The sequence below is a fragment of the Oncorhynchus mykiss genome, chromosome 11, assembly GCF_057628025.1.
Source record: "Oncorhynchus mykiss isolate SJ-2025 chromosome 11, ASM5762802v1, whole genome shotgun sequence".
Lineage (NCBI taxonomy): Eukaryota > Metazoa > Chordata > Actinopteri > Salmoniformes > Salmonidae > Oncorhynchus > Oncorhynchus mykiss.
The window spans coordinates 16129443-16232500 of NC_143032.1; the positions used below are offsets into that span (position 1 = coordinate 16129443).

The following is a 103058-nucleotide window of genomic DNA, read 5'->3' on the forward strand; positions in this document are numbered from 1 at the left end:
CTCTTTTCTTTCTATCTCTCTACATGTTTCTGTGGTTTCTCTCAAGGCTCAGCTGGGGTCCAGCTGTGATACTGCCCCAGAGCCCAATCTGCCTCTCCACACCACATGTACCGCTCACTTTCTCTCTCCACACTCTCTCTGTGTGTGTGTGAGTGTGTGTGTTTTGTGTGTGTGCGTGCGTGCGTACAGATGACAAGTAGCCGATGAGAAGTGCTTATTTTAGCTTTTATTCACCACAACACAGAGAAGCTTTTCTCATCTATGACAGCCCCGCCCACCTCACCATTCACACCCGTGTCTGATTCACTGGCACTACAAAGCCCCGCCTCCTGAGGACGCCACTATCAAGGAACATAGAGCTTCAGATAATTTTCAACCCAGCAGGCATGGCTAAACCAGAGGCGTATCAAAAAATCTAACAGTGGCACAAAGAACCATTTTCAAAACACCTCTTCTGTGATGACATCGATTTAAATGACTCCAACAGCAATCCAAACATCTCTCACATCCAGATATAAAATGACTCATTGTGATTCAGATGGACGGAGCCTTTAAGCGACTCTTGAAGGAATTCACAGTGATTCAAATATAAACAGCTTGTTGACTGTGACACGCATGCAGAGGCGGACAGAGCCATATAGTTCTCTAAATACATGGTGGTGGGTGGATTTTAACATGTTTTATTTAACCTTTATTTAACTAGGCAAGTCAGTTAAGGACACATGATTATTTACAATGACGGCCTACCCCGGCCAAACCCTAACCCGGACGATGCTGGGCCGCCTTATGAGACTCCCAATCACGTCCGGTTGTGATACAGCCTGGAATCAAACCAGGGTCTGCAGTGACACCTCTAGCAGGAGCCCTGGATGATGTCAGTAGTAATCACAAGTACTGCTGTTCTGAATATAATAGGCCCAATCACCTCAGTGAACCTTAGAAATGAATTGGACTGTGCAGCCCTTGCTACAGTACATGTATACAGTAGCTTTGAGTCATCAGTTGGAGTAGTGTAGCAGACAGAGCTGTGAACTCTAGGGTTGCGTCATAAATGGCACCTTATTCAAACCTACGTCTGGTCAGGAGTAGTGCACTACGTAGGAAATAGGATGTGATTTGGGATGCATCCTAGAACTGTGCTTGAGCTGTGAGTTGTAGACTCAAATAGTAATACACTGAGGCAAGGAAGACTCTGTGCTTTGATTGACACATGACGTCAGCATTTGTGGCCTGGTCATAACACTGTTCCAGGCATCTAACAGAGGACTGTGAGTAGGACTGATCTGTGTGAGTATTACTGACTGAGGGTCTTTCTTCATGTCACCTTTTCAACCAGATTTAATTTGTAAAAATTTTATTTAACCTTTATTTAACCAGGAAGGGCTCATTGAGATTTAAAATATATTTTTCAAGAGCGTTCTGGTGAAGATAGGCAGCACCAAGTCATTACAAAAATGACAGACAAACAACATGAAAAACTACAAGTAATCTAGTAAAAACCATAGAATTCCCAAGAGTATAACAAAATCAAAAACAGCAAATTAAAAACATTGACAGGTCAGGGAATCAGTCTCAAGATCATTCGTCAGTGATTTAAAAATACCAATCGGGACAAGTTCTTCCATTTATATTTGGACCAACAAATGCCTTAAAACACCAACACCAGGACAGCGTATCATTCCTTGTATCTCATTCAAAGATCACATTAGACCAGGGGTCTTCAACCTTTTCCTTCCCAGGGACCCGCTCCCAGGCAAACCGGCGACCCAGGGATCCCCATTTTTTTCTTCTTATCATCAGGTGAATGATAATGGCAAGGAGAAGTAACCAACATTTTAAAATGAACTGACTTGGTAGATCATTTTCATTATTTTGTATTCCCCACATTCTAATTGGAAGAGTGAGTGTAAACTCTAACAGCCTATTAGCTTGAACGGTAACTCCAAACACATTTTCACTAAGAGCAGTTGGCAAAAATGAATATCAAAGTCAAATGAATGTCAAAGCAGCCATCGGCACTCACTGGTAGCCTAATCACGGCTGTTTTTTTAAAGCCTGTCAGATACTCCAGTGAGTGTAATTGCCTCCAGTGAGTGTAATTTGCTCAATATTAGGAGTTGAGAAATAAAGTTGACATCAGTAGAAATAAGATATTCTCCTTTCTACTGTAGGTACAGTGCTTTCAAAAAGTATTCATACCTATTTACATATTCCACATTTTGTTGTGTTACAGCCTGAATTCAAAATGGATTCAATAGATTGTTTTACTTACCAATCTACATATAATACCCGATAATGACAAAGTGAAAACATGTTTTTAGATAATGTTGCTAATTTATTGAAAATGATATATAGAAATATCTAATTTCTATACACTAACCTTCAAAAGTTTGGGGTCACTTAGAAATGTCCTTGTTTTTGAAAGAAAAGCAATTTTTTTGTCCATTAAAATAACATCAAATTTTCACAAAGTCTGCTGCCTCAGTGTCTTTAGATATTTTTGTCAGATGTTACTATGGAATACTGAAGTATAATTACAAGCATTTCATAAGTGTCAAAGGCTTTTATTAACAGTTACATGAAGTTGATGCAATGAGTCAATATTTGCAGTGTTGACCCTTCTTTTTCAAGACCTCTGCAATCCGCCCTGGCATGCTGTCAATTAACTTCTGGGACACATCCTGATGGCAGCCCATTCTTGCATAATCAATGCTTGGAGTTTGTCAGAATTTGTGGGGTTTTGTTTGTCCACCCGCCTATTGAGGATTGACCACAAGTTGTCAATGGGATTAAGGTCTGGGGAGTTTCCTGGCCATGGACCCAAAATATCGATGTTTTTTTCCCCGAGCCATTTAGTTATCACTTTTGCCTTATGTCAAGGTGCTCCATCATGCTGGAAAAGGCATTGTTCGTCACCAAACTGTTCCTGGATGGTTGGGAGAAGTTGCTTTCGGAGAATATGTTGGTACCATTCTTTATTCAAAAACTAGGACATTTCTAAGTGACCCCAAACTTTTGAACGGTAGTGTACATACTCACACCCCTGAGTCAATATATGTTAGAATCACCTTTGGCAGCGATTACAGCAATTACAGCTTTCTGGGTAAGTCTAAGAGCTTTGTACACCTGGATTGTACAATATTTGCACATTTAATTGTCCTGTCTTGGTAAGCAGTGCATATTTAACACATACCTTGTGTTATAGGTTATTGTCCTGCTGAAAGGTGAATTTGTGTCCCAGTGTCTGTTGGAAAGCAGACTGAATCAGGTTCAGGATTTTGCCTGTGCTTAGCTCTATTCCATTTATTTTTATCCTAAAAACACCTCTCATGTCCTTGCCGGTGACAAGTATACCCATAACATGATGCAGCCACCACCATGCCAGGAAATATGGAGAGTGGTACTCAGTGATGTGTTGGGTTGGATTTGACCCAAACATAACACTTTGTATTCAGGACATAAAGTTAATTTCTATGCCACATGTTTTTCAGTTTTACTTTAGTGCCTTATTGCAAACAGGATGCGTGTTTTGGAATATATTTAATGTGTACAGGCTTCCTTCTTTTCACTCTGTCATTTAGGTTAGTATTGTGGAGTAACTACAATGTTGTTGATCCATCCTCAGTTTTCTCCTATCAGAGCCATTCAACTATGTAACTGTTTTAAAATCATAATTGGCCTCATGGTGAAATCCCTGAGCGGTTTCCTTCCTCTCCGGCAACTGAGTTAGAAAGGACGCCTGTATCTGGGTAGTGACTGGGTGTATTGATACACCATCCAAAGTGTCATTAATAACTTCAACATGCTCAAAGGGATATTCAGTGTCTGCTTTTTTTTTCTTTTTTTTTACCTATCTACCAATAGGTTTCCTTCTTTGTGAGGTATTGGAAAACCTCCCTGGTCTTTGTGGTTGAATCTGTGTTCGAAATTCACTGCTCGGCTGGGGTACAAAGATGAGGTAGTCATTCAAAAATCCTTGTTAGGCAAATTCGTACTCCTGAACTTATTTTGGCTTGCCATAACAAAGGGGTTGAACACCTATTGAGTCAAGACATTTCAGATTTTCATTTTTTATTAATGTGTACAAATTTCTAAAAACATAATTCCACTTTGCCATTATTATTGTATTGTGTGTAGGTCATTGACAACAAAAAATATCTAAATTGAATCAATTTTAAATTCAAGCTGTAACACAACAAAATGTGGAAGAAGTATGTCATAAAAAATGTTTCATCTGTTGTTGCTAGGGATAGTCACAACAACATTTAAATCAAAATTGTATTTCTTCCACTTTATTTTTTCTTCCACTTTATTTTGTATTTATTGTCACGGAGCCCCTGTAGTACCTCCGGTTGAATTCCCCTGCATTAGGCAGCAGGGAAAGGGCATTCAGTGTCTTTTGATGGCTGTACATTGTGTCATATGGATGTGTGGAACTCTACTTCTCTTCATTTCCTTTGTTGCATTTGTCCTCTTTTCTCTATACAAGTATTTCCCCCACCTCTGAATCACCAGTATTGTAGCAGTAATTTGTATGGTTTGAATTTAACTCCCATATCCTCCCTTCATGTCCTCTGCCCGCTGTGTACAGTATAACACAGGTAGAGCAGGTCCTTGCCCAGCTAACTAGCAGCCAAGTCTGATACGGTACCTGTAGTTCAGCTCAGGTGTGCAGGGCCTGTGTTACCGTCAGAGAGTCCTTGCTCAGGTGTGCTATAGTGTGCTGAGAGGTTCAGTGGAAGAGCATGGTCAGACATGGTCTTTATGGATCTGTCCTCTCAGCTGGAGATGATTTCAATGAAGACGAGTCATTGACCCTAAAGATGAACGGGTCATGGCTCATGTATCCATGGCTCAGGTACTGTATCCATTATCCATGCTCAGGTGTGCACATCAGGTGTGCCGGGCCTAAGGTCCAGTACAGGTCATAAGCCTTGCCTGACATGGTTATGATGGACCTATTGGCCTCTCAGCAGCAGATGATCTTATTGAAGTAGAGTCATTGCCCCTGATAATATGCAGTCAGGCTCAGGCCATGACTCATGCGTCTTATTCATACTCAGGTATGCCGGGCCCAAGGTCCAGTACAGTTCAGGTGCCTGGCCATTAGCCTGACATGGTCATGCCGGACCAACTCTGTTCTCAGCAGCTGAGGATCTTGATGAAGGCGCGTCTGAACTCAATGTTGAAGGTGGTGTAGATGACAGGGTTGAGGGCGCTGTTGACATAGCCCAGCCAGGTGAAGGCGCTGTAGAGCTCCGGGGGAATACGACATGTCCTGCAGTGGGTGTTCAGGATGTGAGTCACGAAGAACGGCAGCCAGCAGATCAGGAACACTCCTGGAAGATGGAGAGAGAGAGAGAGAGAGTGATGGAGAGAGAGAGGGAGGGAAGGGGGAGGGAGAGATAGAGAGAGAAAGTCATGGAGAGAGAGAGGGGGGGGAGGGGGAGAGAAAGGGATGGAGAGAGAGAGAGAGACAGGGGAGGGAGAGATGGAAGGATGGAGAGAGAGAGGGAAGGAAGGGGGAGAGAGAGGTGGAGGGATGGAGAGAGAGCGATGGAGAGAGCAAGAGGGATGGAGAAAGAGGGGGAGGGATTAGGAGATATGGATGGGGAAGAGGGAAGAGGGAGAGCATGATGGACAGAGAGAGAGAGAGAGAGAAAGGGATGGAGAGAGAGGGGGGGACAGAACGAGAGATCGAACGAGATAAAGAGGAGGGAGTGAAAAAGTAAAAGAGAGGGAGTCAGAATTATGACTTCAAACACTTTCATTTCTCATGAACCTGTACAGTGTGTGGTGTATACATTAGCCTTACGGTCAGCTAACGCATGCTACAGCAGCCACAGAGAGCAAGCCTGGTCTACAGGGTTAATGGGTTTAACTTATGCTCCTATACAAACATCCTCCAGCAAGTTAACACACAGCAACTTCAACACACTGACAGAATTCCAAGTAGACCCATACCCCCATAGACACTTTATGTACAGATCTTAATGTAGGATGTTCCTTTATGTAGGATCTTAATTTGACCGGTTTCTTTGAAGGAGTAAAATAACCCTGCAGCAGGAGGATTTGATTATTATCATAAAAGTGATCATTTCTAATGGGAAACTAGTTGTTTAGAGTCCAATTGAATTTCGGATACACTTGTACGTCATAGTGGAGAGACCAATATCGCTTGTGTCATTAAAGATGCGTTATAAAGGTTTCGTATCATTTCTGCCAGTAGTTTTGAAAGTTTTGTAAACAATTTCATATGTATTAAGCCCTGCAAAAAAATTATACAGTGCCTTCAGAAAGTGTTCTTACCTCTCGACTTCTTCCATATTTTGTTGTGTTACAGCCTGAATTCAAAACGGATGAAAAATCAAGTAAAATACATCTCACCCATCTATACACACTACCCCATAGCAACAAAGTGAAAACATGTTTTTTTACATTTTTGCTAATTTATGAAAATGAAATACAGAAATATCTCATTTACATAAGTATTCACACCCCTGAGTCAATACATGTTAGAATCACCTTTAGCAGCGATTCAGCGTTGTGAGTCTTTCTGGGTAAGTCTCTAAGAGCTTTGCACACCTGGATTGTACAATATTTGTACAATATTATTCCTTAAAGAATTCTTTAAGCTCTGTCAAGTTAGTTGTTAATCATTGCTAGACAGCCATTTTTAAATATTGCCATAGATCTTCAAGCCAATTTAAGTCAAAACTGTAACTAGACCACTCAGGAACATTCAATGTAGATTTGGCCTTGTGTTTCAGGTTATTGTCCTGCTGAAAGGTGAATTCATATCCCAGTGTCTGTTTGGAAAGCAGACTGAACCAGGTTTTCCTTTAGGATTTTGCATGTGCTTAGCTCTATTCTGTTTCTTTGTATCATAAAAAACTGCCTAGTCCTTGCCGACGACAAGCACATCTATAACATGATGCAGCCACAACCATGCCTGAAAATATGAAGAGTGGTACTCAGTGATGTGCTGTATTGGATTTGGTCCAAACATAACACTTTGTATTAAGGACATACATTTGCCACATTTTTTGCATTATTACTTTAGTGCCTTATTGCAAACCGAACGCATGTTTTGGAATATTTTTATTCTTTACAAGCTTCCTTCTTTTCACTTTGTCATTTCGGTTAGTATTGTGGAGTGAATACAATGTTGTTGATCCATCCTCAGTTTTCTCCTATCACAAAGATTAGACTCTGTAACTGTTTTAAAGTCACCACTGGCCTTGTGGTGAAATCCTTGAGCGGTTTCCTTCCTCTCTGGCAACTGAGTTAGGAAGGACAACTGTATCTTTGGAGTGATAGGGTGTATTGATACACCATCCAAATGAATAACTTCAACTTTAACTTGGTTGGTGGTACCTTAATTGGGGAGGACAGGCTCGTGGTAATGACTGGAGCAGAATAGGTGGAAAGGTATCAGATACATTACACACATGGAAACCATGTGTTTGATGCCATTTCATTTGCTCCTTTCCAGTCATTCTTATGAGCCCTCCTGCCCTCAGCAGCCTCCACTGACTTCAACGTGCTCATTGGATATTCAATGTCTGTGTTTGAAATTCACTACTCGAAAGAGGGACCTTACAGATAATTATACGTGTGGGGTACAGTGATGAGGTAAACACTATTTTTGCACACAGAGCAATTTATTATGTGCCTTGTTAAGCCCATTTCTACTCCTGATATTGTTTAGGTTTGCCATATCAAAGGGGTTGAATACTTATTGACTCAAGACATTTCAGCTTTTCATTTTTAATGAATTTGTAAAAATGTCTAAAAACATAATTCCACTTTGACATGATGGGGTATTTTGCGTGTAGCCCAGTGACACAAAGTCTCAATTTAATACATGTTAAAGGCCGTAAGACAACAACATGTGGAAAAAGTCAAGAGGTGTGAATACTTTCTGAAGGCACTGTATGTTATGAATTCCAATTCAACAATATCTTACGGATTTGTAAGTGCTTAAGATTCCCTTCAATCTCTTTAAGCTATAAAACAGTGGTTGTTGATGTGTATGGCTGCATTTAAAACCTCTCTGATCTCCCCATCCCGGATCCGGGATCGTGAATACAGACTCAAGCTCATTACCATAACGCAACGTTAACTATTCATGAAAATCGCAAATGAAATGAAATAAATATGCCATCTCTCAAGCTTAGCCTTTTGTAAACAACACTGTCATCTCAGATTTTCAAAATATGCTTCTCAACCATAGGAAAACAATCATTTGTGTAACAGTAGCTAGCTAGCGTAGCATTTAGCGTTAGCATTAGCGTTAGCATCCAGCAGGCAACATTTCAACAAAAACAAGAAAAGCCTTAAAATAAAATAATGTACCTTTGAAGAACTTCGGATGTTTTCAATGAGGAGACTCTCAGTTAGATAGCAAATGCTCAGTTTTTCCAAAAAGATTCTTTGTGTATTAGAAATAGCTCCGTTTTTTACATCACATTTGGCTACCAAAAAAAAACGAAAATTCAGTCCTCAAAACGCGAACTTTTTTCCAAATTAACTCCATAATATCGACTGAAAACATGGCAAACGTTGTTTAGAATCAATCCTCAAGGTGTTTTTCACATATCTCTTCGATGATATATCGTTCGTGGAAGCCTGGTTTCTCCTCTCTATCAAATGGAAAAATACTTGCACCTGGCGTTGCGCACCAATTTCGACGCAGGACACCAGGCGGACACTTGGAAAATGTAGTCTCTTATGGTCAATCTTCCAATGATATGCCTACAAATACGTCACAATGCTGCCGACATCTTGGGGAAACGGCAGAAGGTCTAAGCTTATTCCTGTCGCATTCACAGCCATATAAGGAGACATTAGAAAACAGAGCTTCAGAAATTCTGCTCATTTCCTGTTTTACGTTTCATCTTGGTTTCGCCTGTAGAATGAGTTCTGGGGCACTCACAGACAATATCTTTGCAGATTCTGAAACTTCAGAGTGTTTTCTTTCCAAAACTGTCAATAATATGCATAGTCGAGCATCTTTTCGTGACAATATATTGCGCTTAAAACGGGAACGTTTTTTATCCAATAATGAAATAGCGCCCCTATAGATTTTAAGATACTGTACATTTGAATGTCGCAGTAGTAGGACCTACAGTAGGACCTAGTAGTAGGAAATGTATTCTTTCTGGTGCTTTAGTGTTAAGCGAGTGATTGAGAAAGAGAACTGCAGGGTTTTAGTGAATTTATGTAAATCACGGGCTCATTTGACGACGCAGAAAAATTCTCACCGACAACAGAGTGATCAAATTAAGATACCGCGGGCTAGGTGTCGATTTGGAATTCAGAAAGTGGCTCCCCCACAGTTCAAAGTCGTCCAAGTCATGTGACATGGCTGACCGATCCAATTCTCTCTAGGCCAGAGAAGCTAGGGAGTGTGTCAGGCTGAGGACATCTGCTCTCTCTGTGTGTGTGTGTTTGTGTGGTATGTGTGCGTACGTGACTCTTCTGTCTAATTAAGCAGACACCTCTGATTAGCTTCAGTCTCACTCAGTAGGGCATGGACTCGCCAACATGCCAGCTCTCACAATGAACAGCCTGGACCAATGGAGGCTAACAACATCCGCTAATCATTACAGTGTGTATGTTTGTGTGTGTATGTGTGTGTGCGGTGCATGCGTGTGTGCAGGTGTGTATACATGTGTCTGTGCGTGTGTGCTTGCGTGTGAGTGAAAGAAAAATAGAATGGTAAGGTGCTACTGCAGGTGTTTCACCTCATAAAGTTGATATCTATCTTCAGATCCACCCACCCAATTTACATATCTATATTTAGATCCACCCATCCAATTTACATATCTATCTTTAGATCCATCCATGCAATTTACATATCTATATTTAGATCCACCCATCCAGTTTACATTTCAGCTTTACCATGGTCTGTTCTGATTTAATAAAGTCTCACTAGAACTGAAGACAAACTAGTGCTAGGCACCCAGCAGTGAAGGTAATGAATTATAACTGATGGTATTGTATGGCTCTGGAGACATTGTTCTATTATTCTGCAGAGTAAAATGGTGTTATTATGGCGGGAATAGATCTGGGAGGGAGAGTGATTCTGACCTCTGACCCCCATGTCCATAACCCCAGTATTCTACAACAGTATTCACAGTCTATCATCCCAAGCTTCTGATTGACTCATTTCACTACTTTGTCTCTCCTCTCCTTTCCACTCTTCCCCATGTTGTCCATGTGTTCTCAATCAAATCACGTGGTAGAGTTCATAGTGATGAATTAATAATATACATGGTGATAGTCCTAATAGAGAGAGTACTACTTCTTACCAAGAACAATGGCCAGCATCTGCGTAGCCTTCTTCTCCCTGTTCTGCATGCTCCTGATTCCATGTTGTTGTTGTTGTTGGCCGGCCAGGGACTGGGAGCAGGGGGTGGGGCGGAGGGCCGTGTGAATGCGTCCATTGGACAACTCCTTGACCTCACAGCTCCTTCTCACGGGTCTACGCGCTCTCTCTTTGGCCAACTCCTCCTCTTCTTCGGCACGGTCCTGTTCGTGCTCGGTGCGGCCACATGAGGCGTGGCTGATGCTGCAGTAGTTCTGGATGTCCACTGGGGGCAGCAGAGTGTTCTCCACAGGGGCCGTCCGGGTACGCTTACGCCTCAGGCACCCCGACAGGAGGTGAGTTTTAGGGGGCACTGCCGGCTCCACACTCTCCTGGAAGGAACACACAGTCAGTCATATCTGAAGGTGCTGATCAATGACCCTACTGTTGATCTGGTCCAAAAACAACCCCTTGTCTGATTCCAGAGGGAGGGGATGGGGGTATGCAGATTAAGGTCTGCAACACTGTTTGCTTTCATATTTCCCCTCTAATCAGGGACTGACCTGGGACACCAGGTGACAGGATTCCCTGACATTTACTCCTGATTCTGGACGTGTACCTGATCTCCACCCCGTACGTTCAGAGACCCCGGCCCTTCCTAGTTCACTGCTCCTTCCTGTTTCTCATGTTTCCACCTGTCAGTCTGAACACACGTCTAACAGCCGAGCCTCACAGCCCTGTTCTCAGTAGGAAATTAAAGCTTGTCATTTTCTCCATCTTTGAAGTCATTTGTTGATTATGCGCGAGCTGGTGTGACAAATAAAGCGCAAAACTTTAAGATTGGGATCGGAGTTTAGAGGCAGTAGGCGAGGAGAGGAGCTTCATAATTCAGATTTTCAGCTTCCTCTCAGCCCTGGGGCTAAGACAAAGTAATGACACACACACACACACACACACACACATACACACACACACACACACACACACACAGTGCTAAAAAGAGAACAGACACTCACAGCCAAGAATATCTGAATTTGCCACCTGATTCATTGAAAGTCGTGAGTTATTTAGATTCTGTTTAAACCAACAACAGTGCAGCTTGAATACCCATCCAAAAACTCAGGTTGTCTATCTATCTGCCTCGAAGCTGTCTATCTCACACACACTCTTAGTATTAGTGGTGACTCAAGAAACCCTGGAGATCCTCAAGGAACCCCTGTAGTTCCTAAAGGAACCATTGCTAGTTGCTAGTCAATTGTTCATATTTGCACCTTTGGTTGGTCAAACGGCCAATTTAAATAATCAGAATTGGGCTGCCTGTGTAAACATACCCTCGGTTCTTCAAGAGTCTACTCAAATCCCGAAGTTGGAATAGTTAACACTTTATTACTATATATAATCAGCAATGTTAATATCATTAATATTATATTAGAATACGTAATATGCATAAATATTCAAGGAGAATATGTTCAAACTTAACATGATAAACAGGAATGAGATTTACTCTAACGTTTGGCCAAAAATAACTATTTGAAAGCCATACCTTCTGATAGGCTGCCACCTCTACAATATATTATTAAAAAGGTAAAAAATGGAACCCCTCCCATCACAAAAAGGTTCCAGTTTCAACCTTTACACAGGGATTCCTCTTTTCAGAGAGGTTCCTCGAGGAACCTTTTTGAACTGGAAAGGTTCCCTGTGTGGCAATTTTTAGAACCCCAAAAGGTTCTCCCAGGCTCCTTTCCTTCTAAAAGTGTACTTTACCCTCTCATACTTTCCAACATAAACAAGCACCTACATGCAGACCGCATAAAGACATACACGCATGGACTCAGATATACACACACACACGCACTCAGACACACACATATACACACACACACATATACACACTACTCTTACCACTTTGATCCTGATGGGAGACAGGTCTCTCTTCTCCTTGGGGGTTTCCTCCTGCAGACACGTCTCCTGGGAGAGGGGAATGAAGGGAGAGAGAAAGGGATGAATGGAACGAGAGAGGGATGAATGGGGCGTGAGAGAGATGGAGAGAGGGATACACATGATGACTGACTCATCTTGCAACATGTAAGGGACAGTTAGAAATTTACCCTCATAGAATTAACTCAAAATAATGTTTACGACCACAAATAATAATCCTAGCGACCCTGTGTTTATAGTCGTGGATATCGACTTTGCCACTTCAGCATGCTTTTGTGGCATAGTCGATGCCGCAAAGGGATACGGGCCAGGAGGTTGAGGGTTCGCCCACCACCAAGGATGAGTTCAATCTCCCTGCCTGTTTCATTAGTCCTACACTACAATCAGAGCCAGACAATGATCAGCTATGGGGATATCAGATTATCACAATTATGATGCCATATTTAGAATAATATAAACAACTCATTTTCCACCAACAGGTTTCTGTGCCAATGCACCACACAAAGCATAACGACTTCAGGTTCTTCAAAATCATGGTATGCGTTTTCAATACCATGATAGACTATGTCAATCTCGACAAACAGAAAATACATCCCTCCCTGCCTTGTAGGCCTACCCAGTAACCGAGGTCTGTTTCCATTTATCAAATGGCCGCTGCACAGTTTGGATTGATTTTATTTGTCAGTTACAAAATATATACATACTGTATATATACAGTGCATTGGGAAAGTATTCAGACCCCTTGACTGAGCGCTCTGGAGCAGGTTTTCATCAAGGATCTCTCTGTACTTTGCTCTGTTCCTCTTTCAATCAATCCTGACTATTCTCCCAGTCCCTGCCACTGAAAAACATCCCCACAGCATGATGCTGCCATCACCATGCTTCATCGGTATGGTGCCGGGTTTCCTCCAGAAATGACGCTTGGCATTTAAGCCAAAGAGTTCAATCTTGGTTTCATCAGACTAGAGAATCTTGTTTCTCGTGATCTGAGAGTCCTTTAGGTGCCTTTTGGCAAACTACAAGCGGGCTGTCATGTGCCTTTAACTGAGGAGTGGCTTCCGTCTGGCTACTCTACCACAAAGGCCTGATTGGTGAAGTGCTGCAGAGATGGTTGTCCTTCTGGAAGGTTCTCCCATCTCCACAGAGGAACTCTAGAGCTCTGTCAGTGTCCATTGGGTTCTTGGTCACCTCCCTGACCGAGGCCCTTCTCCCCTGATTGCCCCGTTTTGACCGGTCGGCCAGCTTTAGGAAGAGTCTTGGTGGTTCCAAACTTCTTCCATTTAAGAATGATGGAGGCCACTGCCTTCTTCGGGACCTTCAATGCTGCGGAAATGTTTTGATACCCTTCCCCAGATCTGTGCCTCGACACAATCCTGTCTCGGGGCTCTACGGACAATTCCTTCAACCTCATGGCTTGGTTTTTGCTCTGACATGCACTGTCAACTGTGGGACAAAAGGCGTGTGCCTTTCCAAATTATGTACAATCAATTGAATTTAACACTGGTGGACACCAATCAAGTTGTAGAAACATCTCAAGGATGATCCATGGAAACAGGATGCACCTGAGCTCAATTTCGAGTCTCGTAGCAAAGGGTCTGAATACTTATGTAAATAAGGTATTTTCACTGCAGCCTAGAGTATAATTTTGTACTCACTTAAATACAATATTGCAATTATTAATTGCATTGTGGTGTTGTAGGCTAGTTTTGTTAGGATAATTGTATTGTCCCTAAACAAGATCAATAGGGGAGCTTTTTCAGCTGTGTGTCTTATGTCTTCACTGTTCTTTCATGCGCAATGATGCAACTGGCCTCTCCGCTGCCTATCAGCTATTCCTATTTGTTCTTGTGGATTCATATTGAAAATGTATGCAGCTTTGAATGCTTTTACCTGTGGTATGATTGCTAGTTAGCCTATTGCAGATCTGGAGAAATGAGCCACCAACTCCTATTGTCACTATGAATGGTGAATAGAGGGCAGGATAGACAGACTGCTAGACCATATTGACCTGTGGTATAGTAAAAATTAGCACACAGAAAAGCGTAGTGCATAAAGGAAGTACCAAAACACCTGCAAAAGAGCGAATGTTAACTTCTTTGGGATAGGGGGCAGCATTTTCACTTTTGGATGATTAGCGTGCCCAGAGTGAACTGCCTCCTACTCAGTCTTAGATGCTAATATATACATATTATTATTTGTATTGGATAGAAAACAATCTGAAGTGTCTAAAACTGCTTGAATGATGTCTGTGAGTATAACAGAACTCAAACAGGAAGTGGGAAATCTGAGGTTTGTAGTTTTTTTAACTCACCCGTCTTGAATACACAGTGGGATATTGGTTATGTTGCACTTCCTAAGGCTTCCACTAGATGTCAACCGTATTTAGAACGTTGTTTTAGGCTTCTCATGTGATGTGGGACCGGATGGGAGCTCTTTGAGTCAGTGTTCTGCCTACAGCCTCGTTCTCAGTTACGCGCTTTCACTTGAGAGGTAGCTGTCGTTCCATTGCTTTTCAACAGACAATGGAATTCTCCGGTTGGAACATTATTGAACTTTTATGATAAAAACATCCTAAAGATTGATTCTACGCTTAGTTTGACAAGTTTCTTTGACCTGTAATATAACTTTTTGAACGTTTCGTCCGAAAGGACCAGATCGCGCATTTGGATTTGTTTACCAAACGGCCTAGCAAAAGAAGCTATTGGACATAAATGGACATAAATGTTGGACATTATCGAACAAAACAAGCATTTATTGTGGAACTGCGATTTCTGGGAGTGCATTCTGATTAAGATCATCAAAGGTAAGTGAATATTTATAATGCTGTTTATGAATAATGTTGACCAACATGGCGGATTTTTCTCTGGCTGGTTTGGGCTCTGAGCGCCGTTCTCAGATGATGCTTTTTCCGTAAAGTTTTTTTGAAATCTGACACAGTGGTTGCATTAAGGAGAAGTGTATCTATATTTCCATGTCTAAAAATTGCATTTTCATTGACATTTATAAATATTTATGTGAATTCATGTGGCTCTCTGCAATATCACTGCATGTTTAGGAACTACTGAACGTAACACGCCAATGTAAAATAAGATTTTTGAATATAAATATGAACATTACCGAACAAAACAAACAAGTATTGTGTAACATGAAGTCCATTGAGTGTCATTTGATGAAGATCATCAAAGGTTAGTGATTAATTTTATCTCTATTTGTGCTTTTTGTGACTCCTCTCTTTGGCTGGAAAAATGGCTGGGTTTTTCTGTGAGTTGGTGATGACCTGACATAATCGTTTGTGGAGCTTTCGCTGTAAAGCATTTTTGAAATCAGACACTTTGGCTGGATTAACGAGAATTTTATCTTTAAAATGGTGCCTAATACTTGTATGTTTGAGAAATTTGATTTATGAGATTTCTTTTGATTTGTATTTGGCGCCCTGCAATTTCATTGGCTGTTGAACCCCAGTCCTAGACAGGTTAACAAGGGAAAAAAATGCACTACCATCCTCTTTGCCCAATGAAACAATACACAACCCTCACCAAAGCAAAACAAAAGTTAGTCAACCCTCCCCTATTTTGGACCCCTAACCCCCCCACCCCAGTAAATTTCAAACTGTCCCTAAACACACAGGAGGGAGAGAAGGAGGGAGAGAGGATTGGCAGAGAGGAAATATCACACCTGACTCATCCTTCAAAAGGTAAACAAATCTATCTTAGCACCCATTCCCCCATCCATCCATCTGTCAATATAGTAGCTGTTAACTAAACCACGTAGCACAGGGCTCTCGAACACCTTAAACCAGATTCCTCAAGTTCTTAACGTCTTTGCCTGCTGTGTTGCAGATAATATTGCTCTAATCTCTGATTGACTATATTGAAATTGGATGGGGAGAAAAAATTGCATTCCATTTATATCAAAATAAAAATACATCAGGACAGCATTGAAAGCTTTTCTCTCCATATCACATTTTTCTCCAGTTAGCTGGAACTAAATCCTGTTCCAACATTCCCAAACAGCACCGTTAGTTCCCTCATCCCAGATGTCTCCTAGGACGTGATTCGATAACACAAACGACCCATAATGGATATGATCAAACCTGGACTCAATGACTGGAAATGATCCTGCTACCCGCTGCTCAAACGAAGGGTCTGATCTTATAACCAGTCCCAATGTCACTGATTCAATTCTCTTTATTTGACTTCCCCTCCAGATGGTGTTGCTTGGTATTTACTAAGACATTATGTGGTAACAATTGGCACCCTTTGGAACTAAATACAACATAATGGCTCCTATTTTAATGAATCCCAATTAAACAAAACAGTAATTAGTTTATAATTACCATGTAATTACCATTTATTTGACATTGTGATTTCTAAGCCGGTAAAGAGCGGACTGTAACATAAACTATCCTTCCACCTGCTACCGTCACATTATGGGCATGACCTTACAGTCACCTCTAGTGTGATGGAAATGACCCTGAAACCTGCCTGAACATGAATGTAATGATCAAAGGAACTCCAACAAGCCCACGGATCCTCAGATCCCACATGATCGTATAACATGAACTGACAAATGAGTAGAACTGAGCCTCTTCGCCCAGCTCTCACATCACAGATACGCTCCTTTCTACACATCACATGGAGCCGGCCACCTAGAGAGCAGCACGGACCTCAGCACAACTCCATGGAGTGGTTATATCATCATCCCTCCTCCTGCAACCACGACAAGCCTAATAGCTGGATGACCTCCTCTCTACATCAGATCTCTCCAAGATCTCTGTATGATGGTGGTAAACATTTCATTGTGGTTGTGTCACATGACAGATGCCACTTGTGACATTGGCTATTCATGAGTGGAATGTTGATGTGAGCGTGTAGTGCTTTATCATTCATTTATCTATGTGAGTCCCATTGAGATTGCCATCTCATGTGTAAGGAAATCCTTACACCGATGTGCAGATGTATGAGGGTATGCACTCACTTCAATGTACATTTGCACTATCACTGTGGGACCATTTGGATGTGTTCTCACCACTGAGGGCAGGGCCGAGCCTGGCTGGACCTTTCCACTTCTGGCCTGGCGGAAGGCGATCCTCTTCCTCCTTTTCCGTAGGAAGACATAGATGCGGACGTACACCAGCAGGGTGACAGTGAAGGGCAGGTAGAAGGACACCACCGACGAGTAGATCACAAAGTCAGGGTTGGAGATGGAGCACACTGTCGGGTCGCCTGAGGAAGAAGAAAACAACCGTTCGGAGAACACAACCATGGTCTAATTACTAAACACTTACAGTACGCCCCTGATCCTGATATGAGCTGAACATCTAGTCCAGTGGTTCCCAAGCTGTGGGTCGGGACCCAAGCTGCAAGGTTTCGGATCCCTCCGGAACATTCATTACTTCCCACTGATTAGTACTCGTATAAGTGTGCACTTTGGTGTCCATTGGGCTGTACATTACTGTTACAATGTCCGTTGGTGCGTGTGAGTACCTGTGCTGTTTGTTTTGGCTTCCGTGCCATTGTGGATTGCGCAGATGATTACGGGTCTCGTCCCGTGTGTTAATCATTGTGCGCGTGTGTTATTTATTCGAGGTACTCCTCGCCCTTTTGTTTTGGGTTTCAACCCTGTGTTTTTGTATAGTGTTTGTTTCGCCTTCGTTGTAACGCTCGTCGTTGCATGAAGAAGGAGTGGACCAAAGCGCAGCGTGGTACGTGTTCATGATCATTTATTTAAACTGAACACTGAGACAAAATAACAAAATGGAACAAAAAAAAACAGTTCTGTCTGGTGCAGACACAAAACAGAAAACAACTACCCACAAAACATATGTGGGAAAAAGCTACCTAAGTATGGTTCCCAATCAGAGACAACGATAGACAGCTGTCCCTGATTGAGAACCATACCCGGCCAAAACAAAGAAATACAAAAACATAGAAAAAAGAACATAGAATGCCCACCCAAATCACACCCTGACAAAACCAAAATAAAGAAGTAAAAAGCTCTAAGGTCAGGGCGTGACATTCGTTCCCGTGCCTTTATACGGCACGCCGTAATTTTGGTACAATAACAAACCCTATGACCCATTCCTGCGTCTGATCCCGGCAATCAAACAAGCTAAGCGTCAGTATAGAGACAAAGTAGAATCTCAATTCAACGGCTCAGACACAAGAGGTATGTGGCAGGGTCTACAGTCAATCACGGATTACAAAAAGAAAACCAGCCCCGCAGGCCCAGATGGCATCCCCAGCCGCGCCCTCAGAGCATGCGCAGACCAGCTGGCTGGTGTGTTTACGGACATATTCAATAAATCCCTATCCCAGTCTGCTGTTCCCACATGCTTCAAGAGGGCCACCATTGTTCCTGTTCCCAAGAAAGCTAAGGTAACTGAGCTAAACGACTACCGCCCCGTAGCACTCACTTCCGTCATCATGAAGTGCTTTGAGAGACTAGTCAAGGACCATATCACCTCCACTCTAGACCCACTCCAATTTGCTTACCGCCCAAATAGGTCCACAGACGATGCAATCTCAACCACACTGCACACTGCCCTAACCCATCTGGACAAGAGGAATACCTATGTGAGAATACTGTTCATCGACTACAGCTCGGCATTTAACACCAGAGTACCCTCCAAGCTCGTCATCAAGCTCGAGACCCTGGGTCTCGACCCCGCCCTGTGCAACTGGGTACTGGACTTCCTGACGGGCCGCCCCCAGGTGGTGAGGGTAGGCAACAACATCTCCACCCTGCTGATACTCAACACTGGGGCCCCACAAGGGTGCGTTCTGAGCCCTCTCCTGTACTCCCTGTTCACCCACGACTGCGTGGCCACGCACGCCTCCAACTCAATCATCAAGTTTGCGGACGACACAACAGTGGTAGGCTTGATTACCAACAACGACGAGACGGCCTACAGAAGGAGGTGAGGGCCCTCGGAGTGTGGTGTCAGGAAAATAACCTCACACTCAACATCAACAAAACTAAGGAGATGATTGTGGACTTCAGGAAACAGCAGAGGGAACACCCCCCTATCCACATCGATGGAACAGTAGTGGAGAGGGTAGCAAGTTTTAAGTTCCTCGGCATACACATCACAGACAAACTGAATTGGTCCACCCACACAGACAGCATCGTGAAGAAGGCGCAGCAGCGCCTCTTCAACCTCAGGAGGCTGAAGAAATTCGGCTTGTCACCAAAAGCACTCACAAACTTCTACAGATGCACAATCGAGAGCATCCTGGCGGGCTGTATCACCGCCTGGTACGGCAACTGCTCCGCCCACAACCGTAATGCTCTCCAGAGGGTAGTGAGGTCTGCACAACGCATCACCGGGGGCAAACTACCTGCCCTCCAGGACACCTACACCACCCGATGTCACAGGAAGGCCATAAAGATCATCAAGGACAACAACCACCCGAGCCACTGCCTGTTCACCCCGCTATCACCCAGAAGCCGAGGTCAGTACAGGTGCATCAAAGCTGGGACCGAGAGACTGAAAAACAGCTTCTATCTCAAGGCCATCAGACTGTTAAACAGCCACCACTAACATTGAGTGGCTGCTGCCAACACACTGACTCAACTCCAGCCACTTTAATAATGGGAATTGATGGGAAATTATGTAAAATATATCACTAGCCACTTTAAACAATGCTACCTAATATAATGTTTACATACCCTACATTATTCATCTCATATGTATACGTATATACTGTACTCTATATCATCTACTGCATCTTTATGTAATACATGTATCACTAGCCACTTTAACTATGCCACTTTGTTTACATACTCATCTCATATGTATATACTGTACTCGATACCATCTACTGTATCTTGCCTATGCCGCTCTGCACCATCACTCATTCATATATCTTTATGTACATATTCTTTATCCCCTTACACTTGTGTCTATAAGGTAGTAGTTTTGGAATTGTTAGCTAGATTACTTGTTGGTTATTACCGCATTGTCGGAACTAGAAGCACAAGCATTTCGCTACACTCGCATTAACATCTGCTAACCATGTGTATGTGACAAATAAAATTTTATTTGATTTGATTTGAATCATTTATACCAGTGTTACAGGGAGGGAGAAACGCTTTCAGTGTAAACTTAAACAACTTAAACCAAATAGAAAATATATAGAAAAGTTAATGGACCTACAGTACCAATCAAAAGTTTAGAACACCTACTCATTCCAGGGTTTTCCTTTATTTTTACTATTTTCTACATTATAGAACAATAGAACAATAGTGAAGACATCAAAACTATAAAATAACACATATGGAATAATGTAGTAAATTATGCTAGTAAATGATGAACAAGGTGATTAGCTCACTAAGGTGAACAAGGTGATTAGCTCACTAAAGAACTCTAAAGCCAATGATGTGTTTGGGCTGACCTCTACCTTTCTTAAAAACTACAAAGAGTCACTCATTGGTCCCATTACTAAGGTCACCAACACATCTATTGGTCTCGGGGTGTTTCCAAGGGTATGGAAGTCGGCCATAATAATGGCCATCTTTAAATCAGGCGACCTTGCTGACGTGAGTCACTACAGGCCCATTAGTATACTACCTGTGGTGTCAAAAGGTTGTTGAAAAGTGTGTAGCAGAACAACTGATTGCCCACCTCAACAACAGCCCCTTCACATTACACTCCATGCAGTTTGTCTTCAGAGCGAAACACTCCACAGAAACGGCCAACTGCTTTCTTCTGGAAAATGGAAAATGTGAAGTCCAAGATGGACAAAGGGGGCGTTGTTGGGGCTGTGTTACTGGACCTAAGGAAGGCTTTGATACTGTTAACCATGAGATTCTCATCACAAAATTGTCCAAGTTAAACTTTTCCCCCGATGCCTTGAGATGGATGAAATCATACGTTGAAGGCAGAACTCAGTGTGTCAGACTGAGCAAAGAGCTGTCGCCCACTCTTAGCTTTGATGTGGGCGTGCCCCAAGGGTCAATACTGGGGCCCCTCCTGTTCAGCCTGTACATTAATGATCTGCCTTCTGTCTGTACTGGGTCTGAAGTTCAAATGTATGCAGATGATACAGTGATATATGTGCATGGAAAGTGCAAACAACAAGCTGCACAAGAACTCACTACTGTAATTTTTTTATTTTTTTATTTTACCTTTATTTAACCAGGTAGGCAAGTTGAGAACAAGTTCTCATTTACAATTGCGACCTGGCCAAGATAAAGCAAAGCAGTTCGACAGATACAACGACACAGCGTTACACATGGAGTAAAACATACAGTCAATAATACAGTATAAACAAGTCTATATACAATGTGAGCAAATGAGGTGAGAAGGGAGGTAAAGGCAAAAAAGGCCATGGTGGCAAGGTAAATACAATATAGCAAGTAAAACACTGGAATGGTAGTTTTGCAATGGAAGAATGTGCAAAGTAGAAATAAAAATAATGGGGTGCAAAGGAGCAAAATAAATAAATAAATTAAATACAGTTGGGAAAGAGGTAGTTGTTTGGGCTAAATTATAGGTGGGCTATGTACAGGTGCAGTAATCTGTGAGCTGCTCTGACAGTTGGTGCTTAAAGCTAGTGAGGGAGATAAGTGTTTCCAGTTTCAGAGATTTTTGTAGTTCGTTCCAGTCATTGGCAGCAGAGAACTGGAAGGAGAGGCGGCCAAAGAAAGAATTGGTTTTGGGGGTGACTAGAGAGATATACCTGCTGGAGCGTGTGCTACAGGTGGGAGATGCAATGGTGACCAGCGAGCTGAGATAAGGGGGGACTTTACCTAGCAGGGTCTTGTAGATGACATGGAGCCAGTGGGTTTGGCGACGAGTATGAAGCGAGGGCCAGCCAACGAGAGCGTACAGGTCGCAATGGTGGGTAGTATATGGGGCTTTGGTGACAAAACGGATTGCACTGTGATAGACTGCATCCAATTTGTTGAGTAGGGTATTGGAGGCTATTTTGTAAATGACATCGCCAAAGTCGAGGATTGGTAGGATGGTCAGTTTTACAAGGGTATGTTTGGCAGCATGAGTGAAGGATGCTTTGTTGCGAAATAGGAAGCCAATTCTAGATTTAACTTTGGATTGGAGATGTTTGATATGGGTCTGGAAGGAGAGTTTACAGTCTAACCAGACACCTAAGTATTTGTAGTTGTCCACGTATTCTAAGTCAGAGCCGTCCAGAGTAGTAATGTAGGACAGGCGGGTAGGTACAGGTAGCAATCGGTTGAAGAGCATGCATTTAGTTTTACTTGTATTTAAGAGCAATTGGAGGCCACGGAAGGAGAGTTGTATGGCATTGAAGCTTGCCTGGAGGGTTGTTAACACAGTGTCCAAAGAAGGGCCGGAAGTATACAGAATGGTGTCGTCTGCGTAGAGGTGGATCAGAGACTCACCAGCAGCAAGAGCGACCTCATTGATGTATACAGAGAAGAGAGTCGGTCCAAGAATTGAACCCTGTGGCACCCCCATAGAGACTGCCAGAGGTCCGGACAGCAGACCCTCCGATTTGACACACTGAACTCTATCAGAGAAGTAGTTGGTGAACCAGGCGAGGCAATCATTTGAGAAACCAAGGCTGTCGAGTCTGCCGATGAGGATGTGGTGATTGACAGAGTCGAAAGCCTTGGCCAGATCAATGAATACGGCTGCACAGTAATGTTTCTTATCGATGGCGGTTAAGATATCATTTAGGATCTTGAGCGTGGCTGAGGTGCACCCATGACCAGCTCTGAAACCAGATTGCATAGCAGAGAAGGTATGGTGAGATTCGAAATGGTCGGTAATCTGTTTGTTGACTTGGCTTTCGAAGACCTTAGAAAGGCATGGTAGGATAGATATAGGTCTGTAGCAGTTTGGGTCAAGAGTGTCACCCCCTTTGAAGAGGGGGATGACCGCAGCTGCTTTCCAATCTTTGGGAATCTCAGACGACACGAAAGAGAGGTTGAACAGGCTAGTAATAGGGGTGGCAACAATTTTGGCAGATAATTTTAGAAAGAAAGGGTCCAGATTGTCTAGCCCGGCTGATTTGTAGGGGTCCAGATTTTGCAGCTCATTCAGAACATCAGCTGAGCAGATTTGGGAGAAGGAGAAATGGGGAAGGCTTGGGCGAGTTGTTGTGGGGGGTGCAGTGCTGTTGACCGGGGTAGGAGTAGCCAGGTGGAAAGCATGGCCAGCCGTAGAAAAATGCTTATTGAAATTCTCAATTATGGTGGATTTATCAGTGGTGACAGTGTTTCCTATCTTCAGTGCAGTGGGCAGCTGGGAGGAGGTGTTCTTATTCTCCATGGACTTTACAGTGTCCCAGAACTTTTTTGAGTTAGTGTTGCAGGAAGCAAATTTCTGCTTGAAAAAGCTAGCCTTGGCTTTTCTAACTGCCTGTGTATAATGGTTTCTAGCTTCCCTGAACAGCTGCATATCACGGGGGCTGTTCGATGCTAATGCAGAACGCCATAGGATGTTTTTGTGTTGGTTAAGGGCAGTCAGGTCTGGGGAGAACCAAGGGCTATATCTGTTCCTGGTTCTAAATTTCTTGAATGGGGCATGTTTATTTAAGATGGTTAGGAAGGCATTTAAAAAAAATATCCAGGCATCCTCTACTGACGGGATGAGATCAATATCCTTCCAGGATACCCCGGCCAGGTCGATTAGAAAGACCTGCTCGCTAAAGTGTTTCAGGGAGCGTTTTACAGTGATGAGTGGAGGTCGTTTGACCGCTGACCCATTACGGATGCAGGCAATGAGGCAGTGATCGCTGAGATCTTGGTTGAAAACAGCAGAGGTGTATTTAGAGGGCAAGTTGGTTAGGATAATATCTATGAGGGTGCCCGTGTTTAAGGCTTTGGGGAGGTACCTGGTAGGTTCATTGATAATTTGTGTGAGGTTGAGGGCATCAAGTTTAGATTGTAGGATGGCTGGGGTGTTAAGCATGTTCCAGTTTAGGTCGCCTAGCAGCACAAGCTCTGAAGATAGATGTGGGGCAATCAGTTCACATATGGTGTCCAGAGCACAGCTGGGGGCAGAGGGTGGTCTATAGCAGGCGGCAACGGTGAGAGACTTGTTTTTAGAGAGGTGGATTTTTAAAAGTAGAAGTTCAAATTGTTTGGGTACAGACCTGGATAGTAGGACAGAACTCTGCAGGCTATCTTTGCAGTAGATTGCAACACCGCCCCCTTTGGCAGTTCTATCTTGTCTGAAAATGTTGTAGTTTGGAATTAAAATGTCTGAATTTTTGGTGGTCTTCCTAAGCCAGGATTCAGACACAGCTAGAACATCCGGGTTGGCAGAGTGTGCTAAAGCAGTGAATAGAACAAACTTAGGGAGGAGGCTTCTAATGTTAACATGCATGAAACCAAGGCTATTACGGTTACAGAAGTCGTCAAAAGAGAGCGCCTGGGGAATAGGAGTGGAGCTAGGCACTGCAGGGCCTGGATTCACCTCTACATCGCCAGAGGAACAGAGTAGGAGTAGAATAAGGGTGCAGCAAAAAACAATAAGAATTGGTCGTTTAGAACGTCTGGAACAGAGAGTAAAAGGAGGTTTCTGGGGGCGATAAAATAGCATCAAGGTATAATGTACAGACAAAGGTAAGGTAGGATGTGAATACAGTGGAGGTAAACCTAGGTATTGAGTGATGAAGAGAGAGATATTGTCTCTAGAAACATCATTGAAACCAGGAGATGTCATTGCATGTGTGGGTGGTGGAACTAATAGGTTGGATAAGGTATAATGAGCAGGACTAGAGGCTCTACAGTGAAATAAGCCAATAAACACTAACCAGAACAGCAATGGACAAGGCATATTGACATTAAGGAGAGGCATGCTCAGTCGAGTGATCAAAAGGGTCCAGTGAGTGGAGAGGTTGGTTGGGGGTCACGGCGATTTAGACAGCTAAATCGGTAGCAAGCTAGCATAGGAGCAAGCTAGCATAGAATGGAGGTCTGTTATTAGCCAACTCTTGCGTTCCGTCAGTAGATTAGTGGGTTTCCGTGTGGTAGAGGGGATTAATCCAAATCACACAACAACAACAAAAATAAAAACAATAGATATAGATATAGCGCCCAAGAAGAAAAATAAATAAATAAATAAAAATAAAATAAAAATTGTCCGATTGTCTATTCAGAAAGCAGCCGATAAGATAGCCAACGGCTAGCAGGCCGCAGATGGGCGCCCAGGCAACGTTGCGCCGGAGGAGCCAGCCGGACAATTCCCTCGGGTAGACAACGTCGGCAGTCCAACTGTGAAGGCCCGGTGGGTCTCCTCGTAGGCAGCAAAACGGGTCCGGATAGGTGACTGCAGCCCAGGAGTGATTGATGGAACTCTTCAGCTGGCTAGCTCCGGAACAATTGATGTTAGCTCCGGAATCGACGAAAGCCGATAGTCACACGGATAGCAGCTAGCTAGCTGTGAGATCCAGGTATGGATGTCCAGAGTCAGCGGCCGAAATCCGGTATGTTCCGTTCCGAGCCACGCTGCGCTGCAGCGCGCCGTACAAAACTGGCAATAGATTCTCGAGCCAAAGGACAGCCGATGACCACAAACCGTGGTTAGCTGAGTACTAACGATTAGCCAGTAAATAAGCTAACTAGCTTCTGAACCAGCTTCAGAGTAGCTTCTGGACCAGCTTCTGGCTAGCTCCCGGCTAGCTTCTGGCTAATTTCTGGCTAGCCTCTCGGAGGATTACAGATCTGAGGTAAATAATACTTTTTTATATAAATATAAATTGGTGAAGCGGATTGCAGGAGAGTGTTCTGAAGATGAGTTTTTGGAAAATTAAAAATGTATGTGAAAAAAAAGTTGTAAATATATCTATATATTTATATACACGACAGGACGAGGACAAAAATACGTCTGAACTGCTATGCCATCTTGGGAAAAAAAGGTCCAGGTTACAAAGTGGCTCAGTGACTCGTGTTTGCATCTCAATGTGAAAAAAACTGTTTGCATGTTCTTCACAAAGAGGGCAACAGATGCTACTGAGCCAGATGTATATGTGTCAGGGGAGAAGCTCCAGGTGGTATCTGATTTTAAGTACCTTGGCATCATACTTGATTCTAACCTCTCTTTTAAAAAGCATGTGAAAAAGGTAATTCAAATAACCAAATTCAACCTAGCTAATTTCCGACTAATACGAAATTGTTTGACTACAGAGGTAGCAAAACTGTACTTCAAATCTATGATACTCCCCCACTTAACATACTGCTTGACTAGTTGGGCCCAAGCTTGCTGTACAACATTAAGACCTATTCAGTCTGTCTACAAACAGGCTCTCAAAGTGCTTGATAGGAAGCCCAATAGCCATCATCACTGTTACATCCTCAGAAAGCATGAGCTCCTGAGTTGGGAAAATCTTGTGCAATACACCGATGCATGTCTTGTATTCAAGATCCTAAATGGCCTGGCTCCCCCTCCACTCAGTATTTTTGTTAAACAGAAAACACAAACATATGGCAGCAGATCCACAAGGTCTGCCATGAGAGGTGACTGTATAGTTCCCTTAAAGAAAAGCACCTTTAGTAAATCCGTTTTCTCTGTGAGAGCTTCCCATGTCTGGAATACACTGCCATCAGACACACATAACTGCACCACATATCACACTTTCACAAAATGCTTGAAGTCAATCAGATTTGTGAACATGGTCCCTAGCTGTGTGTTGCCACTTTCCATGTCTGTTGTCTGTAACTTGTGAGGTGTGGAAACACTTTGATGCTTTTATGAATTTTGTCTTGCTGTTGTCTTGCTGTTGCTCGGTCTGTATGCTACGTCTTGCTTATCCTATGTTGCTCTGTCTGTATGCTATGTCTTGCTTGTCCTATGTTGCTAATGTCTATATTGTCATTGTTTTTAATAACCTGCCCAGGGACTGTGGTTGAAAATTAGCCGGCTGGCTAAAACCGGCACTTTTACTGAAACGTTGATTAATGTGCACTGTCCCTGTAAAAATAAAATAAACTCAAAGTCAAACTCAAAGAACCATTAAACAGGTCAAAATGTATTTTATAATTGAGATTCTTCAAAGTAGCCACCCTTTGCCTTGATGACAACTTTGCACACTATTGGCATTCTCTCAACCAGCTTCACCTGGAATGCTTTTCCAACAGTCTTGAAGGAGTTCCCACATATGCTGAGCACTTGTTGGCTGTTTTTCCTTCTCTCTGCGGTCCAACTCATCCCAAATCATCTCAATTGGGTTGAGGTCAGGTGATTGTAGAGCCCAGGTCATCTGATCCAGCACTCCATCACTCTTCATCTTGGTCAAATAGCCCTTACACAGCCTGGAGGTGTGTTGGGTCATTGTCCAGTTGAAAAACAAATGATAGTCCCAATAAGCGCAAACCAGATGGGATGGTGTACTGCTGCAGAATGCTGTGGTAGCCATGCTGGTTGTGTGCCTTGAATTCTAAATAAATCACTGACAGTGCCACCAGCAAAGCATCCCCACACCATCATACCTCCTCCTCCAAGCTTCACGGTGCGAACCACACATGCGGAGATCATCCGTTCAGCTACTCTGCGTCTCACAAAGACACGGCTGTTGGAACCAAAAATCGCAAATTTAGTCTCATCAGAACGAAGGACAGATTTCCAGTGGTCTAAAGTCCATTGCTCATGTTTCTTGGCACAAGCAAGTCTCTTCTTATTATTGGTGTTCTTTAGTAGTGGTTTCTTTGCAGCAATTCGATCATGAACGCCTGATCTTATATTCGTCTATATCTTATATCTTATATTCGTTCAAGAAACACATTCATGCAAAGAGGACTTTAATTTTGGAAAAAAGCAATCAAATAAAATGTGTCACATGCGCTGAATACGACAGGTGTCTTACAGTGAAATGCTTACTTACAAGCCCTTAACCAACAATGCAGTTCAATTCTTTTGTTTAAATTATACCTAAAAAAAAATACGAATGCGAAATTTAGATTAATAAAAATCAGCGGGGCAGTGACATTTTCTTGTCCACGGGACTAATCATGCAGCTGGGGTTGCAATTTTAGCACACAATTTCAAAGGGACATTTTTGTTTACTCACATGGACACCAATGGACATTGGCTAGTAGCGGTCATCAACCACATTGACAGATTTGTGTTGTGTAATGTGTATGGATCCTGTTCTAGTCCTCCAAATCTCTTATCACAAATCACTCTGAGAAAATATCCATCCAGTCAGATTATAGTTGGTGGGGATTTTAATATGGTTTATTATAATGAGACTGATAGATTACCCCATAGACCTAACATTGGTGTGAACAAATTGGTGAATTTCTGAAAAAGCCTGGACTTAATTGACATATGGAGAGAAACAACACACACTGAGTAATAGAGATCATTCACTACAATCAAGAACTGACTCACTGGCTAGGGAGGCAGTTTTCAAAGGGTATAGGGGCTCACTGGATAGTGGTTAATTTCAAACTGTGTTGGCGCGAGGGGGTGTGGGTGTGTCTCACCTGTACTCACGTGTCTCACCTGATGTGTTAAATCCGAACAGCAGGGGGCAGGATACAGCAAAGGCCAGGATCCACACTGTCGCGATCATGACCGAGACCCGCTTCCTGGAGCTGTGTGTGGTGTTGTAGAGGACAGGCATCACCACCGCTGTGTACCTGGAGATGGATCACACAAACGGGTTATACTAACTAACCCTAACCGTATCCCTGGAAATGGATCAGTCACCACAAACAGACTGGTTATGCTAACTAACCCTAACCCTGGAAATTGATCAGTCAGGTTATACTGATCTGTGACAAGATCTCTTACTCTGAGAGAGGAAGTTTGTGTTTGAGAAAGAGACAGAGAGAGATAGAAAGAGACAGATGGGGAGAGAGAGAGAATTTGTAAAAGGGAGAGGTCAATTAAGTTAGAAAAATTAGAAGTTAACAGAAAGAGAAAGAAGCAAATTAAATTCCAATGAGCGTGATATCAAGTTCCACAATGGAACAGCAAATAAAGCACTTCTATATTGAAATTGTTTCACAATTACTCAATTTGGCTATTCAGCAAATTGGCAAGGAAAGCTTTGATAAAATTCATCAACTTTGTGTTGTATGCCAAGAATGCGTAATGGCTGGTGGCATTGTCATGCTGGAGGGTCATGTCAGGATGAGCCTGCAGGAAAGGTACCACATGATGGAGGAGAATGACTTCCCTCTAATGCACAGCGTTGAGATTGCCTGCAATGACTTCAGAACACTTCCGAACACGGCAGATCACTTCAGAACACTTCAGAACACTTCGTGTCACTTCGGATCACTTCAGAACACTTCGGATCACTTCAGAACACGGCAGATCACTTCAGAACACTTCAGAACACTTCGTGTCACTTCGGATCACTTCAGAACACTTCAGAACACTTCGGATCACTTCAGAACACGGCAGATCACTTCAGAACACTTCAGAACACTTTGGATCACTTCGGATCACTTCAGAACACGGCAGATCACTTCAGAACACTTCAGAACACTTCGTGTCACTTCGGATCACTTCAGAACACTTCAGATCACTTCAGAACACGGCAGATCAGGGGCCTCCCGGGTGGCGCAGTGGTTAAGGGCGCTGTACTGCAGCGCCAGCTGTGCCATCAGAGTCCCTGGGTTCGCGCCCAGGCTCTGTCGTAACCGGCCGCGACCGGGAGGTCCGTGGGGCACAATTGGCCTAGCGTCGCCCGGGTTAGGGAGGGCTTGGTCGGTAGGGGTGTCCTTGTCTCATTGCGCACCAGCGACTCCTGTGGCGGGCTGGGCGCAGTGTACGCTAACCAAGGTGGCCAGGTGCACGGTGTTTCCTCCGGCGCATTGGTGCGGCTGGCTTCCGGGTTGGATGTGCGCTGTGTTAAAGAAGCAGCGGCTTGGTTGGTTGTGTATCGGAGGACGCATGACTTTCAACCTTCGTCTCTCCCGAGCCCGTAAGGGAGTTGTAGTGATGAGACAAGATAGTAGCTACTACAACAATTGGATACTACGAAATTGGGGAGAAAAAGGGGTAAAATAAAAAAAGAAAAAAAAGAAATAAAAAAAAGAACACGGCAGATCACTTCAGAACACTTCAGAACACGGCAGATCACTTCAGAACACTTCACGGCAGATCACTTCAGAACACGGCAAATCACTTCAGATCACTTCGAAACACTTCGGAACACTTCAGAACACTTCGGATCACTTCGGATCACTTCGGATCACTTTAGCGTTGAACTAAACGTGAAACGTAATGAAAAAAATGTGGGTGTTTCTCATGAGCCAAACAGTATCAGAGTCAGTCATCACTTACTATATATTTTGATATATTTATCCTAATATATTGTATTACAGTTTCTTGCGATTGCTTACACACTTGTTGCGGAATTTGGCTCATTGTGTCAAACCACTTGCCACTTGGAGATAAATATTGCATTTCTATGTCAAAATGAAACTCTGCAATCAAAACCTAACAATCCTTTTTCAAAGTGGCATTTTTGCAACAAAATGATACATACATGCACCATTTACAATTTTTTACAATCACTCTGGCACTAATTTCGGAACCTTGATGTCATTTTACAAAACTCTAGACACAACTCTAGACACAAAACTCACAACCAATGATTGGTACCCCAGGTAATCTTAGGTTTTATTATATACAGTCGGGAGGAACTATTGGATATAAGAGCAACGTCAACTCACCATCATTACGACCAGGAATACTTTCCCAAAGCGGATCCTCTGTTTCCCCCACCACGCAGGGCAATGGATCAGATCCCAGCCCGCGAACCAAAACAACGACGCCGTGCAGACGAAGCGGTCTTCTGGTAAGGCTCCGGAGACGGGCACATCGCGCACCGCTCCCGAGTATACTACTCGCCATTGTCCTGTCTCTTGACAAAAAGGTAGATGAAATCCGAGCAAGGGTAGCATTCCAGAGAGACATAAGAGACTGTAACGTTCTTTGCTTCACGGAAACATGGCTCACTTGAGACACGCTATCGGAGTTAGTACAGCCAGCTGGTTTCTTCACGCATCGCCCCGACAGAAACAAGCATCTTTCTGGTAAGAAGAGGGGCGGAGGGGTATGCCTTATGATTAACGAGACGTGGTGTGATCATAACAACATACAGGAACTAAAGTCCTTCTGTTCACCTGACTTAGAATTCCTCACCATCAAATGTCGACAGCATTATCTACCAAGAGAATTCTCTTTGATTATAATCACAGCCGCATATATTCCCCCCAAGCAAACACATTGAACGAACTTCATTTGACTCTATGTAAACTGGAAACCACATATCCTGAGGCTGCATTCATTGTAGCTGGGGATTTTAACAAGGCCAATCTGAAAACAAGACTCCCTAAATTCTATCAGTATATTGATTGTGCAACCAGGGCTGGTAAAACCCTGGATCATTGTTATTCTAACTTCCGCGACGCATATAAGGCCCTCCCCCACCCTCCTTTCGGAAAAGCTGACCACGACTCCATTTTGTTGCCTCCAGCCTATAGACAGAAACTAAAACAGGAAGCTCCCACGCTCAGGTCTTTTCAACGCAGGTCCGACCAATCTGCTTCCACGCTTCAAGATTACTTCGATCATGTGGACTGGGATATGTTCTGCATTGCGTCAAACAACAACATTGACGAATACGCTGATTCGGTGAGGGAGTTTATTAGCAAGTGCATCGGCGATGTCGTACCCACAGCAACTATTAAAACATTTGTAATGGCTTCCTTTCCTCTTTACCATAGCCACTGCCCAGGCCTGAAGCGGGGTTGTTTGGTACGCATACAATCCACACTCAGGGTTTCCAAACGGCCAAACATTCAATGACATCCAGGGATATTTATTATTCTTATATCTAACAAAGAAATGATTCTCCAATCAACTTAAAGCATAGATTACTTGATATGGAAAATACATAATATGACCTGTCTGTATGTATGTCTGTATGGTCAAAAAATTATACCGCTCCCGCATCTAGCAAGGACTTCCTGCCTTTATCCTAACACACTTACCACAATACAATGAATGGGCAAGAGGAAGGGACAAAAACTGAATTACAATAACAAATGAATATATCTCAATCAAATCATAACGGTACGTACCTAATATTTCATCATGTACATTACTATTTACTATATTTACACAAATGTACATGGAGCTCGGTGCAAATATGTCCAAATCGGCTCTAACAACATTCCCAAACCAGAAACCGTGGAATGATGGCAGCATTCGCACGAAACTGATAGCGCGAACCACTGCTTTTAATCAGGGCAAGGTGACCGGTAACATGACCGAATACAAACAGTGTAACTATTCCCTCAGCAAGGCAATCAAACAAGCTAAGAGTCAGTATAGAGACAAAGTAGAGTCGCAATTCAACGGCTCAGGCACAAGAGGTATGTGGCAGGGTCTACAGTCAATCACGGATTACAAAAAGAAAACCAGCCCAGTCGCGGACCAGGATGTCTTGCTCCCAGACAGACTAAACAACTTCTTTGCCCGCTCTGAGGACAATACAGTGCCACTGACACGGCCTGCTACCAAAACCTGCGGACTCTCCTTCACTGCAGCCGACGTGAGTAAAACATTTAAGTGTGTTAACCCTCGCAAGGCTGCAGGCCCAGATGGCATCCCCAGCCGCGTCCTCAAAGCATGCACAGACCAGCTGGCTGGTGTGTTTACGGACATATTCAACCAATCCTTATCCCAGTCTGCTGTCCCCACATTCTTCAAGAGTGCCACCATTGTTCCTGTTCCCAAGAAAGCTAAGGTAACTGAGCTAAACGAATACCCCCCCCCCCCCCCCCGTAGCACTCATGTCCGTCATCATGAAGTGCTTTGAGAGACTAGTCAAGGACCATATCACCTCCACTCTACCTGACACCCTAGACCCACTCCAATTTGCTCACCGCCCAAATAGGTCCACAGACGATGCAATCGCAACCACACTGCACACTGCCCTAACCAATCTGGACAAGAGGAATTCCTATGTGAGAATGCTGTTCATCAACTACAGCTCAGCATTTAACACCATAGTATCCTCCAAACTCGACCCTGGGTCTCGACCCCGCAATGGGCAACTGGGTACTGAACTTCCTGACGGGCCACCCCCAGGTGGTGAGGGTAGGTAACAACATCTCCACTCCGCTGATCCTCAACACTGGGGCCCCACAAGGGTGCGTTCTGAGCCCTCTCCTGTACTCCCTGTTCACCCACGACTGCGTGGCCATACACGCCTCCAACTCAATCATCAAGTTTGCAGGATGACACTACAGTGGTAGGCTTGATTACCAACAACGACGAGACGGCCTACAGGGAGGAGGTGAGGGCCCTCGGAGTGTGGTGTCAGGAAAATAACCTCACACTCAATGTCAACAAAACAAAGGAGATGATGGTGGACTTCAGGAAACAGCAGAGGGAGCACCCCCCTATCTACATCGATGGGACAGTAGTGGAGAGGGTAGTAAGTTTTAAGTTCCTCGGCATACACATCACGGACAAACTGAATTGGTCCATCCACACAGACAGCGTGGTGAAAAAGGCGCAGCAATGCCTCTTCAACCTCAGGAGGCTAAAGAAATTTGGCTTGTCACCAAAAGCACTCAAACTTTTACAGATGCACAATTGAGAGCATCCTGTCGGGCTGTATCACCTCCTGGTACGACAACTGCTCCGTCCACAACTGTAAGGCTCTCCAGAGGGTAGTGAGGTCTGCACAACGCATCACCGGGGGCAAACTACCTGCCCTCCAGAACACCTACACCACCCGAGGCCATAAAGATCATCAAGGACAACAACCACCCGAGCAACTGCCTGTTCACCCCGCTATCATCCAGAAGGCAAGGTCAGTACAGGTGCATCAAAGCAGGGACTTAAAAACAGCTTCTATCTCAAGGCCATCAGACTGTTAAACAGCCACCACTAACATTGAGTGGCTGCTGCCAACATACTCACTCAACTACAGCCACTTTAACAATATAAAAATGTATGGAAAAATGTATCACTAGCCACTTTAAACAATGCCACTTTATATAATGTTTACATACCCTACATTACCCATCTCACATGTATATACTGTACTCGATACCATCTACTGCATCTTGCCTATGCCGTTTTGTACCATCACTCATTCATATATTTTTATGTACATATTCTTCATACCTTTACACTTGCGTGTATAAGGTAGTTGTTGTGAAATTGATAGGTTAGATTACTCGTTGGTTATTACTGCATTGTCGGAACTAGAAGCACAAGCATTTCACTACACTCGCATTAACATCTGCTAACCATGTGTATGTGACAACTAAAATTTTATTTGATCAAAATGCACATTTTTCAAAACTTTAACACTTTTTCCAATTGCTTGGATATAATACACATAAAGCTAAGATCATTTGTTCATTGAACTAAAATCACCTGTTCAAAATAACACAACTTAACATTAAAGTATTACCATTTCAAAATGCAATTCACACATTATATCCGAGATGACTGTCTATTCATTTCATTACAGTGATCTAACTATCTATTGATACAACGGCTCAAAATGATGAGTAACTGTTGCATTACTCTTAATGCATAGTTTTATGGAAACTGAAAAACAATATTCCGTGCTTAGATCATGAAAGTTTCAGGATAACAAGATCCATTGACACCAATTACCGTGGAACATGAACCACTTTGACTGAACCACTATGTATGTCATATTTCATCATCATTCTTTATCACACTGTTTCTATGGTCTCATGTACCACTTTTCCAGACCTTGTTTTCAGATTTGACATTACTGTACACTGTGCCACTTTATTAGGTACACCTATCTAGTACTGGGTAGGACCCCCTTTTGCCTCCACAACAGCCTGAATTATTCATGGTGTTGTACGTTAAGAGATGCCCTTCTGCACACCACTGTTTTAAACAGCTGTTATTTGAGTATTTGTGGCATTTCTGTTAGCTTGAATGAGTCTGGACATTCTCCTCTGACCTCTCTCATTAACAAGTTGTTTTTTCCCACAGAAATGCCTTTCACTGAGTGTGTTTTGTTTATCGCACCATTCTCTGTAAACTCTAGAGACTGTAGTGCATAAAAATCCCAGGAGGGCAGCTGTTTCTGAGATGCTGGAATCACCATGTGTTGCATCAACAATCATACCACGGTCAAAGTTGCTTAGATTACGCATCTTGCCCGTTCTAACTAAAGCTCTCTACTCTATATATTGAGATGCAGGCAGCCACATGATTCGCTTTTCGAATGTAACCTTCCTTGATGGGCTAAATCAGGTCTGTAGAGCTGATGGCATGACATATGTCATTGTGTGGAATAATGTCAGGTTCCACCATGTTCAAATGGTGCAAGCATGGTTTCAGGCCCACCCACAATTTACCACCCTGCACTTACCCCCATACTCTCCTTTCCTAAAACCCGATTTAGGATTTTTTTCTCCACATGGAGGTGGAAGGTACAGTGGGGAGAACACGTATTCTGTAAACTGTAAATTACTCTTTCAAAGCAGCAACAACACATTGATGTACTCCATACAAAACACTGCTGTCTTTAGTACTTCGTATACCTTTTTGATTTTCTCATACAGGCTTCTTTCTGTGAAAGATTGTCCAGTACAGTACATCTACTCACATTTCAATGAACACAAAAGTGTTTTTTTGCCATTGCAGGTTATTACAACAACAACAAAACAACTTTAAAAAGTAGAATTACAGTACAGTAATCAATACGATATGTTACTGTAAACTCACGGAAACAATATTAATTACCGTAAAATTACAGTGCAATGGTAAACAAAAAATATAATTGTAAGGGATTGTAAGGGATGGGGTGGATGGTTTATGGATCCCGCCTTCTGTTAGGGTCTGGCCACATCACCTCAGCCACATCACAAGCAGTGTCAACCCTGGCTAGGCAACAGGGGAAATATTTCCTTGCCCCATATCCATCCTTGGACTGACCCCACCTCAATGTCTCCGCCTGCCTCTTCCGTTGCTTGCAGAAGAGGCAGGCGGTCATGTGGTTGGCGGTCATACACTTTCCAACTCCAAGCCGAAAATAATTCCTCAATCGGATTGAGATATGGGGAGTAAGGGGGCAAGTATACAACTGTGAAGTTATTGTGGTTGGTGAACCAGTCCCTGACCAGAGCAGCCCGGTGGAAACCAACATTATCCCAGATGACCACAAACCTGGGCTGCTCTGGTCCGCCCTGTACAACTGCATTATATAGTACATCCAGAAATATGATTATGTGTGCAGTACTGTAGGGACCTAGGGTGGCATGGTGATAGAGAACTCCTTGCAGACTAATGGCGGTTCACACAGTGATATTTCCTGCGCGCTACCCAGGGACATTCACAACGGCTCTTTGTTTTAGCTAGATTGAATCCAGCTTCATCAATGAAAATGAACTCATGAGGCTGTGCAGCTGCATCAAAGTCCAGGACTCTCTGTAACAGAAAATGCATACACTGTACCGTGAATATGGTGTAACTCAAAACACAAAACTACAATGTCTACATTTTCACACAAGGATGGGGAGGGATGGGTCAGACACATTCAGTCAAAACTACAAGCTACAGGCAAGGCAGGTGCCTTGTTCACTAGGGAGCATAGACCTAATATTGTATGTCATACATTGTATTGTGATGCAGAATGATGTGCAACGATTACATACATACAGTCTAGTGTAGAAAGTTGAAGACATACCTGTTCTCCAGCCTAAATGTCAGTATTATGGATGCTACCGTGTAAGCTGGACTCTCTGCATCCCTCATCGTCAGGCCATGATTTATGACATGGTCCACCAAAGTGGCCCTAATGTCATAGGAAATATGTCTCCGTTGCCTGGTCCCCTTCTTTGTTCTTGTCCTCCTCCTACTACTCTCTCTCTTTCTCTTCCTCTACCTCTTCCTCTTCCTTTCGCTCTCACTGCCTCCATGTTTGGAAAGTTCTCACAAAAGAGGTGATCTTACCGGAGGTCTATTTGCAGGGCTGAGGCTCAGACTAATTGGTGTTCAATTACTGTATAAATGTTTTCATGTGTGTGTGTGGGTGTTGCCAATTTCAGGTATGTTTCACATTTTGAATAGAAGTGTTTTCCAATGATTGCGAGAGATTTCATTCTTGATCGAAGTGTCTAATGTAAGAAACAGTGTGTAGTGTTTTTCAAGTGTTTTGCAGAATTGTAAACTAAGTGCAAACAAAGTGCAAAGTGTGTTGCAGAACTGCAAACAAAGTGGAAAGCAGAAAATGTGTTTGTACTTTTGGTGCCTTTGTTTAAGGCAGGGTTACAAAAGTTAAGGTTTTGACGCTTTAGTCTAAGCATTCACATGAATGTACTTAATTTACTGCAAATGTAGCGTAATACCACAGCATTTATGTGTTTTGGGTCCCGCTTCCAATAACATTCAGCTTATAAAGGCTTCATAGATCCTTCATAACGCCTTCATAAGTACTACATAAATGTATTACAAAGCATCTATAACCATATGTCATGCTTTATAAAGTGTTAATTAATGTGGCATAACTGTGTGTCATAATCACCAATGTCAAATGTGACATACCCACTATGTTGAATATGATATAGACGTGCTCCGTGATAAGAGTCACTGACTCAAAGACACAAGAGGGTAGAACATATTTCAAACGTTGCTTGTTAGGGGGAGTTAGTTGCAGAAATGTTCTAATGGTTTAGTGAAGTCACGTTATTCACATTACCCCTAATCGTTTTTCTGTTGTGCTATCTGGGATCATTGGTACGTCCCTGCCCTAAACCCTAACCTTAACCTTAGGGTTAGGGTTTAGGGGAGCCACCTCCAGGACACCTACAGCACCCAATGTCACAGGAAGGCCAAAAAGATCATTAAGGACATCAACCACCCGAGCCGGGGCCTGTTCACCCTGCTATCATCCAGAAGGCGAGGTCAGTACAGGGGCATCAAAGCTGGGACCGAGAGACTGAAAAACAGCTTCTATCTCAAGGCCATCAGACTGTTAAATAGCCATCACTAGCTGCCTTCCACCTGGTTCCACAAGCGTGCACCTTAGAAGCTGCTGCCCTATAAACATAGACATGGAATCAATCACTAGTCACTTTAATAATGTTTAAATAATGTTTACATACTGCTTTTCTCATCTCATATGTACTGTATATACTGTGTCATATTCTACTGTATTTAGGCAATGCCACTCAAACATTGCTCAATGTAATATTTATGTATTTCATAATTTCATTATTTTACTTTTAGATGTATGTATTGTTATGAATAATGTTTAGATACTACTGCACTGTTAGATACTGCTGCACTGTTGGAGCTAAGAACACAAGCATTTCGCTACACCACAATAACATCTGTTAAATATGTGTTAATGTGTCCATTCAAATGTGATTTGATTTAACCCCTGCCCTTACCCTAACCTTGACCATAATCATAACTCTTACCTAATCATAACCTTAATCCCCCAAAACATCTTCCCCAATGAGTCTTGGCAATAAAGAGATTGTGTTTGTAACTCTCATTGGGATAGTATTCCACACAAGCGCAACACATATTGACCACAGATTTTAAGGATGTAGTCTTTCTTCTTCTTGGTGGAGCATTTAGCTTGCTAGCTATGTCCTTTGCTAATTAGCTAGCTGGAAGGTAGGAGCTGTTGTTCGCTTGCTAGCTATGTCCTTTGCTAATTAGCTAGCTGGAAGGTAGGAGCTGTTGTGTTTTTCTCCCGTGAGGCCAAGGGGAATGGTTTCCACTAGATAGCGCAGCCACAAATTCAAAGTTGTCTATATCATAAAAATGTATGAAAAAAAATGTATTGGTGTTCATTTAAGGTTAGGTTTAGGCATAATGTTATCATTGTGGTTAAGGTTAGGGTTAAGGTTAAGGTCAGGTTAAAATAACATTTTAAGAAGATAAATTGTGGAAATGGGTGGGGTTTAGCCATAATTATTACTTTGCGGCTGTGTTAACTCTTCCCCTGTAAATATTCCCCAGGTAGTTGTTGTAAATGAGAATGTGTTATCAGTCAACTTACCTGGTAAAAAAGGGTAAAAAAAATCTAAACATTTACTAGTGAGGACAAGGGGAAATATTTTTTGCTAGCAAAGGACATAGTCAGATGACAAATACTTTACTCACTCCCATATAATTCTATGGTCACTCCCACTAAAGCCAACTTTGAATGGATACACTTACCTTGATGAAAGACCTCAACCTAAAGAAAGTGTCTTTATTTACATGTTCCTTAGTACACAAACACAACAATATAACAAGCCATACCGTGGGGTGATGGACCCAGTCAGGTCTCTGATACAACAATATAACAAGCCATACCGTGGATGCTGGGCCCAGTCAGGTCTCTGATACAACAATATAACAAGCCATACCGTGGGAGCTGGACCCAGTCAGGTCTCTGATACAACAATATAACAAGCCATACCGTGGATGCTGGACCCAGTCAGGTCTCTGATACAACAATATAACAAGCCATACTGTGGGTGCTGGGCCCAGTCAGGTCTCTGATACAACAATATAACAAGCCATACCGTGGATGCTGGGCCCAGTCAGGTCTCTGATACAACAATATAACAAGCCATACCGTGGATGCTGGGCCCAGTCAGGTCTCTGATACAACAATATAACAAGCCATACCGTGGATGCTGGGCCCAGTCAGGTCTCTGATACAACAATATAACAAGCCATACCGTGGATGCTGGGCCCAGTCAGGTCTCTGATACAACAATATAACAAGCCATACCGTGGGTGCTGGGCCCAGTCAGGTCTCTGATACAACAATATAACAAGCCATACCGTGGGGTGCTGGACCCAGTCAGGTCTCTGATACAACAATATAACAAGCCATACCGTGGGTGCTGGGACCAGTCAGGTCTCTGATACAACAATATAACAAGCCATACCATGGGAGCTGGGCCCAGTCAGGTCTTTAATACAACAATATAACAAGCCATACCATGGATGCTGGGCCCAGTCAGGTCTCTGATACAACAATATAACAAGCCATACCGTGGGTGCTGGGCCCAGTCAGGGTTCTGATACAACAATATAACAAGCCATACCGTGGATGCTGGGCCCAGTCAGGTCTCTGATACAACAATATAACAAGCCATACCGTGGGAGCTGGGCCCAGTCAGGGTTCTGATACAACAATATAACAAGCCATACCGTGGGTGCTGGGCCCAGTCAGGTCTCTGATACAACAATATAACAAGCCATACTGTGGGTGCTGGACCCAGTCAGGTCTCTGATACAACAATATAACAAGCCATACTGTGGGTGCTGGGCCCAGTCAGGTCTCTGATACAACAATATAACAAGCCATACCGTGGGTGCTGGACCCAGTCAGGTCTCTGATACAACAATATAACAAGCCATACTGTGGGTGCTGGGCCCAGTCAGGTCTCTGATACAACAATATAACAAGCCATACCGTGGGTGCTGGGCCCAGTCAGGGTTCTGATACCTCAATATAACAAGCCATACTGTGGGTGCTGGGCCCAGTCAGGGTTCTGATACAACAATATAACAAGCCATACCGTGGGTGCTGGGCCCAGTCAGGTCTCTGATACAACAATATAACAAGCCATACTGTGGGTGCTGGGCCCAGTCAGGTCTCTGATACAACAATATAACAAGCCATACCGTGGATGCTGGACCCAGTCAGGTCTCTGATACAACAATATAACAAGCCATACCGTGGGTGCTGGGCCCAGTCAGGTCTCTGATACAACAATATAACAAGCCATACCGTGGATGCTGGGCCCAGTCAGGGTTCTGATACAACAATATAACAAGCCATACTGTGGATGCTGGGCCCAGTCAGGTCTCTGATACAACAATATAACAAGCCATACCGTGGATGCTGGGCCCAGTCAGGGTTCTGATACAACAATATAACAAGCCATACCGTGGATGCTGGGCCCAGTCAGGTCTCTGATACAACAATATAACAAGCCATACCGTGGATGCTGGGCCCAGTCAGGTCTCTGATACAACAATATAACAAGCCATACCGTGGGTGCTGGACCCAGTCAGGTCTCTGATACAACAATATAACAAGCCATACCGTGGGAGCTGGACCCAGTCAGGTCTCTGATACAACAATATAACAAGCCATACCGTGGATGCTGGGCCCAGTCAGGTCTTTAATACAACAATATAACAAGCCATACCGTGGGTGCTGGACCCAGTCAGGTCTCTGATACAACAATATAACAAGCCATACCGTGGGAGCTGGACCCAGTCAGGTCTCTGATACAACAATATAACAAGCCATACCGTGGGGTCCTGGACCCAGTCAGGTCTTTAATACAACAATATAACAAGCCATACTGTGGGTGCTGGACCCAGTCAGGTCTCTGATACAACAATATAACAAGCCATACCGTGGATGCTGGACCCAGTCAGGTCTCTGATACAACAATATAACAAGCCATACTGTGGGTGCTGGACCCAGTCAGGTCTCTGATACAACAATATAACAAGCCATACCGTGGGTGCTGGGACCAGTCAGGTCTCTGATACAACAATATAACAAGCCATACCATGGGAGCTGGACCCAGTCAGGTCTCTGATACAACAATATAACAAGCCATACTGTGGGTGCTGGACCCAGTCAGGTCTCTGATACAACAATATAACAAGCCATACCGTGGATGCTGGGCCCAGTCAGGTCTCTGATACAACAATATAACAAGCCATACCGTGGGTGCTGGGCCCAGTCAGGTCTCTGATACAACAATATAACAAGCCATACTGTGGGGTGCTGGGCCCAGTCAGGTCTCTGATACAACAATATAACAAGCCATACCGTGGGGTGCTGGACCCAGTCAGGTCTCTGATACAACAATATAACAAGCCATACCGTGGGGTCCTGGACCCAGTCAGGTCTTTAATACAACAATATAACAAGCCATACCGTGGATGCTGGGCCCAGTCAGGTCTCTGATACAACAATATAACAAGCCATACCGTGGATGCTGGGCCCAGTCAGGTCTCTGATACAACAATATAACAAGCCATACCGTGGATGCTGGGCCCAGTCAGGTCTCTGATACAACAATATAACAAGCCATACTGTGGGGTCCTGGACCCAGTCAGGTCTTTAATACAACAATATAACAAGCCATACCGTGGGAGCTGGGCCCAGTCAGGTCTCTGATACAACAATATAACAAGCCATACCGTGGATGCTGGGCCCAGTCAGGTCTCGGATACAACAATATAACAAGCCATACCGTGGGATGCTGGACCCAGTCAGGTCTCTGATACAACAATATAACAAGCCATACCGTGGGAGCTGGGCCCAGTCAGGTCTTTAATACAACAATATAACAAGCCATACCGTGGGGTCCTGGACCCAGTCAGGTCTTTAATACAACAATATAACAAGCCATACCGTGGGGTCCTGGACCCAGTCAGGTCTTTAATACAACAATATAACAAGCCATACTGTGGGTGCTGGGACCAGTCAGGTCTCTGATACAACAATATAACAAGCCATACCGTGGGGTCCTGGACCCAGTCAGGTCTCTGATACAACAATATAACAAGCCATACCGTGGGGTGCTGGACCCAGTCAGGTCTCTGATACAACAATATAACAAGCCATACCGTGGATGCTGGGCCCAGTCAGGTCTCTGATACAACAATATAACAAGCCATACCGTGGATGCTGGGCCCAGTCAGGTCTCTGATACAACAATATAACAAGCCATACCGTGGATGCTGGGCCCAGTCAGGTCTCTGATACAACAATATAACAAGCCATACTGTGGGTGCTGGGCCCAGTCAGGTCTCTGATACAACAATATAACAAGCCATACTGTGGATGCTGGGCCCAGTCAGGTCTCTGATACAACAATATAACAAGCCATACCGTGGATGCTGGACCCAGTCAGGTCTCTGATACAACAATATAACAAGCCATACCGTGGATGCTGGGCCCAGTCAGGTCTCTGATACAACAATATAACAAGCCATACCGTGGGGTCCTGGACCCAGTCAGGTCTTTAATACAACAATATAACAAGCCATACTGTGGATGCTGGGCCCAGTCAGGTCTCTGATACAACAATATAACAAGCCATACCGTGGATGCTGGACCCAGTCAGGTCTCTGATACAACAATATAACAAGCCATACCGTGGGAGCTGGGCCCAGTCAGGGTTCTGATACAACAATATAACAAGCCATACCGTGGGAGCTGGGCCCAGTCAGGTCTCTGATTCAACAATATAACAAGCCATACCGTGGATGCTGGGCCCAGTCAGGTCTCTGATACAACAATATAACAAGCCAAACTGTGGGTGCTGGGCCCAGTCAGGTCTCTGATACAACAATATAACAAGCCATACTGTGGATGCTGGGCCCAGTCAGGTCTCTGATACAACAATATAACAAGCCATACCGTGGATGCTGGACCCAGTCAGGTCTCTGATACAACAATATAACAAGCCATACCGTGGATGCTGGGCCCAGTCAGGTCTCTGATACAACAATATAACAAGCCATACTGTGGGGTCCTGGACCCAGTCAGGTCTTTAATACAACAATATAACAAGCCATACTGTGGATGCTGGGCCCAGTCAGGTCTCTGATACAACAATATAACAAGCCATACCGTGGATGCTGGACCCAGTCAGGTCTCTGATACAACAATATAACAAGCCATACCGTGGGAGCTGGGCCCAGTCAGGGTTCTGATACAACAATATAACAAGCCATACCGTGGGAGCTGGGCCCAGTCAGGTCTCTGATACAACAATATAACAAGCCATACCGTGGATGCTGGGCCCAGTCAGGTCTCTGATACAACAATATAACAAGCCATACCGTGGGAGCTGGACCCAGTCAGGTCTCTGATACAACAATATAACAAGCCATACCGTGGGTGCTGGGCCCAGTCAGGTCTCTGATACAACAATATAACAAGCCATACCGTGGGTGCTGGGACCAGTCAGGGTTCTGATACAACAATATAACAAGCCATACCGTGGGTGCTGGACCCAGTCAGGTCTCTGATACAACAATATAACAAGCCATACTGTGGGTGCTGGGCCCAGTCAGGTCTCTGATACAACAATATAACAAGCCATACCGTGGGGTCCTGGACCCAGTCAGGTCTTTAATACAACAATATAACAAGCCATACCGTGGGGTGTTGGACCCAGTCAGATCTTTGACACTTTCAACCCAGTCCCCCACTGAAAGATCAGCCACAAAATGTTGGCACCATTGTAACAGGTTGTAATCAAGCCCTGGTCTCCAGCATGGAAACAGAAGAGGAATACCTGCTGGGGTAGTCTCAGTTACTGTAGACCTACTACTACTATTAGTACTACTTATTGACACTTTATGCATTATCCTGTAATACTCATAACTAGGGCTGTTGTGGTGACCGTATTACCGCCACACCCGCGGTCACGAGTCATGAAGGCAGTTAATTTCCATGTGACCGTTCAGTAACATAATTAGGCTTCTCCAAGCTCTGATGCTGCTGCTGGTCATTAGTGGCCTACCAAACTTGCTAACTGCCTGGTACTCAGCACTCTATTGTCCCTCTAATCACTCTGACATCAATGCAAATGTAATTGAAAATCTGATCAAGCACTTCATGAGAGCCCATGAGCTAATGTTGCACAACATTTCTATAGGCTATGCAACAGCGCGAGAAAACAGAGTGATGGCCTCTACTAAAAATAGGAGGATCCCATCATATAGGCCTACTATATTTATTTCTCAACTTTCCTAATATTAAACACATTGTTTATATTTACAACAGGAGTATAGCCTACCTGGCAGGCATGAAAATGAACCATGGGAAAAGCTTCCTCCATTCGCTATTTAAGTGCATAGATGACATGTGTTTTTTCGCGCTGCCCCTATTTTGAGACAGGTGCATGATAATGGTCCATATTAAATCAAAACAAATTTCACACATATACTGTATTATTTAGTATATGTAAAGACAAGATTAAATCAAGAACAGTCTGATGGGTGACAATATTAGTCTATCACGTGTGAATTATATATTATCAGCTGTGATATTATTATATTATATATTATCAGCTGTCACTTTGGAATATTTATTTCTCGCACAGAATAGAATAGGTTGACTTTTGTACTATGGGGGATAGTAGATTGACATAGGCTAGTGCTTTTGCTGTTCGTTAGGTCTACTCATCATGTTGGCTGATGAACAGGAAATGTGGACAGTTCTTCCAATATCTTCAATATGCATCTCAGAATTGGATAAGGACAAGAGCAGTTGCGTCCCCGATGTCTGTCTTCACTCGTAGCCTGTGAGAAACACCCGATCACTGACGGAGAGCCATGTGAGTGAGAGGTACTGGAGCGCATGGAGAAGGGCACAATGGCCACTGGTCGCAAAAGGCATGTTTTTTTAGGGTGCATTATGGCCACACAAGGGGATGCTAGATTCTAGACATTATCAAGTGCTTGTCAAATTGTGAATGAGTGAAGGATATAGTGTGTACAGCCTGCACAAAGAAAACATGTCTTTCAAGCAACTTTTATCAAATCATCATTAGAGGCGCATCAAATCAAATCAATCAAATCAAATTGTATTTGTCACATACACGTGGTTAGCAGATGTTAATGCGAGTGTAGCGAAATGCTTGTGCTTCTAGTTCCGACAATGCAGTAATATCCAACGAGTAATCTAACCTAACAATTCCAAAACTACTACCTTATACACACAAGTGTAAAGGGATAAAGAATATGTACATAAAGATATGAATGAGTGATGGTACAGAACGGCATAGGCAAGATGCAGTAGATGGTATCGAGTACAGTATATACATATGAGATGAGTAATGTAGGGTATGTAAACAAAGTGGCATAGTTTAAAGTGGCTAGTGATACATGTATTACATAAAGATGCAGTAGATGATATAGAGTGCAGTACATACATATACGATGAATAATGTAGGGTATGTAAACATTATATTAAGTAGCCTGTTAAGGTCTGTTAAGAAATGCATTTGTCTCACCATCTGGGTAAGGGTAGCAGGTCTGTTAAGAAATGCATTTGTCTCACCATTTGGGTAAGGGTCGCAGGTCTGTTAAGAAATGCATTTGTCTCACCATCTGGGTAAGGGTAGCAGGTCTGTTAAGAAATGCATTTGTCTCACCATTTGGGTAAGGGTAGCAGGTCTGTTAAGAAATGCATTTGTCTCACCATCTGGGTAAGGGTAGCAGGTCTGTTAAGAAATGCATTTGTCTCACCATCTAGGTAAGGGCATTTCTGTGATGCACAATAAATACTCTAAATGAGGAGATGGGAAACTTAGTTTGATTCGTATTATTATATTCCTCTTTAATTCACAAATCGAATGACTTGACTATGAGACGTGGCTGTATCTAGGGAGATTTGTATTTAGCTGAGCTAAATGTTGTATTGGTATAGCTAACTAGCTAGCTTATGCTGCTAACATTAGCTAGAAATGGCTATTTAGTCACAAATTATTTGAAATAACGATTGAGGTAGCTATGGTAGCTATCTATGTATCAAATATAAAATTTGATTTGATTTATATAATCTAACTCAACACTTAACTACTACAAACTAATTTCAATTACAATAAATAAAGGTTAACTTACTTGTTTTTTGCTGTCCAGTGGTAGCACAAGTGGGCATTTGAGTTGCAAACTGCATCACGTGAGCTTACTGCTCTACAGAAACACCACATGAATGAAAGGGTAACTACTCTCAAAAGTTTCTTAGATTTTTCCCAGACCCCAAAAGTTATCCCCTGATGTGTTTTATGCATTGCTGTGAACACAGAAAATCCAATTCAGTTGTTTTTCTATTAAAAACGTGTGAAACAAACTGTGGGGAAACGAGAAAACGGAATTTGGGGAAAAAAACAAATTACACAAAAAATAAAAACAGATTTTAAAAGGCCAATGATTTCACTTTAGAGCGTGTGTCATCACACAGCACAGCATTTTGGGTAAAGTTGAGGTCAGGTCCAATATTGTCTATGCACCCAGGGGGGGAAAGAGGTTGGGCCATCCTAGAAATGTTTTAGAATAATATAATATAAAATAATATATGCCATTTAGCAGACGCTTTCATGCAAAGCGACTTACAGCCATGCGTGCATACATTTATACGTATGGGTGGTCCACTATCCTGGTGTTGCAATGCTCTACCTAGATGCATGACAAGGTTATGAATGCTTTGTGAAGCCTCAATTCAATATACTTAATAAAGACTTTATTAAACAGTGCTTATGCCACCCTTTTATTAAGCACAAGTTTATGTCATATTTTACATAGTGGGTTATGTCACATTTGACATTGGTGGTTATGTCACACAGTTATGCCACATTTATAAACCCTTTATAGAGCATGACATACGGTTATAGATGATTTGTGACACATTTATGTAGTGTTTATGAAGGCTTTATGAAGGCTTTATGAAGCTTTTATAAGCTGCACGTCATTTAAAGCGGGACCATATTGGTGAAAGCATTCTATCAAAAACATTTATGCCCCAGGTGTTTCTGGAAAACATGGATGATAATAATACAGATGTGATGTCTGCTTGGGAGAGCAGTGATACATCATTGGGACAGCTAATGTAATTGCATCCGTACAGTGTAACACACAGGCTGTAAACTGGACCTTTAAACAGATCAGCTCTCTGTCTTTCTCTCTGTCTCTCTCTTTTATCGCTCTTTCTTTCTTTTTCTCTCTCTCTCTCTCTCTCTCTCTCTCTCGCTCGCTCACTCATACACACACACAAACACATTCGCACGCACACACACACACACACACACACACACACACAGACTTCACACCCAGGTGAAGGACTTAATGAATCACCTGTCAGGGTAACCTGCTAATGAGTGATTTTCAGTATAAAGATGCACATAAACAGAGAATAACCATACGCTTTCACTCTCCACACACACACAGTGTTCAGCCCCCTGTGTTCCTATTTCTTTGATGGTTAAAAGCACGTTGTGCCCAATGGTCGTTTGGGTTCAACCCACAAAGAGCTATTAAATATTAACTTATACATGAGCTGGAAAACTAAGCAAATAAAAAATGTACATGCCCAATGCACATCAACATTAAACATGGGTAGTTTACAACATTTTACAATTTGCTAACCTAGAGGGTACAGGCACATCCCTCCAGCACAAATATTTAAGGCTCATTTGGAGAAAGTAGACCTGCTCTCTGAACCTGACAACTCAACATCAAGCCAACTGGAGGTGCAGTAATGACAAATAGTACTATATATAAAGTCTACCACACACACACACACACGCATGCGCACGCACGCGCACGCACGCACATACACACACACACACTAAGTCACTCGTATAGTATATGCCCACTTTCTCTTTCAAAAAGAAACTCAGACATGCGCACACTCTCACACACACGGACACAAAGAAACAGACACACACACGCACGCAGAGCGTCTTACCTGTCAATGCTGATAGCACACAGGTTGAGAATGCTGGCGGTACACATCATGACATCCAAGGTGACAAAGATGTTACAGTACATCCTGCTGAAGAGCCACGCCCCTCCGACCACCTGGACAGGTAACGCAGGGTCACACGACACACACATTCACACAGCTTCATCAGTATCATCATGATTATCATCATTATCCATATCAATCATCATTCTTCATAATCAACAACACACATCAAATAAATTATTCTCTCTCTCTCTTTTCCTCCCTCTCTCTTTTGCTCCCTCCCTCTCTCCCTCTCTCCCTCTCTCCCTCTCTCCCTCTCTCTTTCTCTGTCCAATTATGCCACCCACGTTCAAACCCTTGAAAGTACAATTACACAGTCCCAGTTCCAGCCTGCCTCACCCAGATAGATAGTGCTGCTCAGACAGGTCTTCCCTTAGGTGCTATAATACGTGATAACAACTGTCTGACAGAGATAAATGTGTTCTGAGCTGCAGCGCCTGACATATCCCAGCCCCCCCATCCACATGCATCCTTCCTATCCTCTAATTCAGGTATTCCCAAACGGGGGTACGCGAACCCCCAGAGGTACGCACAATTCTGTCGGGGGTACGCCAAATAAAAATGTGATTCAAGTTTTTTTTTAAATAAAAAATACACTACCGGTCAGAAGTTTTAGAACACCTACTCATTCAAGGGTTTATCTTTATTTTGACTATTTTATACATTGTCGAATAATAGTGAAGACATCAAAACTATGAAACAACACATATGGAATCATGTAGTAACCAAAAAAGTGTTAAACAAATCAAGATATATGTTATATTTGAGATTCATCAAATAGCCACCCTTTGCCTTGATGACAGATTTGCACCCGCTTGGAATTCTCTCAACCAGCTTCATGAGGTAGTCACCTGGAATGCATTTCAATTAACAGGTGTGCCTTGTTAAACGTTTATTTGTGGAATTTCTTTACTTCTTAATGCGTTTGAGTTGTGTTGTGTTGTGACAAGGTGTGGGGGGGGGGGGTATACAGAAGACTGCCCTATTTGGTAAAAGACCAAGTCCATATTATGGCAAGAACAGCTCAAATAAGCAAAGAAAAATGACAGTCCATCATTACTTTAAGACATGAACGCAAAAACCATCAAGCGATATGATGAAACTGGCTCTCATGAGGACGGCCACAGGAATGAAAGACCCAGAGTTACCTCTGCTGCAGAGGATAAATTCATTAGAGTTACCAGCCTCAGAAATTGCAGCCCAAATACATGCTTCACAGAGTTCAAGTAACAGACATCACAACATCAACTGTTCAGAGGAAACTGTGTGAATCAGGCCTTCATGGTCGAATTGTTGCAAAGAAACCACAACTAAAGGACACCAATAAGAAGAAGAGACTTGCTTGGGCCAAGAAACACGAGCAATGGACATTAAACCAGTGGAAATGTATCCTTTGGTCTGGAGTCCAAATTTGAGATTTTTGGTTCCAACCGCTGTGTCTTCGTGAGACATGTTGTGGGTGAACGGATGAAATCTGCATGTATATTTCCCACCGTGAAGCATGGAGAAGGAGGTGTTATGGTGTGGGGGTGCTTTGCTGGTGACACTTTCTGTGATTTACTTAGAATTCAAGGCACACTTAACCAGTATGGGTACCACAGCATTCTGCATCAATACACCATCCCATCTGGTTTGTGCTTAGTGGGACTATCATTTGTTTTTCAACAGGACAATGACCCAACACACTTCCAGGCTGTGTAAGAGCTATTTTACCAAGAGGGAGAGGGATGGAATGCTGCATCAGATGACCCTGCCTGCACAATCCCCCGACCTCAACCAAATTGAGATGGTTTGGGGTGAGTCAGACCGCAGAGTGAAGGAAAAGCAGCCAACATATGTGGGATCTCCTTCAAGACTGTTGGAAAAGCATTCCAGGTGATGCTTGATGAGAGAATGCCAAGAGTGTGCAAACCTGTCATCAAGGCAAAGGGTGGCTATTTGAAGATGTGTTTAATACTTTTTTGGTTTCTACATGATTCCATATGTGTTATTTCATAGTTTAGATGTCTTCACTATTATGGGGCGGCAGGGTAGCCTAGTGGTTAGAGCGTTGGACTAGTAAACGAAAGGTTGCAAGTTCAAATCCAAAACAGGTAGCCAAGTCAAATAATGAATATCCAATCACATTAACCGTTACTCTCTCGCGGGAATTCCACTAACGGTCCTTATGTAACCAAACGTAGCTGCTGCTCATTCCATTTATGATAAATGGTTAAAAACAAAGTGAGGCCCGTGTCCATAGAAACACATACCAGCTCTACAGATAGTACTGCTACTAACAGCAGTTCTACACCTGCACCTGTCGACGACACAAGTTGGTCTGCTTCCACGAGAACATCCAATGCTAGCATCAGTAATTTTACATTTGTGGTTAGCCCAGCTAGCATGGACACTGACAGTTGTGAATCAGTTGCAGCCCTTCGGCTACCCGGGAAAGCACCGAACAACAAACAGGGACGTTGGACCATCGAAGAGGCACAAATATGATGAGAACTACATTTGTTTGGAGTTCACTTATATTGGGAGTAGTGCCTTTCCTCAGCCACAGTGTGTTATATGTCCAAAAGTAGTATCTCACAACTCGATGAAACCTTCACTCTTGCTCAGACATTTAGAAACAAAACATTCCAATTTGAAAAATAAGCCACGAGAGTTTTTTGAGTGAGAATTAAGACGAATTACGAGTAGTAAGACATGTATAAAAGCAACAGATACCATTAATAAGAAGGGGCTAGAAGCGTCTTATATGGTGAGCTACCAAGTGGCTAAGACAGGCAAGCACCATACTATTGTGGTGGACTTAATTCTTCCTGCTGTCGAAAATTGTGAATAACTCACCACAGGTTAATGAGAAGGGTGTGCTTGAAAGTATGCACATAACTCTGCAATGTTGGGTTGTATTGGAGAGAGTCTCAGTCTTAAATCATTTTCCACACACAGTCTGTGCCTGTATTTAGTTTTCATGCTAGTGAGGGCTGAGAATCCACTCTCACATACGTAAAAAATACGTGGTTGCAAAGGACATCAGTGTCTTAACAGTGCGATTTTCCAAGGCAGGATACTCTGAGCACAGCCCAATCCAGGTATCTGGCAGTGGCTTCTGATTAAATTACATTTTCACAGAACCGCTTATTGCAATTTCAATGAGTCTCTCTTGTACAGTTATTGGTAAGTGGAATGGAGGCAGGGCATGAAAGGGATAACGAATCCAGTTGTTTGTGTCATCCGTTTCGGGAAAGTACCTGCGTAATTACACACCTACTCACTCAGGTGCTTTGCTATATCACATTTGACATTGTCCGTAAACTTGATGGAAAGACCTGTGTGTTGTCCTTGTTGATGCAGACAGAGAAGAGCTCCAACTTCTTAATCATAGCCTCAATTTTGTCCCGCACATTGAATATAGTTGCAGAGAGTCCCTGTAATCCTAGATTCAGATCATTCAGGCGAGAGAAAAAACATCACCCAGATAGGCCAGTAGTGTGAGAAACTCGTCATCAAGCAGTAAGTTAACTACTGAGGTAATTATGATTCAAGATTCTCTATAGGCCAGGCTTGTGTCTGCTTCTCACTATGACACTGTTGATTGTCATGGAACCCAAACAGCTGTTACAGTGCACTATTTTCACTTAACTCTCTTAAATAATGTATATTTTCTCAACTCCACATGGTTGAGGTTATAGAGAAATCTGACCCTGGTTCAGGCCTTAGGTGCAACGTTGCGAGTTGAGTTTGCAATAGCACCCTGTGCCTCTCGCCCAACCCTGAATTGAATCATGACCAACGATTATCCCTCACGTCCTCCCTCTTGACCAATTCAAAATGAACACATCAACACTTTATCTTCCTCCAGTCCCCCAAGCCAAGAATTATATCTAATGGACGAAACAACCCCCACTGACTATACCTCTCTAAATTCATTTCAGTAACACTCCTCACATGGGACAATTATGTGGAGCATATAGAAGATAAAACATTCTTAGAAGCAATAGGCATCAATATCTTCCAGCCACTCACAGTCACTGAATGTATCACCACACCCCTCACACCCTATAAGGGAGAAACTCAAAGTAATAACATGACCATCTCCCTGTCCTATCCTTCCTCCATCTCCCTGTCCTATCCTTCCTCCATCTCCCTGTCCTATCCTTCCTCCATCTCCCTGTCCTATCCTTCCTCCATCTCCCTGTCCTATCCTTCCTCCATCTCCCTGTCCTATCCTTCCTCCATCTCCCTGCCCTATCCTTCCTCCATCTCCCTGCCCTATCCTTCCTCCATCTCCCTGTCCTATCCTTCCTCCATCTCCCTGCCCTATCCTTCCTCCATCTCCCTGCCCTATCCTTCCTCCATCTCCCTGTCCTATCCTTCCTCCATCTCCCTGCCCTATCCTTCCTCCATCTCCCTGCCCTATCCTTCCTCCATCTCCCTGTCCTATCCTTCCTCCATCTCTTTGCCCTATCCTTCCTCCATCTCCCTGTCCTATCCTTCCTCCATCTCTTTGCCCTATCCTTCCTCCATCTCTCACATGTACAGTGCATTCGGGAAGGTATTCAGACCCTTTCCCTTATTACACATTTTGTTACGTTACAGCCTTATTCTAAAATGGACTAAATTATTTTTTCCCCTCATCAATCTACACACAATACCACATAATGACAAAGCGAAAATAGGTTTAAAAGTAAATAAATAAATACATTTACATTTAAACTGAATATCCTGTTTCCATTAATCATCCTTGATATACGTTTCTACAACTTGATTGGAGTCCACCTGTGGTAAGATCAATTGATTGGACATGATTTGGAAAGATAAATATACGTCTATATAAGGTTGACAGTATATGTCAGAGCAAATACCAAGCCACGAGGTCAAAATAATTGTCTGTAGAGCTCTGAGACAGGATTGTGTCAAGAAAGACTACCAAAAAATGTCTGCTGCATTGAAGGTCCCCAAGAACACAGGGACCTCTATCATTCTTAATGGGAAGAAGTTTGGAACCACCAAGACTCCCGGCCAAACTGAGCAATCGGGGGAGAAGGGCCTTGGTCAGGGAGGTAACCAAGAACCTGATGGTCACTCTGACAGAGCTCCAGAGTTCCAATGTGGAGATGGGAGAAACTTCCAGAAGGCCAACCATCTCTGCAGCACTCTACTAATCAGGCCTTTATGGTAGAGTGGGCAGACAAAAGCCACTCCTCAGTAAAAGGCACATGACAGTCCGCTAGGAGTTTGCCAAAAGGCACCTAAAGGACTCAGACCATGAGAAACAAGATTCTCTGGTCTGATGAAGGCACTCAGGACCTCAGACTGGGGCGAAGTTTCACCCTCCAACAGGACAACGACCCTAAGCATACAGCACACAGAGACCTGAAAATAGCTGTGCAGCGACGCTCCCCATCCAACCTGACCGAGAGGATCTGTAGAGAATAATTTTTAGAAACTCCCCAAATACAGGTGCGCCAAGCTTGTAGCATCATACTCAAGAAGACTCAAGGCTGTAATCTCTACCAAAGGTGCTTCAACAAAGTACTGAGTAAAGGGTCTGAATACTTATGTAAATGTGATATTTCAGTTTTAATATATATATATTTTTTACATATTTGCAAACATTTCGAAAAACCTGTTTTTGCTTTGTCATTATGGGGTATTGTGTGCAGATTGAGGGGGGAAAAAACTATTCAATCAATTTTAGAATAAGGCTGTAACGTAACAAAATGTGGAAAAAGTCAAGGAGTCTGAATACTTTCAGAATGCACTGTATTTCATTGAAAAGAATGAAAACTCAAAGTGAACACATCCCCTCCCCTTCCTGTCAATCCCAAAGCCATCCAGTGTCACAAACTGTGTCTCTTTCAGTAGTTTATATAACATGAGTAGGTCTGAGGAGTGTTTCTAACCCTGGGACCTGACCAAGAAAAACATCCCAGCCCTAAACATTCCCAACGGACATTCCCAACAAAGAGATATTGTTATGCTGGCCAACTCCTATGGTCCTATGGACATTGTCACGCCAATTACAATAGGAGTTGGCAAGACCACCACCATCCCTGCTCCGAACCTGCTTTATCTCCTAATACCCTCCCTCCCCAACTCATCCCTGGTCCACCCACACAGGTCGACCCTCACCTCCAAATACCCTCCCTCCCCAACGTATCCCTGTCACCCCCACCCAGTGGACCCTCACCTCCAGGTATACGGCCCAGGGCATGACAAGCGAGGCCACCAGCAGGTCAGCTACAGCCAGGCTCACCACTAGGTAGTTGGTGGTGGTCTGTAGGGACCTCTCCCGCACCACAGCCAGACACACCAGCACGTTGCCAAACACGATGGCCAGGATGAGCAGGGAGTACAGCATGGCGTAGTAGTTACGCTCCGTATCCTCCTCCCAACCACCAGAGGAATTCCGCTGGAGGCGGAGGTCTTCCGGAACCTGTTCCGAGTCATTCCAGAAGAAACGTTCAGATCCGCTAAACATCGCCATGGTGACGTCCCGGTGACATGAGAGAAGGGCTGGGTGAGAGACCTGCATGGGAGAGAGGGACATAGCTTGAGCTGATATCTATCACATGACAACTACTAAGACAAAAAACCTTCCATACTGTACATGTGATATAAGATGTAATCCTCATAGGGAAACCCTGAGTCACATGCACATCTAATCTGATACATCCCCATGACCAAGACCAATATACAATATTGCACCCTTCCTATCCTCTGGGTTCAAGTGAGACACTATACATCAGGCTCCCTCTTCCAGACATGACCATACTGTATGGTTCAGAGCTGTCTGCTCTCTGCATATCATCACTAATGTGACCTCTATGTACAAGGCAGACAGGACCAGCATCTGTGTCTGCAGTGTGACGTACTGGATGTATGTGGGATGTATCTAATGATGGCATGTTTTAGCCTTAATACTAATGAGTGGACAAATAAAGTCGAGGACATGTTATTAGAATCTGATTATCTACTTTGCATTGAATAATTGGCACTTGGCCAAAGCAGTAGGTTAGCTACTGAGGTAATTATGATTCAATACTCTCTATAGGCCAGGCTTGTGTCTGCTTCTCACTATGACATTGTTGATTGTCATGGAACCCAAACAGCTGTCACTGTGCACTATTTTCACTTAACTCTCTTAAATCATGTTTATTTTCTCGGTTATAGGGAAATATGACCCTGGTTCAGGCCTTAGGTGCAACGTTGTGAGGTGAGTTTGCAATACACCCTGTGCCTCTCGCCCGACCCTGAATGGAATCATGACCAACGATCATTCCTCACATCCTCCCTCTTGACCGATTCAAAATAATCACATCAACATGAGAGGTTTTACAGCTTAATGTCATAGATGTGAATCTGAGGAAGGCTGCTAGAGGTTAATGTTTTCTGCTGGAGCACTGCAACAGAAAGTACTGTACCAGAGAGCACTACAGATAAGAGCACTGCAACAGAGAGCACTGCAACAGAAAGCACTGTACCAGAGAGCACTACAGATAAGAGCACTGCAACAGAGAGCACTGCAATAGAGAGCACTTCAACAGAGAGCACTGCAACAGAGAGTACTGCAACAGAGAGCACTGCAGCAGAGAGTACTGCAACAAAGAGCACTGCAGCAGAGAGCACTGCAACAGAGAGCACTGCAACAGAAAGCACTGTACCAGAGAGCACTACAGATAAGAGCACTGCAATAGAGAGCACTTCAACAGAGAGCACTGCAGCAGAGAGTACTGCAACAAAGAGCACTGCAGCAGAAAGCACTGTACCAGAGAGCACTACAGATAAGAGCACTGCAATAGAGAGCACTTCAACAGAGAGCACTGCAGCAGAGAGTACTGCAACAAAGAGCACTGCAGCAGAGAGCACTGCAACAAAGAGCACTGCAGCAGAGAGCACTGCAACAGAGAGCACTGCAACAGAGAGCACTGCAGCAGAGAGCACTGCAACAGAGAGCACTGCAGCAATAAGCACTGCAGCAAAGAGCACTGAAACAGAGAGCACTGCAACAGAGAGCACTGAATTTAATAAAACATTTTATTTAACTAGGCAAGTCAGTTAAGAACTAATTCTTATTTACAATGATGGCCTACCCTGGCCTAACCCGGACGACACTGGGCCAATTGTGTGCCGCCCTATGGGACTCCCGATCACAGCCGGATGTGATGCAGCCTGGATTCAAACCAGGGACTGCAGTGACGCCTCTTGCACTGAGATGCAGTGCCTCAGAGCGCTGCACCACTTGGGAGCCCATAGGGCGCACGGCAACAGAGAACACTGCTGCAAAGAGTACTGTAACAGAGAGAACTACAGCAGACCCAAACTGTTGGCACAATCATCCATTTAATCTTACTGCAACAGTATTCCCTCTTTAATATGAGGATTTCCTAGTCATTCCCTCACAGTGAATAGCTGTGGATTATTGCTTGTATTAAATGGCTACAACGCTAAATTGAAACATGTTAATCTAATGCAGTCATGTCATTGATTATTGCCTTTGGCCTGTTACGGTAAACCCTCTCCATCAGAGAGCGCTAATAACTCCCAAGCTGCTGTTTTGAGTGGTCTGGGTCCTATCTCTCTCTCTCACTCTCTCTCTCACTCTCTCTAGCTCTCTCTGGCTATGGTCCCTGTCATCATCCCTCCCTATCTTCATCCCTTCACCCACTTCCCTCCATCAATTCCCCCTACCCTTCTCCTATTCATGGCTGGACTCCAGGTATCAGCAACATGGTAATGCCTATACCTGTGCAGTCCAAATCCCCGCTTCATGCATAACATACCTTTGTTATAAAATGGTTGACACTTGTACCTGGCCCTGTGGTAGGTCGATTATGCTAACCTACAAATACCTTCCAGCTACATTAATTTAACCTATCCAGACCTTTCAGATCAGCAGGGGGAGTGTACAAGGGCCACTCCTCTCACCTTCTCTTCCCTCCCCTCCTTCCCTCCCCTCCTTTCACATTCCCTCTTCTCCTCATGTTTCATTGTCCCACATAGCTCCCACTACTCCCCACAATACTAACCTGGTTGTCCCAGACTCCCTCCTGTGTCTCCTCCTCTCTACAGCTGTAATGATGGACTCTGCTCTATTCTCAATCCCTCTATATTCCCTCAACATTTACTCTCTATCCCTCTATATCTATGGTCTACTTCCTGATGCTACACATACACAGTACCTTCAGAAAGTATTCACACCCCTTAACTCCACATTTTGTTGTGTTACAGCCTGAATTCAAAATGGATTAAATTTGTTTTTTTAAACTCACCCATCTACACACGATACCCCATAATGACAAAGTGAAAACATGTTTTTGTGCAAACGTATTGAAAATTAAATACAGAAATATTTCATTGGACATACCTACTCATTCAAGGGTTTTATATATTTTTAAATTATTTTCTACATTTTAGAATAATAGTGAAGACATCAAAACTATGACATAACACAAATGGAATCATCTAGCAACTAAAAAAAGTGTTCAATAAATCAAAGTACATTTTATATTTTAAATTCTTCAAAGTAGCCACCCTTTGCCTTTGTAGTGAATACTCAGTTAGAAAAAGGTGTAGATTCACTCGCAGGGCGCGGCAGCTGTTTATTTCGCAGAAGGCAGGAATTGTGGTCACAGACAGGCAATGGTCATACACAGGTAGGCAAACAGGCAGGTGAATCAAAACTAGGAGTGAAGGCTATAACTGCTTCTCACAAACGGGCTAGGAAAAAGTTTAGTAGAGTCAAAACGGACAATATCTCACCAAGGCACAAACAGAATGAACTGAACTAAATAAGGAGCTGATAAGACCAGGTGAGTAACTAACACAGGTGAAATTAATGAACAAAAATGAAAGACAGGGCTACGTTATAGAACACAAAGAAACAGGGCTACGTCCAAGAACACAACGAAACAGAACTCAAGGTTGACTAAGAAAATAAATACAGAACCTTACAGCCTTGATGACAGCTTCGCACACTCTTGGCATTCTCTCAACCAGCTTCACCTGGAATGCTTTTCCAACAGTCTTGAAGGTGTTCCCACATATGCTGAGCACTTGTTGGCTGCTTTTCCTTCACTTTGCGGTCCAACTCATCCCAAACCATCTCAATTGGGTTGAGGTTGGGTTATTGTGGAGGCCAGGTCATCTGATGCAGCATTGCATCACTCTCCTTCTTGGTCAAATAGCCCTTACACAGCCTGGAGGTGTGTTGGGTCATTTTCCTGTTGAAAAACAAATGATAGTCCCACTAAGCGCAAACCATATAGGATGGTATATCGCTGCAGAATGCTGTGATAGCCATGCTGGTTTATTGTGCTTTTAATTCTAAATAAATCACCAAAAGTGTCACCACCAAAGCACACCCACACCATCACACCTCCTCCTCCAAGCTTCACGGTGGGAACATCACATCGGAGATCATACGTCTCACAAAGACATGGAGGTTGGAACCAAAAGTCTGAAATTTGGACTCATCAGAGCAAAGGACAGTTTTCCACCGGTCTATAGTCTATTGCTTGTAATTCTTGGCCCAAGCAAGTGTCTTCTTATTATTGGTGTCCTTTATTTGTGGTTTCTTTGCAGCAATTCGACCATGAAGGCCTGATTCACATAGTCTCCTCTGAACAATTGATGTTGAGATGTGTCTGTTATTTGAACGCTGTGAAGCATTTATTTGGGCTGCAATGTCTGAGGCTGGTAACTCCAATGAACTTATCCTTTGCATCAGAGGTAACTCTGGGTCTTCCTTTCCTAGGGCGGTCCTCATGAGAACCAGTTTCATCATAGCGTGTGATGGTTTTTGCAACTGCACTCTTCAAAGTTCTTGAAATTTTCAGAATTGACTGACCTTCATGTCTGAAAGTAATGATGGACTGTCGTTTCTCTTTGCTTATTTGAGCTGTTCTTACCATAATATGGACTTGGTCTTTTACCAAATAGGGCCATCTTCTGTTCAGCTTCAGCCCTACCTTGTCACAACACAACTGATTAGCTCAAACGCATTAAGAAGAATAGAAATTCCACAAATGAACATTTTAACATGGCACACCTGTTAATTGAAATGCATTTCAGGTGACTACCTCATGAAGCTGGTTGAGAGAATGCCAAGATTATGCAAAGTTGGCAAAGGGTGGCTATTTTGAAGAATCTCAAATATAAAATATATCTTGATTTGTTTAACACTTTTTTGCTTACTGCATGATTCCATATGTGTTATTTCATACTTTTGATGTCTTCACTATTATTCTACAATGTTGAAAATAGTAAAAATAAAGAAAAACCCTAGAATGAGTAGATGAGTACTGTAAGTATTCACACCCCTGAGACAATATTTTGCAGAAGCACCTTCGGTGGCGATTACAACTGTGACCCTTTTGGGGTAAGTCTCTAAGAGCTTTGCACACATTGATTGTACAACATTTGCTAATTAGCACAGGACGTACCAGGCTGTGGAGACGTACTGGAGACCTGGTGCGTATAGCTGGCATCAATGGTACCGGAACTTCAACACACTTCACACGGCAAGTGCGAGGAGCTGGCACAGGATGTACTGGGTTGTGAAGGTGCGCTGGAGACCTGGTGCGTATAGCCGGCATCAATTGTTCTGGAACGTTAACACACTTCTCAGGACAAGTACGGGGAGCTGACTCAGGTGGTACCAAACTGACAACACGTTCCTTTAGTCCAAATCCGTGCATCCTCCACCAACTCAACAACTCTCCCATTTCTCTCTCCTCCAAATTCTCCTTCTCCCAGACTGGCTCTTGTTCACTCCTCGGCTCCGCCGACTGCTCCATGTGCTCCCCCCAAAAAATCTTGGGGTTTCTGTGGCCTTCCTCCCCGACTTCGTCACTGTCCCTCCTTCGCTGCTTCCGCCTGCTTCCACGGCAGGCTCTTCTCTCCTGCCATTATGTCATCCCAAGTCCAGGATGTTCTCTCCCTAATCTCCTCCAAAAACCAGGATGCCATTACCTCCCGGGCACGCTGCTTGGTCCTTTGTAGATGGGATATTCTGTCACAATCGTTATAATAAGTGGTTATCGGACCAAGGCACAGCGTGCATAGATCCCACATGTTTAATAAAGAAAGTGAAACTTAAGCTAATACAAAAAAAATAAAGAATAAACTAACCGTGATGACAATGTAGTGCGAATAGGCAACTAAACATAAACAATATCCCATAACCCACAGGTGGAAAAAATGCAACTTAAGTATGATCCCCAATTAGAGACAACGATTACCAGCTGCCTCTAATTGGGAATCATACACAAACACCAACATAGAAAAATAAACTTAGAACCCCACACAGAAATAATAAACTAGACTAAACACCCCTAGTCACGCCCTGACCTACTCTACCATAGAAAATACAGGCTTTCTATGGTCAGGACGTGACAATTTGTCTCCAAGTGTCTGTTGGAAAGAAAATGAACCAGGTTTTCCTCTATGATTTTGCCTGAGCTTAGTCCTTGCCGATGACAAGCATACCCATAACATGACGCAGCCACCACCATGCTTGAAAATATGAACAGAGGTACGAAGTGATGTGTTGTGTTGGATTTGCCTCAAACATAAAGCTATGTATTCAGGACCAAAAGTACATTTCTTTACCACATTATTTGCAGTATTTCTTAAGTCCCTTGTTGCAAACAGAATGCAAGTTTTGGAATATTTTTTATTCTATACAGGTTTCCTTCTTTTCAACATGTAATTTAGGTCAGTAATTGTGGAGCAACTACAATGCTGTTGATACATCCTCATTTTTATCATATGACGACCGTTCAACTCTGTAACTGCTTTAAAATCCCCATTGGTGTAACGATCGTTGTCCTCCTCGGATGAGGAATAGGAAGAATCCGACCAAAACGCAGCGTGGTAAGTGTCCATGTTAATTTTAATAAATAAACTGAACACTGCAATAACCAAAAAAACAACAAAGAGAGAGAGTGACCGAAACGAAACAGTTCTGTAAGGTGAAGACACACAAAACAGAAAACAGCTACCCACAAACACAGGTGGGAACAGGCTACCTAAGTATGGTTCTCAATCAGAGACAACGATAGACAGCTGCCTCTGATTGGGAACCATACCAGGCCAAACACAGAAATACAAAACATAGAACAAAAACATAGAATGCCCACCCCAACTCACGCCCTGACCAAACCAAAAATGGAGACATAAAAAAGGAACTAAGGTCAGAACGTGACAATTAGCCTCATGATGAAATCCTTGAAGGGTTTCCTTCCTCTCCGGCTACTAGTTAGGAAGGTCACCTGTAACTTTGTAGTAACTGAGTGTATTAATACACCATTCAAAGCCTAATTAATAACTTCACCATGCTCCAAGAGATACTCAGCGTCTGTTGCTTGTTTTTTTACACATCTACCAATCGGTGCCCTTCTTTGCAAGGCATTGAAAAAAACTCCCTGGTGTTTGTGGTTGAATCTGTGTTTGAAATTCAGTACTCAATTGAGGGACCTTACAGATAACCACACAGTATGTGTGTGGTAGAGAGATGGGTTAGTTATTAAAAAATAATGTTAACCACTGTTATTGAACACGGAATGAGTCCATGCAATTCATTATGTGATTTGTTCAGCAAATTTTTACACCTGAACTTATTTAGGCTTGCCGTAACAAAGAGGCTGAATACTTATTGACTCAAGAACTTTCTGTTTTTATTTTTCTATTAATTTCAAAAAGATTCTACAAACAAAATACCACTTTTATATTACGGGGTGTTGTGTGTAGCTCAGTGACAAACAATCTCATTGAATCAATTTTAATAACACAACAAAATGTGGAAAAAGTAAAGGCGTGTGAATACTTTCCGAAGGCACTGAATATTCTTGATTCTCTCATGCTCTATCTTCTCTCTATCCCTGTTTATTCCATGATCCTGTCTAGTCCTTGACCCTGTCTAGTCCTTGATCATGTCAAGTCCTCCTGTCTAGTCCTTGACCCTGTCTAGTCCTTGATCCTGTCAAGTCCTCCTGTCTAGTCCTTGACCCTGTCTAGTCCTTGACCCAGTCTAATCCTTGACCCTCTCTAGTCCTGGATCCTGTCAAGTCCTTGACCCTGTCTATTACTGGATCCTGTATAGTCATTGCTCCTGTCTAGTCATTGATCATGCCTGGTCCTGGATCCTGTCTAGTCCTGGATCCTGTCTAGTCCCCCTGTCTAGTCCTTGACCCGATCTAGTCCTTGACTCAGTCTAGTCCTTGATCCTGTCTAGTTATTGAGCCTATGCAGTGATAGAACAGACCCAAACAGAGTCTACAGGGAGAGATATCTTCCATCTGCATGGAGACATGATGAATTAAGAGTGAGCGAGGTGACTGGTGCTGCACACTTGCTGCCCTCAGATAATAAACACCTCTATCACTGGACCCGGGAACGACAATGCAGCGTGGGTCTACATGCGTTGAAGACAGGGAAAAAAGACACAAATGTTTTGTGACTGTGTCTCTTTCTCTCTCTCTCACTCACACACACACACACACACACACACACACACACACACACACACACACACACACATATGTACGTGCTTTGGAACAGGCAGTGCTTGTTTGTCCTGTTGATGGCTCAGGTTGTGCTGAAGGTGCCAATGTACTTGAACATGAAATTTAAAAAAACAGCTCCCTCAGACAACCCCCACACACCGCCAAAACAAACCACCAAAACACACATTTACATAAATATTTTCACATGAGAAAAATAACTGGACTGACATCAAATGTATTCATCCATGATTGCATTGCTAATAGGCATTCCATATGTAAGCTGGTAATTAAAAATAACAGTGCTACTATTTATCCAGATAGCCTATCACAATTATCACTGAAATGTGCAGTTATCATTTCTAATCACTTTGGCTGTCCAAATCAATTTGGAGATGCTATCTTACACATGCAGTTCTGATAAATCCTCCCTGCTGTCAGGACATCCTCATTTGCATGCGAAAGCCTCTTATGCACTCCTCATAGGATAAATTAAAGTCGAACCCATAAAATTCCGCGCGAAAGGTTGCCTACCTACACCTTCGATATGTCTCTCTTGAGATTGGGGTCAGTCCCTGACACCTAACCCACATGTGACGAGCCAACATGCATGGCCAAAGGATATGGTCAAATGGACCATACTTAATAAAACATGGGTAATAGTCGGCATAAAGTGAAAAAAATCATGAAAGTCATACATCAAGCAGGCTAGAATAAATAAACACCTAAATAAATGCTGGATGTAAAACGGTTAAATGCATCAGAATAAAACTCGGCAGGCGACAATAACAGTTCCAACTTGTATTTAAACCTGTCATGTTTATTATGTGTGCGCCACAAACAGACAGTCCTACCTGTTAGGCTGTTTCAGCGCAGGATGCATGAGGTGCCATCGTGGAATCCGTCCGTTGGAAGGTAAAAGTTGTCCGGACTGTTTTTATCCGCTCTAACTGCACCCAGAGCTGTGGGGCGCCCATTGTCCACGCGCTCTGAGTCAGAGCCGCGAAACTCATTAATGCACAAGACTAGAGATACTCACATACTCCGTTTTTCCAATCCTTGAGTTATTCTAGCAAAGCCACTGGTTCACTTGACTTGAGTTGCGCTGAAGCATCTCGGAACATGATAGAGCCAACTAGTCTCGATGAAAATGAGCTTCAAGTGTAACGATTACACTATGCGTGGTGGTGGTGCATCTACCTTGTCATACAAGGCCTATATGTTCAAGCAGATTTACAATTGATATACGTTTTGTTTGGCTAGTGGGAGTGAAGAGAAAAGTTATATATTTACAAAGGCCTATGGGCATAAACCAAAGTGGCCTACATTCATAATTATCAGGCAAATGCCCGTGTATTATTAGATGGAAATGTTTGACATAGCCTAGCCTACATCAGGATGCAGGTCTGAATTTTCAATTACCGAGACTCTGTTATTTTTTAGGGGAAGAGCAATTGAGGACGGTAAAATCTAGTGACGAGCTCGGAAGATATTTATTGCACCGCGCGACACCGTTGGTGCTGCGCATTAACGAGCAGGTCTTAAAATACACCCTTCTGAGACAGACTCCGTCAATAACAACGTGTAGTCGACAAGGTGAGAAGTTGGTTGTGCGTGAGCTATAAGTTGTTATGGTATTTTTATATTTTAAAAAAAAAATCGCCCTCCAGCGTGCAGATTAATTGAAAACACCCAAATAAATCTTCACAGGCTGTGAGTAGTAACTGGGCAGAGAGGAAATCCGTTTCATATTAGGATGAAGCTGACTAAGTAATAACTTCATCTCGTCATTCCTTACGACAAATTACACGTCGGTGAGTTCATTTACAGTGGTATAATTGTCTATGTGTTCTTGAGAATTATTGCCCATTTGACCATGATTATCAGAGGAAAACAATTTGCGCCTGTGCGTCTCTGTTAAGGTGCATCCATGCCTGTCTTACACACAGGGATGGAGTGAATACTTCCTATAGTGCCATTTTTTTAGGTGCCAGGTCGCAAAAAATAAGTTAATGAAGTCATCATTTCTCAAACAAAGTTTGTACCGACAGATGTAGTCTATTAATAGATTATAAAATATGCATAAAATACATCCTCCAATTGCAACGTTTGCCTATGCCCACACATATTGCCTCAAATGAATTGTGTATGTTTAATAACCTAAAACAGAAAATTATGCATACCTAATTTCAAAATAAGCTATCATCACTGTCAATCGTGAATAATTCTTTACTTTTTACAGGTTGAATCATGAAGATGTCAGTGATCTTTAGGTGGTAGCTCTAGAAAGAGTCCTCGAGTTCCGGATTTACAATTCCAAGTTGGATGAAAGTTCAAAACTTATTTTCCCAGTTGTAGCTCTTTTTACAGAGTTCCCAGTTGTCTTGAACTCACAAAAGTCAACGTTTGCAGTTCTGAGTTAACAGTTGTTTTGAGCATGGCACAAATCATGCTTCATTGACAGCATGGCCAATCTTGAATGTTTATCATTTTAAACTAGGAAAAGAGACCCTTAATCTTAGACTTGGGACCACATAGCCACTCCACAGAATAGCAGGCTAATGATTGCTTTTCAATGCTTGCAGTTAGACACTAATTCCCTCCAAACCACTCATTGTAGAATTTACGATTTCCAACTTGTTGTTTAATGTTTATGTCCAATGGCCAATGAGCACCAATACGTTTTATCTATAATTTATTTTCATTATTTCTCTTCATATGGCAAGGATTAAAAAGGATTTGCCAGTAGATTGTCGACTCTGATTCATGATGATGACTGCTAGCTAAGATTTTGAAAGTATGATTTTGACATGATCAGTCCAATCAAAGCTACTGTAGATCTGACTTTAGTGAGTTCAAGACACGTGGGAACTCTGGGAAAATGAGCTACGACTGGGAAAATACGTTTTGAACCTTCTTGGATGGGTAGTTCCAATGTAACTCTATGGCATCACCAAAGGGGCTTGAATTTTCTAGCTCTACCCTAAGACTTGGCGGTGACGTAGTGTCCCCATGAGTGACAGAACACTGAGCCAATCACAGCGCAATGCAATTTTCTGCTGGCTTGCCCCACCACCACAGAAAGCACTGAGCTAGGCTGAAACGCCTGCATTTTGGAGCTGCCTTACCGAAGAAATAAAAAAAGAGACCATGTTGTATGCAGCTTTATTATCTCAATGATATAACTTTTTTTTACATTGTTTGCAAACTGATATGTGACACGTATTAATGGCAAAATAACATGCAAAACAGGCATGTTGTTTTTTTTGCAAAAAATGTGGGGCTCAAAATGACGGGTCGCTACTTTGTATATACTGATTAGTCATTATGTGATTGTGCAGGACATTGATTCACCTTCAGAAATCATTTTCCGGAAATATTTTTTATCAGCTCTGTGTGTTCTCAAATTGAAAAAGTGCTGCAGGAGCACTACACCCCTGCCTTCCATAACCATACATTTATGATAATACCTGATCCATATAGGCAACGGTGTCACGTATACTCCCTCTCCGGCCTCTAGGTCATCAGGCTGCTGATTATCCCGCACACCTATCGCCATTGTCTTATGACACTCACCTGGACTCCATCACCTCCTTGATTATCTTCCCTATATCTGTCCCTCCCCTTGGCTCTTTCCTCAGGTGTTATTGACTCTGTTTTCATGTCGGTGCATTGTTTGTGTTTCGTGTTCATTGTTTATTTTATTTATTGAAACATTCACTCCTTGAACTTGCTTCCCGACTCTCAGCGCTGGGAAGACGAGAGAGAAGTGGCCAACCCATTAATATGACCAGACAGTCCCAGTGTGTAAAGGCCAAGGTCTGTTCAGGTCATACAGAACAAAGTACCTAGCAACAGTATTACTTTATGGAGCAGATAACTCACCCCAAAACCGCTTTTATCATAAGTATGTCAGATGTTTCCATGGCTCTTACAGTCAATGAACTCAATCGAACCGGATTCCTTAATACACACCATCTGGCCAGTAAATCTCGCTATGCATTGTAAAAAATCAGCAGGCTTCAAACACAAATTAATGGGCATGGGAAAGATTGGCAGAATCTAATTATTTTCAGAGGCCGTTTGTCTTACTCCAGATGCATTCTTCAATAGCCTCCTGCTGCACACCAGTGGTCTATGAGGGGGAGGCAATGTGAGAGAAACAGGAGCAAAGGAAAGAGGAGAGAGATAATTGGAAAAGGCATTTTAGGGTCTAGAGCCATATACACACTTGGAAAGAGATAGTATTGATATTTGCACCAGAAGAGGCTGGTGAGGTGTGGAAAGCTCATAATAATGGATGGAATGGTATCCAACACGTGGAAAACCAGGTGTTTGATGTGTTTGATACCATTCCGTTCATTCTGTTCCAGCCATTACTGAGCCTGTCCTCCCCATTTAAAGTGAAACCAGCCACCACTGATTTGCACCTTATTAAAATCCAAGACACGTACTGTAGACTATCAGCTCCCAATGCAAAGAGAGAGAAAGAGAGGCAAAGAGAGAGAGGATCTCCTCAAACATTGTGTTATAGACTCTGTGGACCATTGCAGCAGCTCTGTGTCAACTAGCACTTGTACAGATTAGCAGGGGACTGTGTGGGAATGAAAGGCTCAATCCACAGACAAAACTGTCACCAGCCTCTATCCTGACCCCTTCCAGCGGGGACAGACTACTACCATGCCCTTGGAATGGTGGATTATGACCTCCCTATACACCCTGTTCTAGCCCCCCAGTAAAAATCACACTCTCACACTCACTCTCTTTTTCAGCAGTGTAGTTAGTAAACATTATCAGGGGAGGGGGGTCATACTTTCAACTGTACTGTCATTGGCTGGCAGACATGAAATTATATGGGGGAGAGAGAGAAAGAGCTGGGAGCAGCTTTCCTACTGAATGAGGGATGCAGAGACCTTGAGCTGACCCTGTGCTTGGCAGCTGTTTAGATATCTGGCTGTTACTCACAGGCGCCATGCCTGTCAACATAATGTAAGTTTGAACAGCATCAATGGCCGTAAAACACTCACCTCAGGGACCATCATAAACAGCATCAATATAATTAATTAAGAAGAACATTGTTATTAGTGGAGATGATAAAGTAACTGTCCAGTCTTTCCAGATTTCTATCAAATATGAGCTATAATTAATGACAATAAGTGAAATACTTTTCCCTCCACAAATGGGTAATTAAGTATGTTAAAAAGCAGCTTTTCTGTGTTGAAATGGTGTGGGCGTAGCCCAACAAAATAATTAATGGGGTGGGCGTAGCCCAACAACAGAATTAATGGGGTGGGCGTACCCCAACAACATAATTAATGGGGTGGGCGTACCCCAACAACAGAATTAATGGTGTGGGCATACCCCAACGACATAATTAATGGTGTGGGTGTACCCCAACAACATAATTAATGGTGTATACCGGTCATGTGTGTATACCGGTCATTAAAAATATTCATGCGAGTAGACCGCTGATTGGCCAGCTTAGCCAATGAGGCAGGATGACATTTTCTATGAGGAAAAAGCAAGCATTTTTTTAAACGGTCTGTTTGAGATACAAGTCGGAGGTGGGGTTTTGAAGTGTAGCACGTAAAAATTGTCTGTCCTCGGTTGTAACAGTCATTACCTCTGCAAACAACATCAGCACAAGATCTGTTTGTTGAGATCTGTTTGTTGAAATGGGTTTCCATGGCTGAGCAGCCGCACACAAACCTAAAATCACCATGCGTAATGCAAAGCGTCGGCTGGAGTGGTGTAAATCTCGCCGCCTTTGGAAATCCGTTCTTTAGAGTGAAGAATCACGCTTCACCATCTGGCAGTCCGATGAACGAATGTGGGTTTGCTGGATGCCCGGAGAACGCTACCTGCCCGAATGTATAGTGCCAACTGTAAAGTTTGGTGCAGGAGGAATAATGGTCTAGGGCTGTTTTCATGCTTCAGGCTAGACCCCTTAGTTCCAGTGAAGGGAAATCTTAATGCTACAGCATATAATGACATTCTAGATGATTCTGTGCTTCCAACTTTGTGGCAAAAGTTGGGGAATGCCCTTTCCTGTTTCAACGTGACAATGCCCCTGTGCACAAAGCATTCCTTTCAGAAATGGTTTGTCGAGATCCGTGTGGAAGAACTTGACTGGCCTTCACAGAGCCCTGCACAGAGACCTGACCTCAACCCCAATTACCTTTGGGATGAATTGGAACACCGACTAATCGCCCAACATCAATGCCCGACCTCACTAATGCTCTTGTGGCTGAATGGAAGCAAGTCCCGGCAGCAATGTGCCAAAATCTAGTGGAAAGCCTTCCCATAAGAGTGGAGGCTGTTATAGCAGAAAAGGGGGAGGACCAAGTCCATATTAATGCTCATGATTTTGGAATGAAATGTTTGACGAGCAGGTGTCCATATACTTTTGGCCATGTAGTGTGCTAAAAGCTATGGGCTACATAAAACACTGCTGCCATCTTGTGGCTGAACAGGTGAATTGCAAACAGTTTCACTTCATTGTTTTGATGGTAGGTGCACACTAACTTTGTGCACCTGCGCCACTGTTCATTTTTCATGTTGCGTATCAAGTGTAAAAAGCCTATAATAAAAAAATTGTAATACAACCATCAAAATAATTCATATTTAATTAAAAGTCTCATGATCATGCCTATCACAGGTCTGTGAAACCAGAGTGCATTTCAACCAAATATTTCACTTCTATTTCAGCCGATATGAGGTATGGATACTAAAAAAACAATTTCAAGTAAGTGAATTTCATAGATAACTGAGGTCAATCATTCAGGAACAGTAATGGAATACTCAAAATAATATTTCTGTGTAGATGTGTGTTTCCATATGCCTTTTGGTTTTCTGGTACTGTACTCAGACTTGAGGAGTCATAGGGGGCTATATCAGAACTCAGATTGAGGCTTCATGTTATGGATGTGAAACGACTCACTTTCCCTCATGTGCGGCCCAATCACTGCACCCCCCTCCCCCTTGGTAGGTCCGAGCCCTAGGAGAGAGTGGAGGAGGAGAGAGGGAGGGGGTGATAAAAATGGAGGTGAGAGAGGGAGGAGAGGGAGAGGGGGATCTTTCAGGTGTCTTTCAGTGTGTACATGAGAATATGTCCACATTAATGTACCCCATTAAGGTAAACCAGGTAGGTGGAGGTGAGAGAGGGAGGAGAGGGAGAGGGGGATCTTTCAGGTGTCTTTCAGTGTGTACATGAGAATGTGTCCACATTAATGTACCCCATTAAGGTAAACCAGGTAGGTGGAGGTGTGTTATACATGTTGAAGCTCAATTGTCGGACGATGGCCAGAGCTAAACATAGCCTTAACCCTTAACCGTAACCGTAACCCCAAACACCTCAACCTTAACGTTAACCCTAATTCTAAACCTAACCCTAAATTTAACCCTAACCCCCAAGCCTAAAATAGTATTTTTCCTTAAAAGAACCAGTGAAATGTCCCAACTTGTATGAATTGTCAAATCAAATCAAATTTGTCACATGCGCAGAATACAACCGTGAAGCTGTAACGACGTTCGTCTGTACGAGAGGCGGACCAAAGCGCAGCGTGGTGGTTACTCATGTTCTTTAATGGAAAATGAACGATACATGAAATAACTTAAATCTACAAAACAACAAACGGACCGTGAAAAACCTATACAGCCTATCCTGTGACAACAAACACAGTGACAGGAACAATCACCCACAAACACACAGTGAAACCCAGGCTACCTAAGTATGATTCTCAATCAGAGACAACTAATGACACCTGCCTCTGATTGAGAACCATACTAGGCCGAAAACATAGAAATGCCCCAAAACATAGAAAAACAAACAGACTGCCCACCCAACTCACGCCCTGACCATACTAAATAAATACAAAACAACGGAAAATCAAGGTCAGAACGTGACAGTACCCCCCCCCCCCCCAAGGGTGCGGACTCCGGCCGCAAAACCTTGACCTATAGGGGAGGGTCTGGGTGGGCGTCTGTCCGCGGTGGCGGCTCTGGCGCGGGACGCGGACTCCACTTCATCATTGTCTTAGTCCGCCTTATTGTCCGCCTCCGTGGCTTTCTCACCATGGCCACCCCTCTCAATGACCCCACTGGACAGAGGGGCTGCTTGGGACAGAGGGGCAGCTCGGGACAGAGGTGAAGCAGCTGCTCGGGACAGAGGGACAACTGCTCGGGACAGAGGGGACGCTGCTCGGGACAGAGGGGCGGCAGCAGCTTGGGACAGAGGGGCGATAGCAGCTCGGGACAGAGGGGCGGCAGCTGCTCGGGACAGAGGGGCGGCAGCTGCTCGGGACAGAGGGGCGGCAGCTGCTCGGGACAGAGGGGCGGCAGCTGCTCGGGACAGAGGGGCGGCAGCAGCTCGGGACAGAGGGGCGGCAGCAGCTCGGGACAGAGGGGCGGCAGCAGCTCGGGACAGAGGGGCGGCAGCTGCTCTGGACAGAGGGGCGGCAGCTGCTCTGGACAGAGGGGCGGCAGCTGCTCTGGACAGAGGGGCAGCTGCTCGGGCGGCCCCTGGCTTACTGGCGGCCCCTGGCTGACTGGCGGCACTGGCGGCCCCTGGCTGACTGGCGGCACTGGAGGCCCCTGGCTGACTGGCGGCACTGGCGGCCCCTGGCTGACTGGCGGCACTGGCGGCCCCTGGCTTACTGGCGGCCCCTGGCTGACTGGCGGCACTGGCGGCCCCTGGCTGACTGGCGGCACTGGCGGCGCTGGGCAGACGGGCGGCACTGGCGGCGCTGGGCAGACGGGCGGCACTGGCGGCGCTGGGCAGACGGCGGCACTGGCGGCGCTGGAGAGGAGGAAGGCTCTGGAAGCGCCGGACTGAGTTGCTCTCGTAGCGCCGAACAGGCGGGAGACTCCGGCAGCGCTAGAGAGGAGGAATCACCTGTAAGGATGGGCCGGAGAGACAGACTGGTACGGGGGGCTGCCACCGGAGGGCTGGTGCGTGGAGGTGGTGACGGATAGACCGGGCCGTGCAGGCGCACTGGAGCTCTTGAGCACCGAGCCTGCCCAACCTTACCCGGTTGAATGGTCCCGGTCGCCCTGCCAGTGCGGCGAGGTGGAATAGCCCGCACTGGGTTATGCAGGCGAACCGGGGACACCGTGCGCAAGGCTGGTGCCATGTAAGCCGGCCCAAGGAGACGCACTGGAGACCAGATACGTAGAGCCGGCTTCATGGCACTTGGCTCGATGCCCACTCTAGCCCGGCCGATACGCGGAGCTGGAATGTACCGCACGCTCCACAGCATAACACGGTGCCTGCCCGGTCTCTCTAGCCCCCCGGTAACCACAGGAAGTTAGCTCAGGTCTCCTACCTGGCGTAGCCATACTCCCTGTTAGCCCCCCCCCCCCCAATAAATTTTTGGGGCTGACTCCCGGGCTTCCTTGCCAACCGTGTTCCCTCATATCGCCGGCTCCTCTCTCCGGCTGCCTCTGCTCTCCTCGCTGCCTCCACCTGTTCCCATGGAAGGCGATCCTTTCCCGCCAGGATCTCCTCCCATGTGTAGCAACCCTTGCAGTCCAACACATCGTCCCAAGTCCATTCCTCCTTGTGCCGCTGTTGCCCGTTACCACGCCGCTTGGTCCTGTTGGGGTGGGTGATTCTGTAACGACGTTCGTCTGTACGAGAGGCGGACCAAAGCGCAGCGTGGTGGTTACTCATGTTCTTTAATGGAAAATGAACGATACATGAAATAACTTAAATCTACAAAACAACAAACGGACCGTGAAAAACCTATACAGCCTATCCTGTGACAACAAACACAGTGACAGGAACAATCACCCACAAACACACAGTGAAACCCAGGCTACCTAAGTATGATTCTCAATCAGAGACAACTAATGACACCTGCCTCTGATTGAGAACCATACTAGGCCGAAAACATAGAAATGCCCCAAAACATAGAAAAACAAACAGACTGCCCACCCAACTCACGCCCTGACCATACTAAATAAATACAAAACAACGGAAAATCAAGGTCAGAACGTGACAGAAGCATTACAGTGAAATGCTTACTTACAAGCCCTTAACCAACAAAGCTTGAAGAAATTTAAGTATCAAATAATTAAAAAGCAGCAGTAAAATAACAGTAGTGAGGCTATGTACAGGGGGTACCGGTACGGAGTCAACGTTCGAATTAATTGAGGTAATATGCACATGTAGGGAGATTTAAAGTGACTATACATAGATAATAAACAGAGAATAGCAGCAGCGTAAAAGAGGGATGTGGGTAGCCCTTTGACTAGCTGTTCAGGAGTCTTATAGCTTGGGGGTAGAAGCTGTTTAGAAGCCTCTTGGACCTAGACTTGGCGCTCCGGTACCGCTTGCCGTGCGGTAGCAGAGAGAATAGTCCATGACTAGGGTGGCTGGAGTCTTTGACCATTTTTAAGGCCTTCCTCTGACACTGCCTGGTATAGAGATCCTGGATGGCAGGAAGCTTAGCCCCAGTGATGTACTGGGCCGTACTCACTACCCTCTGTAGTGCCGTGCTGTTAGAGGCTGATCAGTTGCCATACAGCCTTCGATGGTGCAGCTGTAGAACCTTTTAAGGATCTGAGGACCCATGCCAAATCTTTTCAGTCTCCTGAGGGGGAATAGTCTTAGTTGTCTTAGTGTGTCTTAGTCTTAGTGTGTTTGGACCATGATAGTTTGTTGGTGATGTGGACACCAAGGAACTTGAAGCTCTCAACCTGCTCCACTACAGCCCCATTGATGAGAATGGGGGCATGCTCGGTCCTCCTTTTCCTGTAGTCCACAATCATCTCCTTTGTCTTGATCACGTTGAGGGAGAGGTTGTTGTCCTGGCACCACACGGCCAAGTCACTGACCTCCTCCATATAGGCTGTGTCATCGTTACTGGTGATCAGGCCTACCACTGTTGATGATGGTGTTGGAGTCATGCCTGGCCATGCAGTCTTGAGTGAACAGGGAGTACAGGAGGGGACTGAGCACGCACCCCTGAAGGGCCCCCGTGTTGAGGATCAGTGTAGCGGATGTGTCGTTACCTACCCTTACCACTGGGGGCGGCCCGTCAGGAAGTCCAGGATTCAGTTGCAGAGGGGGGTGTTTAGTCCCAGGGTCCTTAGCTTAGTGATGAGTTTTGAGGGCACTATGGTGTTGAACGCTGAGCTGCAGTTAATGAATAGCATTCTCTCACAGGTGTTCCTTTTGTCCAGGTGGGAAAGGGCAGTGTTGAGTGCAATAGAGATTGCATCATCTGTGGATATGTTGGGGTGGTATACAAATTTGAGTGGGTCTAGGGTTTCTGGGATAATGGTGTTGATGTGAGCCATGACCAGCCTTCCAAAGCACTTCATGGCTACAGATGTGAGTGGTATGGGTCGGTAGTCATTTAGGCAGGTCACCTTAGTGTTCTTGGGCACAGGGACTATGGTGGTCTGCTTGAAACATATTACTATGACAGACTCAGTCAGGGAGAGGTTGAAAATGTCAGTGAAGACACTTGCCAGTTGGTCAGCGCATGCTCAGAGTACACGTCCTGGTAATCCGTCTGGCCCTGAGGCCTTGTGAATATTGACCTACAGGTCTTACTCACATCGGCTACAGAGAGGATGATCACACAGTCATTCGGAACAGCTGATGCTTACATGCAGGCTTCAGTGTAACTTGCCTCGGGAACAGGCATAGAAATAATTTAGCTCGTCTGGTAGGCTCATGTCACTGGGCAGCTCTCGGCTGTGCTTCCCTTTGTAGTCTGTAATAGTTTGCAGGCCCTGGTACATCCTACGAGCGTTGGAGCAGGTGTAGTACGATTCAATTTTAGTCCTGTATTGACGCTTTGCCTGTTTGATGGTTTGTCAGAGGACATAGCGAGATTCCTAGTAAGCTTCCAGGTTAGAGTCCCGCTCCTTGAAAGTGGCAGCTCTACCCTTTAGCTCAGTGCGGATGTTGCCTGTAATCCATGGCTTCTGGTTGGGGTATTACGTTCAGTCACTGTGGGGATGATATCATCGACGCACTTATAGATGTAGTCAGTGAGTGGTGTACTCATCAATGCCATCGGATGAATCCCGGAACATATTCTAGTCTGTGCTAGCAAAACAGTCCTGTAGCTTAACATCTGCTTCATCTGACGACTTTCTTATTGACTGAGTCACTGGTGCTTCCTGCTTTAGTTTTTGCTTGTAAGCAGGAATCAGGAGGATTATGGTCAGATTTGCCAAATGGATGGCGAGGGAGAGCTTTTTATGCGTCTCTGTGTGTGGAGTAAAGATGGTCTAGAGTTTTTTTCCTCTGGTTGCAAATTTAACATGCTGGTAGAAATTAGGTAAAACGGATTTGAGTTTCCCTGCATTAAAGTCCCCGGCCACTAGTAGCGCCGCCGCTGGATGAGCGTTTTCCTGTTTGTTTATGGCCGTATACAGCTCATTGAGTGAGGTCTTAGTGCCAGCATTGGTTTGTGGTGGTATATAGACAGCTACAAAAAATACAAATGAAAACTCTTGGTAAATAGTGTGTTCTACAGCTTATCATGAGATACTCTACCTCAGGTGAGCAAAACTTGAGACTTCCTTAGATTTTGTTTACCAGCTGTTGTTTACTAATATACATAGACCGCCACCCCTTGTCTTACCAGATGCTGCTGTTTTATCCTGCCGAAAAAGCTTCAAACCTGCCTGCTTTGGTAGGATATACGTGACCGTAGTTTGTCTATTTTATTATCGATTGATTGTACGATGGCTAATAGGACCGATGGTAAAGGTAGATTACCCTCTCGGTGACGGATCCTTACAAGGCCCCCCGAACTTCGTCCCCGATATCTCCGTCTCTTTCTACTGCGAATGACGGGGATGAGGGCCTTGTTGGTTATCTGGAGTAAATCCTTCCCGTCCTACTCGTTAAAGAAAAAGTATTCATCCAGTACGGGATGAGTAATCGCTGTCCTGATATCTAGAAGCTCTTTTCGGTCATAAGACATGGTGGCAGAAACATTACGTACAAAGTAAGTTACAAATAACACAAAGAAACATACACAATAGTACAATTGGTTACGGGATCGTAAAACGGCAGCCATCTCCTTCGGCGCCATGCTCTCCTTCTTTAACTATCCTAGTGAGCACTTCTGGTCCCCACAAGGATAGTAAAAACAAAAACGCACACTTTCACACACACACACACACACACACACACACATTTTGATGGAAGGTGCTGGTAACCTTTGTTTAAGTCAGTCATAACAATTAGGCTAACCAGCCAATCTTCATCAGCCTATGTTATAATTTTTGCTATTCTAGGTGAGCATTTAAGCGTTTAAAACTCACAATTGTGAAGTTGCTGGCTCGTTAGCTATGCTATAGAGAGAGATCCAAGATGGCGTAGCAGTCGGACGTTTTGTCGTGTCCCTTGTATATATCGTTTTTTTTACATTTTTTTTCTTCGCATATCTTTTAAAACATTTTGCTAAACCTCAACTTCTAAATACTCTCCTGCAACCTGCCTCACCCAATGTAGCTATTTTTTCTAAAGTACTTATATTTACTTCGGATCCGGATCCCCTCAACTGAAGCTAGCCAGCTAACTACCAGGTATCAGTCAGCAAACCATTGCTAGCGGTCTTCAGCTAACCGGTCATCAGCTAACCTTTAGCTCGGAAAGCTCTCGCCAGTTCGAACAACGCAACTCTAACCAGAGCATAACGGACCTATACTTTTTTATCCCCGGATTCCCACCGGATTCCCAGCGTAAACGGAACATTTTCAGCTGGATCTTCACAACTAGCTAACTAGCTAACCGCAACCCCGGATGATTACTCCTGGCGAGCGTTTCCACCCACTTAGCTTGAAGCTAGCCCGGCCAGAGCTCCTGTGCTACCACCGAAGCATACTCCTGGGCTACAATATCCGGACCCACGACCGGTCTATTGATGTCACCGCATGAAGAGGCATAAACAGACTCACCCCATCGCGACGCCCCCCAAAGGCTAACTTTATAACTTTCTACTTTCTAACTTTCTATCTCCTTGCTTGCTAATTCGGCCTGCTAACTGCTAGCTTGTTTAGCCCCGGTCCGCTAACTGCTACCTTGTTTAGCCCCGGTCTGCTAACTGCTACCTTGTTTAGCCCCGGCCTACTAACTGTTAGCTTGTTAGCACAGGCCTGCTAACCGTCTGAATCGCCGCGTCCCAAACACTCACTGGACCCATATTTAGTTTCAATCTCTTTTCGATTTTTAATTTGTTTATACCTACCTTCTGGTAACCTGCCTCACCCAATGTGATACGGAATCGCTATTATTTTATTTTATTTGTATTTATTATTTTTAGAACACACTCAAGAACCTCCAGAAGCTAACCAGCTAACTAGCTACAAGCTATTTAGTCATTGTTAGCCACTGCTAGCGGCTTTTACCTTACCTTCTGCACAGCCAGCCAGTTTTTTTAACCTGGATAATACTCGCCAGTCCAGCTTCCCTGCCCCATCCACCGCTGCCCCCTGGACACTGATCACTTGGCTACATAGCTGATGCATGCTGGACTGTCCATTAATCACGGTACTCCATTCTGCTTGTTTATGTTTTATCTGTCGGCCCCAGCCACACTCAGGCTCTGTGTGTAGTTAATCCGACCCTCCCTGCCTAGTCAACGCCATTTTACCTGCTGTTGTTGTGCTAGCTGATTAGCTGTTGTTGTCTCACCTACTGTTTTAGCTACTGTTTTAGCTAGCTCTCCCAATTCAACACCTGTGATTACTGTATGCCTCGCTGTATGTCTCTCTCAAATGTCAATATGCCTTGTATACTGTTGTTCAGGTTAGTTATCATTGTTTTAGTTTACAATGGAGCCCCTAGTTCCACTCTTCATACCCCTGATACCTCCTTTGTCCCACCTCCCACACATGCGGTGACCTCACCCATTACAACCAGCATGTCCAGAGATACAACCACTCTCATCATCACCCAGTGCCTGGGCTTACCTCCGCTGTACCCGCACCCCACCATACCCCTGTCTGCGCATTATGCCCTGAATATATTCTACCATGCCCAGAAATCTGCTCCTTTTATTCTCTGTCCCCAACGCTCTAGACGACCAGTTTTGATAGCCTTTAGCCGCACCCTCATTCTACTCCTCCTCTGTTCCGCGGGTGATGTGGAGGTAAACCCAGGCCCTGCATGTCCCCAGGCACCCTCATTTGTTGACTTCTGTGATCGAAAAAGCCTTGGTTTCATGCATGTCAACATCAGAAGCCTCCTCCCTAAGTTGGTTTTACTCACTGCTTTAGCACACTCTGCTAACCCTGATGTCCTTGCCGTGTCTGAATCCTGGCTCAGGAAGGCCACCAAAAATTCTGAGATTTCCATACCCAACTATAACATTTTCCGTCAAGATAGAACTGCCAAAGGGGGAGGAGTTGCAGTTTACTGCAGAGATAGCCTGCAAAGTAATGTCATACTTTCCAGGTCCATACCCAAACAGTTCGAACTACTAATTTTGAAAATTACTCTCTCCAGAAATAAGTCTCTCACTGTTGCCGCCTGCTACCGTGGACACCATTTGTGAATTGATCGCCCCCCATCTAGCTTCAGAGTTTGTTCTGTTAGGTGACCTAAACTGGGATATGTTTAACACCTCGGCAGTCCTATAATCTAAGCTAGATGCCCTCAATCTCACACAAATCATCAAGGAACCCACCAGGTACAACCTTAAATCTGTAAACAAGGGCACCCTCATAGACGTCATCCTGACCAACTGGCCCTCCAAATACACCTCCGCTGTCTTCAACCAGGATCTCAGCGATCACTGCCTCATTGCCTGTATCCGCTAGGTAGCTGCAGTCAAACCACCCCTCATCACTGTCAAACGCTCCCTAAAACACTTCTGTGAGCAGGCCTTTCTAATTGACCTGGCCCGGGTATCCTGGAAGGACATTGACCTCATCCCGTCAGTTGAGGATGCCTGGTCATTCTTTAAAAGTAACTTCCTCACCATTTTAGATAAGCATGCTCCGTTCAAAAAATGCAGAACTAAGAACAGATACAGCCCTTGGTTCACTCCAGACCTGACTGCCCTCGACCAGCACAAAAATATCCTGTGGCGGACTGCAATAGCATCGAATAGTCCCCGCGATATGCAACTGTTCAGGGAGGTCAGGAACCAATACACGCAGTCAGTCAGGAAAGCTAAGGCCAGCTTCTTCAGGCAGAAGTTTTCATCCTGTAGCTCCAACTCCAAAAAGTTCTGGGACACTGTGAAGTCCATGGAGAACAAGAGCACCTCCTCCCAGCTGCCCACTGCACTGGGGCTAGGTAACATGGTCACCACCGATAAATCCATGATTATCGAAAACTTCAACAAGCATTTCTCAACAGCTGGCCATGCCTTCCACCTGGCTACTCCAACCTCGGCCAACAGCTCCGCCCCCCCCCCCCCCCCCCCCCCCGCAGCTACTCGCCCAAGCCTCTCCAGGTTCTCCTTTACCCAAATCCAGATAGCAGATGTTCTGAAAGAGCTGCAAAACCTGGACCCGTACAAATCAGCTGGGCTTGACAATCTGGACCCTCTATTTCTGAAACTATCCGCCGCCATTGTCACAACCCCTATTACCAGCCTGTTCAACCTCTCTTTCATATCGTCTGAGGTCCCCAAGGATTGGAAAGCTGCCGCAGTCATCCCCCTCTTCAAAGGGGGAGACACCCTGGACCCAAACTGTTACAGACCTATATCCATCCTGCCCTGCCTATCTAAGGTCTTCGAAAGCCAAGTCACTGACCATCTCGAATCCCACCGTACCTTCTCCGCTGTGCAATCTGGTTTCCGAGCCGGTCACGGGTGCACCTCAGCCACGCTCAAGGTACTAAACAATATCATAACCGCCATCGATAAAAGACAGTACTGTGCAGCCGTCTTCATCGACCTTGCCAAGGCTTTCGACTCTGTCAATCACCATATTCTTATCGGCAGACTCAGTAGCCTCGGCTTTTCGGATGACTGCCTTGCCTCGTTCACCAATTACTTTGCAGACAGAGTTCAGTGTGTCAAATCTGAGGGCATGCTGTCCGGTCCTCTGGCAGTCTCTATGGGGGTGCCACAGGGTTCAAACCTCGGGACGACTCTTTTCTCTGTATATATCAATGATGTTGCTCTTGCTGCGGACGATTCCCTGATCCACCTCTACGCAGACGACACCATTCTATATACTTCCGGCCCGTCCTTGGACACTGTGCTATCTAACCTCCAAACGAGCTTCAATGCCGTACAACACTCCTTCCGTGGCCTCCAACTGCTCTTAAACGCTAGTAAAACTAAATGCATGCTTTTCAACCGTTCGCTGCCTGCACCCGCACGCCTGACCAGCATCACCACCCTGGATGGTTCCGACCTTGAATATGTACCTATAAGTACCTAGGTGTCTGGCTAGACTGTAAACTCTCCTTCCAGACTCATATCAAACATCTCCAATCGAAAATCAAATCAAGAGTCGGCTTTCTATTCCGCAACAAAGCCTCCTTCACTCACGCCTCCAAACTTACCCTAGTAAAACTGACTATCCTACCGATCCTCGACTTCGGCGATGTCATCTACAAAATTGCTTCCAACACTCTACTCAGCAAACTGGATGCAGTTTATCACAGTGCCATCCGTTTTGTCACTAAAGCACCTTATACCACCCACCACTGTGACTTGTATGCTCTAGTCGGCTGGCCCTCGCTACATATTCGCCACCAGACCCACTGGCTCCAGGTCATCTACAAGTCCATGCTAGGTAAAGCTCCGCCTTATCTCAGTTCACTGGTCACGATGGCAACACCCATCCGTAGCACGCGCTCCAGCAGGTGTATCTCACTGATCATCCCTAAAGTCAACACCTCATTTGGCCGCCTTTCGTTCCAGTTCTCTGCTGCCTGTGACTGGAACGAATTGCAAAAATCGCTGAAGTTGGAGACTTTTATCTCCCTGACCAACTTCAAACATCTGCTATCTGAGCAGTTAACCGATCGCTGCAGCTGTACATAGTCTATCGGTAAATAGCCCACCCATTTTTACCTACCTCATCCCCATACTGTTTTTATTTATTTACTTTTCTGCTCTTTTGCACACCAATATCTCTACCTGTACATGACCATCTGATCATTTATCACTCCAGTGTTATTAATCTGCAAAATTGTAATTATTCGCCTACCTCCTCATGCCTTTTGCACACAATGTATATAGACTCCCCTTTTTTTTCCTACTGTGTTATTGACTTGTTAATTGTTTACTCCATGTGTAACTCTGTGTTGTCTGTTCACACTGCTATGCTTTATCTTGGCCAGGTCGCAGTTGCAAATGAGAACTTGTTCTCAACTAGCCTACCTGGTTAAATAAAGGTGAAAAAAAAAAAAAAAAAAAAAAAAAAAAAATGTAAACCAAGAGAATGGTATGGAGCATGTTATGGAGCTATATGGAGAATATTATGTAGCATGTTATGGAGCCATATGGAGAATGTTATGGAGCATGTTATGGAGCCATATGGAGAATGTTATGTAGCATGTTATGGAGCCATATGGAGAATGTTATGGAGCCATATGGAGAATGTTATGGAGCCATATGGAGAATGTTATGGAGCCGTATGGAGAATGTTATGGAGCATGTTATAGAGCCATATGGAGAATGTTATGGAGAATGTTATGGAGCCATATGGAGAATGTTATGGAGCGATATCGAGAATGTTATGAAGCATGTTATAGAGCCACATGGAGAATGTTATGGAGCATGTTATGGAGCCATATGGAGAATGTTATGGAGCCATATGGAGAATGTTATGGAGCCATATGGAGAATGTTATGGAGCATGTTATAGAGCCATATGGAGAATGTTATTGAGCATGTTATGGAGCCATATGGAGAATGTTATGGAGCCATATAGAGAATGTTATGGAGCATGTTATGGAGCCATATGGAGAATGTTATGGAGCCATATTGAGAATGTTATGGAGCCATATGGAGAATGTTATGGAGCCATATGGAGAATGTTATGGAGCCATATGGAGAATGTTATGGAGCATGTTATAGAGCCATATGGAGAATGTTATGGAGCATGTTATGGAGCCATATGGAGAATGTTATGGAGTATTTTATGGAGCCATATGGAGAATGTTATGGAGCATGTTATGGAGCCATATGGAGAATGTTATGTAGCATGTTATGGAGCCATATGGAGAATGTTATGGAGCCATATGGAGAATGTTATGGAGCCATATGGAGAATGTTATGGAGCCGTATGGAGAATGTTATGGAGCATGTTATAGAGCCATATGGAGAATGTTATGGAGAATGTTATGGAGCCATATGGAGAATGTTATGGAGCGATATCGAGAATGTTATGAAGCATGTTATAGAGCCACATGGAGAATGTTATGGAGCATGTTATGGAGCCATATGGAGAATGTTATGGAGCCATATGGAGAATGTTATGGAGCCATATGGAGAATGTTATGGAGCATGTTATAGAGCCATATGGAGAATGTTATTGAGCATGTTATGGAGCCATATGGAGAATGTTATGGAGCCATATAGAGAATGTTATGGAGCATGTTATGGAGCCATATGGAGAATGTTATGGAGCCATATTGAGAATGTTATGGAGCCATATGGAGAATGTTATGGAGCCATATGGAGAATGTTATGGAGCCATATGGAGAATGTTATGGAGCATGTTATAGAGCCATATGGAGAATGTTATGGAGCATGTTATGGAGCCATATGGAGAATGTTATGGAGTATTTTATGGAGCCATATGGAGAATGTTATGGAGTATTTTATGGAGCCATATGGAGAATGTTATGAAGCATGTTATAGAGCCACATGGAGAATGTTATGGAGCATGTTATGGAGCCATATGGAGAATGTTATGGAGCCATATGGAGAATGTTATGGAGCATGTTATAGAGCCATATGGAGAATGTTATTGAGCATGTTATGGAGCCATATGGAGAATGTTATGGAGCCATATGGAGAATGTTATGGAGCATGTTATGGAGCCATATGGAGAATGTTATGGAGCCATATTGAGAATGTTATGGAGCCATATGGAGAATGTTATGGAGCCATATGGAGAATGTTATGGAGCCATATGGAGAATGTTATGGAGCATGTTATAGAGCCATATGGAGAATGTTATGGAGCATGTTATGGAGCCATATGGAGAATGTTATGGAGTATTTTATGGAGCCATATGGAGAATGTTATGGAGTATTTTATGGAGCCATATGGAGAATGTTATGAAGCATGTTATAGAGTCACATGGAGAATGTTATGGAGCATGTTATGGAGCCATATGGAGAATGTTATGGAGCCATATGGAGAATGTTATGGAGCCATATGGAGAATGTTATGGAGCATGTTATAGAGCCATATGGAGAATGTTATATTGAGCATGTTATGGAGCCATATGGGGAATGTTATGGAGCGATATCGAGAATGATATGGAGCATGTTATAGAGCCATATGGACAATGTTATGGAGCATGTTATAGAGCCATATGGACAATGTTATGGAGCATGTTATGGAGAATGTTATGGAGAATATTATGGAGCATGTTATGGAGCATGTTATGGAGCCATATGGAGAATGTTATGGAGCATGTTATGGAGAATGTTATAGAGCCCTATGGAAAATGTTATGGAGCATGTTATGGAGAATGTTATAGAGCCATATGGAGAATGTTATGGAGCATGTTGTGGAGCCATATGGAGAATGTTATGGAGCATGTTATGGAGCATGTTATAGAGCCATATGAAGAATGTTATGGAGCATGTTATAGAGCCATATGGAGAATGTTATGGAGCATGTTATGGAGCATGTTATAGAGCCATATGAAGAATGTTATGGAGCATGTTATAGAGCCATATGGAGAATGTTATGGAGCATGTTATGGAGCATGTTATAGAGCCATATGGAGAATGTTATGGAGCATGTTATGGAGCATGTTATAGAGCCATATGGAGAATGTTATGGAGCATGTTATAGAGCATGTTATGGAGCATGCCACCATATGGCTCCAGCAAAAACGCTACAATTATATAGCCTTTCATTAGTTTCCTTTTTCATATTCAAAATGTGCTATGGGCTATATGGTGGTAGCACATGTGTTAATTCGTTAATACAGGGGTCTAAGGCACTGCATCTCAGTGCAAGAAGTGCCACTACAGTCCCTGGTTCGAATCCAGGCTGTATCACATCCGGCCGTGATTGGGAGTCCCATAGGGCAGCGCACAGTTGGCTCAACGTCGTCCGGGGTTTGGCCGGGTTAGGCCATCATTGTAAATAAGAATTTAAATAAGAACTGACTTGCCAAGTTAAAGAAAGGTTAAATTAAAATGTAAAAAAAGTAGAGCAGTCACACTGAACAACAACTAAGTTTGATTCAGGTTGAACAATAATGAACCAAATTGATAGGCCGCAAGAGGACTGGTGACCGTGTCAGGTGGCAGCTTTGCCTACCAGGGTTGGGCGAGGAGGACTCGCTGAATCTGGCTGTTGACATTATGAAACCAGACCATTGTCCTTTCGTACCGAGCAAACCCCGGCTGCTGGTGTCGGCCACAGTCAGGAATATTCTCCGTAACAGCAGACCGGACATCATGTTGACTGCAGACCGGCTCCCGACATCAGCAAAGGAACAAGCTACTTTGTATCTTTATTACACAGTAGTTCAAGTGAATCTTCACCGCTAGACACAGTTATAGAGGAGGCTAGACACAGTGATAGAGGAGGCTAGACACAGTTATAGAGGAGGCTATACACAGTTATAGAGGAGGATAGACACAGTTATAGAGGAGGATAGACACAATTATAGAGGAGGATAGACACAGTTATAGAGGAGGATAGACACAGTTATAGAGGAGGCTAGACACAGTTATAGAGGAGGCTAGACACAGTTATAGAGGAGGATAGACACAGTTATAGAGGAGGCTAGACACAGTTATAGAGGAGGATAGACACAGTTATAGAGGAGGCTAGATACAGTTATAGAGGAGGCTAGACACAGTTATAGAGGAGGCTAGACACAGTTATAGAGGAGGATAGACACAGTTATAGAGGAGGCTAGACACAATTATAGAGGAGGCTAGACACAATTATAGAGGAGGCTAGACACAGTTATAGAGGAGGATAGACACAGTTATAGAGGAGGCTAGACAGTTATAGAGGAGGCTAGACACAGTTATAGAGGAGGCTAGACACAGTTATAGAGGAGGCTAGACACAGTTACAGAGGAGGATAGACACAGTTATAGAGGAGGCTAGACACAGTTATAGAGGAGGCTAGACACAGTTATAGAGGAGGCTTGACACAGTTATAGAGGAGGCTAGACACAGTTATAGAGGAGGATAGACACAGTTATAGAGGAGGATAGACACAATTATAGAGGAGGATAGACACAGTTATAGAGGAGGATAGACACAGTTATAGAGGAGGCTAGACACAGTTATAGAGGAGGCTAGACACAGTTATAGAGGAGGCTAGACACAGTTATAGAGGAGGCTAGACACAGTTATAGAGGAGGATAGACACAGTTATAGAGGAGGATAGACACAGTTATAGAGGAGGCTAGACACAGTTATAGAGGAGGCTAGACACAATTATAGAGGAGGATAGACACAGTTATAGAGGAGGCTAGACACAGTTATAGAGGAGGCTAGACACAGTTATAGAGGAGGATAGACACAGTTATAGAGGAGGATAGACACAGTTATAGAGGAGGCTAGACACAGTTATAGAGGAGGATAGACACAGTTATAGAGGAGGCTAGACAGTTATAGAGGAGGCTAGACACAGTTATAGAGGAGGCTAGACACAGTTATAGAGGAGGCTAGACACAGTTACAGAGGAGGATAGACACAGTTATAGAGGAGGCTAGACACAGTTATAGAGGAGGCTAGACACAGTTATAGAGGAGGCTAGACACAGTTATAGAGGAGGCTAGACACAGTTATAGAGGAGGCTAGACAGTTATAGAGGAGGCTAGACACAGTTATAGAGGAGGCTAGACACAGTTATAGAGGAGGCTAGACACAGTTACAGAGGAGGATAGACACAGTTATAGAGGAGGCTAGACACAGTTATAGAGGAGGCTAGACACAGTTATAGAGGAGGCTAGACACAGTTATAGAGGAGGCTAGACACAGTTATAGAGGAGGATAGACCCAGTTATAGAGGAGGATAGACACAGTTATAGAGGAGGCTATACACAGTTATAGAGGAGGCTAGACACAGTTATAGAGGAGGCTTGACACAGTTATAGAGGAGGCTAGACACAGTTATAGAGGTGACTAGACACAGTTATAGAGGAGGGTAGACACAGTTATAGAGGAGGTTAGACACAGTTATAGAGGAGGATAGACACAGTTATAGAGGAGGGTAGACACAGTTATAGAGGAGGATAGACACAGTGATAGAGGAGGATAGACACAGTTATAGAGGAGGATAGACACAATTATAGAGGAGGATAGACACAGTTATAGAGGAGGATAGACACAGTTATAGAGGAGGCTAGACACAGTTATAGAGGAGGCTAGACACAGTTATAGAGGAGGCTAGACACAGTTATAGAGGAGGATAGACACAGTTATAGAGGAGGCTAGACACAGTTATAGAGGAGGCTAGACACAATTATAGAGGAGGATAGACACAGTTATAGAGGAGGATAGACACAGTTATAGAGGAGGCTAGACACAGTTATAGAGGAGGATAGACACAGTTATAGAGGAGGATAGACACAGTTATAGAGGAGGATAGACACAGTTATAGAGGAGGGTTGTGTTTTTTTCATTGGGCACATGGTTTCCCTGGATTACTTTCACTCTTCTGCTCATATTTTCCCTATAAACAATGGCTTGACTTACTTTTCATATTACCCTAAAACAGTTTAGAAACGTTTTTTGAAGGTTTGGTATGGTGTGGGTATTATTAAGCTTTAGCTAATATTGGCCTATGATATGAAGGCAGTGCGCCCCGGTGCTCCAACATGTTTACATTTTTTTAACCTTTGTTTAACTTGGCAAGTCAGTTAAGAACAAATTCTTATTTACAATGACGGCCTACCAGAAGACAGAAGGCCTCCTGCGGGGATGTGGGCTGAGATTAAAAATGAAAAATGAAATAAAAAATATAGGAGAAAACACACATCACGACAAGAGAGACACCACAACACTACAAGCAGCAACACAGCATGGTAGCAGCACAACATGACAACAACATGGTAACAACACAACATGACAACAACATGGTAGCAACACAACATGACAACAACATGGTAGCAGCACAAAACATGGTACAAACATTATTGGGCACAGACAACAGCACAAAGGGTAAGAAGGTAGAGACAACAATACATCACGCAAAGCAGCCACAACTGTCAGTAAGAGTGTCCATGATTGAGTCTGTGAATGAAGAGATGGAGATAAAACGGTCCAGTTTGAGTGTTTTTTGCAGCTTGTTTCAGTCGCTTGCTACAGCGAACTGAAAAGAGGATGTGTGTGCTTTGGGGACCTTCAACAGAATGTGACTGGCAGAACGGGTGTTGTATGTGGAGGATGAGGGCTGCAATAGGTATCTCAGATAGGGGGGAGTGAGGCATAAGAGAGTTTTATAAATAAGAATCAACCAGTGGGTCTTGCGACAGGTATACAGAGATGACCAGTTTACAGAGGAGTATAGAGTGCAGTGATGTGTCCTATAAGGAGCATCCTACCATGGCCGAATGGTACAGAACATCTAGCCGCTCGAGAGCACCGTTACCAGCCGATCTATAAATTACGTCTAGGTAATCTAGCATGGGTAGGATGGTCATCTGAATCAGGGTTAGTTTGGCAGCTGTGGTGAAAGAGGAGCCATTACGATAGAGGAAACCAAGTCTAGATTTAACTTTAGCCTACAGCTTTGATATGTGCTGAGAGAAGGACAGTGCACCATCTAGCCATACTCCCAAATACTTTTATGAGGTGACTACCTCAATCTCTAAACCCTCAGAGGTAGTAATCACACTGACTCTGACAATTGAACTTGAGGTGAGGAAGGCTGTTTCAGGCCTATCAGAGTTACTCTTATAATCTAACAATATAATGCTTATCTTTCTAAAAAATATTTGGACAGAAAATTAACAAATTACTGTACGTCTATAACTGTATAGCAGACGCAGTAGCCTTCTGACAAAGAAATGCATGTCGGTGTCGTAGCATGCCACCTGCATATCTCTTTCTCTATCTCTCTGGTGTTAGGCCTTTTATATAGGCTATTTATATATACAGTACTAGTCAAAGGTTTGGACACACCTACTCATTCAAGGGATTTTCTTTATTTTTACTATTTTCTACATTGTAGAATAATAGTGAAGACATCGACACTATGAAGTAACACATGGAATCGTGTAGTAACCAAAAATGAGTTTGAGACTTGAGAATCTTCAAAGTAGCCACCCTTTGCCTTGATGACAGCTTTGCACACTCTTGGCATTCTCTCAACCAGCTTCACCTGGAATGCTTTTCCAACAGTCTTGAAGGTGTTCCTACATATGCTGAGCACTTGTTGGCTGCTTTTCCTTCACCCTTTCGGTCCAACTCATCCCAAACCATCTCAATTGGGTTTCGGAAAGGTGATTGTGGAGGCCAGATCATCTGATACAGCACCCCATCACTCTCATTGGTCAAATAACCCCCACACAACCTGGAGGTGTGTTTTGGGTCATTGTCTTGTTGAAAAACAAATTATAGTCCCAATAAGCGCAAGCCAGATGGGATGGCATATTGCTGCAAAATGCTGTGGTAGCCATGCTGGTTAAGTGTGCCTTGAATTCTAAATAAATCACTGACAGTGTCACCAGCAAAGCAACCCCACACCATCACACCTCCTCCTCCATGCTTCACAGTGGGAACCACACGTGCGGAGATCATCGGTTCACCTATGTGTCTCACAAAGACACGGCGGTTGGAACCAAAAATCTCAAATTTAGACTCATCAGACCAAAGGACAGATTTCCACCGGTCTAATGTCCATTACTCGTGTTTCTTGGCCCAAGAAAGTCTAGTGATAGTAGTGATATCTTTGCAGCAATTTGACCATGAAGGCTTGATTCATGCAGTGAACAGTTGATGTTGACATGTGCCTGTTATTTGAACTCCATGAAGCATTTATTTGGGCTGCAATGTCTGAGGCTGGTGACTCTAATGAACTTATCTTCTGCAGCAGAGGTAACTCTGGGTCTTCCTTTCCTGTGGTGGTCCTCATGAGAGCCAGTTTCATCATTGCGCTTGATGGTTTTTGCAACTGCACTTGAAGAAACTTTTCAAAGTTCTTGAAATTTTCAGAATTGACTGACCTTCATGTCTTAATGCCATGATGGACTGTCGTTTCTCTTTTCTTATTTGAGCTGTTCTTGCCATAATATTGACTTGATCTTTTACCAAATAGGGCTATCTTCTGTATACCACCCCTATCTTGTCACAACACAACTGATTGGCTCAAACGCATTAAGAAGGAAAGAAATTCCACAAATAAACTTTTAACAAGGCACACCTTTTAATTGAAATGCATTCCAAGTGTCTACCTCATGAAGCTGGTTGAGAGAATGCCAAGAGTGTGCAACGCTGTCGCAGCCTCTATAGGCTAGGGGGCGGTATTTTCACGTCCGGATGAAAAGTGTGCCCAAAGTAAACTGCCTGCTACTCAGGCCCGGAAGCTAGGATATGCATATTATTAGTAGATTTTAATAGAAAACGCTCTGAAGTTTCTAAAACTGTTTGAACGATGTCTGTGAGTATAACAGAACTTATTTAGCAGGCGAAACCCCAAGGACAAACCAACCAGGAAAATTATTTTTTAAAGTCTCTCTCTTTTCAATGAGTTTTCTATGGGGATCTAGATTTCTAAGGCACTTGCTTGCCTTAGAAATAGTTCCTATCGCTAGATAGTTCCTATCGCTTCCACTAGATGTCAACAGTCTTTAGAAATTGTTTGATGTTTTTCCTTTGAGAAATGAAGAAGTTGGGCTGTTCAGAATGAGGGTCGAGTGTAGTGTACTGTTGTGGTTTTATCCGCTAGATTACAGGTAATTTATTAGATATTTTGAAGTCATGTTGCGCGAGTTGGAACCGGTGTTTTTCTGGATCAAACGCTCCAAATAAATGGACATTTTGGAGATATAATGATGGAATTAATCGAACAAAAGGACCATTTGTGATGTTTATGGGACATATTGGAGTGCCAACAAAATAACTTCTTCAAAGGTAAGGCATGAATTATATGGTTATTTCTGAGTTTTGTGTCGCGCCTGGCGGGATGAAATATGATTGTCTGTGTTTGTTTGATGGGGTGCTGTCCTCAGATAATAGCATGGTTTTCTTTCGCCGTAAAGCCTTTTTGAAATCTGACATGGTGGCTGGATTAACAAGAAGTAAAGCTTTAATTTGGTGTATTGCACTTGTGATTGTATGAAAGTTAAATATTTCTAACAATTTAATTTGAATTTGGCGCTCTGCCGTTTCACCGGATGTTGTCAAATCGATCCCGTTAACGGGATTTGATCCCTAAGAAGTTTTAAGGCAAAGGGTGGCTACTTTGAAGAATCTAATATATATTTTGATTTGTTTAACCGTTTTTTGGTTACTACATGATTTCATATGTGTAATTTCATAGTGTTGATGTCTTCACTATTATACTACAATGTAGAAATAGTAAAAATAAAGAAAAACCCTTGAATGAGTAGGTGTGTCCAAACTTTTGACTGGTACTATATATATATATATATATATATATATATATATTAACATCACACAGTCGACACAAGCCTATAGCCCTATGCATGTAATGCCCTGATACACTTAGTATGGAAATCTCTGACAGCTGAACCGTTAGGTGGACAATTATTATTTGAGGAAAGTAGCCTAAAAAAACACCACAGTTTCCTAAAGGAAAATCTGAAATGTCATGTTTTTATTAATATTTTAGAATATTAGCATAAAAATATGACGCCAAGCTATAGACATCCTTAAGACTGGCAAGTGAGTTAGTCCAGTGTCACTTTGATTATGCCTGCACACTATGGTTTACCAGCAGCTGCAGACATAATAATAATGAGCTACCAGTCAAACAAGCTTGTAAGAATTGTACTTAAAATACTCATCTGGAGGTTGAGAATGTTTTTGTCCCGATCTATGTAATGTGTTTGTATGAATCTATTGTGTTTGTATCTCTGTACTGTGTCTTTTTCTATGTAATAGGCATTTATTACAGGCATTTATAGGCATTTATCTAAAACATAGGGACCACAATGGAAATACAATGGAAATAAGTCCCCAACTGTATTGTGCAATTCCGGTCACTTCAACAACAACAAAATTGTGCATATATGTAGTTTTTTAACTGACAAATAAAATCAATCAATCCAAACTGTGCAGAGGACAATTGATGAATGGAAAGAAACAAAACCCCCAAAAGTTTTATAATATTCAGAGATTTTCAAGCCAAGCCTTCGATACTGGGTAAGCCTACAAGGTAGGGCAGGATGTATTTTCTGTTTGTTGAAATTGACTATTTATTGTGGTTTTGAAAACGCAAACCATGATGTTGAAGTGTCCGAAGTCGGTTTGCTTTGATTATTAGTTTTGTAGTGCATTGGCACAGAAACCTGTTGTTGCATCTTTTGCAACCGTGGAAAAATTGGTTTGACTCTAGGGCTAGTTACAATGCACAATGCACTATAACGCTGGCAAACGGTGCCCACCAACTGTTAGGGCCTACATAAAGCTGTCCCAACAGCAGAGTCTCAACAGCAGAGTCCCAACACCGCACCACTGCTACACATGGCTATCAGCAGAGCCTTGTCTGGCAGCAAAACAGTTCATTCAAACATAGCTGATATGGCTGACTTGCTTTAACAAAATTAGTTTATACTGACAATTGAGATGTACAAACTATGACATAAGTGGACGACGAGCGCATAAGAGGATATCAGTAATTTCGATTAAGACATTAATTAGCGAGCTAGGGCGGACGTACTGTAGTCAATACAACCATTTTTTCAGCACTTTTGAAATGTACAGCAACAGAATTCAGAACATGATCTGTAACTTACAGTATTTTCCCTGTACACCAAGTCAGAACCGTAGGATAAATAAACGGGGCATATAAGCAGACAATGAACGCTCTTACAATATTCAATAATTAGGTTTCTCTAAAACAGGTTATAGGCTACATGTGCGTCAATAGACTCTGTGGGATTATAGATGATTTGTACATTTGAAAATGATATTATAGCTACCATTGACTTGCATTGACTTGCACAGGTTGCCTAGTGGTTAGAGCATTGGACTAGCAACCGAAAGGTTGCAAGATCTAATCCCCGAGCTGACAAGGTAAAAAAATATGTTGTTCTGTCCCTGAACAAGGCAGTTAACCCACTGTTCCTAGAATTTGTTCTTAACTGACTTGCCTAGCTTAAAAAAGGTATATTGAAAAGTTTATAGCTCTAATGTAGATTATATACATCACTTTTTCTAAATGACAAAATATTAGATACATTTACCTCAAAATCATTTGTTGGAGTGACTTAAAAAGTTGGAATGTTTATTAGAGCATGAACAGGACTTGTGGTCCAATGTAGACTCCTGAGTCTATCTATAGGCTAGGCCAGGGCACAGCTCAGCCCTGTGACAAACAATATGCATATTAATGTATGTGTTATTAGGTACACACACAGATTATGCATTTTAGAGTATTAAAAACTGGATTAGAAAATAATTTGCTCTTTCTCTCATCCATCTCTCTCCTATCTTTCAGCTGTCCCCACACATTCTGTATGGCTCACTCCAGCAGAGACAACAAACACACGGCTTAACTGTCCCCCCAATACACACGGACACACACACACACACACACACACACACACACACACACACACACACACACACACACACACACACACACACACACACACACACACACACAAAGAAGAAAGGGAGAGAGAGCAGCAACCAGAGGAGGGCTGCAGAGAGCAGCAACCAGAGGATGGCTGCAGAGAGCAGCAACCAGAGGAGGGCTGCAGAGAGCAGCAACCAGACGAGGGCTGCAGAGAGCAGCAACCAGAGGAGGGCTGCAGAGAGCAGCAACCAGAGGAGATCTCCAGAGAGCAGCAACCAGAGGAGGTCTCCAGAGAGCAGCAACCAGAGGAGGTCTCCAGAGAGCAGCAACCAGAGGAGGTCTCCAGAGAGCAGCAACCAGAGGACGTCTCAAGAGAGCAGCAACCAGAGGAGGGCTGCAGAGAGCAGCAACCAGAGGAGGGCTGCAGAGAGCAGCAACCAGAGGAGGTCTCCAGAGAGCAGCAACCAGAGGAGGGCTGCAGAGAGCAGCAACCAAATGAGATCTCCAGAGAGCAGCAACCAGAGGAGGGCTGCAGAGAGCAGCAACCAGAGGAGGGCTACAGAGAACAGCAACCAGACGAGGGCTGCAGAGAGCAGCAACCAAATGAGATCTCCAGAGAGCAGCAACCAGAGGAGGGCTGCAGAGGGCAGCAACCAGAGGAGGGCTGCAGAGAGCAGCAACCAAATGAGATCTCCAGAGAACAGCAACCAGATGAGGGCTGCAGAGAACAGCAACCAGATGAGGGCTGCAGAGAGCAGCAACCAGAGGAGGGCTGCAGAGAGCAGCAACCAGAGGAGGGCTGCAGAGAGCAGCAATCAGATGAAGGCTGCAGAGAGCAGCAACCAGAGGGCTGCAGAAAGCAGCAAACAGAGGGGGCTGCAGAGAGCAGCAACCAGAGGAGGGATGCAGAGAGCAGCAACCAGAGGAGGGCTGCAGAGGGCAGCAACCAGAGGAGGTCTCCAGAGAGCAGCAACCAGAGGAGGGCTGCAGAGAGCAGCAATCAGATGAGGGCTGCAGAGAGCAGCAACCAGAGGAGGGCTGCAGAGAGCAGCAACCAGAGGAGGGCTGCAGAGAGCAGCAACCAAATGAGGTCTCCAGAGAGCAGCAACCAGAGGAGATCTCCAGAGAGCAGCAACCAGAGGAGGGCTGCAGAGAGCAGCAACCAGAGGAGGTCTCCAGATAGCAGCAACAAGAGGAGGGCTGCAGAGAGCAGCAACCAGAGGAGGTCTCCAGAGAGCAGCAACCAGAGGAGGTCTCCAGATTAAGGAGAACGATGACACCTTTGCCAATGTGGTATCCATCAGCCTACCAACAATTACCCGCCATTGAAACACCTGGTGCCTTTTGAGAGAAACACCCACTGGGTGAAACAACTGCAGGCTGAGTATGTACAGGTACAGCACTATATACTGTATTGCTGTTACTATTAATGCACATGCTACTTCACAATATCATACTGGAACTACACTGTAAAAATAATGAGAATGAGTGTTGTCGTGTCTTTGGCTATGCCGCATTAAGTGATATGACATGCTATTCTATAAAATAATTTCTCCGTAATTAATATTACCTGATTGAGCTAATCATGTAAATGTAATTAACTGCAGAGTCGGGGCACCATGAAAGAATATTTATAGAGCTGTTATCTTCCGAATAAACTCTTAGACATAGACATAGTAATATTTTACATCAATAGGAGTCAATATTAATCGTCACCTTAATTCAGTCTCATCTGAAAGTTGTAAATTCTTGGTTATCTTCACGAACCCTGGCTAACAAGTTGAATCAGCAATACAAAATTGGGTTTAATTATTTATTTACTAATCACACAGAATTACACAGAATTACACATACACATAATTAATCATAACTTGATTACAAATTACGTCATAAAGGAAAACGTCCCTAGTGGGCGGAACAGATATGACAGCTTGTGACACAAAAGAAAAGGGGCTGGGTTTGAGTGAAAGAGTGGGAAGACTGAGGAACAAAAGGCAAAGCTGTGCTATCGTAAATACAGTTTCTTATGCATTCTAAATTACCGCCCATTTGGAAAAGGAAAATGCAATAAAAATTTACTCTGAGCTGCGCTTCGGTAGGTTGGTGGTAGATGGAAGGCCGTGTTGCCAAGCCGAGTCCTTTGTCCTTTGAAGAATGTCTCTGGTGGTCAATTGGATACGTTGTAGCAACGTCGTTGTGTGGTAGACGGGATACTCTGTCTGTTCCTTCCTAACCTGCGTTTGCAGCTGCTGTTGCCAACTCAACGGCTAGGAGGTATCACTTCTGTAGTGAATAAGAGTTCAAAGTTCATACCATTCGCAACCAAAGCTCATGCTGATGTTGGCTTCGTTCTGTAGTTATTATCTGAACCATTCTGACATCGGACCGTCGTCCTCTCCTCCTCGGAACAGGGGGTTATATTGTCGTAAAGGCTTTATATAGAAAGGGAGAGGAGGGCGTGTTTGAAAAGTATTATAGCCCATGTCCCTTCACAGGGGCGGGCCACTGATTGAGCAAAGACCTACCTTATGAAAACCCAAATCTCACATTTTAGAAGCCAAAATCACATTTCATCCCATCACGAATAATTTCCTATTCAAACTTTTAAATTGAACAACAATTGTGTAGACTTTCCACTGTAGAGTTTATGTCATCTTATCATTGATGAGAATGTCTGAGATGACAACCGAACTGACATCATATTCATTAAGTACCACCGCATATGTTCAATTGGTCAGATTACCAGAATATAGTTCATTTCCCCCCACCTTCTGATGTTCCCAGAATCTCTATGTTAACCAAGGGATTTGCAAATGTAACATCAGTAGGGTAGAGAGAGGAAAAAGGGGTATTTATGACTGTCATAAACCTACCCCCAGGCCAACGTCATGACAGTGTGCTTGATGTTGTTGTGAACCATCACCAGTACATCTTTGTTGATGAAGAGGGCTTCAACCTGGCCAAAACTCAGCGCTGTGGGCAGAACCTCATTGGCCAACGGTCCAAGTGCCTGGACAACGTGGGGGATTGAAGCCTCCTCATGTACGCAGCTATCACTGAAGATTGTGTGGTAGGCCATTACTTGGATCCTAAAACACTGCACACCTGATTGTTTGTCAATGATCTTAAGCAGGCCTGTCAATTTGATGGGGTCACCTACTGTATATCATTGTATGGGACAATGTCAGGTTCCACCATGCAGAAGTGGTTCAGGTATATCTCCAATTTACATTTAAGTTGTTTAGCAGACACTCTTATCCAGAGCAACTTACAGTAGTGAGTGCATACATTTTCCTACTTTCTTCATACTGGTCTCCTGTGAGAATCAAACCCTCAACCCTGAAGTTGCAAGCACCATGCTATACCAACTGAGCTAAACAGGACTACCTGTACCTGAACCCATACTTTCCTTCCCTCAACCCTATTGAGGAATTGTTTTCAGCATGGAGGTGGAAGGTGTACGATCGCCAACCCTCCTTCTGGCCATGGATGAGGCATGCGACGACATCAATGCAGACCAATGTCAAGCTTGGATTCAGCATGCCAAAAGGTTTTTCCCACATTACATGAACAATGAGGACATTCACTGTGATGTGAATAAGAATTTATGGCCAAATGCTCAAAACATGCTTGATGCAAATTAATGCGTACTAAACATTGTTTCATTTTCATTAATTTAATTTGTTTCATTTAATTTCTTACATTTGATTACAGACAGAACACCTGTTGCAATATATATATCTGAAAAATAAAATGTAGTTTTTGCATGGATGATTGTAGAAGATGTCTTAATTGATCACACCTTTGATTACACATTGGTTAGATATTATGGAAGTTATACATTTTCTGTCAATTTTGTTGTGTAATATAAGTCTATTGCCTAATGTGAAAACTATTCCTTTCAGCATTTCTAAGGGCGATTTGAAACGCATATCTTGCATTGTTTGCTATTGGATTAACTGGTAGTTAAAACGACTAAATTGAAAAGATATCATGTTGTGTATTGGTGATTAAACCAATGTTCTCATTACATTTTACAATATACAATACTTATATTTTGAACCAATGGGTGTGTGGTGAGAAATGTTTACAATCCAAATGAATGCACAATGACAGGTTTTTAATCAAAGAATGGCTGCATTACAAGTGTGACCAGTTTGGAGTGTTGTTCTAAGAGTTGTGAAAATGTACCACATACTTGTAAAAAAAAAAGTACCAAAGGGATACAAACAACTGTAACCATTCTCTCTCTGTCTCTCGCTCTCCAACCTTTCCATCTTTATGATACAGTTGGTAGAAACTCCTGCTCCTTTCTCAAAACAACTGGAGTAACAAACTACAGTGGAAACAAGAAACCAATACCCCAGTCTGTGTTATAGGCTGAGAACAAAGCAGCTGATTGAACCAGATGTTACATGATGGCTGCGTTCCAGACAACCTACATTGTGGGCTAGTCGGGTTGTTCAAATGATATCTACATCATATTAACGGGGTTCCTGCCATTTTAACAGAGTTAAGAACACATCGTAGGCTTACTCCACAGCTATCTTGAAATGTTGCCGATGGAGCTATCCAATTGCTACCTTTCGTATAATTCAAACGGTTCACACTGTTGGCGAGGTAGAGGACCCTGGCTAAAGCCCAGTCCGAGGCAAGTTCAGGGAGTCAACACTATATGCTAAGCTAGCACACTGACGTCGGTTATACAATTTTAAACACAACGTCCACGTTTGCAGAGATCTGTGATCTAATTGATAGCAGGCCTCTAGAGGAACTATGTGATAATCTTCCCAACATGTCTTCAATGAAGGCAGCATGGAACGCCACCAAATTATGTACAGGCCTGCGCAGGTTATCCAATCTTCATGTTCAATGCCTGGAGTATGTTTATCATAGGAGGAGCCACATCAATATTATACGCCTGTAAAGAACTGGTATAGTTTGTGTATCTGGAACGCACCTAATATTTTGGGGGAAGATTCGTGATTTCTCGCGATATATGTGGTACAGAAGCGGTACGCAGTTCAATGCAGGGCAGAGCGCACAGAGCGTTCTGTACATCAGCGCTTTTCCGCTTTCTGGCTGCTCTCTGGTGTGACCGGGGAGAAAGCGGAAGGAATATGGTTCCATCTCGCGTTCCTCCCGCTGCAGCGCGTTCATAACGGAGCTCTCGTGCGGGAGGCTGGGGGTCGTACTCGGTCCACCAAATAACAAGATTCCTGCATTTCCAGTTAAACCCGGTAGTCCCTGCAGCAGGAGCGGAGCGTCACGGGAACAGATGGGTAAGATGAGATGACAATGATGTGTTTTGGTTTTTCTAACCGTTGTGATGCGTCCATTTAACATTTCAACGGATAGAAACCGAAACACAACGGGACACATCCGGAGACTGTACAGTAGAGATGTTGAATGTAGGCTGTATTTTTGTTAGCTGCGTGTCCTGATGGCCATAACGCGATGCGTGGGCGTGTGTTTGTGTGTGTGTGTGCAGCAGACAGAGTAAGAAGACATTGATGAGTTACAGATGTTGACACGTTTACATTTTTATTTTCTCCCTCTCTCTCTCTCTCTCCTCGTCTCATTGTCTTTGCTGGAATATAGCCTAACTGAGTGTAAATATGTTTAGTTGTAGAGTTACTGAGTGGTAGTGACGCTCCTCCCGGTAAAACCCAAGGGAGAGGTGGGGGGAGAACACAGGAAGAGAACAGAACGCAGCTTCATGCTCTTTACTGTAACACTGACTGCTGGTGTGTAGCTATGCCATATCCCCTCCTCTCTTCCTCCTCTGTTCTTGCAATCATCTCTTCTCCTCTGCCCCCTCTTCTTCTTCCCCTCTCTTCTCTGTTCATTATGTCCCTGTAGTGCATGTCTTAGCCACCTGTGACTGATAATACACTGATTCACAGATTCACACACACATTTCTAACACATCAGCCCATCTTTTTCTTTGAGGCCCCAACACCGGTCCATTTTTGTATAATTTCGCGCAAAAAAAACCAAACAAGTTAGACAGGCCCACTAAGCTAAAAATGGACCACCCCTGCACACACACCAGCGCTGACATCACCTGAGTCCCTCCCTGAGTTGGAGTCCTGGTCCCCATGGTAACCAGACACCTCCGCAGCACCTCCATGGCGATGGTGATATTCATGATGCAGCTGCAGTGTGTGTCATCAAGCTTCCAGCCAATCAGAGTGTGAGTGTATAAGAATGTGTGTGTGTGTGTGTGTGTACCATGACCAAGAATGTGTGTTTTGAGTGAGAAAAAGAGGGCATATTTTTTCCATATGTGTGTGGGAGTGTGTGGTTTGGTCTTATCTAAACTAACTGCAGCTGTTGGAGAAAGGTCAGGACAGAGCAGACCCATCCAGTACACAGATGCTGGGGGAGGGGGGCTGGGTGTGTGTGTGTTGTACTTCAGAGTGGGAGTGTGTTATGTCTACAGGCTTAGTTGCTACACTCCTCTGGTTCCTCTCCAGCTCTCCTCTCTTCTCTCAGTACAGAGAGGCACAAGGTAGATAGAGATAGATACAGAGAGAATGAGTAAGGGTGTTTTAGGGGTTGGGGTCGAGGAGGAGGGAGATTGAGTCATAGCCGTCCTCCCTCTCATTCCACCGTTCCCATAGTTACACCCACCCCCCTCCCTACCACCACTACCCACACAACTATGACAGCAATTTCTGTATTTGTCTTTTTAGAAACAGAGGTATTCTCATTGGGCGCAATCTTAACTTGAGATGCATACACTTAAACTCAACTATTGCGTAAATCAGGAACATTAGGATTCAGGCCTTTAGCAATAAATAGTAACCAAGTTTGTTACCCATTCTTCTAATTCGGTGTCCTATTTGTTAGCTATTGAAGGGCAACTAAACCACTTTTCTAAACCTAATTTTAATTTTCTCCAGCAAAACACCAGTGTCTACATATGTAATATAAGAAGTTAAACCTGATCACATCATCAAAAGTTGTAAAAATTGTAAAAGTGATTTTGAAACAGTTTGAGATTCATGGTGACATAGGGAGCAATCAAATACCCTCCCTCTGGCTAGAAACTTGTTGCAGGTTTTGAAAATCACTGTTTTCTTTACTTTTAATCCTACCCTATCCTTTTAAACACAGATCATAGAAACACATCATTTTCACATATAGACACTGGTATGGTGCTGAGATAATTGAAAAGTGGCAGAATTACCTTTTTAGTCCAAGTCTAAATAGTTTTGTATTTTTGTGTGTGTGTGTGTGTGTCCAGTAGAGGCAGTGGTAGAGTTTGACTACGAGGCTCAACAGGAGGATGAGTTGAGTCTGCATGTTGGTGACATCATCGTCAAGGTAACGAAGGATGACGGAGGATGGTGGGAAGGAGAGATAGACGGACGGAGGGGGCTGTTCCCAGACAACTTTGTCAGGGTGAGTAACAACGACAACACACACACACATCAATGTTGTTGTTCCTATATTGTGTTGTGTTGTTGACTCTTTCTTAATATTCTGTAATGGCTAGCCTAATGAACTGTGAAGAACATACAAACATGTTCTGTGAATGTCCTGGATGCGAGACCAGATGCTGCACTGTGAGATGCACACTGACACCAGTATCTCACAGTGATGTGTGTGTTGTGAAGGGGGAAGCGTCCACTTCCTTTCCCAGTAGAGGAAGTAGAAATGATACAGGCAAACAGGAACACATTGTTGTGTGTTTCTGTATCCCCCAAAGGTCAATGATAGACATCTACTGTCTACTAGAATAGAACAGATACGAGTTCTGCTGAACTTTTGCTCCAGAAACTGATTCTATAATAATGAGTGAAATATTCTGTTATGTTTTTGACAGAATGTCACTGCTCACTCAGATTACACTCACCGTGTGTGTGTGTGTGTGTGTGTGTGTGTGTGTGTGTGTGTGTGTGTGTTGGGGGGGACAGTTAAGCCGTATGTTTTGTTGTCTCTGCTGGAGTGAGCCATACAGAATGTGCTGGGGACAGCTGAAAGATAGGAGAGAGATGGATGAGAGAAAGCGCAAAATTCAAGCTAGCATTATTTTCTAATCCAGCTTTTAATACTGTAAAACTCATCGTCATCATCTGTGTTTGTGTGTGTGCACGCAAGTGTGTGTTATGATTCTCTTCCCTTTCTCAATATTGTGCATTTGTTCACTCCCCTTATGAACTTACTGTAGATGCCACGCACCCTGTGGTGTGTGTGTGTGTACGCACGTGCGTGTTATGATTCTCTTCCCTTTCTCAATAGTATGCATTTGTTCACTCCTCTTATGAACTTACTGTAGATGCCATGCACCCTGTGGTGTGTGTGTGTGTGAGAGAGTGAGGGAGTGAGGGAGTCCAGACATTAGGGAGACCATGAACACTGGCTGATAGTGCAGAGAGGATATCAGGGCCTTAGAACAGAGGTGCTGATATTTAGATCATGATGAATAACATTACATGGGTATTGTATTTTGAGCTGTTTGTCGCTGGTGTACAAAATAACAAAATAAAATATGCAAAAATGAAACTTAAAAACGGGAAGCATAGAAATATCGCACAGAGAACTTATCTACCACTTCTTAGACTTTATTTTTCATTAAGAATAACTCACATTTCTATGTAATAATTCTGTCGGGTCGCCCAAAAAGTGACATAGTGCAGATTTTTTGGATACAAGCCCTGGTGTGTTATCGTGCTGGGCTGCAAAAATACATGGAAAAAATACTGGTTCCCCGGGGACCAAGCTGGAGAACATTCATCTCAGAGGGAACGGGTTTCACCAGATGGGTCCCATGAATTGTCAGTGTGTGTGTGTGTGTGTGTACAGTAAGCAGGTGTTTCCTGTTCTGACATTGTAAATCTCGACCTCTTCCCTTCGTCATTTCAGTTTGGTTTCCTTCTAGAGAGAAACATGCTCACTTATACTCTGACACACTGTGTGTTTGCGTGTGTGTGTGTGTGTGTGTGTGTGTGTCGTTGCTCCAGTGAGCTATAGTAGCTGCAGGGCAGCGATTATGAAACTGCATCGTGACAAATGCATTAAAGAACTGTGAACTACACAGCCGTGTGTGTGTGTGGAAGGAAAGGGCAGTGTATGTTGCAGCTGTAGGACATTACATACACATTACATCAGGTCTTTAGTGTCTTGTGATAGTTTATGTAAGAAGAAATGGAAAGACACTAACTTCTACATCTGCATTGCTTGCTGTTTGGGGTTTTAGGCTGTGTTTCTGTACAGCACTTTGACACCGGCTGATGTAAAAAGTGCTTTATAAATACATTTGACTGATAACTGCATTAACTGTGGACAGTTAGGGTTAGAGTTGAGCCAGGTTGTTGACATTAAGCTAGGTTTAGGGTTAGGGTTGAGCCAGGCTGTTGACATGAAGCTAGGTTTAGGGTTAGGGTTGAGCCAGGCTGTTGACATGAAGCTAGGTTTAGGGTTAGGGTTGAGCCAGGTTGTTGACATGAAGCTAGGGTTAGGGTTGAGCCAGGCTGTTGACATGAAGCTAGGTTTAGGGTTAGAGTTGAGCCAGGCTGTTGACATGAAGCTAGGTTTAGGGTTATTGTTGAGCCAGGCTGTTGACATGAAGCTTGGTTTAGGGTTAGGGTTGAGCCAGGCTGTTGACATGAAGCTAGGTTTAGGGTTAGGGTTGAGCCAGGCTGTTGACATGAAGCTAGGTTTAGGGTTAGAGTTGAGCCAGGTTGTTGACATGAAGCTAGGTTTAGGGTTAGGGTTGAGCCAGGCTGTTGACATGAAGCTAGGTTTAGGGTTAGAGTTGAGCCAGGCTGTTGACATGAAGCTAGGTTTAGGGTTAGGGTTGAGCCAGGCTGTTGACATGAAGCTAGGGTTAGGGTTGAGCCAGGCTGTTGACATGAAGCTAGGTTTAGGGTTAGGGTTGAGCCAGGCTGTTGACATGAAGCTAGGTTTAGGGTTAGGGTTGAGCCAGGCTGTTGACATTAAGCTAGGTTTAGGGTTAG

General features: G+C 43.7%; 2 protein-coding genes across 5 annotated transcripts in view; one reads left to right on the top strand and one right to left on the bottom strand.

Moving 5' to 3' along the window:
* Nucleotides 1-1779: 1779 nt before the first annotated feature.
* Nucleotides 1780-55378, bottom strand: drd3 (dopamine receptor D3). The gene is made up of 7 exons (XM_090189547.1): nt 54920-55378; nt 48676-48788; nt 28680-28825; nt 17228-17475; nt 12215-12280; nt 10317-10704; nt 1780-5339 (listed from the first exon to the last, which is right to left on the bottom strand). Exons 1-7 carry the CDS (start codon nt 55277-55279, stop codon nt 5143-5145), a joined length of 1518 nt encoding a protein of 505 aa, XP_090045673.1. The 5' UTR covers nt 55280-55378; the 3' UTR covers nt 1780-5142.
* Nucleotides 55379-97631: 42253 nt separating this feature from the next.
* sh3kbp1 (SH3-domain kinase binding protein 1) overlaps nt 97632-103058 on the top strand; it is a 26279-nt gene continuing 20852 nt past the window's right edge. Inside the window, exons 1-2 of one of the 4 annotated variants that reach the window (XM_021620318.3) lie at nt 97632-98372; nt 100343-100500. In XM_021620318.3, the coding sequence (XP_021475993.2) occupies nt 98369-98372; nt 100343-100500 (162 nt within the window). In that variant the 5' untranslated portion in view covers nt 97632-98368. The remainder of the gene's footprint in view (nt 98373-100342; nt 100501-103058) is intronic. The other 3 variants (XM_021620322.3, XM_021620321.3, XM_090189099.1) reach the window with 3 other exon arrangements.

What these genes read in the sequence shown, in the direction of transcription:
- drd3 (XM_090189547.1), bottom strand. Translation starts at nt 55,279, where the DNA reads ATGTCCCTCTCTCCCATGCAGGTCTCTCACCCAGCCCTTCTCTCATGT. An exon ending in TGTGCTATCAGCATTGACAG is followed by an intron (nt 28,826 to 48,675) that starts GTAAGACGCTCT and finishes ATCCATCTCCAG; the next exon opens with GTACACAGCGGTGGTGATGC. An exon ending in GATGCTGGCCATTGTTCTTG is followed by an intron (nt 5,340 to 10,316) that starts GTAAGAAGTAGT and finishes TCCATCTTCCAG; the next exon opens with GAGTGTTCCTGATCTGCTGG.